This window comes from Artemia sp. Qi Xiang Cuo, chromosome 7 (genome assembly GCF_049724085.1).
Source record: "Artemia sp. Qi Xiang Cuo chromosome 7, ASM4972408v1, whole genome shotgun sequence".
Classification (NCBI taxonomy): Eukaryota; Metazoa; Arthropoda; class Branchiopoda; order Anostraca; family Artemiidae; genus Artemia; species Artemia sp. Qi Xiang Cuo.
In genome coordinates this window covers 73,777,937-73,922,115 of record NC_142800.1, presented here as the reverse complement: position 1 = coordinate 73,922,115, position 144,179 = coordinate 73,777,937, and the positions used below count along the sequence as shown (strand labels likewise).

At 35.5% G+C, this 144,179-nt stretch overlaps 3 protein-coding genes across 4 annotated transcripts in view; 2 read left to right on the top strand and 1 right to left on the bottom strand.

The window, feature by feature from the left end:
* The first annotated feature begins 30,380 nt into the window (after nucleotides 1-30,380).
* LOC148950671 (uncharacterized) lies at nucleotides 30,381-108,501 on the top strand. Its single transcript, XM_089092555.1, has 8 exons — nucleotides 30,381-31,143; nucleotides 42,859-42,953; nucleotides 55,705-55,906; nucleotides 57,752-57,787; nucleotides 77,861-78,068; nucleotides 90,553-90,761; nucleotides 97,344-97,449; nucleotides 107,084-108,501. Exons 1-8 carry the CDS (start codon nucleotides 30,381-30,383, stop codon nucleotides 107,124-107,126), a joined length of 1,662 nt encoding a protein of 553 aa, XP_088948681.1. The 3' UTR covers nucleotides 107,127-108,501.
* A 22,036-nt stretch (nucleotides 108,502-130,537) lies between these two features.
* Nucleotides 130,538-144,179, top strand: part of Glyp (glycogen phosphorylase) — a 118,544-nt gene continuing 104,902 nt past the window's right edge. For both annotated transcript variants that reach the window (XM_089092553.1, XM_089092552.1), the window contains exon 1: nucleotides 130,538-130,672. The gene's annotated coding sequence lies outside the window, so the exon portion shown is untranslated. The remainder of the gene's footprint in view (nucleotides 130,673-144,179) is intronic.
* On the bottom strand, nucleotides 141,270-142,545 carry LOC148950670 (uncharacterized). The gene is made up of 2 exons (XM_089091916.1): nucleotides 142,504-142,545; nucleotides 141,270-141,809 (listed from the first exon to the last, which is right to left on the bottom strand). Exons 1-2 carry the CDS (start codon nucleotides 142,543-142,545, stop codon nucleotides 141,270-141,272), a joined length of 582 nt encoding a protein of 193 aa, XP_088948042.1.

The following is a 144,179-nucleotide window of genomic DNA, read 5'->3' as shown; positions in this document are numbered from 1 at the left end:
TGTAATTTGATAATTGATTTCGTTTGGGAGCAACGAGGGGGGGGGTATTTTCTCTGGGATTTGTCTTATGGTTTTAATTTTTACTTCTAATATCTAATCGACACTCCAATAATTCTCTGAATTATTTTATTTGTAACTGAAACACCTAACAAGCGCAAATAACGTCTTATTCTTTAAATTTTCGGATTTATGTGCTAATATATCAAACAGTTTCTGGTAACAAACTGTAAGAATGTAGCGACAATAGTAACCGAAACTCTAGAAACGGAATTTTGATATCAGTTGATATATCATCGGCTTATTGATAATACAAGGGAGGAACCAAGGATTTTGTTCTATTCTATGCATAAAGATGCAAAAAAGTATTTTCAAAATTACAAGGGTAATTTTCGCTTGAGAAAAAACAAAACGTCAACCTAAAGGTATTTTTCCACATCTAAGGGGGGGGGTAATTTTACCCCCTGCCTGTAGATGCGCCTGTATAGAACATGGTAAAGAAACAAAACTAAGACTATTATAATTCTAGTGATTTTTAGTCAATAGTCTAGTGATTTATGTGCCGATTTAGTGAATTTTTTCTCAAGAATCTAGTGATTTTTATTTTCACCGGGTGTATAGCTAGTATACACCCGCTAGTATAACCCTGTATAGCTAGCAACCTAGTAATCTGGGTTGCAGCGGTAGCTGGCAACCTAATAAGTTACAGTAAAGAACAAACTATGGATCATAGTAAATTGATTAAGGAAGATGTCATTATATCGTCTGTAAAGGATAGAACAAAATTTATGTTTAAGAGTGAACTCTAGTCCATAGTGATTAATTTAGTTTTGAAAATAAGGAATTACTGCAGAAATCTACATAGTTGCATAAGTAAGCTACAAGTTGTAAAGTTATAGTAAGAGACAAATACGTTCCATAATAACATAAACAATTGCCCAATTCTCCCAAAAATGGTGTCAGATGGAACATAAATTGCAAAAATATTTTCAGGGTTTTAACAACAAATGTGTCTTCTGAACTGAAACTTGACAAATTCCTGAAAATTTCAAGATAAATTAATTTTATTTCAACTCTGTTCAAACATTAAACTTATTATATAAAATGCAAAAATATTTCTTGTGCCTTAGCCAAAATTCTACTTTTTTAATTTAAGCTACAAAAATGTCTGAAATTTTTAAAAGAAGTATTGTTTTATTTTAGTTTTTATGCAGCTTGATACGACATCTTATATAAATTGACCCTTTATATAAAATGTATAAAAACTGCATTTTTTTTTTTTTTTTTTTTTTTTTTTTTTGGTATTCCAGTCTTATATCCTGGAATTCATTTAAGGCTGAGTCTAATGAAAATTTATTTTCTTAGCTTCTTTGAGCACTTACGCTAGACTTGCGGAAATTTGAGACCAACCGAGGACAAAGTTTTGGATCATTATGAACCTCATGTTTTGAAGTCCAGGTCACAAATAAACGAAGTTTTAGCCCTATAAAGACCATTTTTCTTTTGTTTGGATAATCTTGGCCTAGAGACTGGAAAATACAAGTTTCATGTCAACCAGAATAAAAAGCGAATTTTCTGACATCCCACTTTTGTAAAGATTTATCCCCACCCCGAAATAAGAATTATTGTTTTTTTTATTTGGTAGGTGTCCCTTTGACCTAAGGACTTAGGCTTTAGAATTTGAAGTTCTTCTGAAACATGAACAGTTGTTCTTTTAAATCTAAGTTGTTCGGTGTTTTCTGTATTTCCTATTGTAGTTGGGATCTCTTAGCGCAAATATTTACAGATAAGAGTTTCAAACAAATATAAAGAATGAATTTGATGTTTTTTACCATCAATTCTGGGGTCCTGTACTCCCAATCCATTATTTATTTTTCTTAGAATTAGTTATATCAAGGATATTATTTAGAATCAAGGAAAATAACAATTTCCTTCTTGGAAAGGGTAAAAGTAAGCGCATAACATCCCCATAGGGGGACCCCCCCCCTTTCTTCAATATCTTGTATGTACTAGCATGCATTTTCATCTTTTTATAATTCTTTCGATTCTTAAAAAAAAAAATACTCAGAACCATCCCAAAGAGCGCATAACAAATCTAAGGAGGCGACTTCCCTTACACTTAATTCACCTTATATATTCTTTTTCACTCTTTTTCAAAATTAGATAAAGAACAAATTTTTTCAACTGAAAGTACAGAAAAACATCAAAACGAACAGAAATTATTGCGTAGATGAGGGGGGTTGCCTTCTCCTCAATACCTCACTCTTTACGCTAGTAGTGATGTGTCAATCTAAGAGAGCGGGCAGGTGGGACATTACTGTGTCAATCTAAGAGAGCGGGCAGGTGGGACAATACTGTGCCAATCTAAGAGAGTGGGCAGGTAGGAAATTATTGTGTTAATCTAAGGTACGGGGGTGGTAGGAAATTACTGTATCAATTAAAGGTACGGGGGTGGTAGGAAATTACTGTATTAATGATAGGTACGGGGCAGTCCCCTTGCATTCCAACGGGGCAGTCATTCCAACAGGGCATTAACATGTAAGTAGAGAGGGGTAAGAAGGTACGAGGAGAACATAATTTATCCATGGATTATTGATCCACTAACGGGTCAATGACACCTTTTTCAAGGTCAATCTGGGGGCTGTTTCTAAGTGTATTGACTCCGGGACGAAGTTTGCACATGCACACTGAATACTAACGGGGCAATGTATTGATTCGCTAACGGAACAGTGACGCAACTGGTATAAGGAAGGATTTTTGCTATAGTTGTTATTAGTGTGAGAATAGAATTCAAGGAGTGAGAACAGTTTGACTTTACTTATAATGAGTTTTACGTAATAATGAGTGGAATGTTTACACTATTAGAAGTTGATAGTGGAGTTGATAGCAATGATACAAGAGCCCCAAAGATTACTGTGGAAATAATGAGAGGATCACGGCTTTGTCTGGAATGGGGTGAAGTATATGCAAGATATGTGATATCTTTGAGCAAATTTAAAATGGAGGATCAATTATGCGTCTCTCCAAAAGTTGATATAGCGCATGTGAATAGACTTCAAGGTGCTTTAAGTGCATTAGTGAAGCATATCGAACGCAATAAGCTGTATCGCTAATTGTACATGTGTATTATTATTGTTGTAATTATACAATAAAATTGTTTCGAAATCGAGAATGTCCCTTTCTTTTTGCTAGAATAAGTAGAATGATTCATGGTTAGTCTAGAGTCAGCAGTGAGAGTGATAGGATTGAAAAATGAATAAATTTGAGAAAGAGAAAATTAGATCGAATCTTGTGATTATGGAAAAACATTTGATTTTGGATGATAATTTTATCGAGTTATCCCTGCAACGGAAGATATTCTCACAGGGAACACTTGACAATAAAAATTAAAACTGATTCTCCCCCATTGGACTATTGTATGAAACTTTTACGATGTGACTCAAATGCTTATACTCAATTTATTGATATATTAATTGGAACAAAGCAGAATAATATCGTGGATATACTTTTGAACACATTGTCATAGATTCAATGTAGATGGCTCCCCCTTCGACAGATGTAGCGTCACAGAGTTACTCCTCTTCCCGTTCCCCCCCCTGAATTTATCGAACAAGGATCAGTTTCTTTTTAGCTGTGAGAGAGTTGACATCGGAAACCGAAAAAAATGTTCTATACATGTCCACTATGCATGTACACTCTTGGCAGTTGGTCATCATATGAGAATTGTACAATTATTGATGAATATAATAAAAAGTGCAAATTATGTAATCCTTTTAAATTACATAGAGGATATGCTGTACAAATTAAAGGATGTAATTCATATCTTGAAGAGATTTGTGACTCTCACCCTAGAGGACATCTATGCTCCAATTGTCTCTATGACAAATGTAATCAGTGGGAGAATACTTACCCCGGTAGGATTGGAAAGAACCCCAAAGGTGATTTTAGTTTGTTTCTGCGAGATTGATATCGTCATGGATTTAAAATATTTTGGGAGGAAGAAAGTTCTATGGTTCAACTGTTGGGGTAACAAGACAATTTGGTTTCTACGTCATCGTTGTGATGACCCTGCCTATTATGACTATAAACCTAGTGATTTTTATTTGACAGTTACCGAATGTGATTCACCTTTTGAAAACACTGTATGTGATATTGCTTTAAATGTACCATTGAAGAATTGTTTGTGGTAATAGAAAAGATTTGCTCGTGACGATAGAGATTTCTCCTATAGCGCCACTTATAGCACTGTAGGGGTCCATATTAAATACATTGATTATTTGACTGCTGTTCATGGTGCAAGGTCCAGTATAACACTGCCTTCGGGAAGTGATTTCCTAATATGTTTCAAATTGATTTAGAGAGAATAGAGCGATACTCTCAGCTAATGTGTCGACAAATGTATACTCTTAACGCACACTCCCTGTTCGTACTATACTCATATCCTGGGTGTCCGACATATCCAATACAATGATACCATGTGTTTTAGCAGACATTCTTTCGGTTATACCATTTTCAGATAGTTGTGAATCATGATCTAGGGTTTGCAGAGTCAACTCATACAATGTCCTATAGGATTTATCAAAGGATAGATTGTAGAGCAGGATTCCATTTACTTTGCAGACAAGAGATGAAAGCCCAAACATTTCAAATTTATGTTAGCATCCAGTCCACGATCCTATTGCACTAGCGCTTTTTACAAATGCCAAGGCTATTTTTGACGGAATATCGTCATTGATAAAGGATGAGTCGGTGAAGGTGCGTGAGCCTGTGGCAATATGACGCTGATCGGTGATTGTATGAGGAACAAGTAGTTTAATATTATTTCCAATGGCCCTCAGTTTTTACACTGCCAAAGCAACAGAACTCATAACCTATTGTTTGCGTAAATGTAGTATTGCCGAAGTGAGGGAGAGAGTTACATCAGGACGATTTAGCAGCAAGTTCCTTTTATAAAATGAAATTGAATGGAGTAAGCGTCAATTTTATATCCACTATAATATTGGGTGGTAGCCATTGGGGTATATTAAATATTTCATGATATATTTTTCCAACTAGATGTAATTCACTAGCTGTAGGATTTTTAAGTGCATCTGTACTATCAGTATTAGTAATATATTCATATCCATTGGAGTTGCCTCTCAATTCCTTATATAACTTGGGTGTCATCAGCATGAATTGCATATAGCTTGTATAATTTGAGAGATTGTTGCTTGTACTCACCAGCGTGCCATTTATGTAGACACTGATTTGACGAAATAAATTATGTAATATACAATTTTCATAGGATATTCCATCGGCAAGAATTGGTAATGTATTATCGGATTTCCGGAATTTAATTCATAAATCTATAAATGTTGAAGGCATGTCCATAAAGTAGTCTTCATTGGAATAAATTTGAAAGTGAATATTATCGGAGAGGGGTTGTTGTAGATAAAATTGTTCATAGTATCCGTGTTTTACACTCACATCAACATTTTCTGCATTGTATAGATTTAAATATGAAGTTATTGAAGGTTGGGAATCCTTATGCGGTAGATGTGACATCTTAGGAAAAGAAGTCTAGTTTCAATCTAACAATTCTCTTCCTAGGGCTTCTTCTAGTGCTTATTGTACATGTCGTCTTTTTCCTTCTTTTCTTTGACAGGGGTGATGTCTTTCTTTTCTGACCTGAATAGAGACTGATGAGTGATGCACTGTTTCTCGACCTTCTTAAACCTTTTGCATTTTGATGAGATTTCAATTGTTCACCAAGGTTTCGCGCATTGGACCTAAGATTTTCCGAAGCACTTTTTTTTAAAATCCTTGCCAGAGCCCCAAACGTATAGTGTAGAGGATGCAAAATCTGTCGCAGCCGGTTCAATATATTTTCTAGCCAGAGGTAGTGCCGAGCGAAACAGCTTAGCAAACCAACTGCCAAGAACATAGGCAGACATCGAAGAGCGACCTTTGTAATAGTCCATTCCATTGCCCAATTGTCTTGGGCCAAGAGTATTAACATAGCATTCAATATAAGGGCAAATGAATAGTACTTTTTTATTAGATATCTTGTTGTTGAAAGGGTTAAAAATGACATGTAATTTAAACCAAACCTTTTGACGTTGCTAAGGGATCATCTATGTCAGTTCTTAGTGTTAACTGAGAGAGTTCAAAATAGGAAGTGTTTATGGGGATCTACTGAAGATGCTATATATTTTAATGGTGAATATGCTCAGGATTGGTTTTTCGTTCAAGAACTCGTAGGAGGGGAACATTGCTATTGCCAACCCGAGATGTTTCAACAAATGAAGCGAAGAGAAATAGACAAGTGTCCGTGGAGAAGGCAGGCGGGAAGTCTGCAAAAATAAAAGTATCATTTCCAGAACTTTTACCACTCATTATATCTACCATAATGCCAAGAACATGTTTTAGACTATCATTGTGAATAAGCTATTCATCGGCCATGGGTGAATTAATGTATATCTTGCTCTCCTCCTTTGAATAGTTGAAATAAACAGCTCCTTCTTTACGAGCGGAAATTATTTTATTGATAGAACGACATAAATCATTCATACAGGTGAGTTCTTCATAGGGTAATTCAATATATGGATAATTCATCCAATTAATCTTTTGAATTTGTTCTTGATCATTTGAGGGTGGCGGCCAATCATTGGGTCTAATTTTTATATCATATTTGCGATCCTTTCTCAAGATGCCATATGTATTTTTGAGAATACAGTCGACAAGAGCCACGTCATACTGTCCATCGTCGAATTTAATGGTGGGAGAGAGTTTCGTCCAAAAATCACTTGTTTTATTCAAGTCAATGTAGAGAGGATCAGAAACAATGGATATGAAAGTCACATGAAAATCATTGGGCATTGTTAATGTCTTCAACTGCAACCCAAGAATCAAAATCAGAGTTGTATCCTAGCCAGCGAATAAGCAACTGTTACTTGCCCCTGCGAGTACGACTCTTTAATATCTTTTCAATTTGATAAATTTCACTAGTTTTTCTAACTTTTCGTAGTTCGTATTCATAAAAACCGCCGAGAATCTCATCATCTTTGGTATCTCGCAGTCGATATGTCGTGCGTGTAGTGTCTCGGATTTTGGACACTTTAAAAAGTTTAGTGCTCCATAAATAATTCCCCTTTTCAAAAATATTGGTGGTTCTATTAATTCGAACAGTATCGCCAACATTGAATTTCTTCTCCACATTCTTTTTTCTTTTTCACTGGAATATTGCTTCAGAAAAGCATCAAATGTATTTTCACTGCAATAAACTTCCCGAGGGCTAATATTGGACAGGGATCGATGTGGTCGCTGGTTGTATATTTTCATGATTTTATCTAAATCATGAATAAATGCAACAGTATTTTTCAGGGTACAATATCTTGAAATTAATAAACGAATCGTTCGTATTAATCGTTCAGCAAATGCAGCCTTTATCGGGCTGTGAATAAGATAGAGTGTTATATTATATTTCAATAGAACCTTTTGCACATGAGGATTAACAAATTCGCTACCGCGATCCGACTGAATTTTTTTATAGCAATCCTGTTAAGAATGTTTTCTAAAGCATGAGCAACTTCAACACCTATCTTTGATTGCAATGGAATGGCCTAGGCATAGCGACTAAAACACTGATTGCAAGTAGAATGTAGTTGTATGGTGTATTCTGACGCCGTTGAATCGTATCTAGAGTTAAAAGATCAGTTTGCATTATATGCAGAGGGAAAAAGGCTTTAGTTTGTCGATATTGTTTGCCACGAAGCCTGCGATTCCGAAGCAATGTGTAACTCTTTTGATTTTTTTTAATGTGCTACCATCTATGTCAGAAACAACTTTAGAAAGCGTTGTGGGGGAACTTGGACTTCCCGCTTCACCAATATTTTCATAACCACGTTTTAAAACTTCATCCATTTTGAACGCAAACACGTAGTGCAATGTCCACTCCCCTTTTGCACACTGGAGAGTGAATCAATACGTCTTCGCTTTTGACTAGCAGCCACTGGTGTTATAAAATCATTGCTGCTGCTACTGCTGCTAGTATTTTTCAAGATTGAATCTTCATCTTTTTTAAATGGTATTGGCATTATTGGAGGACTATATTCTCTTAGTTTCTTTAGAATTTGCTTATTGTCAATAAGACTTTTTGGGAAGTTTGATGCATTTAGAAAGGTGTATAGATTATTGTCAAATGATAAAAGTTCTTTACGACTCGTAACCATATCACAAATTATATCAAGTAGATTATAACTTTTTCCCTGAATTATAATTCGTTTCCCTGTGTTATCAACTTGAACTTGATAATCATCACCACCAGTTTCCAACATGAGATATGCTAGCGTAATACTCTCTTACTCTGTTCTCGATAGGTCACTGGCAATAGGTTTCCAATTGATGTCACTAAGGAATTCAATTCCTTCTCCTTTGAATGCACTGTTGAATCTTAAGGAGATGTTTCATGTTTAGGGGGATCTCTGACGGCGGATCTTTCACAATAAGGTCAATTTTTGGCAAAACATCTCAATACATCTTGAAGTACAACTAAATTTTTATCGCCGGCAATATTTTCCTCATTAATGAATTTGCTTATATTATCTTCAAAATGTTTCGCGAGCGAGAGAACAAGTTCTATTGGGATCAATTTATAAGGTTTAGCCATCTAGAGAAAACTGTTTACAAGTCCTGCAATTATTGGCAGTAAAAGTGTGAAAAAGCTACCGCCCGCTTGAAGGAAACGTTTTGTTTAAAGATTTTTCCTTAGTTTTTGGAAGCCAAGGCACGTACAGTGGAACGATGTTGCTTTGTCTGTTGTCTAACACCTTCTGGCAAGTGTACGTCACCCTCAGTTTAATTTAAACAAAGTTCAGATATTAGATTAATGAAATCACTGTCAACACCATGTTTGAGTATGGCCTTCCTGAGTGAGAGTTTTGAAGTGCCTAAAACGGAAAATAAATGCCGTTGTTCGTTTAGTTCCTTCAGTTTCATGGTGGTAACTAATAGCTTTTTCTACTGTTCACCTGAAGATATGCTGTAATTTCTTTGTTGAAAATGTCTGAGAGTACACGTAGATCCTCGGGTGTATTCTGATTAAGATCTAGTAAAATGTACCCGTAGGGCTTATTTGTCGCCTGAGTGTACGCTGAAAGCAGAAATTTAGGAGCGCCTGGATATATTTTCTTATTGAGAGTTATTAGCGAGCTAGAATCACGAACAACTTGGTAGATAATATAGATTGTGCAATTCAAAGCAAGAGTTCTCATACACTTGCTCTGATGAAACAGATTGTGCAGAGCTAGGGTTATGGAAATGTGTTCATGATGAGAGCGAACGGTAAACAGTTGTAGCATTTCCTGTGAGAGCTATTAAATTGATTCAGCCAAATCATCAATAATCAGCCATGAGTTTGGTTCAATACTATTGAAAACATCAAGTCCTCGTAGGAATTGTATTGGCAAGGATGTGGCAGTGGTAATAGCTTTTATTTGATCATAGGACTCCTGCCAAATACTATTGCAATAATAAATTTTCTTTGGTTTTTCCAAAATCATTTTATTACAATTTTGAATTATTTTAGCTAAAAGTGTGGTTTTCCCAGACATTGATGGGCCCCACAGAAACGACCGGAATGGTGTTTTAAATTGATAAATAATACTGCTGTTGACAGCATTCGGACTACAACTTTCTGTAAATCATACTTGTCCAATGAATAAATAATAATTTTCCCATAGATCTATCTAGTACAAGAACAACAAAAACAATAGCAACAATATCATTTATTAACAACAACACTTTTGCAGCATGAATAGTACACACACACTACTTGTTCAACAAGAACAACAACAGCATTTATTAACAAAAACCCTTTTCCTGTACAGCAAGAACAACAATATTTATTAACAAGAACAACAACAACATTTTTCATTTATTGACAAAAACACTTGTTGTACAGCAAGAAGAACACACACACTATTTGTGCAACAAGAATAGTACACACATTTTTGAAAACTTAAAATAGCAATAGCACTATATGTATAACAACATTTTTCACATAAAAAACAGCTTACAACACGAACACGAATAGCACAGTTGAACACTATGAATTTAAAGGATACCCCCCCCCTATGGCCCTCCACCCCCCGGGAGCCGCGGGCCGAAGACTGGCCGCGGGCGGAAACTTGTCAGATATACACGACATGTTATTCTTTTCATCTCTAACAGTATAATTTTTATACTGCAGAGAGCGAATTGTTAGCACCGTTGCTCTCGGCACTAGACAATTATCTACACAGGTTCTGTAGACACTCATGTTGAAATTATTTTTTACAAAATGTTTAGGCACCCCTTTGCACACTTGCTTGATATCTTTGTCGGGGGTTTCTACACAATAATCTTTAGGACCAGGGAACACCCCATTGGATATTAAATCACTCCCCGTCTCTGATTTTAAAAATAAAAGTTGGTTTGGAGCTTGACTTTTCACCAACTCGGGTTAGAGGGACGCATTCCAATTAGTGAAATCCATCCGCGAGCTGATGTGCACCCCTTTTTCTAAATCATTTAATAAATCCCCAGTTTTAACTTTTAACAGTAGAGAATCTGTATCCCCATAATAAACTTGAACCTCCCCCTCCCTTGACCATTGTACCTTGCACACACTATAAAAGAACGACAACATGAGCTTTTTGGAAATTTCCAGTACTGAACTACATCCCGCTATATTCTTGTTCACCACAACATTTCTTTTTTTCCTCTGTAGAAGAACCATGTTCGGCTCTATGCTCGTGAATGTTGTAAAATTGGGGTCTGCTATAATTCGTGCACATTCTTGGGGGCAGGTTACGACGTCACAACGGGATCTGTTTCGTACACTTTCGCACATTTTGCCAAAAACGCAGAATTTAAAATGAGCTTGTAGATTTCCTTTTCTACAAATGAAAATGCCGGTAAAGTTTATTCAAATTTTCTCACACTGAAATGTCAGTCCTTCATCTGCATTTGGAAAATTATGAGGGTGTATTTATGGAATGGATGAAGAGTATTGTTACAACACTTTATAATTATAATGAGAAGGGTAGTGGTTTGTAGTTTTAGTTATTGGGAATTTAAATGTAAATATATGTAAATTTAAAAAGATTTTATTTTAAGAAGCGGGCATAGGGAGAAGGGTGCATAATCCAGATCTAGAAGGATGTCAGGGAGTACAACGAATCTGTTTCCAAACAGGGCAACAGTGTTTCAAGTATGCATTTCTTAAAGCGGCCTTCAAACCCCTGAGAGAGAGAGAGAGAGAGTGCTACTAAGACGAATTTAGACAAATGGGCAGCTAATGGGAGGGAGGGATCAGATTTACCTATAGTAGATTTCAGTTGTTTAAAAGGTAAACATCCTGTAACACTCAAGGGAATAGATATTTTTGAACGGGCTAACGAACATTTTAAGATTGGTGTTACGGTGATACAATATGAAACAGAATTTGAGGAGGGCGAGCGAAGTAATAAGAAAGGGGTAATATTTCCAGTGAGGGCTCTGTCGATTGAATCAGTGAAGCATTGGGCCTGGATTCATTACACACCTCCTACAGAGCCTGATTCAATTGGAAATTTTAATCCAATTGACATTAGTAGGGTTTTATGTGAAGATAAAATATTTCGGGGTGTATGCTACTATTGTCCAACATGTCTGTCTAAATTTCATAGCAATTTAAACCTAAATAATCACATGAAACACTTCAAACGTCATTGATATCATTCTGTGTAAACGGTTAGCGGTGATTGGGCAATTTTACGTTTTAGAAATTTTCAGAATACCCTTTTGAAAAGTGATAAGATCAACTTGAACTGTGAGGCTAAACTCACAGAAGTGAACTACCCACGAAATCAAATCGTATTAAAGAACATCAAGCTATTGCAGTCTCTTGTGCCCACGCTCAAAGGGACTCTAGGAATACCATGCGACTGTTAGATGTAGTTGAGACATTGGACGGGGAAGATTGTATGGTCACAGCATTGACTAAACTAATCATCGCAGTAAATAAGGCAATCTCCCAGTTTCGGCACAAAAATTATTTTATTATTCTATCACCAGGGGACACATTGGTCATTAAAACTAAAAAATAGGTTGGGTTTGTAAGAGGAAATTTGAAGAGGGTAAGGGAAAGGGGCTAAGGGGAAAGAGGGCAAAGGTAAAGTCCGTGACGATGATCATTTATGGCAAGAAATTTCATTGATAATGGTTTGTTAACAGTATGAATATAATCGAGGAAATCTGAGGGTATACAATAGGATTTGTATTTGGACATAAAAGGATCCATGTCAAATACATCGATTATTTGATTGGTGTTCATGGTGCCAAGTCTAATAGAACACTACCGTCGGGGGTAATTTCCAAATAGAATTCAAATTGATTGAGTGAGATTAATGTTACACTCTCTGTCAACGGTTTGTCAAAGGTACACTCTAAACGTACAGTACCCGTTCGGGCAGTACTCATATCTTGAGTACCAGACAAGTCCAAAACAATGATACCATGACTTTTTGCGAACATTGAATCTGTAATACAATTTTCATATAGTTGAGAATCTCGATCTAGGGATTGCATTGTCAATTCACATTGGGTCCTATAGGATTTATCAAAGGACAAATTTTAGAGAGGAATTCCATTTACTTTACATACAAGAGAGGAAAGTCCGAATAATTCAAATTCATGTGGCGAACTTGTCCACGATCCTATGGCACTGGCACTTTTACAAAAACCAAGGCAAGTTTCGAAGGAATTTCACCATTGATAAATGAAGAATCGGTGTAGGTACTTGATCCAGTGGCAATATGACGTTGATTGGCGATTTTGTGAGAAACAAGTAGTTTAATATTATTTCCACTGGCTCTCAGTTTTTCCACTGCCAAAGCAACAGAACTCATAACCTGTTGTTGTCGCACATGAAGTATTGCCGAGGTGAGATTGACATTAACATCGGGTGCTGCATCAATTGTTTTTCTAAATATGAAATTGGACGGTGCAAGTTGTAACTTTATATCAATTTTAGAATTGGGGGACATCCATTGGGATACATTGAATATTTCATGATTGAGTCTACCAACTAAATGGTACTCCTTGCTCACTGCCGAAGTGAGTTCACCGTCAGTATCAACATTTGACCTATAGTCATAGCCCATTGGCAGACCTCTCAATTTCTTATAGGCCATTGGAGTTATCAACACAAATTGTATGTGACTAGCATAGTTTGATAGATTGTTGCTAGTGCTCACCAGTGTTCCCTTTATGTACACATATTTGTTTAAATATAGTGTGTAGTATACCATTTTCATAGGATAGTCCATCGATGTTGGAGGGAGGTAAATTGTCAGAGTTTTTCCTCACCACAACTTTTAAATCAATAAATGTGGATGATAAATCTATGAAGTAGTCTTCATTGGAATAAATTTGGAAGTGTATGTTTTCAGAGAGGGGTTGCTGTGGATACTATTGCTCGTAGTACCTGTGATTTACACTGACATAAAAACTGTCTGCATTGAACATATTTAGAGATGTGGTGACATTAGGTTGAGATTCCTTGTGGGGTAGATATGCCATCTAGGAAAAGAAATCCCTTTTCGATCTAAAAATTTTTCTTCTTGGTTTCTTTTTCTTATTCTTACTTTCTTTGACAAGAGTGATGATGATAAGGTCTTTCGCTTCTGACCTGAGTAGAGACTGATGAGTGATGAGATGTTTCTCCTCCTCTTAAAACCTTTTCCACTTTGTCGTGATTTCAATCGCTCGCCGAAGGATCGTGCGCTGGACCTGGGATGTTGTGAAATACTTTCTTTAAAATCTTTACCATCCCCCCAATCGTTTAACGTAGAGGATGCAAAATCTGCAGCAACCGGCGCAATATATTGTTTAGCTAGCGGTATTGCAGAGCGAAACAGCTTAGCAAACCAACTGCCAAGACCTTATCCCGACATTGACGAACAGCCTTTATAATTGTCCATTTCATGACCCAATTGTCGTGGTTGGAGAGCAGTAACATAGCAATCAATATCAGGACATACAAATATATTTTTTCTATTAGCCATTTTGTTGTTGCCAAATGGGTCGAAAATTACATGTAATCACGGCCAAACCTTTTGTTATTGCTAGAGGATCACCTAATTAACTTCTTAGTGTTAACTGACAGAGTTCCAAATACGAAGTGTTTACAGGAACATATTGAAGATGCTGTATATTATAGTGATGAACATGTTCGTGAGTTGTTTTTCGTTCAAGAACACGTAGGAGGGGGACATTTGAATTACTAACTCTCGTTGATTCCACAAAGGATGCATAATGAAATATGCAAGTGTCTGAGGCGAGAGCAGGTGGATATATTTTGAGTGCTATTGATACCTTTATACTGTCCCAACCTCCCCAAACTCGAAGTTGTCGTTCAAGAAGGGCTCGAAACGTGCTCACATACAAATGGACAATATTTATTGGATCTGATATACTATCTCCCGCTATAAGTGTATTCAATGAATCCCCAAACATTGCCCTATAAACATCTATTGTGTGCAAGACAGAAATATTAAATAATATTCAGGTAGTGATGGACAGATTTGCATACCCCCACTACCCCCACCAAGCTGTTCAACCTCAACATGAGGGTTGTGCGTGGATTAAAATCTCCTAGTTCACTCAACATAGCCTCGAGTGTATCTGGTCAGCAAGAATATGCCCAAGAAAATATATTTTGTTCTTCAATTATACACGGTTGAACCGGGGTGATTTTCATTAAATCAGTGGGGAGAGGGTTCTCATTTAACTCTTGAAAAATTATCTAAAATTCTACAAGTTTTAGGACTTATCTGATCTACCCAACCAAAATCGTTCAATGACACACCTTGATCTTCAAATGCATATGGTTGGGCAAAACTAACTTCCAAGCCCTGTTCAAATGCACTAGATGAGACATTAAATGAAGTAGTAACATTACTATCACTAAAATATTGTTTTAAAAAGCTATCTGTCCACTCAGGGTCATTGTCATCGATGATGTTAGAAGGCAAATCATTAAAATGTTCACTACCTCCAAAACATTCCTTTAAAAATTTACCACACCATTCAAGTTCATTGTCGACAGATGGCGGCTCAATGAGTTGACTATCGCTAAAGTCTGTCAGCGGCGGCGCGATCAAAGATGGACCCTCAGCAAGTTTGCACAATCCTTGAGTCGGAAGTCGTGGGGGCGGTAGGTCATCCATGTTAATCTATAATAATAATATAATTTATTTTCATTGTCTGATTGATACTGTTTTATAAAAGTCGAAAAATGGATTATTAGTGAGCTATATTTTCATATTATTAAAAAACATTTGCATACTAAAAAATATATACTAATAGTTCACTGTCAACCCCATCCTCTCCCCCCCCCAACTACTCTATATTTTCCTGAAAGTTTCAATTTAATATGCCACTTTGTAATACTCTTACACGTAAATATTGTCAACTTAAATGTACATAGTGTGTCTTCTGATATCATCTTAGTTTCATCTTAATGCGCATAATTCTGCTTTTTGGAAAGCCATGTATCATACTTTCCCCATCCCCCAACAAAGTATAATCTTTCACTCTTTCCACTGTAATAAAAATCATCTTTAAATTGAATTATAAAAAAAATCTAATACTAATAACTTTCCGATATTATTAAATGAAATTTAGTTTTTTCTTTATATTAGAAAATATAATCAAGAAAACGGTAAAATATAATTTTTTCTTACCCCGTGCATTGACGGCTCATAATATGAAACATCATGCTGGATGTTATTGACATGTGCTATCGTCACTGAAGTCCTGGTAAGTTCATGTCTGTTAGGGCTAGACTATACTATCACAGATGGTCTTATCATTGCTACTGCTGATGATGATGTTCCCATTTGAGCAGAAGTTGATAATTTTGGTCGCTTTGCCATAGGTTCTTCTTCAGAAATTTAAAATGTATATTAATTTTACTTATAATTTGATTCTTAATAAGTTGGATAAGTTGGCAATTGACTGATTTTATATTCTAAGATTATATGATACACTCTTGAATAACAACAGCCTTTTCTACAGATTAGGAATGTTTAAGAGGCAACAATTTAAGAGGCGACTATTTCACACCCTAATGGATACGAGGTCAGAAGAGGGAAAATATTTGGCACTTTGGTCGAATGTGCTCTGTTTAACCAACTCAGTTTGCCATTAAGATGTGACGGAGTTTGGCATTTGAATAGGTTATAAAAATCTATGATTATGCGAAATACAGTTTTTTGGATAATATAGATTTGTTGTCAAATATGAAAGAAGTCATTAAGATACTATCGGATATTTGTCTAAAAGGAAGTAGGTTGAAATATAATTCAATTTCATTAGATTTTTCCCTGTTAAATTATCATGTTTCTATGTGCTTTATTTCATGAATACAAATATGGCTTTTAGACTTTTGAAATACAACATCAATCAAAACCATTTGAACGAAGAAATATCTTAATTAATTATATAGAAACTATTTAATAATATAAAATAAACTTACATCGAATAATTGGTTAACGCCATTTCAATTGTCCATAATGTCAACTATATATTGTTCAATCATCAAATGAATTAGAACTGATATACCAGTCTCAGATGGACGCTTTTTTTATACACATGAATTTGAAGGAAACTATATTAAAAATAGAATTTCTGTCACAGTGCATCTAACACTTTGGAAGAGATTATTCTTAGTGACTCCTTATTTGGAGCCCCGTTATATTATCGTCATAGGCTATTTTTAAATGTTCTGGCTTAAGTCCAATTGTCTTCCAAATAAGGAGTCACTTCCGTAGTATTGCCCCTCCCACTAATTACGATCGAATGAGCATTATCTGAATTTTCTATGACCACGAGAGGAAGGTTGGGGATAAGGAAGGTGCAGGCCCCCTTCTATACGGAATTAATTCTGGGGTTTAATGTTACTTTTTACTTTCGTAATAACACCGTAGACCAGAAACATTCCCCTTTGAGGGGTCTAACCCATCCTTGACAACGTTGAAAAAGGGTGTGGGAGAGGTGGGGTTGCTCTCCAATCACTTTTGAATCTTAAATAGGGCACTGGAACTTCCGATTTCCAACTGAATGAGCCCCTCCAAAGTCTCACCGACCACTCTTCCCTTAAAACCCTTATATCTTAACATTGGGCAACTTGCATATTAGTAGACGACTAAGTACCATTTCTAGCAGACTATGTTCATTCCTGTGCTATTTGGGGACATTACGATCCTTGCCACCTTTCCAGAGCATGTACTTATGGATTTGCTCGGTTTATGTTACTTCCTGTGCTATTTGCTTACTTTACGTTCCTTGGCACCTTTCCAAAGCATGTACTTATGGATTTGCTTGGTTTATGTTCCTTCCTATGCTATTCTAAGGGTTTATGTTCCTTCCTATGCTATTCTAAGGGTTTATGGTCCTTCCTATGCTATTCTAAGGATTTATGTTCCTTCCCATGCTATTTGGGGGCACTATATTCCTTCCAATGCTATTTGGGGGCACTATGGTCCTTCCTATGCTATTTGGGGACACTATGTTCCTTCCTATGCTATTCTAAGGGTTTATGTTTTTTCCTATGCTATTCTAAGGGTTTATGTTCCTTCCAATGCTATTCTATTGGACCTCTACACGTGCTTAAACACGTTTTGAAACTACATGCTATTTTCTTGCCTTATGTTCCCTTGATACCTTTCCAAATAAAATGATAAAAAAAACATGCCTAGCAACTTCGTTCATCGTGATAGTGTATAAGGTTTGAAACCTACACCTGAGGCAGTATAGTTTCACGTGCATTTTTCAAAAAGAGAGCAAACCTTTCCTTGGTACCTTTCCAAACAAAGTGATAAAAAAAACATGTCTTTAGCAACTTCGTAAAAAAGGGTTTAGCATTTGCGAATTGGAACTTATGAACGATATTAATTAATGTTTGAATAATAGGAGCGTGAAGGATTCTAATTAGTGATTGGATCGTATGAAGATGGAGAAAAAGGGTTAAAGTGATTAGCAGTTAAGGTAACTCATGGCTTATTTATTATAAATTTGGAGAAATATCAATCTATGGAAATGGTTAACGATGATAAAATGGTCTTATGACTTGACTTAGCTTTACTTCTTCGATGTCTTCTGTATAATACACAAGTGGCGTTTGAACAGTGTTTTTAATTTAAAATAGAGTATAACGTTATAGTATACTAAAAAGTTAATACTAAGATGGCAAGAAAAGAATTTTAATAATGGATAGCTTTACTTCTTTGATGTGTTCTGTATAATACACAAGTGGCGTTTGAACAGTGTTGTCAGTTTAAAATAGAGTCTAAAGTTATAGTATACTAAAAAGTTGATACTAAGAAAGATTTAGATCGCAATAAAATAATTTTAATAATGAAATTCAGAACAAACCATAGAAATCCTTGCAAATCAAGTAGTAAGTTGTATGTGAGTACGAGCCATCAAGGATCATAAGCACCAACGACCCTAACCAGCAGAGACATCAACCCCCAAAGGTCCCCTATCCCAAAACTCGAAGGGCGCCCCCTCCCCTCCAACTTTTTGGCCCCCTCCGCCCATTTTTTTTGAAATTTTTTTGAAGTTTTTTTTTTAATTTTTTTTATTATTTTCTTGAACATGATATATTTTTTTTCAACTTTTTTTTACATGTCTTCGAATGATTTGAAACATACTTAAAACAAATAAAACACATTTACAATTTTCCAAACTTAAAATGAGAATGGTATAGACATGCTAGTCATGACCTTTACTATTAGAAAAATAATGTTTGTAGTAGCACTTTTTTTATTGGACTAAATATTTCCGTAAAATCTGAGCTAATAAGGGTTTTTGACCGTAAACTCTAGTTTTTTCTATGAAAATTATGTAAAATACAATTCTCTGGTTCAAATGTGAAACTTAAATCCATTTTTGGATCGAAAAATAAACTATTTCCGTAAAATCTGAGCTAATAAGGGTTTTTGACCGTAAACTATACTTTTTGTAAGAAAATTATTGAAAAATACAATTCTCTGGTTCAAATGCGAAACTTAACTCCATTTTTGGATCGAAAAATAAAACTATTTCCGTAAAATCTGAGCTAATAAGGGGTTTTGACCGAAGACTCTAGTTTTTTGTAAGAAAATTATGGAAAAAAAAATTCTCTGGTTCAAATGTGAAACTTAAGTCCATTTTTAAATCGAATAATAAACTATTTCTGTAAAATCTGAGCTAATAAGGGTTTTTGACCGTAAAATCTAGTTTTTTTGTAAGAAAATTATGTAAAATACAATTCTCTGGTTCAAATGTGAAACTTCAGTCTATTTTTGGATCAAAAAATAAACTCTTACCGTAAAATCTAATCTAATAAAGGATTTTGACCGTAAACTCTAGTTTCTTGTAAAAAAATTACGTAAAATACAATTCTCTGGTTCAAATGTGAAACCTGAGTCCAGTTTTGGATCGAAAAATAAACTATTTCCTTAAAATCTGAGCTTTGTTTATCAACATCCGTTGTTGGAAATGTCATTATGTCATTATGAAAAAATTGTAAGTAAGTGAGCAAGTAAGTAACAAACTCTTTCTTGAATTCACCTCTTGGATACACAATACAGAAATTTAATTCAGGAAATGATGAAAAAAATTGAACAAATTCTTTATTAACATTCATTATAGATTGAAGCCGCTTCCTAGACAGACAATACAGCAATTTCACAAAATATAAGTATAAGAGTGATTAAATTCTATATCAACATCCATTTCTCGGATACATAGGAAAAAGTTGACAAAATCTAAGTGTTAAAGTGAATAAATTAAATTTTATTTTATTTTACGCACGTAAGCTAACCTAACCTAACCAACGGTTTTGATATTTCCGAGGTGCTCTCCCAGTGGCACTGCTGACATCTATCACCGGTCTAACCTAAATTCAACGTAACGACGCTTGAAGTCAAAATGAATAGAACTTGGATTATTCACTCTGATATTTAGATTTTGTTAATTATAATTGTTGTAACTGAAAAAAGATGTTGATAAAAAATAAATTATTCACTCTGATACTTAGATTTTGTCAATTTTATCCCACGTACCCGAGAAAGGGATGTTGATATAGAATTTAATCAATTTGATACATAGATTTTGTCAATTTTATCCCATGTACCTGAGAAAGGGATGTTGATATAGAATTTTATCAACCTGATACTTAGATTTTATCAATTTTTTCCGATATTTTATCCAATGTATACGAGAAAAGGATGCTGATATAGAATTTAGTCACTCTGATATTTAGATTTTGTCAATTTTATCCGACATATCCGATAAAGGATGTTGTTAAAGCATTTATTCATTCTGAAATTTAGATTTTGTCAATTTTATTTGATGTATCTGTCAAAGGATGTTGATAAAAAAATTTATTCACTCTGACACTTAGATTCTGTCAATTTTACCCGATGTATCTGACAAAAGATGTTGATAAATAAAATTTATTAACTCTAACACTTAGATTTTGTCAACTTTTTCCTATGTATCCGAGAAATGGATGTTGACATAGAATTTAATCACTCTTATACTTATATTTTGCGAAATTGCTGTATTGTCTGTCTAGGAAGCGGTTTCAATCTATAATGAATGTTAATAAAGAATTTGTTCAATTTTTTTCATAATTTCCTGAATTAAATTTCTGTATTGTGTATCCAAGAGGTGAATTCGAGAAAGAGTTTTTTACTTACTTACTTACTTACAATTTTTTCATAATGACATAATGACATATCCAACAACGGATGTTGATAAAGAAAGCTCAGATTTTACAGAAATAGTTTATTTTTCAATCCAAAACTGGACTTAAGTTTCACATTTGAACCAGAGAATTGTATTTTCCATAATTTTCTTACAAAAACTAGAGTTTACGGTCAAAAACCCTTATTGGCTCAGATTTTACAGAAATAGTTTATTTTTCGATCCAAAAATGGACTTAAGTTTCACATTTGAATCAAGAATGGTATTTATGATAATTTTCATACAATAACCTATATTTTAGGGTTCAAAAACCTTATTAACTCAGATTTTCCGGAAATAGTCTATTTTTCGATCCATAAAGGACCTAATTTTCTCATTTCAGCCAGAGAATCGTATTTGGCACAATGTTCTTACAAAAAAACTAGAGTTTACGGTCAGAAACCCTTATTAGCTCAGATTTTACAGAAATAGTTTATTTTTCGATCCAGAAATGGACTTAAGTTTCACATTTGAACCAGAGAATTGTATTTTCCATAATTTTCTTAAAAAAACTAGAGTTTACGGTCAAAAACTCTAATTAGCTCAGATTTTACGGAAATATTTTTATTTCTTGATTCATAACTGGACTTAAATTTCATATTTGAACCAGAGGATTGTATTTTCCATAATTTCCTTACAAAACTAGAATTTACAGCCAAAAACCTTTATTAATTCAGATTCTACGGAAATAGTTTGTTTTCCGATCCAAAACTGGACTTAAGTTTCACATTTGAACCCGAGAATTGTATTTTCCATGATTTTCTTACAAAAAACTAGAGTTTACAGTCAAAAACCCTTATTAGCTCAGATTTTACGGAAATATTTAGTCCAATAAAAAAGTGCTACTACAAACATTATTTTTCTAATAGTAAAGGTCATGACAAGCGTGTCTATACCATTCTCATTTTGAGTTTGGAAAATATTAAATGTGATTTTTTTTTGTTTTAAGTATGTTTCATCTCATTCGAAGACATTTAAAAAAGTTGAAAAAAATATATCATGTTAAAAAAAAATAATAAAAAAACTTCAAAAAAATTGAAAAAAAATGGGGGGGGGGCCAAAAAGTTGGAGGGGAGGGGGCGCCCTTCGAGTTTGGGGATAGTGGACCTTTGGGGGTTGATTTCTCTGCTGGTTAGGGTCGTTGGTGCTTATGATCCTTGATGGTTCGTACTCACATACACCTTACTGCTTGATTTGCAAGGATTTCTAAGGTTTGTTCTGAATTTCATTATTAAAATTCTGTTCTTGCCATCTGCATCTCTCTTAGTATCAACTTTTTAGTATACTATAACGTTAGACTCTATTTTAAACTGACAACACTGTTCAAACGCCACTTGTGCATTATACAGAACACATCGAAGAAGTAAAGCTATCCATTATTAAAATTCTTTTCTTGCCATCGACATCTCTCTTAGTATCAACTTTTCAGTATACTATAACGTTAAACTCTATTTTAAATTGACAACACTGTTCAAACGCCACTTGTGTATTATACAGAACACATCGAAGAAGTAAAGCTAGGTCAAGTCATAAGACCATTTTATCATCGTTAACCATTTCCATAGATTGATATTGTTCCAAATTTATAATAAATAAGCCATGAGTTACCTTAACTGCTAATCACTTTAACCCCTTTTCTCCATCTTCATACGATCCAATCACTTATTAAAATCCTTCACGCTCCTATTATTCAAACATTAGTTAATATCGTTCATAAGGTCCAATTCGCAAATGCTAAACCCTTTTTTATGAAGTTGCTAAAGACATGCTTTTTTCATCACTTTGTTTGGAAAGGTACCAAGGAAAGGTTTACTCGCTTTTTACAAAATGCACGTGAAACTGTAGTGCCTCAGGCGTAGGTTTCAAACTTTATACACTATCACGATGAACGAAGTTGCTAGACATGTTTTTTTTTATCACTTTGTTTGGAAAGGTACCAAGGGAACATAAGGCAAGCAAATAGCATGTAGTTTCAAAACGTGTTTAATCACGTGTAGAGGTCTCATAGAATAACATAAAAAGGAACATAGTGTCCCCAAATAGCATTGGAAGGAACATAGTCCTATAGAATAACATAGGAAGGAACATAAACCCTTAGAATAGCATAGGAAGAAACATAAACCCTTAGAATAGCATAGCAAGGAACATAAACCCTTAGAATAGCATAGGAAGGAACATAGTGTCCCCAAATAGCATTGGAAGGAACATAGTGTCCCCAAATAGCATTGGAAGGAACATAGTGCCCCTAAATAGCATGGGAAGGAACATAAATCCTTAGAATAGCATAGGAAGGAACATAAACCCTTAGAATAGCATAGGAAGGAACATAAATCCTTAGAATAGCATAAGAAGGAACATAAACCAAGCAAATTTATAAGTACATGCTCTGGAAAAGTGCCAAGCAACATAAAGTAAGCAAATAGCACAGGAAGGAACATAAACCGAGCAAATCCATAAGTACATGCTCTGGAAAGGTGCCAAGGAACGTAATCTCCCCAAATAGCACAGGAATGAACATAGTCTGCTAGAAATGGTACTTAGTCGTCTACTCATATTTTACATTTCTCGTCGTAAATCCTCATTATCAATCAATCTAATTTAAGTCAATAAATAAGATTGCCTATGTTTGTCAGTCTTCAAAGCGAAAAACGTAATTTTTTAGTTTTTCAAATAGTTATTCATTGAAGTCTTCAGAAATATCTGATAATCAACGTGAAACAGTGTCGTTGGAAAGAGGTGTGGATTTTAGTTTTTGAGCCAAATTGGGTCTGAACATTGTGTCAAAATAATATCAATAGCTGCTGGTAATACAAGAGTTTAACATACTTTTTGAGGCTTTTGGCATTTGGCCATTTTATGAGCAACAGCAAAAGACGCTAAAAGTTTTTTTTTATATATGTTGAGTAGATTGAAATCTACTACGCTTGTGAGCAAAGAAATACTGAATTGTAGATACTATACAGGATGCGATTACTATAACGCAAGTTTCGCAAATCTTTTTCTTTTCTACTAATACGATGTTCATTTTTTTAATTTTCCTTCACCCTTCCCTCTATAAGCCTCCCCCCCCCCCGGGGAGATGCGCCCTACACTTTGAGAACATCTGTCATATCATCCGCATTTTTTTTGCTATATTGTAATGCTAATGACACCTTGCCTCTACCTAAAGACTGGTTAAAATTCTTCTTTTTATTGATTTTTCTATCCTCATTTTCCTATATGTCTTTTACTTTTGAAATTTAATTCCTAAACTTTTAAATTTTCAGGTTTATGCCACTAAACGCTTCACACTTTTTTCTTCGACTCTATTTTAAAATTGAGTCAGTATTTCCCCCCCCCCTAAAATACTTCGGCTAAAGGCCTTCCTTTTACTGATTTTCGATCCTCATTTTAACTCAATTTTTATCTTTCAAATTGTAATAATTCATAATACTAACAACACCAAGCAAACGAATTATCATCCTACTGACAAGGTTGCCATGTCAGCGTATACTATTATAAACCTAATGTTGCCTTGCCCCCCCCCCTCCAATACTGGGTAACAGTCTTCGTTTTATAAATTTTTCTTTTCTCATTTAAATCTAGATTTTTTGTCTTTCATATTCCGCCCCTAAGAGTTTTAATATTCAGATTTTCTGCCACTAAACTTTTAACATTTTGTATTATTCTATTTTAAAATTAATTAATAATGAACCTTTTAATGCTAAAAGCAAATTTGAAGGACTCGTGTAAAACCCTGCTTCAAATATATCAGATCATATTTATTCTATATTTTCTTGTGAGTTTCATTTTATCTTTCTTTCAAGTCCTGTTTTATTTTTCTAAACGAACGCGAAATAGCGTACAAATCTTTGCTATAGTATAATCTGCTCTTATTGGATTTATATTTTTTGTCAGTTCTATTTTTGTATTTTTGTCGAGTCTGATTGAACAGCATAACTTGCACTTTACTGAAAAAAATATAAATGTTTTTACTTTTATAACTTTAATAAATCAAATAATATTAGCAATTTGATTACTAAATATCAGTATATGTATATTAAACAGACAATCCACATTCATTTGTATTTTTTTAAGTAAAGTGCAAATTATTTTCTGGCCTTGGGAAGGCATAGGGGTTTTGATTACGACTTATGTTAATTTCTGCTCGTTTTGAGTTTGACTCGGTTATTTATTGTAATTCTGTTCGTTTTGGGTTTCATTTAATTATCGATGTTGATTAGCGGTAGTTTCACGCTTCGTAGATTCTTTGATTTTATTTTTGCTCATTTTTTGTTTAATTGAGTTCTTTATTTACCTTTCTTTGAAAAACTTATTTTGTGGAAAAAGTTTTTTAATTAATTTCTGTTCGTTTTATATTGACATAGTGTTTTAAGGGAAAAAGAAAAATAATACTTTAAATCTTTTTGTTTTTTTAAGACTTTAGAGTTTGGTCTGCTATTTGTATGATGGAGAAAATTTTTTAGTAATTTTTAACAACATACACCCTTTTAAAAATCTGGACACAAATAGTAGTGTTTAATTTCGTTTCATACCTCCTCTAGTTGACCTGAAGTGGGAAACTTGATACCATTCACAAAAAAATCTGCTTACTTTCTTTGATAGCTTGGATACACTTACACTATTTTGACTTGGTGAAATTTTAAGAGCAGAAGTAGCCCCGAAAATTTGAACATAATACCCTTAGTCGTTCTTGGAATACTGCTGAGACGCCTTATTGGGAATTAGTATTAACACGGTGCATTTTGATTTAATCTTAACACAACATTTAGTTTTTAAAAATTAAGGCAAATGGGAGGGTGGGCGTGGGAGGGGGATTAGTTGCCCTCCAATCACTTTCTACTTTTAAAAAGGGCATCAGCCCTTTACATTTTCAATCAAACGAGCCCTTTTCGAAGTTCTTACGACAACTCCTTCGATACGAAGTGCCCTGGTCTAAACAACAACAACAAAAAATCATACATTATACCCACATCGATCTTTACTATAAAAATTTCAAGCCTTCCAGTACCTTTTGACTATTAAAAAGGGCACTAGGCCTTTCGATTTTCAATCGAATGAGTCCTTTTTGAGGTTCTACGACAATACCTTCTATAAACACCTTATATGCCCCCAGGGCATAAGTTAAAACCCTTACCCTAAGGGCTGTGAGGGTGGTTGTCAGCCTCTATGACATAATTTCCAGAACTTTCAACTATGCTAAGCAAAATGGCTATCTCAAAATTTGTTTTGGATGCGTTTGGGATAATGGTGGGCGCGAGAGGGGCGTTAGTCGCTCTCCCATCACTTGCAACTTTTAAAAAAGGTACTAGCCCTTTTAATTTCCAATCAAATGAGCCCGTTTGAAGTTTCTACGACAACGCAAAAACCTTACATGAGTTGTGCCCTCAGGGCATAACTTACAACCCTTGCCCTGAGGGGTGTGAGGGGGTTGTCACCCTCAAAGACCCACTACGACCTACAAAGACCTCGAGAACTTTCTACTACGTTGAACACAATGGCTATCTGAAAATTATCATTGGATGTGTTTAGGGGAATGGTGCGCGTGAGAGGGTGGTTAGTTACCCTCCAATCTTTTTTTACTATTAAAAAGGGCACTAGCCCTCTCAATTGCCAATTGAATGAGCCCCTTTTGAATTATTTACGACCACTCTAAATAAAAACCTTATATGCCCCCGGGGAAAAACTTACAACCTTTGCCCTGGGGGCTCTGGGGGTTTGTCATCCTTAAATACACAATTTCCAGAACTTTCAATTACGTTGAACAAAATGGCTATCTCTAAACCTTGATTGAATGTGTTTGGGGAAATGTTGGGCGTGGGAAGGGGGTCAATTATTCTCCACTCACTTTCGACTATTAAAAAGGGCAATTTAAATTTCCAAACAAATGAGTCCTTCTTGAAATGTCTACAACAATCTTCTATATAAACCTTATATGCCACCAGGGCATAACTTACAACCCTTGCACTTAGGGCTCTGAGGGGGTTATCATCCTAAAAGACCTAATTTCCAGAAGTTTCGATCACGTTGACCAAAATAAATACCTCAAAATTTTGATTGGATGGGCTTGGTGAAATGGTGGGCGTGAGAGGGGGGTTAGTTGCCCTTCAATCATTTTCAACTATTTAAAGGGCACTAGTCCTTCCAGTTTCCAATTGAAGGATCCCTTTTGATGTTTTTACAACATCACTTTCTATAAAAACCTCCCAAGCCCCAGGGCATAACTTCTAACCCTTGCCCTGAGGGTTCTGGGGGGGGGGGAAGAGGTGGTCATCCTTAAAGACCTAATTTTCAAAACTTTCAATTGCGTTGAATAAAATGGCTATCTAAAAATTTTGACTAGATAAGTTTGGGGAAAAGGTGGGCGTGACAGGGGGGTTAGTTGCCCTCAAATCACTTTTGACTATTAAAAAGGGCACTAGACCATTGAATTTCCAATCGAATGAACCCTTTTTGAAGTTTCTACGACAAAGATTTCAATAAAAACTTAAATACCCCCAGGGCATAACTTATAACCCTTGCCCTGAAGACTGTGTGGAAGGGGTCTTAGTTGATTTCCAATTACTTTCGACTATTAAAAAGGGCACTAGCCATTTCAATTTCCAATTGAATGAGCCCTGTTTGAAGTTTTTACGACAACGCGTTCTATAAAAACCTTATATGCCTCCAGGGCATAACTTACTACCCTTGCCCTGAGGGCTGTGGAGGGGTTGTCACCGTCAAAGACCTACTTTCCAGAACTTAAAACTACGTTGAATAAAAGAGCTATTCCAAAATTTTGATAGGATGTGTTTGGGGAAAAGGTGGGCGTGAGAGGGGGTTAGTTGCCCTCCAATCACTTTCGCCCATCAAAAAAGACACTAGCCCTTTGAATTTCCAATTGAATGAGGCTTTTTTGAAGTTTCTACGACAACGCTTTGTATAAAAACCTTATATGCCCCCAGGGCATAACTTACAACCATTGCCCTGAAGGCTCTGGGGGAGTGTCCTCCTCAAAAACATACTTTCTATCTGGAAATCAACTACGCTAAACAAAATGGCTATCTTAAAATTTTGACTAGATGTGTTTAGGGAAATGATGGGCGTGGAAGGGGTATTAGTTGCGTTCCAATCACATTAGACCATTAAAAAGGACACAAGCCACTCCAATTGCCAATTGAAATGAGCCCTTTTCGAAATTTCTACAACAACTTCTTCGATACGAAATGCCCTGCTCTAAAGGAAAAAAATAATAAATAATACATTCTGCCAACATCGTTCTTATATGCCCTCAGGGCGTAACTTAAAACCCTTGCCCTGAGGGTTTGGGGGGATGGGGGGGATCCTCCTCAAAAACATATTTTCTATGTGGAAATCAGCCACGCTGAACGAAATGGCTATCTAAAAGTTTTGATTGGATGTGCTTGGGGGAATGATGGGCGTGGGGGGGGGGGGCAAGGTGCCATCCAAAAACTTTCGACTATTAAAAAGGGTACTAGCCACTCCAATTTCCAATCGAATGAGCCCTTTTCGATGTTTCTACGACAACGCCTTCGATTCGAAGTGCCCTAGTATGGAAAAAAAATAATAAATAAATAATACATTGCGCCAACATAGTTCTTTACTTAGGCAGCGCCATAACGCTGCCTATGATATCAACTCATCCCTTTGGATCCAGAATGCGTCTTCTAGGCGTACATCAGAAGTTTTTCCCCCTTCTGAATTACATTTAAGGAGCATATTTTCTTAGAATTTAATTTAAATCACATGGAGTCAAACTCCAAATCAGAACCAAGCAAATTTTAAATGAACAGAACTTGTTCCAAATAGCAAGCAATAGTTTTAGTAAAGAAAATTTTCAACAAGTCATCCAAGCCTGTTCACAAAAATTGTTGAGTATCGTGAAGGCTGTACCCAGGATTTTTTTTGGAGGGGGGGGCGTGTTTACTCAAATATTTTTTTCGGGGGGCTTTTACACAAACAAAACCTCAAAAAACGCATAAAAAATTTGTTTATATCCATTTCTGTTGCGTTTTTACGAGTCAGACAAACATTTCGAGGGGGGAGGGTTCAAACCCCCGTAATCACCCCCCTGGGTATGGCCTTGAGTATCGTCCATTAGGTGCACATCAGAAGGTTTTCTTTTCTGGTGTGTCTTTATGGGGCGTTAAATTTTCAATTTATTTATCTTATTTCAGCCTCAATGAGTGAAAACCCAGGTCAGAATCAATAAAATTTAATATGAACAGAACTCCTTATTTCGAATAAAAAAAAATTAACCTTTATCTTACCCAGTTATGATACCTCTACATAAACACGAAACAAAGAATTAAAAAAAAGGATATAAAATTAAGTCTTATAGGGTATACTACACTGTATACCCTATGATTTACTAGTATTTTGGGATGTATATAGAATATTCGAGAATCTCTTCTTTTTTTAATTCTTTTTATTTGTCTTACTCAAAATCTGGCTTCTCAGTTTGATATGTGTGGAAAATACTTTCTAGGGGAAAATTGCCTGAGGAGAAGTTTTCTGGGTGGTTACTCTGGGAAAAAATTGCAAGGGGTACTTTTCTTGGGGATTTTCCACGGGAGAATTTTCTGTAAATAGGCTTTTCTGGGGGATTTTTCAGCAGGAGGGGGGGGGTTTCAGGGGGAGTTACCCGGACACCAAAATAAACATTGGGCATGATATTATCTCTCTGAATATAAGGAGCTAAGAAATTTCAGGGTGCTCTATGGAAACTATATCAATGATTTAATTTCCTAGCTCTAACGAGTTTCTGTAATTTTATTCCAAGGGCTTGGCCTCTGGAAAATTTGTCACTTTTTGTATAATAACTATGGATATTTTACAGAAAAAGAAATTTTTGTATGACTACAGTATTGATTCTTTGAGAGATGGGAGTGGAGGTTGTACATCAACGCAGGTTGGTTATAAGTTTTCTACCATCTATATTATTTACTCATGTTTTCCTGAGACTTTTTACGACTGTTTTTTTAAATTTAATAAGGGTTTTATTTGCAAAAACAAATATGCATCAACCGCCAGAAACTAATTTATTTAGACTAAAAACCCTCTAAAAAAAAGAATCAAATAATTACGCTGCTATTAATCAAGAAAAGAAAGAAGAAAAAAAATTGCGTGGCTCAACCTTGCCAAAATTGGTGTGACATAAAAAAAAACTTAAAAGAAGATGTCCCAATTACCTTACTCTCACTACCGCCCTCTTAAAAAAACGAGAGATAACTGGAGGGGGGTGGGAATTCGGTAGAAAAAAGTAATCGCTTAAACACAGAGGTTTAAACAGTTTCACAAATTTTTCGCATACTTCACCTATTTTGGCATTTCTATTCGAGTTTCTGTCCCCGAATGTCAAATTCCTGCATAAGCAGCAAAAGTGAAAGCTGATGCATTATTTCACGCATGTCATAATATGACAAGCTCAAAGTATAGCCTAGATTTGGCACGGTATTTGACCAAAATTATTTACCACAGAGAGCGATTCAGAAATGAATCACCTTTAACGCATGATCGAGAACGATAAACTCCCTGACATAGAATCAAGGGCATTTCAGTATATCTAACAACTGTGTACAGTCATGACAACTAACATTAACGATTTTGTTGCTGGAAACCTGGAATTGGTAAGTCCTACTGTGGAAACTGTTACACTGGATGGCTCAGGACAAATAGGAATAAAATTTGAAAAGGGTCACTCTAAGAAAGGGAGCGATGCTTCAGATATCTCAACAAAAAGTGAGTCTCCAAATTTACCAAGGCGTGATGGATTAAATGCGTTTGATAACACTATCTTTGAAACGCCGAATAAACTTCCGAATTATCTAAATACTTCAACCGGGCTTTCGCCTGATTTAAGCTTATCGCCAGAAGTTTTAGCTGGTAGAAAATTGAGTGGAACTTCGCTAGATAACACATTTACAGACTCTTTTATTGAAATTCTACCCGAGAAAGAGAAATCAGTTACTCCTCTAGATGCCGGGTCCACTAAATCAGAAAATAAGGCAGCGAGTAACACTGAGATATTCTCCAACTCTTTAACTGAAACTCCTGTTTTAGGACAGTCTGAAAAAGATTCGAATTTTATCCCTAAAGAAGTTATGGAATATAATACTAATATTCCAGTTTCTTCATCTAATGAGGCCAAACCCACGCCGAATGGGGAAAATTCTCCTAGAAAAGTCGACACGGAGCATGCACCTATAGCAGCAGACGCCAAAGACTTTGAAATAATCGATATGAAAAAGGATCAACGGCGTATTGAGGAAAAAGAGAGCCATGAATTCGATGGGGAGGTAGCTGAGCGATATGAAGAATTAATTGCAGAATCTATAAAAAGCGAAGGTAAGCATGTTTGTCTTGTGTTAATTTTTGCGACAATGGACTGTTATTTGTTCATTTTACACGTAATCTTGAGTGGCGACGTTTATAAAACAACATAACACAACATCAACATTTAAAATTTTAAACTAGCCTAAAGCTCTTAATAGAACTTGAGCGTCTGGAGCAACTAAAATCGGTGCCTTGGAACCCGGGTTGGGGATCAGTGAATCTAAAATCGGGGCAGGCGCATGCTCATTTCGGTACTGTTGGGCTTAATGGTACACTCGAAAGAAGTCAAGTTCGGTTAATGCTAATCAAAAATCAAACAGTTCGTGGTAATGAACTATAAGTAAGGAGCGACCCGGCTCAATAGTATCCAAAACTCTAAAAATTGGAATTTTGATACCAGTAGATACATCAAAAGAATTGGACTTCTATGCTGATTTCAAATATAAAAGTTTTATCAAACTTAGTCTAATCGATCAAAAGTTACGAGCCTGAAAAAATTTGCCTAATTTTTGAAAAAAAGGGGGAAACATCCCCTAAAAGTGATCGAATCTTAATGAAAATCAAACCATCATATTCAGCGTAACACAAAACCCTACTGTAGATGTTTCAAGCTCCTATCTGAAAAAAATGTGGAATTTTGTATTTTGTGGGATTATTTCAGCCTCAATGAGTGAAAACTCGGGTCAGAATCAATAAAATTTAATATGAACAGAACTCCTTATTTCGAGGATCTGTTACGTGGAAGGATCTTTCCATGGAAGATGTGTCCTTGGGGGAAGGGACATTTCTATGAAAGGGGCGCCGGATTTCCCAGCATTTAAAAAAGCGATCAGACATTAAATATAAAAAATACAAGTTTCTTCAACTGAAAGTAAGGAGCAACATTAAAGCTTAAAACGAGCAGAAGTTATTACGTGTATGAGGGGGTTCGCCCCCTAGTCAATACCTCGCTCTTTACGCTAAAGTTTTTTTTGTACTTTCAAAAGAGCTATCTATTCTAATTAAATGGCCTTTGTTATTCAGGGATTTGTGATTCGGACAAAATTCGAACTTTAGCGTAAAGAGGGAGGTATTGACTAGGGGGCGAACCCCCTCATAAACGTACTAATTTCTGCTCGTTTTAAGTTTTAATGTTGTTCCTTACTTTCAGTTGAAAAAACTTGTTTTTTTTTATTTAATAATAAAATAGGGTGAATATATAATGGTTTAGAAACAAATTTGGGCTATATATTGCACATTAGGGGGGTGGGGGTAAAGCATAGCATATATTAAATACGTAACCTAACCTAGGTACCCCCCCCCCCTAAACTCCAAAAAAAAACAGTTAAATATTATAAATTCAATGAGAAACCACGTTCTTGGATCAATTTAGATAGCAATTACCCGCTTTACGGGTCTTCATCACTGCATTCCTTCGGCAGTCTATAGCGCTGTGTACCATTTAGTGCAACTGTACCCTCATTTCTATACCCAAGAAATTTGAAACTATGTAAACTGTTTGAAACTATGTGAAGTCACGGATGATGGTTGATAATCTTGGTTCTCAGGAATAACATTAAAATAATGGTGAACATTATGGTGCATACGATGGGAACCAATGGGATGATAATTTGCAAGAACCGTTTTTCTGGGAAAACATTAATGAATAAATTAGACGAAAAAGAAAGGAACAAATATTTATTGATGTAATGCCTCTAACCCCTCCCCGAAGATAAAAAAAATGTAAAATCATAAGAATGAAACCTCTTTTTCTGCTACAAAGTATTTGTGGTTGCTCTGACCAAGGAAAATAACAGAAAAATCCACAGAACCCTACCCTTAGGACTAGTCATTTTTATTTTATTTAATTTTTATTTAATTTTTTTCCTGATCCTCATCTTTAAAAAAAACAAAAACCCATATAAAATATAATAACAAATAAATAATATAAAATATACATATACAAAACATACAAAAAAATACAATAAAAACTACAAAACTAAAAATAAAAAAATAAAAAATCTCACATTTAGAATAATATCAAATAATTCTTCTCTTCTCCCTTACATTTTAGTGAATTGACAATGCAAATAGAAGATACCTAAGACCTCCTTTAAGTGACAACCCTTGAATGCTATTTGCAATGAAGATATATTGGAAAAATCGTTCTGTTCTGTCTTTTACACAAAAAGATTATTGATTCTCCAATACGACAATGATAAATTAATAATATTTAATAAATTTTCAATGATAATAAATTAATACATACCAGTGAAATTTCACTCAGAAAGGATCAAGAGGAAATTCAGGGGGGCGACAGATCCACTCTTATCTAAAGTGCTACTCGTTGGTTTTACGTTTAAATTCTCATTTCTACTCTTTCTAAAATGTTATTTTTAAACATTGAAACGCGTATTTATTGGTGACTAATGGTAACCAAATATCTAAGTTTCTAACACCGTGTTTCCTAATATGGCAGATCGTTGGTCATTGGCTTAAATAAATAAATAAAACAAGTTTTTTTCAAATGAAAGTAAGGAGCAACATTAAAACTTAAAAATCACAGAAATTTTTACGCATATGAAGGGGACTGTCCCCTCTTCAGCACCTAATTATTTGCGCTAATGTCTTTTAGTACTTCTAAAAAAGCATCTTTTTGTTCTAATTAAACGACCCTTGTGTTTCAGGAGTCATTCTTAGAGAATTGGGACAAAATTCAAACTTTAGCGTAAAGAGCGAGTTGTTGAGGAGGGGGCAATCCCCTTCATATATGCAATATTTTTTTTCGTTCTAAGTTTTAATGTTGCTCTTTACTTTCACTTGAAAAAAAAACTTGTTATTTCTATTTAATTTCTGGTCGTTCTTTAAATAACGCCAGGAAATCTGGCCCCACCTCCTCTGAGAAATCCGCCTCCTTGCGAAAATATCCTCTAGACAGCTCAATAACGGTGAAAATTTACCCCGGACGATTACCCTTAACAACTCCTCGTGTAAAATTTAGACGGAAAAGAGAAAACAAGACACATAAAAAGAATGTGTTGTTGGAAATCTGACAAATTCCCCCAGTGTGTAATTTCCCCTGACAAGTTCACCCCCAGAAAATTTCCCTCCCTATGGAAAAAAAACGGCATAAACTTCGCCCCCCCCCACCCACTCGAAAATGTATACATACTTCCCAAAAACAAATACTATGCGTAAACAATAGACAAATGTTATAACTTAAGGACCTTTCCCCTGGGTTTATGGGGGAAGGGTCATTTTATATGCAAAGGCATAGTTATTGGGTCTTCAAACTATGATGAACAAAATGGCTATCTCAAAATTTTCATCGGACGATTTTGAGAAAAAAGGGGTGAGGGGGGGGCCTTGTTGCACTCCAATACTTTTTGGGCACTAAAAACGGGCACTAGTACTTTTAATTTCCATTTGAATTAGTCCTTCTCATAATGCTCTAGGACCACTGGGTCGATACGATCACCCCTAGGAAAAAAGCAACAAATAAACACGCATCCGTGACCTTTCTTCTGGTAAAAATTCAAAATTCCAAATTTTTGGCATATAGGAGCTTGAAACTTCTACAGTATGGTTTTCTGATACGCTGAATCTGATGGTGTGATTTTCATTAAGATTCTATTACTTTTAGCAGGGGGGACAATCTCCTTTTTTCCCTCTTTTTTTGAAAATCAGGCAAATTTTCTAAGGCTCATAGCCTTTAATAGGTAATTAATTAAAACAACTTTTTCCACCAAATAAGTTTTTCAAAGAAAAGTGAAGAACACCATTAAACAAAAAATGAGCAAAAATAAAATCAAATAATCTACCGAGCGTGAAACTACCACAAATCAGCATCGATAAATAAATAAAACCCAAAACGAACAGAAATTACAATAAATAACCGAGTCAACCTTAAAACGAACAGAAAGTAACATAAGTTGGGCTCAAAATCCCTATGCCTTCCCAAGGCCAGAACCTAGTTTGCACTTTACTGAAAAAAATATAAATGTTTTTACTTTTATAACTTTAATAAATACAATAATATTAACATTTTGATTACTAAATATCAGTATATGTATATTAAACTGACAATACACATTCATAACTTACAACCTCCAGGGCATAACTTACAACCCTTGCCCTGTGGGCTAAGGGGGAGTGTCCTCCTCAAAAACATAATTTCTATGTGGAAATCCACAACACTGAAAAAAATGGCTATCTAAAAATTTTGATTGGATATGTTTGGGGAAAAGGTGGGTGAGAGAGGGCAGCTAGTTGCCCTCAAATCACTTTCGACTATTAAAAAGGGCACTAGACCTTTGAATTTCCAATCGAATGAGCCCTTTTTCAAGTTTCTACGACAAAGATTTCAATAAAAACTTATATGTCCCCAGGGCATAACTTATAACCCTTGCCCTGAAGGCTGTAGGGGGAGTGTCCTGCTCAAAGTTATAATTTCCTGAACTTAAACTGTGTGGAAAAAATGGCTATCTCAAAATATTGATTGGATGTGTTTGGGGAAATGGTGGGCGTGGAAGGGGTGTTAGTTGCCTTCCAATTACTTTCGACTATTAAAAAGAAAACTAGCCATTTCAATTTTAATCGAATGAGCCCTTTTTTGAGGTTTCTACAACAACACATTCTATAAACTTTGTATGCCCCCAGGGCATAACTTACAACCCTTTCCCTGATTGCTGTGAGGGGGTTGTCATCCTCAAAGACCTAATTTACAGAACTTTGAATTACGGTGAATAAAATGGATGGGTTTGGAGAAAAGGTGGGCGTGAGAGGGGGTTAGTTGCCCTCTAATCACTTTCGACTATTAAAAAGGGCACTAGCCTTTTGCACTTCCAATCAAATGTGCCATTTTTGAAGTTTCTACGATAAAAACTTCTATAAAAAACCTTATATACCCCCGGGGTGGGAAGGCATAAATTACCACCCTTACCCTCAAGGCTCTGGGCGATTTTCCTGCTCAAAAACATAATTTCTATGTGGAAATCAACTACTCTGAACAAAATGGTTATCTCAAAATTTTGATTTGATGTGTTTCGGGAAATGGTGGGCGTGGAAGGGGTGTTAGTGGCCTTCCAATCACTTTCGACTATTGAAATGGGCACAAGCGACTCCAATTTCCAATTGAATGAGCCCTTTTCGAAGTTTCTACGACAACTTCTTTGATACGAAGTGGCCTGCTCTAAAGGGAAAAAATAATAAATGATACATTGTGCCAACATCGTTTTTATATGCCCTCAGGGCATAACTTAAAAGCCTTGTCCCGAGTGTTTTGGGGGAGTTTCCTCCTCAAAAACATATTTTCTATCTGAAAATCAGCTACGCTGAACAAAATGGCTATCTCAAAATTTTGATTGGATGTGTTTGGGGGAAGTATGGGTGTGGGGGGGGGGCTAGTTGCCCTCCAATCACTTTTGACTATTAAAAAAGCCACTAGCCCTTTGAATTTTCAATTGAATGAGCCTTTTTTGAAGTTTTTACGACAACCAGCCCCCTCCCAAACTTTTTTTAGTTCCCCTCCTCCAAAATTTTTGATCAAAATTTTGAGATAGACATCTGTTTCAAAATAGTCGAAAACACAAATGGCTATGCCTACGGGGATGATATAACCCCCACAGCTTTTGAGAGGGATGCTAAAGACAATAAAACACACTTTGTGCGTGCTGATTGTCAGAAGGACGTATGATCATCAATATCTAAGGAACGGCTGAAGGTATTAAGTTGAAAATTTCAGGGAATGCTGAAGGGGATATTGAAGAGCTATCAGAGGGTGATCAGCCCCCCTCCCCTCTTGCCCTTTTTAGATGTTCCCTCTCCTCATCACCAATCAACATTTTGAAAAGGCAATTTTGTTCAAACCAGTCAAAAGGTCTAGTAACTATACCTCCGGGGATGCAATGTCCCCCACAGCCCTCGTGGTAAGGAATGTAAATTATGCAATTTGCCCTCTTTTACATGAAAGATTTATCATTAGGAAAACGAGGAAATTTTGATTCTAGGTGCGTTCGAAAAGGCTAAGGATATTAAGGCAAAACTTTGGGGAATGTTGAGAGGCATTTTAAACTAAATCTAAAGATACTACGCTCATCCTGTTTATCAAAAAGGTGCATTTGTAATTTCAAAAGAACGACTGAGGTTATTAAGTTTAAAGTTTCAGGGAATGTTGAGGAAGATGCTAAAAAGTTGGTCAGATGGCAACTAGTCCCCCTCCCATTCCCTTTTTAGCTTTCCTCCCTCCAAAACGATAAATAAAAGTTCAAATAGGGATAAAATCCTTTTAATAGACAGTGATAAATTTCATAGAAAAATACTAGATGTTTTGGTCATATATGCAGTGACCGTCATCAGTAGTAATACTTTCATTTATCATCATCGAAAGGCAGTGTGGTCTTTGAAATTATCTACCTCCTCCAAAGATGTCTAATCAAAACTTTGGAATAGCTTTCATGTTCAAAATAGTCTAAAAGTTAAATAATTATACCTCCGGAGATGACTTACCCCCGAAGCCCGCGGGGCAAGTGTTGTAAATTATATAAGGTGCCCAATGTTTATATACAAGGTTGGGTATTCCGGAAAGGTGGCATGTTTGATCCTGAGTCTGCAAAAATACAAAGAATATTATGGCGAACTTTTAGATAATGTTGAGGGGGATGTAAAAACAAAATCAAAGCATACAAGACCCTTTCCCTCTTGCCCTTTTAGATCCTCCCCTTAACACTGATAGAGATTTTGAAAGACCATTTTATTCAAAATAGTCACTGCGTCTAATAGCTAAGCCCCTAGGGATGCCATGCCCCCACCATCCCTGGGGCCAATAATGTAAATTATGCAATCTGTTCATTTTTGACATACGCGATAGGAAAAGGGGGAATGTTTAATCCTGGGTGTGTCGAAAAAGACTAAAGGTATTGAGGTAAAATTTTGGGAAATGTTGATGGGTAAGTTGAGCTAGATCAAAAGAAACTATATGTATCCAAGCTATCAAAAACGTCTATCTGTAATATCTTAGGAACAGGCAAGGATAATAACTTGAAACTTTTAGGACTGCTACTTCTATTATTGTAGCTGCAAATGAGACTGGTTGTGACTCCAGCTGTGAGTAGCTGTGACTACTCTCAATTGCGACAACTTACAACTGTGACTGCGATTGCTTGCCACTACTACTACATCTATTTCTGACTACTTTCAGAGGATTTTAAGGAGGATGTTGAACTTTGAAACTCTAGTGTTGAAAAAAAAAACATCACTTTGATGTTTTGATAGTTTGATGTAACTATAATGTTGAAAAAAAAAACTTTGATATTTAAAAGGGGAATATTGAAAAACTTTAAGCTTGGCAATCAAAAATGAACAGAAATTAAAGAAAATAAAATCTTTCCGAAATAGAACTTTTTCAAGGACAAGTAAAGAGCTGAATTAAACTTAAGACTAGCCGAAATAAATTCCCAAAATAACTCAAACTCAAAATCACCAGAAAATACTATTAAAGAATAAAAGAAACCCAAAACAAACAAAAATTAAACAAAGAATCATAGCAAACAAACATAGAACAGGTACTAATATAAATGAATAAATAAATCTTAGAACTAGCAAACCTCAAATTGAATTTTGAAATTAAACTTAAAACAAACAAAATTCACAACAAACAAGAGTTTGGCTACTGCCCCTTGCCTAAATTCTAAAACTACTGCATCAACTTGCGCTTTAGTGAAAACGAATTTTATAATGAACTTTTTGTTTGTATTTACGACATTGAAAATAAAGACAAAAATTATATTGGAACAAAATCTTGAACTGATGGGCTTGATTTAGTTTAATTTTATTAGTTCTTTCCAAGGACCACTCAAAAAACATATGCTTTTCAATATGTTCTTGCTGGTTTAAAAGCTTTCCCTTAGTCAATTTATCAAGTTATACAAAAAATCAAGTTAAAGTAAGGAGCAACATTAAAACTTAAAATGATCAGACATCGTTCCTTATATAAGGACGACTTCCCCCGTCTCAATCCCTTCCTCATCACGGTAAAGTTTTGTTTCAAAGATTGTTCTTAAGGAATTCGGACAAAAAGTAAACCTTAGCGTAAAGAGCGAAGGATTGAGGAGGGAGCTGTCCCAAATAGCGACGAAGACCACAATGCCTTTTTATCACAAACATCAAAACAAGAAGAACAATAGGGAATTCTTTTCGTAAGGAAGTGGAATTCTAATTTGAATGAATATTTCGGCCCTATGTCCAAGGGTCGTCCTCAGCAAAACATAAATATATAAAAGAAGAAAGACTTACAACAACATACGACCAATAAAACTAAAATGATTTTTTTGTTAAGCAGTCCCAGCATCCTTACTTCAGTGAAGTTCAACCAGGAAGTCCTGGTTGAACTTTTCTGAAGTAAGGATGCTGGGAATGCACTCCATAGGAGCTGTGAGGAGTCATGTTATACCAAGAGATATAGTTATTGGACCTTTCAACTATGCTGAATGAAATGGCCTTATCAAAATTTTTTTAGGATGATTTTGAGAGAAAATGAGATGTGGGAGTGGAGCTAGTTGTCATCCATTGTTTTTGGTCACGTAAAAAGGACACGAGGACTTTCAATTTTCAGTCGAATTGGCCCTCTCCTGATCTTCTATGACTATGACTTAGATACAATCAACACTTGGAAAAAAAAACACAAATAAACACACATCCGTAGCCTTTCTTCTGGCAAAAAAAATGAAAAAATTCCATATTTTTGTAGATATAAGCTTGAAACCGACCTTTACAGTAGAGTTCTCTGATAAACTGAATCTAATGGCGTGATTTTTATTACGGGTCATGTGCCCGCTTTTTTGAGAATCAGACAAGTTTTGTCATTCTCGTTAGTTTTGATGGGTATCACGGAATCAGCATAAAAAAGAGCACTTTATTGAGGTAGTAATTTTCATCAAGATTCATTTTATTAGAGTTTCGGTCATTGAGGCGAGTCACTCCTTACGTACATATCACTACCATGAACTGTTTAATAGCGTGATTCATTCTCGATTTTGCTTCTTCTAACTAAAGAAAGAACTCGATTTGTTGTGTTTTTTTTTTAACTAAAAGTAACCACCCTCGGCCATTTGAATAGTTTGGCTTTTGAATTATTTTCTCAGAATTGTTGTATATTTTGAATATTTTGACATTGAGTTTGGGCCATACATACATTTCAGCATATCATCGAAATCATCATATTCTAAAGCTAAATAAAAGGGGAATTTTTTTCTGTCTTCTGGGATAACCATCCTTGGCTAGTAAATGTATAATAATACTTTTATTTGTTTTTTCTACTGCATAACAGAGGGGAGTCTTTTCGTTTTTTATATTCTATATATGGATCGGCTTTCGCTTCTAGAAGAGAAACCGCAATATTTGCTCGGTTATTAATAAGCGCCCAATGCAGAGGACATTTTCTTCTTCCATCTTTTATATTTGGTTCGATTTTTGCAGCTAGAAAGACTATAATATAATCTTCTCTTTTACAGATGACTGCCAAATGAACAAGAGACTTTTTTGCTTTCATCTTGTAATTTTCTAAGTTTCGGCTATTTGACGTCACTATATTTCTTATAAAATCAAGGTTTTGGAGAAAACTGAAATATGAAGAGGATTCAGGTCTTTGTTATTTTTCTACTGAAAATTGGCATTCTTTTCTTGTCAAAATATAAAATATTTATAGTTGCCAACAACTACAAATAAGAGAAGAGGAATTTTTCCATAATTGTTTCGGGAATTAGTGTCAGAATATGGATTTTTTTCAAAAATCTTTGCGTGCATCTCTTCAGAGATATCTGTCCAGGCAATCACATGAAGTATTATGTTGCCTTTACTATTCACTTTCAGGGAGAATCTACTTTCAAGAATTATATCCACTTTACCCCATTTTGTAATAAATTATTTAGTATCTCAAACTTTGAGTTGTGGCTAGTTATGAAATGATGCAATATCGGTTTTCCATTCTTGGACCTATGATTTGGGGTGAAACCATACTTCAAGGCTTATTTAACATCAATGATGGACTCATGTAAAACAAGTAGCACTTTTTTATTTTTAGTCCATGTTGACCAAAAATATCTTGCAGTTCCAAAATAATCCAAAGCTCCTGAGCTTCAGTGGTCTGAAAACACAAAAAAAACTGCATATACGTAAATAGCACCGTTCCCTCGGGCGTGGTAATATGAGGTAGGACTTGTTCTCTCTGTCTCTATTTCTCTTTCTTCTCTTTTCTTCTATTCTCCTTTCCCCATCGGTTGAAGAGCCTTCTTTGTTAGTGTCAAGATGTCCGTCATCGTTTTTTCCTATCCTGGGAACTCTGTTTGCCAGCTTTAGACCGATTTGGGTAGACAACGTTTGTCTCTCGACATAAAGGGAAAAGTCACCCACTGAAGCAGCTCCTATAATAATCCAAAGCTCCAAAATAATCCAAGATAGCCAGTTTTCTGGCCCGTCCCTCGAAAATTTCTCCCTCTGAACAAAGAATGTGTGATTTTCTCATCTTAGCTAACCTTATCATTTCAACGACCTTTTTCAGCTCTCTTAAGCTAAAGTTTTGCTTTGGCCGAGACACTTTATTCCTAATAGACCTTTCCGCGTATTCTCAAATGCCCTTAGATGTACATAAATCTTTAAGGTGAAGCATAAACCATTGCTCCCCCAAATAAAAAAAAACTATTAGGATGTCTGAAATTCAGTAGCATGGCTAGTATTATAAAAAATTACTAAGTTTTTCTTTTGATAACATTTAACCTCTTCAAGATCCGATATCTGTCGGAATTTTTTATCCATTTTTCTTCTTGTGTTCGAACTTATGGGCTTTTTAGTCAAGACTATTCAGCCCTCTTTCTTCTTTTCTGTATTAATGAGGAGCGTGTGCGTCTTTATACCCTTGAAAGCAAGGCCATACCAAGAGGGAGGGGTTTGAACCCCCTCCAGAAAGGTTTTTTGACTCGTAAAAACATAACAAAAATGGATATAAACAAATTTTATATGCGTTTTTTGAGTTTTTTTGTGTAAAACTCCCCCGAAAAAAATCTTTGAGTAAAACCCCTCCGAACAAAAATCATGGGTACGGCCTTGCTTGAAAGCAGGTGTATTTGCAAATTGCAAGTATTAGACAGTGAAAAGTATATATATTATTTCCTTGCTCAGCTTCAGGATGATTTTGGTTCTGTTGTTGTTTGAGCGAATCAACCGCTCATATACGTGTGATCATCTATTATATCTTGGGTTTTAACTAGAGTCACGTCACTTTGAGTATCACACTGATATATATTTGGCACAATCCACGTCAACATTTAAAATATCATGGGGTGTTACTAAGACGTTGTACAGAGTGTTCCTGTTTAAAAGACTGACATTAGTCTGCATATCACATCTTACTGTGGTTATATAACATTTCTAGAAAAATATAAACGGCCAAAAAAAAGAAAAGATTTTAGTTCTTCTTGAAAACGACGACAAATTTAAAAATTTGCGGAAAGGTCTATTCAGGTCCTAAGTGGCAGTTCATTTTTTTTATCTATGGTTGTTCTCTGGTAGGTTTCAGTTTTCGGAAGCCATTTTGTTTTTTATCATATTCATTATTGTTTTGCATGAACAAGTTAACTCATACCAGCCCTAGTTGAAATTCTCATTGCTCCTTTAAAATGGAAAATTATAACTTTGATACTGACACTCATTATGAACCAGCAAATGCTGAAGGTCTAATGAATTATGATACTGCAGATAATCAAGCTGAGAGCAAACCAGAAGTTAAAGAGGGAAAATCGGATTTGTACCCTAGACCTAGTGCTCCTGAAGTACCTAAAGAAGAACAACAGGTAAGCAAGAGCTAAAACCATTATTCTAGGTGCCTACCAAGTCTAGTTAAAACCTGTATAGAAATCAAGCAGTAATTTGTTGTTGGTAGGCTAGGCCTATAAATGTGGGGCACATTTGAAGGGAGCCCTAAAGATTATGGAAACTATGCCTATAAAACAATTGTAGCCTAAATATCCTACTTCAATATTGTATTGACAAGTGAGCCTATCTTTAAAACCTAATTAATTAGGATTAAGCAAAGTTGTGAAGCTGAAAACAATTTTGTTGTGGCCTACTAGGCTATATTTAAGCAGAAGATCTATTTTGCAAGGTTTCACTTTTATAACACACAGATTTTTAAAGGTCAGGACCCTCTATTGAGAATAAGGAGTAGAGGTAGGTACTTCAAAATACCTTCTTGGGATGTACTTCAGCCTATAGACCCATCCCTAAAAGTTTCACATTCCTAACCTAACCCCATGTTGTTGTTTGGGGTTAGACAGGTTCAACCAATAGGTCATAAGCAATGATATCACTCAATTGTTCTGTGCCTTCTATAATCACTGGCTTGCTTGGGGGATAACACCAGATGGCTAATTTGACAGTGTATATAGGCTATATACACCTTTAAATTAGCCAACTGGCCAACCAGTATTTTAAGCCTAGGAGTCAACCTGGACATAAGGAAACATAGCCTATTAAGAAAACAATTCTTACTCCATAATATGCAGAATAATCCTAGTTAACACATTTTGCAGGAGTAGAGCTATTTCTTCACTTCTTTCCTTGTTTTTCCAGTTTTATAAGAAATTCATGAATTTCTTAGGACCTATATATTCAAAGAATATATACCTCCACCCCCTAGTGTGCAAATATATACCTAGAATTGCATCCTCAATCTAAATATAACACCCATTTGCAACACAATGAACTTTACTCCCATATTAGCCATATGGTGGATGTCTGCTTGCTTGGGTGTCACTTTGGTCAATATTCACTGAACCTGATCATGTAGCACTTATCTTGTTATTGGTAGGGGTAATTCACCTGAAGCAACTGCCTGCATTGAAAAACAAGAATCAAAATAATGCAACTGTGCTTTGTCATACAGCAATTAAAATATATATACAGCACAATTATAATAAATAATACATTTTTACATTATAACCTAATGCATACCTCCATATATAGAAAATAAATCACATAAAATGTGAAAATATAGATAAGGATAATAAAACAAATAAAATAGAAAAAGGATAACTAAGATAAAATAATATAGGAGGGGCATCATGGCCAACAAGATTTAAATAATATGGAGCCATCTACCATTTATCTTGCTTATTATAAGGGTCTTATTATCTTGCTTATTATAATCAGCACCTGCCATCAATTATAAACAGAAACCAGAATGCAAAATACCTTATCAAACAGCAAATACAATGTTTATACAAGTCAATTATAATAAATAATACATTTAACCTGTCACCTAGATCAAATTATAAACAACTAAGGCAATTCTGAAAAAGGAAACATGCAGGAAAAAAAACCTCACCCCTTTCTAAGATAGCAAAAAGTTACTAATGTAGAAAATTGATGCTATCTAGCTAACCTAACTTAACCTAAATTTATGAATATTTACCTATTTGTATCTTTTTGGTAGATGGCAGTGATGGGGTTTAACTTTTATATTTAGACAATTTAAAATAGATAAATGCTTTGAAATCTGTTTATTTTTCACGTTTAAGAAAATTTTACAACAGTGAAGGTAGTGAGGATGAATATGTGATGGGACTGGAAAATATGTTAACTAGGATTTTGTATATTATTAAGTAAGAATTATTTTCTTAACATGTCTCCTTATGACCTGGTTTTGTTGTGAATTTTAAATCCTAAGGTTGAAGAACCTGTAGATGTTGCCAGGTAATGCTGACTCAATATTCATGTCACAGTTCATGAGTAGATCCTCACTAATTACATATATACAGGACAGTTTTGTTTCATTGTTGGGTGTCACTAGATGTATTTCTAGTTGGGCATGTTTGAGGGCTAAAAGGTGTGTTACCCAGCTACAATTGCTACTGTTACCAGCTACCTTTTCTTAAATTTATTTCATGGGTTTAGAAGATTGCATAGCTTACATAATAGTCTAGGTTTGCACTTAGGCTAGTATATCTGAATAATAACAAAAATGTTTTACCTCTTTTGAGTTCTTAATCTGCTGTATAATTCTAGATGAACTATTTTTTGCTACCTTGGAAATGGGTTAGGTTAGGAAAATGAAACTTTCAGGAATGGATCAAGGCCTACAGACTAAAGTGTGTCCTGGTAATGTATTTTGAACTACCTACCTCCACTCCTCCCTATGGAGGGCACTGACCTTTCATGACATTTTAAAATCTTTATTTTGTAAACATAGAAGCTTGCAAAATAGATCACCTTACCTTAATCACCTTAATCCATTTGAGAGCTTTAAGGTCCTCTGGCCCTGTAGTGCTCTTGAGTTGACAACTCCCAATTGAACCTCCACTGCCTCTTCTCCCACTCCTTGTCAAGGTGGCATTTGAAAGACTGTATGGAGGGAGCACTGACAGTTGAGTCCTTCAATTGATTCCAATGGTTTATGACTCTTCTTGAGAAGCACATTTGACAGGTTCTTATTCAGGAGCTTAATTTCGGCAGCTTCTTGGAGTGTCCTCTTGTGTAATGATGGCTGGTGCTATGACTGCTGCTAAAGATGGTAGACTTTTCTTCTCAAAGTTTGTAAGTCAGCATCATATCACTATATATGTGTTTGTAGACAAGGGTAGGTAGCTTAAGTTGCTTGAGGTGGTCCTCATATGAAGTTGATTTTAGGCTTTTCATGCACTTTGTTGCTCGCCTCTGAATATTTTCAATGAGCCTTACATCTTGCTGATAAGAAGGACCTGCAAGGCACATGCCAAAATCAAGATGGGGTCTGATAAGGGCTTTATATAATTTTATGAATATTGTTGCCTCTTGGCTACTATGGTCTGTTTTAATAGGCCAAGGCTGGAATTTGCATGGGAAACAACATGCTGAATGTGGCTGTGGAACTTCAACTTGTTGTTGATGATGCCACCAAGGTCCCTTTCTTCTTCTCTATTCTCTAGACATTCCCTTGTTTTTGTGATGGGATTGTAAATTGAGTAGATAGCCATTGGGTTGTTAGGTCCAAGGTGTAAAATACAGCAATTGATTGTATTGAATTGAAGGAGCCAGTCTTGAGTCCAATCCTGTAGCCTGTCTATGTCATGTTGGATGGTCTGTGGATTTACAATGCTGAACAGTTTGGCATCATCCATGAACAAATGCATACTATTATCTACATGATTGAAAATGTTGTTGATGTACATCAAGAAAAGGGTTGGGCCTAGTACAGTTCCTTGTGGTACCCTGCTCATTACCATGGCCTCATGGGAGTAGATTGGCTGGCCATCCATCTTGAATAAGCAGACTTTCTGCTTGCAGTTGATGAGTTGATGAATTCATTAGCCAGTCTATCACACTGAATTGATGCCAGAGGCAAATAATATGGAGTGCAATTGAGTGTGTGGTACCTTGGCAAATTCCAGCAGCAGTAGGTCAACTGGATGTCCTTGGTCAATCAGATTTGTAATTTCTTTGTATGATTCCAATAGGTTTGTTTTGATTAGTTTTCCTGACTGGAATCCATGCTGCTTGGGCAACAAGATCCTGTTTGTTGTTAAATGTTCAAGAATTGAATCATTGACTATGTGTTCAAGTATCTTAAGAACAGCCAAAGTTAGGCTAATAGGTCAATAATTCTCAGATTTGGTGCAATCACCTTTTTTGTATCCTGGCATTATGTTGGCTACTTTCCAGTCTGCTGGTAGCTCTCTAGAGATAAGTGACATCTGGAAGATTCTCATGAGGGGCTCTGCTATCACTTCTGCAGTTTCTTTTAATAGTCTGGGATGTATATTATCGGGCCCTGGCGACTTGTTAGCATCTAATTTCAGTAAACGTTTAAGTACATGTGTAGACGATACTGTGGTGCTCTCCATTGGGGCTTTTACATCGTATTTTGGTGGGGAAGGTAAAGGGCCATTTGGTTCAGTGGTGAAAACTGAGACAAATTGTAGGTTCATCAAGTCAGCAAGCTTGTTAGTGTCTGTAGTTTCTTCACCTTGCTCTGTTATCAGTTTTTTGATACACTGTCTATTGTAGTCTTGGCTAGAGATGTAGTGCCAAAACTTCTTTGGGTTTGTCTTGGCTTCATCAGCAAGTTTGGATTCAAAGCTTGTGTACAAGGCCTATGTCAAGTTTTTAAGTTTGTTCCAGCTTTTGGAATATTTCTCTCTATTTCTTAAATGAAGATCTTCTGCTTAAATGAAGTACAGAAAAGGGGTTTTTGGCTTCACAACTTTGCTCAGTTCCAAATAATGAGGTTTCAATGATCTACAAATATATATCGTAAATTCAGAAAAACCTGTAGATATGGCTCAAAATTCTACTCAAATAACAGGAATGACATTTTCAAAACTAAAACCTGAGAAAAGGAGATTGAAAATTAAGGTATAATGTTGTTTTGTCAAAATTCCAATTCGTAGGGTATAAGACCACCTTTCTTTGACATTTTGGAAATATAGAGATGGGTTTTCAGACTGCTCCTATTTTACTATTGCATGATGCAATGTGAGTGTAGTAGCAAGAGCCCTGCCTTCTTGGTGAAATTTTTACCAATAATTCATCATCATAAATTTAAAATGTGGTTTCTGTTTTGACAAGCAGTTGAACAAAAAGAAATATTTAATCACTTATGATTTATAGAATAAATATCAAGCAATACAAGTTTTATTTTTCAAATCAGAAGACAATCAGCTCTCTGTTATAATGTTAATAAAACTGAGACACTAAAAGGATATATACATCAAAATAAGATAATTGGTATTTCCAAAAAGAGCTCCTTGGTAAATCAATAGAGTAATAATTTTCAAGTGTTTGATCTTAAATAATTTTAATAACTTACCTATTAGCTATTCATTGATATGTACAATTCTTTTGAATTCTTATTTGGTAACAGGATGTGAGAGTTTGAGTTTGCATAATTTTGCTCAATTGCATATTGGTTTTTACCATACAAACCTGTCATCTACAGAGATTTCTAAGACCTAGAAATCAGATGGGGGTTAGCATATTAGCTTGAAAATACCTTTCTGAAGTATGTTTTTGTCCCTGGATTCATTATAGAAAGTTTGTTTTTTCTAAACTAATCACTTTCCAAGATGGCAAAAAGTAGCTTGTCTAGAATTTTACCTTTTTTTTCTAATGTAAGTAAATAGGCTATTGTTTATAATAGGCCTAATAATTTTATTATCATTATATTCATTTTTTTTAATTTAGCCTACATGTCTATATAGACATGCTTTTTAAGGTAATAGGGTGCCAACATATTTATTTAGAAATATTTTTGCTGCCTTAAAATTGTCAGTGTTTTATGTTTTGTTATTTGAAAAATTTAATCAATTCTAATTTTTGTTTTTTAGATAGGGTAGGGCTATATATAGGTCTCTTGGGGGGGGGAGGGTCAATTGTCACAAATGCAACTTTAACCATGAAAAAGAGCATAAAATTCATTTGTACATTGTGTACAGCCTGACTGTAAGCCTCCACTGTTTACTATCAGTATGTGTAAAATTATAGTGTTCTATATGATTAAAATATTTAAGGTACATGTCTACATATTAAGACGATTTCAATCAATTTTTATCCAATCTGTTTAGACAAAAAAGGGTGTCAGAGTGGAGGGGATGGCTAGTTGCCCTCTATCACTTCGATGTTCAGTCATTCATTTAATAGTAGAAAAAATAAACTTTCTAGGTGGTATAGTAGATATTGCAGTGATTTAATTGTTGAAGTGGTGAATTAGCTATCCTACTTCTGTGTATCTAAACTATACACTCAGAAGATACTCTGAAGTACTTAACTCATTCAGAGGGAATTGGTTTTTATTGAACTGGAACAAAATTTATGTTATAAAAGTGAAACTTTCATAAATAGACTTACATTAGACACGAGACTTAAGAAAAGTCTTTTGACTTTCTAAATCTAAATGACAGGATTCAGTGTAACTTTGCTACATTCTGTTTTATAAGAATTTTTCTTAAATTTTAAGAAAAAATCACTTGAATACAGTTTAAAACATAAAGTATAATTTAGAGCAGAAATCAGATAGGAAATAAAAGAATCATACCATTCAATTTTCCATACAGTGCTCTGTCCATATATAGTAATTGCTGATATCACAATTGCATCCTAATTCCCTCTCCCTAATGGGGTCAGATGTAGCCCTAGGTTTTATACATAATTCTGCAGATTTTGTGGGATTGTCTTTATGTTTTTGGCTTATTTTTCATCAATAGTTGGTCTTGATCTCAACTCAGGCTAATTAAGAAAAAAAAAAAAAAAAAAAAGGAAACATTTTATAGCCAGATATAGCCTGGGGCTATGTCTGGCCCTGTTAAGAGGGACTTAGATACAGTCATAGCTTCAGCAATTGCTCTTACATGGAATGAACATTGAATATAGAACTCAATTGTGTATTTTTTCCTTTTTTTAGTGTGATTTCTGCCCTTTTCTATATCTTCACTGCTTAACATCTTGTTCAAATCATTAAAGATAAAGTTTTAGATGAGGTTTTTTTTGCAATTTTGGAAAGTAGTATAAGATATTGATTTAAAAAAACGTTTATCACAAGCCCCAAAAGACCAAATTTGCATTTCAGATTCATAAAACCAAAAAAAAAACATAAAAAAACAAAACAACTAACAAAACTGCCAAGCCAGTGCCAAAAACGACAATATCAAAATGGCAAAACCATTCATTTGTCTAAAACAATTAAGCGGCAAAATGTAAGAAACTTAAAAAGGTAAAAACTAAAAAAGAGTGAATTAAAACTAGTGATAAAAAGTTTAAAAGATAACAAATAATAAGGGGGAGGAAACAAAAAAAAACTGAACGAAACATAAAACTTGGGTATTATCAGTACCACAAAAAAAGGAAAACTAGCAGTTTATTTGATCCGTAATGAAGGGTACAAAGGTTTTTTCATACCTGATGGTCAAACAACAGACAGGGGACAATTGTCTGGATGGGGAGTGTCTTTTCGGGAAAATGTTTTCTGTGCAAGGGGTTATTATTGCATTTTTTGCAAAACGGAAGCACAACGTTCCTCTCCTGGGCTCAAGCATCTCCAGCTTGGCTTTTTTTTGAAGAAGCGAGTATAGTACCTTACCCTCTTTAAAAATTATTCTCAGGGCTCTTTTTCGAATGGATTCAATTTTTTCTGATTCATCATGGGAGATGCCAGGATGCCAAACTGGACAAGCATATTCAAGATGTGGGCAGGCAAAGGAAGTATAGATCCTTAAGGAATGGGATGGGGGGACATTAAATTTATTCAAGAGCTTAAGGAGAGGCATGAATGCATTAGCTCTATGGACAATATCTTTCACACTGATATCCCACTTTAAATTAGAGCAAATTGTAACCCCAAGTAATTTAAAGGAAGAAACAGAAATATCTGGGGGAATAGGGTTGAGGAAAATGGGTGAGGTTTTAAGGAAACATATCAGCGTTATCATAGATTTGGAGGGGTGTACTCTCATGTCTAAGTCTGCAGCTTCATCTGCAATATTATTGAGGATACTCATAGGGTTGCTTACTAAGTTTCTGTAGCAGGTTTCAACAACCATTTGGTCATCCACAAATTTCCATCTGTTGGGAAATTCCTTAGCAAGGCTATTTATCATAACAGAAAACAGGAGAGTATCTTGGGGTACTCCATTGTGGACAGGGAGGGGATTGGAATAATGATTCCTATATTTGAGTACTTGTGATCTATTTGATAAAAAGGAGGCAGCCAATTTAACCAGGAAAGAATCAATATTGAAATCAGTTATAAGTTTCTTAGCTAAAATATCATGGTAACAAGGTCAAAAGCTTTTTGAAGGTGGAAATCAAATTTAGCCAATAATTAGGGTTTTCGAAAATTTTCTCAATTGACTCAATAAGAATAACAATGTAATGAGAAGTAAAAGTGGATTTGATGTTCCTGAATTGTCTCAGGTCAGTGAGAGGTAGGATTTTTTGCTTTAGCCAGTCTACAAGGAGTCCTTCATAAAGTTTAGAAAATATAGGAGTGAGTGAAAAAGGACAAACACCTTCAAAATCAGGTTTTCTGTCTTTCTTTTTCAAGGGGGCTTGTTTCCAAATTTGTGAATATTGGCCCAACTCAGTAATTTAATTGAAAATAACAGATAAGGACTTTGAAAGGAAGTCACTGAAAGCACTAATATGTTGTATTGTATTATTCAATTCATGAATTGTGAATGGGCGGGTTATATGCTCTGAGCCTGGGCAAGGTATATGGGATTTATTTTGATTGGGGTGGTGTTGCTGTTATTAGTTGATGTTAGCTTATTGGAAAAGAGTTGCAAATAAGTTTGACTTTTCATTATCATAATTGGTGTTATTATAAAATAGCTCATACTTGAATGGGTTAGGAGATGTTTTTTCTCAAAGATGTGGCTTATGAGTTTATGTATGATTAGCTCAAGTTTTTCTCTAGATATACTATTTGTAAAGTTACTCAAGTAATTATATTTAGCATTTATTATAGCCTTCTTGAGATTAGTCTCATATTGTAATTTATGTAAATACATAGTGGGAGAAGTTCTCCTAGCTGCCTTTTTTGGTCTTCATTTATTTTGGCACTCATTTGACTACCATGCTTCAGGAATGTGTTTAGGGATTGTTTCCCTGGGAGTTTTCTTGGGGATAGCATGATTAGCTGTATTTGTTAGTATGGATGCCAAAACTTCAGCATGTGTGTCAGCTGTTATAGTTGAAATATAGATATGATCCCTGAGTGAGACTTATAGTTTCATCATGAAGCTTATTCTTGAACATAGTCAAATTTGCTTTAGTTTTAATATATTTGGAGGTATGGGGCTGAATTTTAGTGGGTTCATTTATTGAAAAAAACTTGCGAAGTGGTCTGTACAAAGGTTATCAATTTTCTTAATATAAATTTTATTCAAACTATTTAATGAAACAATTTTTAGATCAATTGTGGAAAATTCACCACTATTGGGGTCAAAATATATATATTTGGATTGGAGGCGTAGCAATTGCTAATTCAGTATTACCTGAGATCAAACGTTCAATAAACTTACCAGCTTTATTTTCTAGCTTGTCCCCCTACAAGAGGCTGTGGGTATTAAAATCTCCACAAATAAATATGTTTTTTAGCATATTAGAATTACTTACATAACCAAAGAAGTCCATGGCATCTGTAGTTTGGCCATAAGGGTTAAAGCTTAATATATAAGTTTTGGTGTTATTCAGCCAAACATTAATTCCAATTGTATCAACATCATTTAAAAAATTTGGAAAGTTAATGCCACAAAATTTGATATTATTATTTATTATTAAAGCTACATCACCTCCATTTCTCTCTGATGACCTATTCTTTCTTGGGATAGTATATCTGGAAACTTTATTTGTTGGTTTTTGGTCAAGTGGGTTTCCTAAAGGCAAGCAACATCAATGGAATTTGTGTTCATAAAATATTTTAGTTCATTTAACTTATTTTCTGAAAGTGATCTTACATTCCTCTGAAGTACTTATATGTGCTGCTTTAGTTTTCATATGACTGTGTGTCAATGTTTAGCTTTGAAAGGAGTAAAGCAAGATCCTTTTTTGCTTCAATAAGTATGTGATTGGGTAGGTACATGTTTGCCAATTCATTTCTAATTGTTTCTTTCTATGGCTGTTGTAGGTTCATAGATTGAACTGTATTAGTGTTTAATATGATGAGGCATATATTAGGTGTTAGCTTGTTTGGTTGTTCATCAGGCTTGATAATAATTAGGAGACTAATTCCTGGTAATGCTTCTTATTCATTTCTGCTTGAAGGGGGTAGCCAGGCAAACTTCCTCTCATTGGATGAGCAAGCTAGTTGGCGTTTTGAGGAAAGAGTCTTGTGGGGGGTACTAGTTGCTTTGGGTAGATTGGGGTTGGGTGTTCTGTGAGTGTTGGTATTGGGTGGTTTTACAAAGGGTATAGTTTGGTGTATTTGGGCCGCGTTTGCTTCCAGAGCTGCAAATGAATAAGGTATAGCTTTCTGTGCTGCTATTTGGAGTGTTAAAGCTCGTTTTTTATATGCAGGGCATAGTGTTTTATTGGAAGAATCATGGGGGCCTTTGCAGTTTATGCATGTTGGCTGATCATTTTTACAATTTAGTATTTCTTTGGAATGGAAAATCTTACATTTACTGCAGGTTTGTAAGATTTCACTTTTGGCTTGTAGGGCTTGAGTGGTTTCATTTGTCCAAAGAGATCTGGTCTGAGATACTGTTTTTTTTTTTTTTTCTTAGTTTGAATAGGAAGGACTTGCTTGACTTTTGGTCATTGGTATCTTGTTTGCCCAGTTGGGTGACATCTGCAACTGGGCTTGCGTTACCAATTCTATTAGAGAGCCCTTCCTTTAGCTCCTGATTTGGTATTCCTGGATGAATGTTATACACAACTATTTTAGTTGGGTAGTGGTTTGGGGCCCTGAGAGCAGACTTTATTGTGGTGTTAAGAAGAGATTTTAAGTTAAGTAGTGGAGAGCTATTAGTAAAGATCCATTACGGTTGATATTTTTTTATCTTTGCAGTAAAGCATCTTCTTCTTCTTGGAATGTCAAGCCTTTGGGGGTCCTTTGGTCTCCTTTTGGCTTCACGACAATTTTCTGTGTGCAGGTGATAATGGAGCATAGAAATAATTATTCAAAATTTGAATTGGTGTTTGTCCTTAGTGCCATTATTTTGTTCTTGTCCAAAACTAGGACTATCTTTAAAGTAGTAAGACAGTAGAAAAAGCTCTTTTAATTTCTTTACTTGAAATCCAAAAGTGGAAAATTTTTTGTTATAACTATTGTGTTAATAAAGATTTACCTTACCACACAACCATATTTGTCTTACAAAATGAGGAAAGATTGACACTCTAATTTTTATGAGAAGACCTCCATATAGGGTTTAGGTTATAGTGGGCATCAAAGTAAAGAAAAAAGAATGTAAAGCTGAAAAACTAGTCAACATATATATTACACACCAGACAGCTTAAGAAAATGTAGCTCTTTTGAAGGTATAGTCTCTTTGGGAATCAACAGATTCTTCTTTTTTTTGGGGGGGGGGCAAAAGGATTGTCAAATTTAATGAATCAGCTTTCTTCTTTTTTAATTTATTTTTGGAAGACTGAAGAAAATATGGAGCTATCCTAAAAACTAGAGAATTTTGGAGCAACCAAAAGAAAAATCACTGTTTTGTATGAATAAACCTAAGATGGGTTACAAGGAGCAAAAAATTATTTATTTTGATGGCCTTGTTACTTCAATGAATTTGTTATTAAGTGAACATTTAAAATACCCTAAACTATAGAACAAAAATAAGGCATTTGTGTTTTTTCTTCTTTTTGAACAAAATAACTTCAAGGATAATAAACCATCCATCAAAGTTTTCAAGTCTATCTGGTAATCATCTAGCCCAACCAGTGAAGAGGGGCTCCTCCTTAATTTGTTCTGATTCAGTTTATGCATTAACTGAACATGATTTATGCATTAACATGATTCAGTTTATGCATTTATGCATTTTGTCATAATTTTTTCTTCTTTATTTTAATTCATTCACTTTGTCCAAACTTTTAGATCGTTTTATTCAAACACATTAACTTGTAAATTCTAGATAAAAAGCCACCTGTATTGCCATGTGTTTGTTTTGTTGTTGTTTTTTTTTTGGGGGGGGGGCTGATGTTTTCCCATTCAAGGATCATCAAGACATCTAATGAAATACATATTTATGTCTCCACTTAGGGGCGGATCCACTCCTAGTTTAAAGGAATTTTTAAAATTTTGAATCCTCCTGCCAAAAAAAAAGTTTTTTTATGCTTCCTTTCCCCTAACTTTTGGATTTATAGGATCTACAGTAGTTGTTGTGATCTGATGTAAGCCAAAATGGAAGAAGCTTCTTTTAACTCTGTTCTTCCAATTTAAAAAATCTTGCCTTGTTATTTGTTGCTTAAGTTCATTTAGACAAATTTAATGCTAAAGACAAAATCAGTATACAAATCTTACAAGTCATGTCTCTTTTGGACCCCTGGGGATCCACCTTTAGGGATCAGTGATGTATTGAGTCCCTGTAGTCAATAAATGGTGCTTTTGTTCTTCTCCAAAACTACTCATTGAAATTTTGTTTTTAAGTGATTTCTTTTTCGTTTTTCATTCTGTATAGGCCTATATACAATATCTGTTAGTTTTTTGTGTTTAAGCTAAGTGTTGTGCTGTTTTTTTTTGTTTTTTTTTTTAGAAGCTTCTGGATGTGAAGCCAAAATATTCCTAGCTTTATATTATTTTTGTATAAAAAATTTTTTTATTTGTTTGTTCTCACTCTGTCCTGTTAAAGAAAACATTATCCGTTTTTATCAATGGTTTGTTTCAATTGTAAATAGAAAAGTAGTGTAGTCTGAGAAATTATATACTGGTTAGCAGCATGTAGACTTCTACTATTATTTGTGTATTAAAAATGCAAATGAATTCTAGTCTGACAGTTTAAGGGGGTGGTAGTTCCATTTTTATTTGTAGTAATTTCTATTTGTTAAGTTTTTGTCCTTAGTTAAAGTTAATTTTCATGATAGGCCTGGAGTACACCTATTTATATTCTTTTATTTTATACTTACAAATTTTAGATTCCTGATACAACAACCCCTGAGAAGAAGACAGAGAAGCCAGAAATGGAAGAAAAACCTAAGAAGCCAGAAATGGAAGAAAAACCTAAAAGCGAAGATAAACCCAGAAGTGAAGAAAAAATGGAATATTTGGCTCCAGTTCCCCCTGCACAGATAGAAAAAGGAGAGTATGTTGTAGATCCACTTGCTGTGTTTGTCCCAGGTAATAAATTATAAAACACGTTTAGGCTTGAATAATTTTACTTTTGAAAATTAAATAAAATGTCAGCAATGAATGCAAAATATGTGTAGTAAGGCAAACGTTTGAAAATCCAGAAGATTTTTGTAAGGGGAGTTAACAAAAATATATAGACCAGCCATCAAATTTTCCTTAATTTTAATTGAGTAAGTTAATATCAAAGAAACAGACTAAGTCAATATTGACATGGAAACATTGTTTGAATAACAGACAAAAAACAAATACAATGATTGTAATGGAAATAGCTACATCTGTAAGGAATCAGAATGATTTTTGTGGTCTTGGGGGGCGGGGTCGGATATTTAAAATGGATTTCTGGACAAATAACTGCATTTTGTTTTGTACAGTGCTATCTTAATATCTAAAGCACTTTCAAAATGCCTATAACTAACATAGGTCACACATCTTATATGAAGTGTGCTGTTTGGACAACAGGCTCATCAGAACATAATTTTTCCATAGGTAGGATTATATATTCTTCTCATATTGCATTCAGTGGATTAAGCACTCATCGCTGTCAGTTTTTTGGTTGGTGGTCAAAGGGATGCAAATATTTGGATTGAACTAACCATTATTAATTTCATGGTTCTATGTTTTTATGAGGATTATGAATTATAAAAAAAAATATCCGGAAAAAAGTATATATATAAAAAAAAACAATGTAGCCCATAACTTAATATTTTTTTGTTATGGACTGGGTGGTTGAACTAACTGCATTTTAGTTTGGCCTCCTATTTTTTTACAATGTAGGCAAAAAGTACAATTTAAGATGATGAAATATGTGTTTTTTTTTATGTACAAAAAAAACCCTAAAACTATATAAATATAGCATAAATATCTATAGCCTAACCCAAATGTAACCTAACATAATTATGTTGACAATTAATGTTATGTATAATTGTATTTGTGAAATATTAGGAAGGTCGTCTTGGTGTTCCCTATTCTACTGTCTTGAACAGAACTAGCTCCTTTTCTTCCTTCATTTTTATTCCTTTTTCTATAAGATCAAAGGGTAGTGGCTTCTTTGCAGTTAGATATTGTCTATAGCGTTTTTGATAGGCATATCAGTCAATTTGTTTATATTTCTATTATTTCTCTTTAAAAATTATATAAAGTTGATAAGTTATTGTTATTGACCAAACAATTTTTTTACTCAAAATTTCTTTTACATATATATTCATTGATCTAAGTTAAAATTGACTGCATATCGTCAGTTGGATATAAAATGAACGTATCTCCGTAATTGTAAATGTTCAAAAAGGCAAAATAAAAGCCTCGCAACTTTTTTTATTTCTCCTCTGATAACCGTAAAACAAAAACGGATTGATATGTATTGATTTTACATATCAATCCATTTTAGTTTCAGGGGCATTAGAGGGAAAATTAAAAGTTGTATGGTGTTTCTTTTTTGTTTTTCTGAAAATTTAAAATTATGGAGATACGTCCTTTTGATACCCGAATGATGATATGTACAGTGAAGGTTACAGCTAGGTGTCCTTCTGAAAGGTATTGGGTATGTTAGGTTCATATAGAATCTTCATTTAGCAAGAGTTGCTCTTCTTTCTTTCAAAATAAAGCCTGTTAGGAATTGAAGGTCTCAAGTAGTCAAGAAATGGTCTTGTTTTGTTGGTTTGAATTTGGAGTTACATCCAATCTACTGATTTTATACATAATCTTTTAGTTTTATTATTGCTTTTGGTATTTTGTATTTGAAGACACATTGCTTTTTATTAATTCAGCTAAACAGCTTTAATTTTTCGTTTTAACTTCTGGATATGGGCTAATGCTGCTTCTTTACTCTTTTTTAAGGGACATGGTTCAACCCACGGAACTTGCACCCTATTGGTGAGCATCTTTTATTTGCTTTTTTCTTTAATTTCATATAGGTTAAGCATATGGAGCAATACACATGTGTACACAGGGGGTGAGAATTCCCCACCTCTGAAATGGGTTTGTAAATACCCGTCTCTTCTTTGTGAAAATTTGAAAGATGGTTTCAAAAAATGCATATATATATATATATATATATATATATATATATATATATATATATATATATATATATATATATATATATATATATATATATATATATATATATATATATATATATATATATATATATATATATATATATATATATATAATGCCAGATTTCTCTGTCACTCACTTGGACTAACTGTCTTGGCTTTTTCTACAATTAGCCATGGCTTGATGCCAACAACTACTTGATCTTAATTCAAAATCAACGGACTCGGTTGATGACTGTATATGCTTTAGGTTTCACTTAAGCCTATTAGGTGCTTAGGTTTCACTTGTTCGCCTGTGAGTCCAAGCAAATTCAGTCCCAGATTTTGCATACAACTCCAGTAGACATTGTCCTTCAGGCGTCAACCCAAAATCAATCCAATCTTTCATCCCTTTGTTATATGACTATCTACCTGAGTTCTGCCCAAGGGCATGACGTATGGACTGATGATAGATAGACTTATCTATCAACAAATGAAATGAAACTATTATCATATCTATCATGTAATCCTGAAAAGGGCTTATGCCAGATTTCCCTCTTTCTTTGAATTAAAATCAAGTAGTTGTTGTCATCAAGCCATGGCTATTTATAGAAAGAGTCAATCCAATCTTTCATCCCTTAGTTCTATGACTATCTACCTGAGTTCTGCCCTAGGAATGACGTACGGACGGATGATATACTTATCTGTCAACAAATGAAATTACCTCATTTTTATACAATCCTAAAAAGCGCTTATGCCAGATTTCCCTCTCACTCACTCGGACTATCTGTCTTGGCTTTTTCTATAATTAGCCATGGCTTGATGTCAGCAACTAATTGATTTTAATTCAATTGCATATTCAATTCAATTTAATTCAGTGTATATGTTTAATGTATATATTAAATAATTAAACGCAGGCTTGGTAATATAGAAATCAAGCACGATCTTTTAGATTTGGAGCTTCTTTGCCATAGATTTGGCACAGTCAGTTTTGTAGTCCATGTTTTTTTTTTTTTTTACATCAATGATTTTGCAAGCCATTTTGGCTGTTTAGGCATTTCGTCACTGTAGCTCCTTGCTAGAAATAACAGGGTATGAAATTAGGTAAGTGCATAGGCTGAAGGTCACCATTATCTGTCCATTCATTTGGGAATGGGTATGAAGAACAGGTGGGTAAAATTTTGATATCGCATTATCGTATTGAAGATCTTCATTGTTTAATCTTTGGTGGAAGATCACGCTGCATACTGCTGCAACATCCATAGTTGCACGTTTTGGTTCCTGATAGCGGTGTTACATTCAAGTCCAGCATGACTTGCGGCTAGACATGTATGTCTGGCAATTCACTTGCTTAAGCATGGGAGTTCAGCCATACCTATATAAATGCCACTCTTAAGTGCAGAAGGTAAGTATAGTGCCAAAAAAGGCTTCTTAATTGGATGGCTTTGAAATCTTAGACACGTAGTTCTAGACTCGGGAATTTGCTGCTATTGCAGCCAGAATTTTACACGCGAACGGGAACTGCCTGGATTTAGATGTCTGGACAGACATGTGTCTAGGTATGCAAGTCTAGCTAGATATGCATTTGAACGCCACTTGACGGGATGTCAGAGATATAATATAATTAAGTTAACAATAGTAGCCTAGTTGTGTTAACCAGGACCTATTTACATAGTTTGTTGCTATTGACGATATTTTGATTCACCACAATTGGCAAATAAAAAATGTGGTTGTCGACTAGTTGGTTGTTGTTGTTTTTTTTTTGGGGGGGGGGTCTTGAAAATAAATCCTTAGTTAAACGTGATGTTAAAGACAAAAAATCGCTACAGCATTTGAGGTGTTTGTTGACCATATTGACTTTCACTGTAGTTGTGGGAGTTAAATCCTTCTAATTAAAATCAAGTTGGTGGACTGTGATGAAAAAGTTGAGAGCCATGGCTAATTGGAGAAAAAGCCAAGACTGATAGCCTGAGTGAGAGGCAAAGCTGGCATAATCCTTTTCAGAATTGTATAAAAATGATGTCATTTCACTTGTTGATAGATAGTTTATCAAGCATCCATCCTAGGGCAGAACTAAGGTCGATAGGCATGGGGTAAGGTTTAATAGATTGCGAAAATGTATGCCATTAGTTGAAAATTCTGGATCTGGGTGCCTTATATAATTAAAAATTTAAATTAGTTTTAAATAATGCTCGAACCATATTATTGCATTTAGAGCAGGTTTGCTTTAACCTCTTAATCTGTTTAGCACCATTAAGAACTTTATTTTTAGTTTTCTGTTTGGCTTTTATCGATATGTATAAAATGACTTTTTTTGTCTGTGTATGAATAACTAAACAATAAAAATTTGAAGATTATTTTTTTATAAAATGATGTTAAATTGTGAGCATTGATATTGACTATTAAAATCTTTAAAATATTTTCGAGCAAGGAGGAGAAAAAAATGACGTTTTGTGAGTATCAAGCAGAGGGAGGTGTCAAAAAGTCTGAAAAGTGAGCTTTTTTTAGCCAAGAGCTTTTTAAGTCAGAATAAAAGAAACCCAAGATAATCGACAATTTTAAGTAGAACATCAGAAATCGTGGGACAGTTTAACGCTGATAATGCTAACTAAGAACAATTGGCTATTTTTGTTATTTGTTTTAGCACTTCTTGGTTACAAGTTCGAAATGACTATTGACTCAAAAGAAGAAGATTAGGTCTTTTTTTAATTATCTCAATGTCCACAAATAATAACAAATTGAAAAAGTTGGAAGGGGTTGTTTCCCCCAATTGTCTTATGCGTAAATTAAGTTTAAGAAAAGACGCTATGTTCAATTTATGGACAGCTTCCCAATGTGTTGAATCCCTAGGACTTATTCCACCATTTAAGAAGTGGCCTAAAGTCGTTGTTTTCTGATGGCAGCTGACGCCAAAATTACCATATAGCAAAATACTGTGGAGGATATCAGATTCTAAAGGGTGATTTGTCTATTATTAGATTGTGGATTTGGTACGTTCATAATAGGGAAGTGGTGGCAGCCCTGCCTCTCAAGCTAGCATCTCTAGATAGTATCCATATTTTGTATAATTGCCTTCTATGGTTTACCAGACAAGTAAGCCTTTGGTACTCTGACGACCAAAGAAATTTCTACATCTTAGTTTGATGTTTTTAGAACATATGCGAATCGTGGCATATTATTCGCGCCAACAATTTCCGTTTCCACAATCCGCTACGTCTTAATTGGTTAAGAATAGGTGTTTTTTAATGTTCTTATACATGGTTTCTCATATCCTAACACGGAGGTCTAGAGGCAAGAGATTATCGTTACAAAAAGACTAAATACTTTCATTTTCTCGTTGGAGAAGGTTAATACAGAACTGCAGTGCGTACCATGGATGGACCTCTTCCCTTAAGAGGAGACCATGGATGTCTGTGAAGACTGTCTGCCTTGCAACAAAGAAAAACGTGTGACCATGGCGCCATTCATCCCTATTTAAGTATTTCTGCAGACTGTGCCGTCAATCAGGAAGGAGAGATAGACAGAAATACTGGGAAAATATGGCCGTAAAGATGAAAACAGTTTCTAGTATTTCTTACAGCTGAAAGCTATAACAGCTGCTTAAAGAGGTCACAGGGAAGAGGTCGAAGAACTCAGTCTCTATTAGAAACGACCTAGGTACTATTATAACAAGTCGGAATAAAACTGTTCATCCCGATAGATGGAAGCATCGTTTTCAAAAATTATTAAATCTCCAAATAGAATTATCAATACTCCCAGTAATAGTCTGAAAATTATCTAGTTTTTCCACCGTTTAGTATTTCTACGACTCCCCAATTAGTCCCAGTGCCTTCCGAAGATTTATACGCAGGTCTTCAGGTGAAACCCCCCTGACAAAAACCAAGCACTGGCACCAATAAAAAAGAAAGAAAAATAATTAAGTACCAGGAATAGATACAATATCATGAGAAATTACAAGGCAAGTCCGAGGTTTCTTGCTCATCCCCTACAAAAACTTTAGAAGAAGATGTGGGAACAATTGGCACCTTTGGATGATTGAAAATCATCGATTTATTTCTTGCACAAAAAAGGGATGAATATCCGCGTAAGAACTATAGAGGGATATCTCTCATAAGCATTGCTTTCCTAATATTTGCATTGTCATTCTCAACCGTTTTAGCTTTGTCAAAGAAATGACCCCGCGCGCAAAGAAGCTGGTGATTGTTTCGACCTGGGCTTGGCTGTATCAACCCGCTCTTTGCGATTAGTCAGATCTTCGAGCGTCGCACGGAACGTAATCAGATCACTGTGGCCAATCTTCATTAATTTTATAACAACTTTTGACTCGGTCATTAGAGATAGCATACTAGAAGACTGTGGGAAGTGGCATTTTTTGATGCGGAAAGATGGTGTTCAGAAGAGGTGGATACCTTTCGTCCAGAGATATCATCATCGTGTCATTGCACGTGTATTAGTTGGCGAAGAATTATCCTCCCTATTCGAATTGATCTTTGGGGGAGACAGCTATCTGTTCTGTCCCACAAAATGTTCAATTTTTTCATCACTGGGTAATAAATTGTGCCCTGCATTCTGCTAGAGGTGTCTAATTCAGTCCTGATTTCTCCCTTACTGGCCTAAACTGCGAAAGATATTGCCGTGATTGTTGCCAAGGTAGACGACATATAAGCCATGTCTTATAATGTGGCTCTCACGGTGGTGTTGATCGAGCTGAAGATTAGCAAGGACAATATTATGACGAACTCTTTAAGACGTGCTGATGAACGGTATCTCTTTAGATAATGCTCGACTAGAAGTCGCTAATCAATTCAACTATCTAGCATCTCTAATTAACATGTCAGGCAGTTACAGCGAAGAATTTTGGAGCAGAATATCTTCTGCGTACTTAGTCTTTGAGCAAATGAGGCAGAGCCTGTGAAGGCAAAGAGGTGTCCTTTAAAAGACAAAAATTCAGGTTTAGAAGGCATTCTCAAGTCCGTACTTCTTTGTGGATGCGAGATATGGCCCTTGGAAATAGCAGATGTCTACGCCCTCAATATGTTAGATCAATACCGCTTAAGACGAGTCCTCAGTATCTTCCCCACAGATGGAACCACTAACGCCGAAATGTGAATGCGCTGCCAGCAAAAATATGACATCGGTGCATTAAATAAAAACACTGCTGAACTTGGTTTGGTTATGTGTGTAGGAATCCAGATCCTTGACACCAAACAGGTATTGAACTACAAATTTCTGACTCATTGGAAGAAGAAGCATGTGGACAATCTAAATATCTGGTTCAGTACCCTCAAGACGGTCCTGGAGCCGACTGGGATCTGGAGCCACGCGCGAAGATGGGACAAACAATGACTAGAAATTGTTGCACCATGTGCTGATGACCGAGCTCCTTGACACTCAACCGTCAGCCAAATAATAGCGCACGATAGAGCTGGAGCTTATGTCTTGAGACTAGTACAAGTGCAAGTAAGTATACAAGAATTAAGAAAAGGCAAAATTTGCTCTCCGTTATTTGTGTGTTGGATTCCCAAATTGTAGAACCCTTATGATTAATTCTAGACCAATTAAGGCGGGCCTTAATGTGAACGATAAGTATTTTAAAGAAATTTTGTATGCCACGTAAGTGGAAATTCATTTACTAGTAATCCTTAAAAAAAAAAATAGGAAAGCCAGTGAAAAATCGGAGATTATCAGAAAATTCTTACAGCTGCTCTTCGTTTGCGCAAGACTCACCTCTAAGGTGTTGTTTTATGTGTGCCTGTTATGTAACTCTCTAGATGAAATAAGTTAAAATAACTTTCTAAACAGCCTTTACTGCTTTTACGCGACACAGTTCGAAAAGGTAGATAACAACAGCTGATGAATTCAATGCCTCTGCATTTTGTCTATTCTTTCGTCTATTTTTCCCGGACATTCTAGAGAATTTGTTTTCGTTGCTATTGAGAGGACATTAGGGAGGACATAGGCGTATCAATCAATATTAACTACATTTATTCGGAAGGTACTCAATATTCTTATTGGAAAGCGAAAAATTAAGGAACAGGCTTCATTCTTTTGTTGTTGCCTATTAGTTGTTTAAACAAAGACATTTTTTTTCGGGATCAGAGCTGCAGAAAAAACCGTTTCGATGCCAAAAATTGACGATGATACCCAGTCTCGCCAACTTTTACTTCGCTTTTAGTGAAACATCGATTTACCTAGTCGGCTGATACAAATTTGAAATTTGGACTATTATTAACAAGGGGTTCTTTAATGAAAAGATGGTTTGTTTTTTTTCGTCGGAGATGCTTAGTGTCTCGATTACCAATTAAGATACGTGAAAAGGAAGTGTACTGATCAGTATAACGTACGGAGATTGAGAATGTAAGTGGAAAGAGAAAGAGATTAGATAGATTAATTCCGTTTGTTTTATTTATATTCCTTTACCTATCGTTATTCCTCTATTTTCATCAATTCACCAAAAAAAAAGGTAAATAAACATAGCCACTACTAGAAGCTCAAATTGCCTATGCGCAGTAACTCAATCACTGTAGCTCGACTAAGGGGATACTTTTGCCTTGTGATTTAAATAAAGAAACTGATTCAGGGCCCCCCAATGCTGTCCAGGAGGCTACTCTAGAGAGAAATCTCTTTTAATGTCGTCGTTACATTTCAACAACAGCAAATATACCGTGCATTTTGAACTACCATAAGGATGCGTTGTTTTACTAGTCCCTCCAATGCTGCAAAAGCTGTTGTTATGCAATTTAGAAGCCAGCATATTTCCAAGTCTGAAAGTAACTTGAAGTGCGGCTGCTCCAACACTCTGGGATCAATATAGCCTCTAATAGATTTTAGTCTAGGAATCAAGTTTCTATGTGGTTTATGTGGACAAGAGAGTTTTAGGATTAAGACTGATAACAAGTAATTTATCTTTCAACGTTTTTACGAAACTCAACAAGACTTGTTCAGTCGCTAGGGTGATTGTTTAGTTTACATTTACGTCTTCTATCCTTGAACTCTCTTGTCAGTTTTGTAATATAGTTTATTTTTTTATAATATCAGCAATATTTGGTAGAGACAAGTTAAATAAACTGTATTATGATGCGTATTAGGCTCAGGTCATACCATAGTCCCCAATCAATCCATGTTTTTCTTTGGGGAGGAGGTGGGGGGTACAAAGAAATGCATCAAAAATGTGTATATTCATTTTTGTTACGTTTTTATGAGTCGGACAAAAAATTCAGGGGAGGGGGATTTAAACCCCCTACCCCCCTGGATCAATTTGGAGGTACAAATCTTTGTTTGTAGCCCTTTTAGTATTGATTACACGCACTTGCATTTTCTTATAGACCAAATTATTTTTTTTACGGCAAAATTCGTGGGGGCAGCAATTACAGTTATTATTAGATCTTGGATTTTTTTTTTTTTTTTTTTTTTTTTTTGTCAACGGCTCCTGAGAGCAATATATTTCATAATCTAAAATCCAGGGTGTGTGGGAGGGGGTCTCCTAAAGTTAATCCAAATAACTCTTCTAAGGAAAAAGTAGGTTAAATGTACATACTGGGTCAGGTGATTAATTTCAGAAGAATACTTGAGCAATGATAGGAGCATTAGAATAATTGTTTATAACCAGCATTTATAACCTATAAAGATCCGGTATTGTAATGCCAAGTCGAAATTCCCATTGGCATATATGCGGTTTGAAATGTGGCATGGTTGGGGGGGGGAGGGTGACACCGATAAAAATATGGCTCCTCCATTGGTATTTTTTGCCACTCCTACTGTAATTAGTCCAAGTTTAGACCTTCTGGGGGAGTATATGTCCCTAAAGCCGCCTCCTGGGTCTGCCCTTGGTCTCCATGCATGTTATAATTATTCTATGTTACAAAGACGCCACCCTCAAATTTTGACGGCAATGTTCTAATCAATAGGTGTAGTGGTAATAAATGAAAGTGCAAATGGCTGTAATTCTGTTTAAGCAGGAGGACCAAAGGGAGCATATGGATATATGTTTCGAGGTATAGTTTTTTTTACTGTCTTCTTTTCTTCAAGGGGAGGGGCATTATCCGCTGGTGACGCCCATCGTTTAATATACCCATTGATGATTTAGACACCCAGCAATCTTGGCAATTGTATATTTTACCTTGTGAAGCGGTTGATACTTATTTGAGGAATATAGACTTCTTGCCTTTGAAAAGATTTTTTTTTGGTAATTTTAATTTCTGAATTCCAAATTAGTGTATGCTTAAAGTAAACGTGATTGACTGGTCCTTAAGATGGCGTCGTAAAAACGAGCTTTTCGATGCTGTATATATTTCATCTCCCAATGCTGTGTAGATATCCTAATGCTGTGATGATCTCTCAATGCTGTGGAGATGCATCTCCTGATGCTCTGTAGCATTTCATGCTACCAATGAATTCAAAAAGAAAACTATAATAGAAATGTCTTGTTTCAAGAAAATTAGTTTTTTTTTAAGAGTTAATATGGCATTTGAACTTTTAGTCCAGAAATCCAAACGTTAGATTTATCCGTATTTTTGTCCGATTCACCACTGAAGGTTACCATTAATTCTGATTAATTTTTCATTAGTCCATTACTTCATTAATTTTGATTTCGATGCGGAGGGTTTGGTGTGGATGTCACAGAGCTTTGCTCAAATGGATGAAAACTGCAGTCATCGATACTGTTTTAAGTTGAATCACCATATATTTGATGCCGTATATTGGTTGATTGACGAGCTCATATATTTGAATTTCTTTACGCTTTGTGTTTCTTCTAAACCAAGTAAAAGAAAACAAATAGTAAAAACAAGACAGCAAGACAAATGTTAAAAATTAATGAGCAAAAAATTGTCAGTTGAAAATTTAGCACAAATTATGAAAATATAAGGTTCAAATATTTCGTACCCAAAAACTGATGCTTGAGTTGGATTTTAAGCTATTTCAGGATGTATTTTCAAAGTTAAGACGCATTATTCCAAATTTTTTAAGACTTTGAAAAGCAGGATGAAGCAAAATCAATGAGGCTTAGAATTCTTTTATTGGGCCTCATGTATGCTGCAAATATATTTATGAAAATTTCACTATTATAAAAAAAAGTTTGTGCAAATTATTTTTTTTACGCCAAGATTCGTGGGGGCAGCAATTACAGTGATTATTAGATCTTGCATATTTTTGTCATGAAAACGGCTCCCTAGAGCAATATATTTTAAAATCTAAAATCAAGGGTGTTTGGGAAAGGGTCTCCTAAAGTTAATCCAAATAAGTCTTCCAAGGACAAAACAGGTTAAATGCACATACTGGGTCCGGTGATTAGTTTCAGCAGAATACTTGAGCAATGATAGGGGCATTAAAATAATTACTTATCACCAGTACCTATAAAGATCCGATATTGTCATGAAGAGTCGAAATTCCCCCTAGCATATATGCGGTTTGAAACGTGGCATTTTGGGGGTGGGGGCACCGATAAAAATTTGGCTCCTCCATCGGTATTTTTCGCCGCTCTGGCTCTATAATTAGTCCAATTTTAGACCTTCTGGGGAGAGTATGTGCCCCTAAAACTGCCTCCTGGGTCTGTTCTTGGTCCAAGGTTACTTTTCAAAGAAAAAATTACGTCTAAGGAATAAGGCCAAGTGCTATTTTGGAAGCCTCTCTATTTACAGAGTCTAACTTCACTAGGCTCAACAACAAAAAATGATTGCTTGTCTCTTACCAACATTTGGAATATTATAAAGAAAACTCTCCGGTCCACAAGAATGTGGGAACATTGACAAAAATTGTCTGCCTTGTTTCTAGTATACTGATTAGAAAAGTGCTAGTGTTTCTAGTGTGAACTGCTTTAGAACTGGACTTTGTAGAATTGACATTATGAGTGCTGTGGAAGCAGTTATGAAGATGTCTTTTAATATGAAATTTTTCAGTAGAGAAAATTGTAAGTATAAAATAGTATAAGAATTCTTGTATCTATTGAATTCGGCTATTATTAGTTTCCAAATTATTACTTTATGAATTATTGGAATTGAATTATCATGGAATCACTATTAGTTTTCACTCCTGTTTATTTATTATTTTTTTTAAAGAAAATTCACATAGCAATATTGTCTTTTTTTTTCTTTTTTTTTTGTGTTCGTAAGCCTATGCCGGTCTTTGAGCTAAACTGAGTCTAATCTGGTTGAATCCGGGACACTGGCGAAAATGAATTTTATTTGAAGGGTTTTCACAGCAATTCACCTTACTTGTGCATAAAGTTTCTCTGAGACCAGACTGGGTAGACTTAACTAAAATAGGAACAAAAAAAAAAGAAAAAAAAGTCCTTTTATTTGCTTCTTCACTTTCTTCTTTAGCTTCAAGCCTTTTTTAGGTGTTTAGATTCTCAGCAAATACGATTTTGTTTGTCTCGTGACACTTCTATTATTATTATTATTATTTAGTTCTCTTCTCTTTTTCTTTTAGCTCTTTGCTCTGAAGACAACCTAGGGAAGTCTTTGTCTCAATTTAGAGACATTTCTGTTTTTTTTCGTATTTGCTACTTTCTTGTTTGCATTCACAATCACTTCTGTTGCAATGTAGCAACTACAGTTTATGATCTACTGCTACTACTGTTAACAATCTCTGCAGTACCAAGCCATTTGAGGCCAACACAGCTGCGCACCTCCGCCACCCGAGTCTATTTAAATCTTCACTCTTTAATCCATTCTATGAAGTTCCAATGTCTCATTTCCACCATCTTCTTCTCAGTATAGACGTAGTAAGTGTGATTGAGTCAAATTCTGGGTCTATGATATATAGCCCAAACCTTTAAGGAGGGTTTCGAAGAATTTTTTTTTTTTTTTTTTAGTTTTCGTTTGGTATTGTGTCAGAGCATACGAGCCATATGCCGCAGATATCCCAATTGTCGGATATCTGAAGGCAAATTCCTTAAATATCCCTAAAAAAAAAAGTCTTCCGATGATTCCTGACAACTATGAATGAGGATTTGGGATCCTAATGATTGTAGCCATGACACCACGTAGATGGATCAATATCCAGTGTTTCCTTTGCAAGAGGGGGGGGGGCTATAGACGATTTTGTTTTAGCTTTTGGGGGAGGTTCATGTTTCAGCTTGCTGATGATGAAGCTCCTTCTCGTGCTGAAGTTTGGTCGTAAATAAGCATGTTTTACCGCTGCAACAAAGCAATGGTTACTTGTATAGAAAGGATGACCGACCGTCTCACGAGATTTTTTTTTTGCTTGAATAAGCAAGCAGTAATAGTAGCATTTACAAATCACTATTCAGAAATAATTGATATATTTGTCAAATAATTTTTTGTCTAGAACCGAATCCTCTAGTAAATTAGTTTCTTATGAGGTTGGTCTATTTGTGAACTGGACAGGTCCCCTTGCATAGAGAGATTGTCTTTGGCTAGCAGTTTTTTTCGTCATTTGATAGGAATTTTTTTTATAAATTTCTCTTTCAATTTTAAAATCAATCTGTTCTGATCTAAGTATGGATTATATGTTTTTCTGTTGTTGCTTTTTCTTCTCAAATGTTCCAATGCTAAATAAACCTTATCTATTAGTCTTTACTCTCCGGTTGAAAATTCTTCAATAATATACTTGTATTAGAAAAAAATGATTTCTAAAATAAATGGAAAACTGTTAACGCACAGTTTTTTATATTTAATTTTTTTACAAGACTGTTACCTAGCTCTTTATTCAAAGACTATTTGCAGGTAAAATAACGTCCTCTAGATCTTGTTCAGAATAGTATTTTTTAAATTATGAAATCATAGGAGTAGTTAAAAATAATTAGTATAATGCAAAGTAATATACTTAGAAACCAAGTGTCCGCATTTGAAAAGCTCCCTAAATTGTAAAAAAAAACATTTGGGAGTCTTTAAGTCCTGTGTGGGATTTTTGTTTTTGCAAAGAAAACCAGTATGGGGCACCTGGAAGATTACTAAAAGTTCCTGTAGTATTTTTTACATAAATCTAGACGGTCAGAGCTTGAGTTATTCAGGTCTGCATTATCAGAACCTGATTTATGAGGGAAGATTCTGGTGTTTTAAAACCTCGATTTATATTCAGATATGAATTGGAGCACAAAAAAAATGGGATTGTTCAGAAAACCAGGTTTGGGTAACTTTTTTGATTCTCATAATGGATCGACTATCAAGTTTTGTCTTTAAAATTTAATAAATTTGATTTTTAATTTTCGATATATTATGTAAATTTACTCTTTACGTTGTCCTGAGTCCCATTAAAGACCCATTGGCATTTAGATTTTTCTAACTTTGAGATTTAGCCAGCTCTAATTAAGCCAATCTGAATTTTTTATAGAATTTTCTGTTTGGCTAAAAAAAAAGATTCTATTTGATTACCTCAAATTAGCGCTAGCTAAATCTCATTGCGAATCGGCCTTAATGATTAAATTGACTGAAACCAAGCTAATTTGAAGATAATTTAATTTTGTTTGAGCCATTACTAGTTAATTGCCATTTCCTTATCCAACAGGCCGGTCGTTCCTATTTATAATAATATTATGCTTTTTGAAAATTATGCATCTTTCCTTGTATGAAGTCAGTACTGGCTATGCTATTTAAAGGGCAGTGCCTCATTGACTATATAATAGCTATTTACATTACTAGTTTAGACTTACTTATAATTTGACATACAGTTTTAGAACTGTTATAATGTTCTACTTGTTCAAGGCTATAGGCGTTGGTTGATTTTTGTAAATATAAATATTTGTCCGATTTCTTAATATGATAAAGGGATTAACCATTTCAATTCCCCTTATGCCAATGGAATGTAGGTGTGTCCATCTCTAAATTAGGTGGTGACTATCAGTAATATGTTCATGAATTTTTTCAAGGAGAGGGGGGGGGGGATTCGTTGAAAAAGCCAAATTTAAAGGTTAAGTATCAACTTTTTATAATTTTACAAGTAAACGGGAATAAGTGATAAAGCTTTTGCTTTTTAAGCTTTTTTATTATGCCTGCGCTAAAACATTGGTCTGCCAGTCACGGACGATTTCACCTACCTCAGAAGAAGTTGATAAAGCTCAGCGCAAGCGACCAGTTAGTTAAATTCTACTAAGATTCTTTTTCGTTTTCGAAAAGAGAGTTTTTTTGGTAAACTATGATAAAATTTTGAATGGATAAGGGTCCTACCCTACGTACGTATCTTGCGAGAGTGCTTCTTTTTTCACTTCTTTGGTTGGATGGTTTCCAAAAGGAAAAAGGGCTAGTCTTTCGAAAAACTATTAGTAGTTAAGTTTTTTTTTATCCTGCTAAACGTTTAAGCGGTTAAAAGGATATAAAAATGGGATGAAAACCGAGGCATTACCCACTTTTCGCCACCAGGTGTACACTTCGGAGTTCCACTTATGCCACACAGTTCCACCAAGCTTGACATACTTTCGCCAAGCGCCACCTGCAGTACGTCATTTGTGAAAGTAGGAAACCTCTATCTGAATAGTGGTAAACGCTGAACAATCAAAAATTTGGGTATATAGGTATATTTTTCTGGTGACGAGATGATAGAAGTCGTACCTGACCAATCGAATTGTGAAAAATGACACATGCTAAGGCAATTAAGATTCGCTTTCTAGTTCTTAGTTTTTGGACATTGGGTTCCAGCCAAACTTTCAGCGTGATGTTTAGCCTGAAGGCGAGAGAGGTATATGAAAGTTTTTATGAGGGGGGGGGGGCAAATACCACCAGCAGTTTTTTTAACCAGAATTTTAATTCCTAATAGAAATATTTCTCATTTTTCTTTGGGAGGGGGGCATCGTGCTGTTATAGATTTATAGTTTGACTTGTAGGGGGAATACAAATATAACTTGCTGATTCTATACAAGCAAAAATAATATTTACAAATAAGATAAAGGATCACCAAAAGCATAGTTATTGGGCCTTTTAGCTATGCTGAATTACATGGCTATTTTAAATTTTGATCTGGTGTCTTTGGGTGGGGGGATGGCCGTGAAAAGGGGCTAGGCGCCCTCCAATCTATTTGGTCACTTAAAAAGGGTACTAGAATTTTTATTTCCCGTTCGAAAGAGCTGCCCTGATCTATTAGGACCATTGGTTCGATGAAATCACCCCTGGAAAAAACAACAACTAATAAACACGCATCTATGATCTTTCTTCTGCCATAAAATACAAAATTCCATATTTTTGTAGATAGGAGTTTGAAACCTGTACAGTAAGATCCTCTGATATGCTGAATATGATTGTATGATTGTAAGGCTTCTTCAGATTGTTTGACTTTTTGGGATGATTCCCCCCTATTTCAAATATCAGGCACGTTTCCTCAGGCTCGTAACCTTTGATGGGTAACATGAAAGTTAATGAACTTAGATAGGGTTGATCGTTTTGTGATACACACTTTAATCGTTTTTATTCGGGAGCTCGGCTCATTTAACCTAACTGTCTTTATTTCTTGTGGTTCTGATTTCCCAATTGTAACAATTACTTACTTGCACTTGGTTCGGGACACAAGCTAGACGGCTGCTCTTCATTACCCTTGGCCATGGCAGACGCTTGTGTTCCGTTGAGTATAGTTATATGTCTTAGAAGTAAGTAAGTCGAGCTAAAAGGGGTTACATCATCTTATATGGCAGTGGGAACCAGCTGTTTGGTCTAGGTTAGCTTTGACTGTTCAGACAGGAGTTTGCTTGGTCTTTGCGTTTGTTCCGAACAGGAGTTGGTTTGCAGTGAAGGAGTTGAAGGAGTGCAGGAGTTGGTTTGAAGCCTTGTTGATACAAAAGGGTCGTCAGATCTGGGATAGATTAGGATGAACTAGGAAAGGTCGTGATCGATTATAGTTTCAGTGTCCTGGTGTCAGTATACGTAATAGTCTTAAGGGCAGGACAAACATGGGTTTTAGGATGTGTTGAACTTTTTCAAGAGGCAAGTTGCATTACACTGGCCGTATGTAATGAAGGAAATATTCTGATTTCCGCTTAAACACTACGTCTTTCTTGGACCTTATTATCTTCCTCGTTACTTGATCACGGACGTTCTGTTGGAGCATATTCTTTGAAATTAATGGTTCATAACTTTTGTTTAATATAAGTTTTTGAAATGGTATGCCAGTTTTGCAGTTCTTTTTCGCAAATTTAAAGGACATGCAAGCTACGTGATTCAAGTGTGAAATAATTATTTTTCATTTTCAAGACTCGCTGTTGGTTTACAGTTCAGTGCTTGTTGTAATGATTAATTCTCGTGTTTGGTCGATTGAGATACTTTTGTGGTTTGAGGAAATTCTCAGAGCCAGAGAATTTTGCAATACATTTTCCTTTTGATTTCACCTTCGGTTGCCAGTTGAAATACATTAAAATACATCGTGTTGTACGTTTGTTTTTCAGTTGAATGTTTGACTATTTTTTATTATAAGTACGCTATGTAGTTGATGCATTAATATCTTCAGCCCCCAATATACGAGCCTGTGTTGAAAGCTATTTTTGGCTTTGAAGTTGACAAATATTCGTGAAAAGATTTGCTTAAATCTACAAAAACTGAGTGATTAACAACGCCTTAGCATATAAAATTATAGCCGATAATATCGGCTTTCAGGAGAAAAACAAGAGGGAAATTAATCTTAATGTCCGTCCGACGGACCACGCCTAAGAAAAATATACAATGTGTTATGAGAAACGTATTCTTTGTTCCTCCACCACTGAAAGAAAAACCACTGGGTCTTAATATTTTTTTTTTCCTATATGTACCAATAAGTCAAAAATGATATTTGCTTGTTTAATATAGATGTCCCTCGGCCATTCTATGGTGGCGCCCATGCATAGGTGTATCTTTTGAGCTGCAGATTTTCAACCAAGCTTGAGTTGAAGGTTTTTAACCAGCTACCTTGATCAAAGCTTCGGTTTAAGTGATATTAAAGCTCGGACTTTCACGCAATTAGTCGTTTTTATATACTTCCGTGGAGCGAGGGAGGGCCAAGAGTTTTAAAGGATATTTTTTGTTGCTTCGAAGTTGTATGTCCAATCATGCTTTACGATGGGCGCCCATAAGCTGAATTCCAGGGGGGGGGTAAAACTGGTCTAATTGGCACTTTTAATGCTATATAATAGAAATCTCAGAACAAAAATATAAAACTAAGGCAGCATCATTCAGCCAGGGGAGGGGGGGGGGGCATATGATAAATTTTTATCAGATCTTTGGGAAAAAAGGAGTCCCCCAAGACATCTGATAAATTTTATCAGATGTCTTTGGGAAAAAAGGAGTGTGTGTGGACCAAATGCCCTCAGATGTTTCTGTTCAGTTAAAAATGGTACTAGAACTTTCCATTTCCATTCAAATAAGTCTTTCCCGATATTTTAGGACTATTGGTTCGATGCGATCGCCCCTGCAAAGAAAAAACGAATTAAGACGCATCCGTGATCTTTCTTTTGACAAAAAAAAATTCCACGTTTTCTTAGATAGTAGCTTGAAGCCACTGCAGTAGGGCTCTCTAGTATGCTGAATCGGATGTTGTGGCTTTTATTAAAATTGCTTGACTTTTGGGGCGGGGGGGAGTATTTCCTCCTATTTTGAAAATCAGGCCGATTTTCTCTGGCTCGTAGCTTTCAATGGCTAACACGAAACTTAGTGAATGTGATATATTTGGAATCTGCATAAAACCTCAGTTCTTTTGATGAATCTATTGTTATCAAAATCCCGTTTTAGAGTTTCGGGGGTCGAATCACTTCTTTTTTACAGTTTGTTACCACGAACTGTTTTAAACTCCATGTGTTCTGCAAAGAAACTATTTCGTTGGACACCCCTTGGAACTTAATTGGTAAGACCAAGAATTAGAAAGGCATTGCTTCAATCTGACTGAAGGATCCAATTATCTTTGGACTTGAAGTTGGACTACGATTTAGGCACGGCGATTTGACATCGAAAAGCTTTGATTATTTTGATATCAAGCTTTTGAAAAGCTTTGATACCAAGGAAAATGGAATGCTTACATGATAGCAGATTACTGCTTGAGTTTGAAAAACGAATGTTCCTACTAACAGGGGCGAATCTCCAGCATTTTTATTGGGAGGGGGGAGAGCAAAAGGGGTCCATATCCAGATAGTCAAAGGGCATGGGATGCAGGAGCATCCCGAAGGGGGGGCAGGGGGGGGCGCCGCACCCCCAATTTTTTGACATTCGGTAAAATTTTTGCCGAAGGCGAAAATTTTGCAAAATTCTTGATTTCTGCAGAAAATTCGGCATAAATCAGGTAGCGATTCGGTAAAATTTACGAAGATCGCCCCCCCCCCAATAAAATGAGCCTCAGGACGCGGCTGGTGGGATGTATAATAATTTTCATATTATTGGGGGGGCGATAGCCCCCCTCGCCACCCCCAAACGACGCCCCTGCCTACTAAGTACATTCAAGAATGTCACGCAAAAGAACCTTCCGAAGTTTCAAGTAGCTGTTCGTGCATTTAGTTTAGTTTCTACACTGTTTCGTTTATTTTTTCCACATGATGCTTAGTTTTTATTTAAAATACTACGTATTTTATCATATCATATTATAATATCTTGAAAAATTTGAGCTCCTAGCCATAAAATAATCTGATGTTTGAATTTAGCTCATTAAATACGAACAAATCAGCACCGAAAGCCATGGCATCAAAGCCACTGTTGTCTAGTGTTATGTTAAGTCGATAGTCTGGCATCTCTGGCCTGTCCAGGAGTATCTCTTTTTTCATTCCTTCCTTCCATCACTCCTTTTTTCCTGCTTTCTCTCTTGCTCGCTCCATTCATCTATTTTTCTGTGTAATTGTTCACTATAAGCTCATAATATTTTTTAGTATTTTAAATCTTCTGATGGGCGTTTTCATTTTTGCTGTCTAGGGTTAATGCTCGTTCGCCAAGATCGATCTATGGGAAGAATGTAGTTCTTGTATGACATGCAAACTATAAAAATAGTCCATTTCTCCGGTCTCTCCTTGACTCCTTTGAATTGTGAAAGTAAATTTATCAGACTAACCTTAAGTTTGCAATATATTTTTTGGTGCCTAGTTTTAAAATTATGACTGATCTTCATGTTTTGTCCAAAAAGATAGAGGATATTAAATATGAAATTAGGGGTAAGCTGTTGCTATTGCTTTATAGCTTTGAATTAAAAAGTAAGTCAACGGGGATCCTGACTTTTTTCATCAGTGTACATTTTCAAAAAATACGTGTTTACATTAGTCTTGCTTTTAAAAAAGAGTACTTATCTGTTAGCCAATACACACTCGAGAATTTCTGTAAAATCAGACAATAACCGGTTTATTACTGTTTATATACTGAGACAATTAGCTTCGGCTCAGTGAAAAACTACATTGTACCTATATCTTAATAAATATTTAGTTGGTGTTGTGGTTAGGTTACATTTTGCATGCATCCCTGCTATACTTAGCCCCCCCCCCGACTGTGCAAATATACAGCCCAAATTATATATATATCCTATCCTCTAAGTGTCTCAGTTGTTTCGACTCCGTACCTGTACATCCAAATTCTCGAGTTTGTTGTGGCTAAGAGATAAGTACCAAAATAGTATATTTGGTATGGTGCCCTATTCCCGTGTGATTTTTTTTATTGTAATCACTGAGCTAAACTCATGTTCATCCCTTGAGTGATGGGTAGTTCCGGTATTTAACCAAAACTTATTATGAATGGGTCCGGTCTTAGTCAAATTTCCTGTTAGGGTTGTTGAGTCACATTTCGCCGTCACAAAGAATGATTTGAAAAATATTCTGATTGACTTGTTATAACAAGTTCAGATAGATATTTTTCACTGGAGTTTTAGTTCGTTATTCAGGTTTCAGTTCGTTAATCAAAATAATTAGAAAAAATCTGATTGGCTTGCTACACTATTTCAAATGATAGGATTAAGTTTTTGTTGGTTAGAAGGGATGCAATACTAATTTCCTATTTGTAACTACAGTTGCTGCCTCTGTGATCCAAAGATTTGAACCTTTTTTCATGATCCAAATACATGAACCTTTTTTGGAGTGGCTCTCGAAAAAAGTACACAAAAGGAAAACTATATTTTTACTTTTCCGACCAAGCTGTGGGGGATCTTAGTTCTATTTCCTCTTATTAATCTGTCTTGTAGGATTTTTTCCTGCGTAATTTTATTTAGAAGGTTTAGCGTTAAAGTGAATCAAGTTCAGTTTTTGCTTTTCTGTAACGTTGCAGTAAAAAAAAAAGTCCAGAGAGTGTAAAAAAATGAAGATTCTTCTTTCTTCTTTTTTTTATCTAGTTGTATTTTTAATGAATGGAAGCTATGTAAAAACTGTTGTGTAACAATGAAAGTGTAAAAAATGTGAATGAAAGTGTAAAAAATGAAGATTCTTCTTTCTTCTTTTTTTATCTAGTTGTGTGTTTAATGAATGTTATGGAAGTGTTATGGAATGAATGTTATAAGGAAGTTATGCAATACAAAATCCCAGTCTATTTACAGGGGCAGACTTAATTTAGGGATTTTTATTTTTTTTGAGGAAAGATTGATCTTCGATTTTTATTATTATTTTCTTCATTTATTTAGTTGAGCTTATTTGGTATTGATTGTTATAGCTGTCCGTCTTCACTGCTTTGTTGGTTTTTTTTTCTGACAGTTATTTCTTAAATGTTGAAATGGTGTAATGTTAAGAAAAAAGTTGAATTCAATGTAATGACTTCACACACCCAAAGATACGTATAAAAAAGTGTTAGGCTCCATTTTGTTAGGAGGAGAAGGTGATGACCCTCAGTCTTTTCTTTGTCTTATTTTCTGTCATTAATCTAATTTTGTCCACTTTCTTGTAGCTAGCATTATCTGGAAGCTTCAGTATCAAAGCGAGGCAAATTCAAATTTGCTAAAAATTAGAAAAATGAAAAGATTCTATCTTGTTCGTTTGTATCTAGTTTGATAATACTGAGTTGTTTATTAATTTGAAGCTATGCAATATCTCTATTTTTACTTACAGTTGCTGATTTGGTGTACTGGCGGGATCCAAAGATTTCAGGTGCAGTTTTTGGAGCTGGCCTAGTGCTCCTTTTCGCCCTGTCTCAGTTTTCTTTCATCAGTGTTTTTGCGCATCTCCTACTTTACATTTTGGTTGGAGCATCCATATTCAGACTTTACAAGACTGTATTGCAAGCTATTCAAAAGACAGGAGAAGGACATCCTTTCAAGTACAATTTTGTTTTTTCTACAATTTTATTTATTTCACATTCCAAGTGGCTTAGTATTTAGAGGCTGAGAAGCTTCTAAGGGCTTCTTATAACGAACAGAAGTTATTACATATAGGAGGGTATTTACCCTTGGTTCTTTACACTAAAGTTTGTTTTTTAGAACTTTAAAAAAAGCTTACTATTCTAATTAGACGGCCCTTGTATTTCAGGAGTCATTATTAAATAATGGAAACACAAAGTCAAACTTGAGCCTAAAGAGCGGGGTACTGAGGAGCGAACGATCCCCCCTCCCCTCATATGCGTAAACATTTCTGTTGGTTTTAAGTTTTAATAATGCTCCTTACTTTCAGCTGCAAAAACTTGCTTTTTTTGGTTTTTAATAATGCACAGAATATAGGATTAGACCTATCAAATGAGCTCATCCCATTTAATGGGTTTTGCTACCAATGGTGTTTATGGGATTTGTGGTTGATGCGATCAATGGGGTCAACGGGGTAAACCCCGTTTAATGGGGGTTAATGGGGTTTGCTATACTCCTTTAACAAATGATTCACACAGCACCCTTTGACTCACCGTAGGCGAGATGAAAAGATGATTAATCGCTGAATTTCTTTTTTTTTAATTCTAATCGCTAAAAAAAAAATACAAAATCTATTGAAAGGCTTCATTCCAGGCGCAGTAAAAGAAGGATCTTTAAAGCTTTCTAATCAGTTAGGATCCCTTAGAAGGCTTCTCAGCTTCAAAGTCAGATAATATAATATCTTGAGCTTGAGAACATCACCTATTAGCTGACATGTAGATTATCTCTCATAAATTAATCATATGTTGCTAATACCTTATTTCAGTTCACATTTTTGAAAGGTGGAGTGAACACCAAATCAATCCAAAGATAAACTTTTAAGTTATTGTATTTTTTATGAACTGACAAAATATAAAACAGGATTATTTTGTTTGATACTTACCATTAACAAAAAATTATCCTTTTCAAATTAAAAAAAAAAAATAATGGTCTTAAACAAATTGAAAAATCTACAGTAGGGCTTGTTAAAAAATAAAGAGCCCAATGGCTGCTTATTTTAAACCAAGAAATAACCTGGAAATTTTATGAAAATAGTAAAGTAAGAGAAAGATCTAGAGTTGTCATCAGCATATGCTTCGGATATATTTTCTAAATTATAAACTTTTTGTAAATATCCTACTGAATTCTGCCTGTAAGTTGAGGAGAAAAAACGTCGTCAAAACGTGTAATAATATGCACGTTTAAAGTAATAAGCATTGTATTTCAAGAGAGCAGATAAGTTGAATAGTGTGCTGAATGGTTTTTCGCTTTTATTAGCTATTGATCTTCTGAATAATTTATTACTTTATTATTGTTATTTTTTTAATAGTTCTGGTATTATAATAATAAAGTTCAAAAAGCACTCAAATTGCAATGAACTTTAAGATGTTGAGAAAAGCATCTTATTCTGGGGTTAATTAGTTTCGTTCTTTTCATAAGTATTTCATCCACAGATTCAGTGGGTGATTTTTGGGGTGCATGCCCCCCTCTCCCCCGCCATAAGGGTAACTGTTCTACTAATCACAAAGATGGAGGGGCAAAATAACAAGGAGAGACCCTCCCCCCCCCCTTCCCCCCCAAAAAAACTATTAATACTCTTTCTGACCCAGAGATTAATTAGATTAATCGATATCAAAAAAGTACAGGGTCAGTGGTATCTTTTCCTGAGTTGAAAAAATTTTCAACTTTTTCTTCACTTTTGAAAGAAATAGAGAGATTATGTTTATTTAAAAATTTTCCAAGTTTATCGCTAAGTTTTGAGATGTATGGTAAAGTGTGAAAGTTTTGTTCTCAATTGCCAGAATAACTGAATCAAGGGGGACGGGCCCCCTATTTTCTTGTTTTATCTTTTTTAATCGTCTATCTATGATATTTCAGTAATTTCATATGGTGACTGACATTTCAGGGGGAATTGGGCAGGTGAAAGAAGGGGAAGTTGAAATTAATAGTTAAAACCCATGACTTTAGGGGATTGACTCTCATATCATTAGTAACAGCTTCGTCTGATATCGATTCCAAGATCTATATAGGGCTACTTTTTAAATTTTTGAAACATGTCTCTAAGACAGTTAGATCATCAACAAATTTTCATCTATCCGGGAAATCGACACCAAGAGTGTTTATCATTGTAAGAAATAAAATTTGGCATAAGAGGGCTCCTGGGACACGCCATAATAGATTGGGAGGGGATCAGAATAAACATTCAGGTATTTGACGACTTGCGTTTTATTAGAAAGCAAACACGCAATTATTCTAATTAAATAGGGGTCAACTTGAGAGTCACTGGATATTTTTTCTACCAATGTATTGTGGTTAATTAAATCAAAAGTTTTTTGCAGGTCCACTGCAATAACATTGAGCCAGGTATTGGGTTTACATATTTTGTCAATAAGGTGAACAAGATAGTGGGTGGTAGTTGTAGAGCGTATGTTTCCGAATTGTCTTTGGGAATGCCTAATTGGCAACCATACACACAGTGCCTTTTTTATTTAGTTTTGATTTGATTTAAAGAAAATACCTATTCTTTTTTATTTACTCTAAAGCAAAAATATTCATTTCACTAAGACTAGACTTTACCCCTCAAATAATGGTGAATATCAGTCACAAACAGCTAAAGTATTACAATCAACATACATTAGTATATAAGTTGCAGATAAATGCAGTTGCAGATAAATAAGTTGCGGATAAATAAATAAGATTGCAGATATAAGTTGCATAAGTTGCAGATAAATAAGATTCCTCTCACAATTTGAGTGCGGTAACTCAAAATGTGTCATCTTTTGTAATATTAAAACTACCTCCCCCCCCCCTCCTAAACTCAACTTATTGCTTTTAAATCCCGTGGTACAGCAATTTTCAAAATTCACAAGTTACTGCTTTGGAGGGAGAAGAGAAGGATTTCGGAAGTTGGAACTAGCTTCCCTGACCCCATTTCATACCACGGATCTATTTTGATTCGAGGACACAGATCCACTTCGAATCCCTCATATCAATTAATAACCGTTTTTTTTCTATCTTATTTGGTTTTCAAGATGCTAAGAAGTTCTTTTCTTTACAAAACTAATTGTCAAGCGCATGAATAATTGTAAAAATATATTTCTTGATACAAATTGTTTACCGTATTGGATGAAAAAAAAAACAACCAAAAAAACCTGATCTCTAAGATTTATAGTGGTGTCTACATTGTCCCGTGTTCATGTGGGAAATTTTACATTGGTAGGACCCATCAACAACTAAGTGAACGTTTGCATGAGCACAAAATTTCAATAGATAAGTCCCTGAGATTGGAAAATAAAAATGACAACTTTGATTCCACCTTGGCCCTGCATATCTTTGAAAATCCTACATATCTGGTTCTTTTTGAGGAGGAAACTTTAATATCTACTTTAAATGTGTAAATGGTCTGCAATCTTTTAAAGAGGTAATTGAGATCAAAAAATATATAAACAGAAATTTGGCTATAAATAGAGACACCGGAGATATTTCATTGAGCCCAATTTATAATAATTTAATATTAAAAGACTCGATCAATATTTTCGCCCAGTCTAATTTAAGAGAACTTATTTGCAAGGTTAGATTTTTTATTATTATTATTATTATTTTATTTTTTTTGCACTGAGGACGGCTTGGAGGAGGTCCTTGTCAAAATATTTGCTTGTTCTTCGTCTTCATGTTCTGCCACTGGCTGACAAAATCCTCGTTTTCTCACCTTTTCTATTTTACTTTTCATTTATTATTTCCTTTCCTCTCTTTAGTTTCATTTACCATCACAGGTGACTTAAAATGGGATTGTCATATTAATCATATTTTAAAACGTGCAAATGCTGCGTTTTCCCTCTTGAAACTCCTTGGAAAAATTTAAATGTCCTAAATCACATTGTTTGAGAATTTTTTTTCTCATTTGTATGCCCAACCCTCGAGTACGCCTGTCCTGTTTGGCATCCTGGCATCTCCATTAAATTGTTGGACAGAACAGAGCACAGTTTATATAATTATCCAGTATGATCTTTCCCTATCTCACCCATTATAAAAACCCGGACCAAGGTGAGAGTGCTCCAGAGAACGTTTTTGCAGATAGAAACATAGGCGGCATCAGATCTTTTCACGGGTAGACAAGTCAGACTGTGATATAATCGGAAACCAGTGGAAACTTGCTATTACGAATAATGCACTTTGTTGGAAACAATCAGAAACAGACTAACCCGCTAATGCAGAAAAAAGTGGGAGGAGCTTTTTGTTCGCACCGAGAACGAAGACCAGAAATGATCTGCGATAAGCTTACAGGATAATTATATGAACTGTGGAACAGAGGCAGTCCAAAAAATGTGCCTAAGAATTATCTTTAATGAGGGTAAAGTGCCTTATATTTCCCCTTTGGAGAAGCCAATATAGTTACCCTTAAGGAAAGGAGAGCAAAAAGTTCTTTGCCTTTCGCTAACAATGCCCTTCATAACCCTCGGACAACTGCCCTTGTCCCAATCAATATTCACCGCTTCGGCACCGTGTTCTGCTCAAACAAAAATCCCCTTCCTTGTCCCAATCAAAGTTTCCACTGAAAGATATAGAAGAACTTTCAACCCTTACATATAGTGGGCGTATTCAATCAGTGAATCTTCTCTAGGGCTGACAACCCTTATGCCTTCTCAGGACCAGAACGTAATTTGCATTTTATTGAAAACAAAATAAAGTTTAAATGTTTTCACATTTTAACTTTAATAAATTAAAGATATTAAAACTTTAAAGAATAAATATCAGTATATGTATATTAAAGGGTCTTTTTTTTCTTTGCTTGATGTTTTATGGGTGTTTCCACCCTTTTCCAAAAATTGGGTCAATTTTCTCAGGTTCGTTAATTTTGATAGGTAACATTATCTTTATGTTACCTATAATAAAGACTCTGTTTTTTTTTTTGCAGTTTAGGCTACTATTGAGCCGGGTCGCTCCTTACTTACAGTTCGTTACCACGAACTTTTTGAAAGGAGGCAAAACTTTTCTTTTATGAAACTACGAATTATCTTAGTATCCAAATCAAACAGTTCTTGGTAACGAACTGCAAGTAAAGAGGAATGCGGCTCAATAGTTACCTAAACTGTAAGAAAAAACAGTCTTTATTATTGTGGATACATCAAAAGAATCGAATTTTGATGCTTATTCAGAATATTTATAAAATTCATACTCTGCAAAGGGCTGCCTCGACCTTTTCGGGGTACCTGCAAGACTGGGGACCTTGTGGTCAACTTTATTCGCACTTGAGGAGTGGCGCCCCTCGAGGAAATTACAGCTTAGTAAACGACACAACATTTGCACGGGATTCTGACTAATGGACAATTCTTCTGGGCTTGGTATGTTTTATTGGGCGTCTTTGGGCTGAAAAACATCTTCATAGCTATTTTACCTAATTCGAGCCTCCTTCTCGTATTTATGTTGCATTTGCTGGCACGGATATGCACCAAATAGGAGTTATTAAACTTGAGACGACCTGTACCGGATGTTAACTCTTGTAAATAAATAAACTTTGTTGAATGTTAATTACCAGGGTGGGTCCACGATGAGCCTAGAGTTGCACAAGGCCTCCATTTATGGAGGTCCCAGGGACTTCTCGCTGTCCGGTTCTAAGTCCGCTTAAGCACTTCGGTGTAGACTTGAGAAGATATGTGATCCCCGTCCAGCACTAGTATCCGGGATCATTGCTTTTCCTGAGGCGAAAATAATTTCAATGATTTAAAGAACATGAAAATTGGAACTTGGAATGTTACGACATTAAAAAATGACTATCGTATCAAAATTTTGACTGACGAATTCAGACGATTCGAACTGGATTTATTAGGAATTTCAGAAACTCATATCCCAGGGGTAGGAAGCATGCAATTAGGTGATATAGAATTTGTTTACTCAGGCAGGAAGGATGGGGTACATAGACAGGGAGTAGGGCTCATGATGAATAAGGAAGTTGCTAAGTCTTGTTTAGACATGGGAAGGTATTAATAATAGAATACTAATTGCTCATTTTATGACTAGAAAGTTCAGGGTATCAGTTATAGTAGTATACGCCCCTGTAGAACCGACTGACGGAGATACTAGTTACTCAGATGAATTTTACTTACAGTTACGGGAGCAAATAGACAGGATCCCAGGTAGAAATATGATGTTATTACTGGGAGATTTTAACGCCCAGGTTGGTAGATATAGGGATAGATGGTATCCCAGCCTAGGTAAATTTGGTGTATGAAAAGAAAACAGTAATGGATACAGACTTGCAATTTTGTAGGTATAACAATCTAGTTATAACCAATACGGTGTTTGGTCATAAAATGACTCATAAGTTAACATGGTATTCACGTGATGGTAGGACAGCAAACCTTATTGATTATGTTATAGTAAACCGAAGACTGGCAGGATCAATACAAGGTACTAGGGTATATAGGAGTGCTGTTATTCATGTTAAAAGTAAAGATCACCATCTAGTAGTGTCAAAGGTTAATTTAAAACTGAAATATCGGAAGGGTAACTACCTCCCGGGAGGTTATAATGTTGGTAAACTCCAGGATGAGAATTTGAGAGAAACTTTCCAGGAAAAGTTGAATACTAAATTTGAGAGTTTAAAATTTGACAGTATGGGAGATGGTTGGAATAATTTATGAACAATAATTTGTGAAGTTGCAGAAGGTGTCTTAGGGAAGAAAGCTAGGACTGCAGCCAAGAATATTAGTGAAAAAGGTATATGTTTAATAGAGAGGAAAAAGGACCTGTACAAGAATTATCTGAGTGATAGATCGTATGAAAACAAAAGAAATGTAAAGAAAGTGGAGAAAGCATTAAAATATGAACTAAGGAGATGTGAAGTGGAGGTCATGGATAAAATTGCCGAGGATCTGGAAGATGCAGCTAGACGGCATAATAGTAAAATTTTGTACTGGCACATTAACAAATTGAGAGGGAGTAGTCAATCCGGACTTGTCCCAATTAAAGATAGGAATGGAGTCGTAATTAACGATAAAGAAAAAAATAAAGAGAGATGGGCCGAACATTTTGAGAACTTGCTTAACTGAGATAGAGTTGCAGGAAAAAATATAGAGGAAAATGAAAAAGTTTGTGATACCTTGGATGTGAACGAAGATTTGTTTTGTGAGGAGGAATTAGCAACAGTACTAAAAGGATTAAAGAATAATAAGGCCCCAGGTGCTGATAGGGTGGTAAATGAGTTTCTTAAATATGGTGGCTCTGAGGTTAGAAATAAGTTATTGAAGATTATGGATATGATTTTTGAAAAAGATGAAGTACCTAACGATTTTAGGAAAACCTTAATTAAGCCACTTTATAAGAAAGGTGATAAGTGTGAATGTGGTAATTATCGATGCATTAGTCTGGTCTCTGTAGGTAGCAAATTACTTATTAATACGATTCCTTTTAAACTGAGAGATGGCTTATACAAATTTTTAAGAGAAGAACAGTGCAGTTTTAGGAAAGGTAGAGGATGTGTCGACGAAATTTTCACTCCTAGGTTAATAATTGAGAAGTGCCTGAGTTTTCGAACACATTTGGTCCTCAGTTTTATATATTATGAGCCAGCATTCAATTCTGTTGATAGAAGGTTTTAGCCAAGGTCTTATTTTTGTATGGTTTACCAGACAAATGCATTGGAATGAATAGTGCTAAGTACGAGAATAACACTGCTGCGGTTAAGGAAGGAAATGAGGTTAGCAGCTGGTTTTGTATTAAATCAGGAGTTAAGCAGGGTTGTGTTCTATCCCCCTTTATTTGGATTATTTTGATGGACTTTGTTTTAAGGAGCACAGGAAAGGCAATGGGAGACCACGGAATCAAATGGGGAGGGAAAAGTCTCCTGAACTTGGATTTTGCTGATGATCTAAGCATCCTAGATGAAAGTGTGAGCAAAATGAATGAAGTTTTAGAGGTTTTGCGAGTTCAGGGTGCTAGAATTGGTTTTTGAAAATTAATGTTAGGAAGACTAAGTCACTAAGGCCAGGAATAAGTGAAGATGAAAAGGTTGTGTTTTGTAATGAAAAGATTGATCAGGTGGACAGCTTCACTTACCTTGGTAGTATTATTAGTAAAGATGGTGGGTGGGAGCAGTGAAGATGTTAAAAAAAGAATAGCCAAGGCTCAGGGTGTTTTTTCACAGTTAAAAAAAGTCTGGAAGAATAGGAAGATAAGTCTGCAAGCCAAGATTAGAATATTGGAAGCTACAGTGATGACAGTGGTCAAATATGGCTCTGAAGCATGGAAAAGCGGATGAAGATTTGCTAGAAGTTTTCCAGAGAAATTGCTTAAGGATTGTTCTGGGTACCCGGCTGACTGACCGTATTTCAAACAATAGGCTATACGAAAAATGTGGTTCAATACCGCTCTCTAGGGCTATAATGAAAGAAAGGTTGAGGTGGTTAGGGCACGTTGTGCGGATGAAGGATGACAGATTGCCGAAGATTGTTCTTTTCGGTCAACTATCTAGGGCTAAACGGAAAGCAGGTCGTCCCCGTCTGGGGTGGGTGGACGTCATAAAAAAGATTTAGAGGAAATGGGAACTTCGTGGGCGGGTGTAAAAAGGGAGGCTTTGAATAGACTGGGGTGGCGGAGGAGCGTGCGTAGCTGTGTTGGCCTCAGGCGGCTTGGTGCTGCGGTGAGTTGCTAGTAATAGTAGTAGTAATGCTACCAATCAAAAACAACGAACCCGAGAAAATTGGCCCAATTTTTGAAAAAGAGAGGAAACACCCATAAAACATCAAGTGATCTTAATGACAAAATCGTATCATATTCATTATATCAGATAACCCCAATGTTAAGGTTTCAAGCTCTTATATACAAAAATGTGGAATTTTGAGGTTTTTTCCCCTGAAGCAAGATCAGGGATGCATGTTTATTTGCTTCTTTTTTTAGGTATGATTGTACCGAACCAGTGATCCTAGGAGATCGGGAGAGAGCTCATTGGATTGGAAATCAAAAGTTTTAGTGCTGGTTTTTAGTGACCAAAATTATTGGAGGGCAACTAGTCCCCATCCCACGGCCCTTTTTACCCAAAGCTTTCCAATTAAAATTTTGAGATAGGAAGTTTGTTCAGTATAGTTGAAAGACCCAATAACTATATTTTTGAAGATCAATTGACCGCCCCCGCCCCCTTCCCCCCAAGACCCTGGAGGAAGGGCTACAAGTTATGAACATTGCCCATTGTTTACATTAAGTATTGGTTATTGCAAAGTTTACATATATTTTTCCTCGCTGGGAAGGGGGGGGGGGGGGCTACGTGAAAGGATCTTCCCATGGTTGAATTTTTCATAGGCAAGGGAATTATCTATGGAGAGGGAGCTGGATTTCCCAGTATTAAAAAAATCAACTGAAAATAAAGAGCAATTTTGAACTTAAAACGAACGAAATTATTATGTATATGAGGGCATTTGCCCCCCGCTCTTTACGCTAAAGTTTTTTTTTTATAACTTTTTAAAAAGTTTACTAGTCTAATTAAATGAACCTTGTGTTTCAGGAATCATTATTAAATAATTGGAACAAAAATTCAAACTTTAGCGTAAAAAGTGGGGTATTGAGGAACGAGCAATCCCCCTCCCCCTCATATGCGTAATAATTTCTGTTGGTTTCAAGTTTTAATAATGCTCCTTACTTTCAGTTGCAAAAACTTGTTTTTTTTTTTTTTTTGTTTTTTTTTAATAATGCACAGAACCGCGGGTTAGAGTTATAAATGGAGTTCATCCCATTTAATGGGGTTTGCTATGAATATTCCTTTGACAAAAGATTCGCACAACGCCTTTTGACTCACCGCAAGCGAGATGAAAAAAACGATTAATCACCGAATTTCTTGTGTTTAAATTCTAATCGCTTAAAAAAAATATAAAATCTATTGAAAGGCTTCATTCCAGGCACAGTAAACGAAGGATTCTTAAAGCTTTCTAATCAGTTAGGATTCCTTAGAAGGCTTCTCAGCTTAAAAGTCAGAGAATATAATATCTTGAGCTTGAGAACATCACCTGTTAGTTGACATATAGATTATCTGTCATAAATTAATCATGTGCCGCTAATAAGTTATTTCAGCTCAAAATTTTGAAAGGAGTGAATGGCAAATCACTCCAAAGGACAAAGTTTAAGTTATTGTATTATTTATGAACTGTCGAAACATAAAATAGCATTATTTTGTTTGATACTTACCATTAGCAAAAAATTAGTTCGCTTTCCTTTTCAAATTTGAAAAAATTATATTTAGTAAAAATAATTTGTAATTCATGTTTTCTTATAAGCTAGAAAAAACGGCAAAGTGTACAATAGTGTCGTTTGGGTTTTCAAAACATAAGTGCCAAATGGCTTACCTACTGATGTTCGAATATTTGTTTTTGTTTTTTTCAAGTAATAAGCATTATATTTCAAGAGAGCAGAGAAATGGAATAATGTGCTGAATGGTTTTTTCTTTCACTAGCTATTGATCTTCTGGGTAATTTTATTACTTTATTATTATTATTATTTTTCAATAGTTCTGGTATTATAATGAACAAGTTCAAAAAGCACTCAAATTGCAGTGAACTTAGATGTTGAGAGAAGCATCTTATTCTGGGGTTAATTAGTTTCGTTCTTTTGATAGATATTTCATCCATTGGATATTCATTAAAATGTTGTTTTTAAGCAATTAAATGGTATTGCATAGCAAATTAACATTTAGTTCCGCTGTGGTAATCAGGGGTCGATTCAGTGGGTGATTCATGTCTCCCTCCATAAGGGTAACAGTTCTACTAATCACAAGGGGGGGGGGGCGCAAATAACAATGGGGGAACCCCAGTTTCACTGACTCTCCCCCCCCCACACACACAAAAAAACAATCCAGTATCTGCCTCAGATATTATTTAGATTAATTCAATATCAAAAGGACATAATGTTAGGGATCAGTTTTTTTTTTTTTTTTTTTTTTTTTTTTTTTTTTTTTTTTTTTGCATCCAAGGTACGGTAAACAATTTGTATTAAGAAACATATTTTACAATTATTCATGCGCTTGACAAGTAATTTTGTAAAGAAAAGAACTTTTAACTTCTTAGTATCTTGAAAACCAAATAAGATAAAAAGGAAACGGTTATTATTTGAAGGGTGATTCGAAGTGGATCTATGTCCTCGAATCGGAATAGATCCGTGGTATGAAATGCGGTCAGGGAAGGTATTTTCAACTTCCGAACTCCCACACTTTTCCCTCCAAAGCAGTAACTTGTGAATTTTGAAAATGGTTGTTCCACGGGATTTAAAGGCTGTTTGTTGAGTTTAGGAAGGGGAGGAGGCGAGTTATTTTTAATATTACATAAGATAACACTTTTTGAGTTACCGCACTCAAATTGCGTGTGAAATCTTATTTACCTTCAACTTTAATATATACGGATTGTAACATTTTACCTGTTTGTCACTGATATCCCCCATTGTTTAAGGGCTCCACGCTGGTCTCAGTGAGATGAATATGTTTGCTTTAGAGTAAATAAAAAAAAGGCCAAAAGGTTGTTTTTCTTTCTTTTTTTTTTCTTTTTTTATTTGCCAAACTGTATTTCCAGACATTTGAAAAAAAAATTGTCAGATAAGCTGTCAGTTAATTTCTAGCGTGATGATGTTCTGTAGTTTTGGCTTCTAACAGAAGACTGGTGCCCCCTTTAAGGTCTTCAAAAGACAAAGGTAAGGTGAGATGTGGGGTTAAGGGTCCAAAACCGAAGAATTTTGGATTAGACTGTGATTTTTATCTCCTGTGTTCGGCTAAAGCACAAAGATTTATTTTTTGTAAATGACTTGGCTGTCTGTTTTTTTTTTTTTTTTTTTTTTTTTTTTTTTTTTTTTTTCTTAATTGATTAATTTAAAGGGAATCTTTTTACCATAAATTATTTGTGTGACAAGTTCATTCTTTTTTTTTCATTCACAAGTAAATTAATGATAATAAAAAAAAAAGAATTTACTGGAGACAATCCTATGAAGGTTTGCGGTCGTGCGTAGGTCCACATAGCTACTTGCCTACATAATAAATAAAATAATAGATAAACCTAACCAAAAAAACAATAGTAGTTGTAAATCCAGTCTTCATCACTTATCAATGCACGCCTCCCCTACCCTGCCTCCCAATCCACCTTTATCTCCCCTAGCCTCCCTTCGTCTCCTACCCATCCTAACATCTCCAAAATTAATTTTGTATTTTCAAACTTGGTACGTGTCCCATTGCTCTAATGCTCACTTGTAGGGCATTTTATACAGATGGATTCAAGTGTTTCATTGAGAATGAAGATCAGGGAATTTGAAGAAAATGAAGACACTGACATTATTGTTCACAGGGATCTTGGTTGTGTGCCCGAACATATCTGTTTTCCCCTAAAATGCTTAGATTCTTGTGGCTTCCTGTAATTTCTTTTGTTTTCTACACAACTGTTTCATTGCCTACATTTTTCCTAGGACTTACCTTGATGCCGACGTTAATATTTCCCAGGACAAGGCCCGCCAAACCTCAGATATCATTGTTCAGGAGATCAATTGCGCTACTCAATATCTGCGTCACGTTTTACTCATTGAAGACTCCTTCGACTCGCTCAAGTTTGGACTTGCTCTTTGGCTTCTTACTTATGTTGGGTGTTGGTTTAATGGACTAACGCTTGTAATTTTAGGTAAATATGACTTGCCTAATTTTTCATTTCTCTTACTTCCTTTTTCATTTCTTACTTCCTACTTTTCATTTCTCTTACTATTTTTCATTTCTCTTACTTCCTTTTCAGGCCCTTATTATTTTGGCTTTAGCCAAAATAATTCAAATTTGAATATTTTGAAATTTGAATATCAAATTTCGAATGTTAAACACTTTTGTTTGTCGCGTACCTGTATTTGGGGGGAAAAACGATCTTATGTATAGTTCTGCAGTTTTTGGTAGCATTTTGGCAGTTTTTGGTTAAAAATCAGCAGATATAAGCTAAAAATCTATTGAACCAATCAGGTTAAGAAGGTATAGCGTTCCTTTGAAGGTGCAGTTGTCTTTGGGAACCAGGGCTTTGGAGTCGGTTCTAAGTTAAACTGACTCCAACTCTGACTCCACATTTTCAATATACCGACTCTTGACTCCGACTCCTGAATATTTAAACATAACTGCTCCGACTCCGAGCTGTAATACTTCGCTTTTCATAAAAAGTACATAGTTTTATCAAATTCTAGATATGATTTCAATAATCCTATTACTAGCTAATATTATTTATCTTATAAATTTTATATTCTGCATTGCCAGAATCGCCGTAGAGTGAAAAAGCATATCTCTGTCCATCTATTAAGCATTTTTCAATGTTTCTGCTTTTTACATGTAATGTATTTGCAAATATTATTTGTATATTCTTCAATAGTGATACAAATAATTGAATAAACTGTTTCTGTAGTAGTACTGTTGTACTATGACGCCAAAAAATTCACTATAATTAATATTCCTATAAAAATTCTTGTTCACTATAATTAGCCTACAATATGAATTTTGTCTATTATTGCCGCTTTTTAGTTCAGGCTTAACTCCGGTTATTATGTGTTTCTTTAACTCCGATTCCAAAGGGTCTTACACTATTTCTGTTGCTCTGGGGGTGGTGTTAGGGTAGGGGAGGGGATACCTGCCCCGGGCGCAGAAATTTAGGGGTCCAAAATTTCAAACAAATAATCTAACGGTTGTAATCATTTTGTAATTTGAAATTTTATTAATAAAGGAGAGGGCGAAGTTAATAAATGAAAATGATTAACACAATATTAATTAGTTCGTAATTTAAATAATAAATTAAAAAATAAATTTTTAATTCATTTATAAATTGAAAATCGTTTTGTTAATGAATGGAAACTTCGTTAAAATTTGACCTAAAAAAAATTTTGAAAGAGGGGTGCTAATCAAGATTTTTCTCCGGGTAAAAGGGAGAACCGCCACCGTGTTACTCCGACTCCAACGCCCTGTTGGATACCAACAGATTGTTAATGTTTGAGTTTTCTCGGACGCTTTTTCAAATTTGACTAATTAGTTTTGCTTATTTGTTTTCGTGGCTGAAAGTGCTAGCACTGATGAAAGTTTCATACTGTCCTGAAAACTTCGTAACTTGGAAACAACCAAGGGGAATTTCTTAAAGAATCAGTTCTCAGGCGTGAGCTGAAAATCTTCTTTGTGTTAATTTTTCTGTGGTTACTCTTAAAAAAAAAAATGCAAAGAAACGGGTCTAAGGTCTATGAAAAAAAAAGAGAGAAAAATAACATGACTATTTAGCCTGTATTGAACAAGGCGCCTTCAGTGCAAATGAGAACAAAAAAAAACAGAAACAGAAAAATTTGGAACAGAATCCCACCAAGTCTATTTAATCACAAAATAAAATCTACAATTCAGTTGTTTCTGGTGAAGTATCAAAATAAACTATTCGAGTCATCTCTGTCACATCCACATTATAACTAAAGTCAAAAGAAATGAAGAAAGAATGTATTGTGTTGCGGAATCATCATCTTCTTTTCTTCCATTGCAGCTTGGTGTCTAATTATTGATTTTTTTATTATTATTATCACAAATTGAATTGATAAAAAGATTGTCAGTATTTATTGCCAATCTGTGAGAAGGTGTTTTTTCTATTTCTTTGGATTCCCTTAGCCGTTATAATAAGACCCCTGTTTCCTTTGAAATAAATGAAGCATTTTCAGATATATGTTTTTCATCATAGGTCTAAAACACGTCAATCCTAAAACATGGTAGTCTGCCGGACTACCGTTTCAAGTTGATTTGAATTAAAATCAGGTTGTCATCAATTCATGGCTAATTGGAGAAAAAGCCAAAGCAGTTGATAGTCTCAGTGAGAGGTACAGCTGGCATAAGCCTTTTTCAGGAATGTATAAAAATGATGTCATTTTCTCTTGTTGATAGATAGTCTATCATCCATCCATCCATCTTGGGGAAGAACTAAGGTAGATAGTCATAGAACTTTAGGGATGATCGAAATTTCGGGGTTGATTCATGACGGACACCATTGACTGGACTTGTATGCAAAACGGGGGATTAAATTTGCCTGGACTCACAGGCGAACAAGTGATCTAAGTCTAATAGACTCAACTGCTTAGAGTCTCAGGCAGACTACCGTGTTTTATGATTGACACGTGACCAACAAATCCCCTGGATTTTTCAACTGTTTTAGTGAACGGCGGGAGTAGCTATGACTCTCAAATTGGACAAATACTTGTGTGTTAGCGTCTGGAGAGGCACTCCTGCCTGAAGTCTCATGCAGGTTGACTGAATTTTAGAATTGACACATGACCGATAAGTCGCCTGGAATTGCTGGCAAACAAGCGTCCAGTCCAAAACCTAGCAGGGCTGTTCCGCCTGCCTGGAGTGTCGGGCCAGGCTTAGCACCCAATTCCTAAGCTCAAATAGTTGCACTAAAAAAAAAACTACATTAAATTTTAGGTTGACCTAAAAGTCACTTGGACTCGCAAGCCAACAAGCGCCTATAGCCACATTAGCTTGTTGGCCTTGTAGTGCGCTATCTTATTTTTCTGTTTTTTCTTAAAGACAAAAGAAGAAGCAGATATAAATTTAATCAACAGTTTTTACTGCTTACTTTCAAATAGTTTCGGGTGGTATTTCCGATATTTGTGCCATTTTTTCTTCGTGTCCATTCTATCTAACAACCTATTTTGGTTTGTCATTGGGAGTGTTTTGGCTGGATTATTGCCTTGTCCTTTTCAAACAGTTCGTGGTAACGAACTATAAGTAAGGAGCGACCCGGCTCAATGGTAACCGAAACTCTAGAAAACGGGTTTTTGATACCAATAGATATATCAAATGAATCAGATTTCAATGCTGATTTCAAATATATAACTTTCATCAAGTTTAGTGCTACCCATCAAAAGTTACGCGCCTGAGAAAATTTGGCTGATTTTCGAAAAAAGGGGGAAAGACCCCTAAAAGTTATAGAACCTTAATGAAGATCACACCATCATATTCAGCGTATCAGAGAACCCTACTGTAGAGGTTTCAAGATCCTATGTACAAAAATGTGGAATTTTTTATTTTTTCCCATAATAAATATCACGGTTGTCGTTGTATTTGTTTGTTGTTTTTTTCTTTTTTTTTAAGAGGTGACCGTATCGACCCAGTAGTCCTAGAATATAGTGGGAGGGCTCATTGGAACGGAAATTAAAAGTTCTAGTGCCCTTTTTAAGTGACTAAAAAAATGGAGGGCAACTAGGCCCCCTCCCACGCTCATTTTTTTCCCAAAGTCACCCGATCAAAATTTTGAGATAGCCATTTTGTTCAGCATGGTCGAAAATATGGTAAATATGTCTTTTAGGATGACTTGATCCCCCAAAGTCCCCAGGGGGAGGGCTGAAAGTTATGAACTTTACTCAATGTTAACATATAGTATTGGTTATTGGGAATTATACAGACTTTTTCAGAGGAGATTTTTCTGGTAGGTGGGGGAAGGAGAGGGTCGGGGGCTATATGGAAGGATCTTTCCATGAAGGAAGTTTTCAGGGGGGAAGGTAAAATGCATGGAAGGGGGCGCCGGACTTGCAAGAATTTTTTAAGTTATATTTGTAAGTAAAAAAAAATAATAATGAATGAGTTGGGCTGGAGGGGGGGGGGGGCAAGAGGAGAGGATTACTATGGAGAATATTTCCGTGGAGGATGTTTCTTTGGGGTAAGGGACATTTCTATGAAGGGGGCGCCAGATTATTTAAGAAACGATCAGAAGTTAAATAAAAAAACAAGTTTTTTCAACTGAAATGTAAGAAGGAATATTAGAACTTAAAACAAACAGAAATTATAGCGTATGTGAGGGGGTTCTCCCCCAAGTCAATACCTCGCTCTTTACGCTACAGTTTTTTTTTAGTGCTTTCAAAAGAGCTATCTATTCTAATTAAAAGGCCTTTGTGATTCAGGGGTTTCTGAATCAAAAATTTTTTTAACTTTTAACGTAAAGAGCGTGGTATTGACTAAGGGGAGAACCCCTTCATATAAGTAATAACATATACGTAATAAAAAAAAACAATAAAAAAACAAGCGATACGGCTCAATAGTAATCGAAACTTTTAAAAACGAAATTTTGATGTCAATAAATGTATCAAAAGAATGTGTTTATAATGCTGATCCTAAATATATAAATTTTATTAAGTTTAGTATTACTCATCAAAGGCTACGAGCCTGAGAAAATTTACTCGATTTTTTAAAGAGGGGGAAACATCCCCTACAAGTGAAAGAATTGTAATGAAAATCACACCGTCAGATTCAGCGTATCAGAAAACCCTATTACATAGGTTTCAAGCTCATATCTGCAAAAATCTGCAACTTTGTATTTTTTGCCAGAAGAAAAATATACGAATATAGAAGTTAGTTACGTAAGTTAATTTGTAAAGACATCCATTTAGCAAAAGAAAAGTAAAATTTTTATGCAAATAAAAGCTGCATTAACTAAAAAACGATCAGAAATTAAATAAAAAAAACAAGTTTTTATAACTGAAAGTAAGGAGCGACATTAATACTTAAAACGAACAGAAATTATTCCGTATATGAAAGGGGCTGTCCCCTCCTCAACGCCTCGCTCTTTACGCTGAAGTTTGACTCTGTCTCACAACTTTATTTGTTAAAACAATAAAAAACTTTAGCGTAAAGAGCGAGACGTTGAGGAGGGGACAGCCCCTTTCATATACGGAATAATTTCTGTTCGTTTTAAGTTTTAATGTCGCTCCTTACTTTCAGTTTAAAAAACTTGTTTTTTTTATTTAATTAGTATTAGAAAAGAACACAATAAACATAAAATCAATGCGGAAAATGAAGGGTATTTTTTGGCTACCTAGCATCCAAAGGAAAAAAACGTGGAATTAATGCGGAAATAATATGTTTTTCCTACCTAGCATCAAGAATATATAATAAACAGACGTTTAAATTAATGTGGAAAATGAAGGATTTTTTTGCTACCTACCTTCTAGAAGAAAGGAATACAAAAAGTTTGACACCGACAAAGGAAATGAAGGGTGTTTTATTTTTCTCAATGTTAAAATATGATACATGAAACATATATAAGCGGACCACTATAAGTAGTTAGTGGTCCAAAAAAAGACAATTAGTGCGATAATTCTGCTTGACCAGTTTCTAATTCAAATTGAAACTCAAAATTACAATCGGATGGGTAAATGGAAATGTGAATTCGACATGCTGTCAACAATCCAAGCCTAGTCAATAATGATAATTACAATTTAACAGTCAGTTTGGTCTATTACTTAATAGGAGCTTTCTAAGACTGAAATATTATTTTTATGGACCAGATGATAAATGTGGTATTAAACGTAATGCCTGGTCGACACTATTGAGGTTTGATGATTTTTTGACAAGTCGTGTTCCAGATGTTCCGAGCCAATGAAAACATTATATAATAAATCTACAAGCCGGATTAGTTTATGGAAAGAAGTTTTCATTTTCTTAGCTCTACCCCTTCCTTATTTATTTGGATTGAAATGCGTGTGAAGTCTTTGGTTGATTCGGAAGAAAAAGAAATAACTTCACTTTGGCATTGCTCCATCGAGACTGCAGGCTTCGTTAAGGCGTTAGTCAGGACTTGGTCTGGATCCTGATCGAGATTTTTTTTTTTTCGTCAAGTGCTATTGGTCGTCTTTTTTTTTTTTTTTTTTTTTTTTTTTTTTTTTTTGTCAAGTGCTATTGGTCGTCTTTTTTTTCGTCAAGTGCTATTGGTCGTCTTTTTTTTTCTTTTTTTTTTGTCAAGTGCTATTGGTCGTCTGTTATATTTTATTTGATTAATATTGCTTTTCTTTTTTTGCTGGAGTGTTAAAGGTGCTCAAGTGTTTTTAGACAACTGGTTATCACTCTTGGTGTATTCACTCCAATGAGATAACCGTTTGCGTTTCTAAATATATCTTTACTTTATTACAAGTACATTGAGCCAAAAGAAAGTTTTGTTTTTTGCATTTTTTTCGATAACTTCATGGAAATGGACTACACAAATCAGAAAAGACCGATGCATGTACACAAGACTTCGTTTCCGGGGAGGGGGGACAGGGGTATATTTGTCAAAGTAAAAAATTGGGGAATTATATTCTGGGGATGAAGTTAGAGAAAATTTACCAACTTTATAATAATATTTCACTTCCTCGTCTGTCTTGCCCCTGTTCCATTTGCTTGTAATAAATTTCTATCTTTGAGATCTGGTGGCTAGTATGTTGTTAACTTCCCTTTTGTTTAGGATACATGGCTGTATTTTCCCTTCCGAAAGTGTACGAGACGAATCAATCAGTAATCGATTCTAATTTGGCAATGATTCAAAGCAAGTATGAAGAAATATCCTCAAAGTAAGTTTCTCGATTTCTTTAAAAGGGAGGAGTATCCCTCCACAGAACCCAACTAAGAGGTATGACTATCCCCCCCTCCATGTCTTCGCATCCTCAGATCCCTCAAAAGAATTATCCTACAACCACAGTATAATTAAAAGGGAAGAGTATATCTAAAAAAAAAATGAATCGATATGTCACCTGATAAATGAATCAATTTTTCACCTGATTGGTCCTTCTGTGTGAAATTTTGAGCCAATAAAAAGGATAAAGACTTTCTCTACCCATTGTTGTACTTGTTGTTACTATTTCAAATTTTAATCCAATAAAAGGAACGCAAAGTCTAATTGAAAAAGAACGAAAATTTATTGTGTCACAACACTTTGTTACAAATAAGCTTAAATGACAATATTCAAAGCAAGTTTGAAGAAATATCCTCAAAGTAAGTTTACCAATTTCTCTAAAAGGGAGGGGTATCCCTCCACAGAACCCAATTAAGAGGGCGGAATATCTCCCCCTCCATGTCTTTGCATCCTCTTCCTCCCTCAAAAGAATTATCCTACAACCACAGTATAATTACAATTTTTTTTTTTTTTTTTTTTTTTTTTTTTTTTTTTTTTTTTTTTTTTGAGTGTTCGACTGGATTGCTGCATTGCCTTTTTCAATATCAGAAAAGAAAACAGCAAACTTGAACTAATGTAAATGAAGGTTTTTTTTTACCTAGCATCAAGAAGAAAAGATTACAAAAAATAAGAAATTAATTAGGAAAATCAAGGTTGTTTTTTTTTTTCTCGGGGATAGAACAATGAACATAAAATCTATTAAAATAATTATATTAATCTTTAGAAAAAATAAAATCAAAGAAGAAAATATCAAGAGTTAGACCAGTGGTTCCCAATCGCATTTGGGCCATGTCCCACCTGGGCATTTCTAAAATCCTCATGCCTCTTGTGGTATTTAATTTCTGTTACCCAAAATTTTACGCGTATTCACCTGAAGAAAGTTTAAAAGGCCATTAACTTGGTATCTCTTTTCGAGTTGCCCTCTAGGCAGTGTTGCCAGCTGCTTGGTTTAAAGTTGCGCCGCCTAAAAGTGAAAATGTGCCGAAAGCTCTATTTTCCTAGTGCAAATACGCCGAATGAACGATTTTCCCCCTCAAAAAACTCGCCGATTCGAAAAATTTAATGCACAACCCCCTCAAAAAATCGCCGAAATGGCTCAAATGGGTCCCATCCAGCCACTCTCCTCTAAGTATGTTCTATAATAATAATAATAATTTATTTATTACCCACTATAAAAAAGAAGCGGAGTAAATCAAGAAAAAAAATTGCAATAATTTTTGAATATCCTATCTGATTTTTTTTTTTTTTTGCATTAGAAACTGTCATAGCCCGAAGTGTTTTGAGATTATTAGTAATGTGAAGACCAAGCCACCGAAAAGAATATACACAGGGAATAGAGAAAAACCCACAGTTAAGAGGGAAACTCGCACTCGAATTAAATTAAGTATATTCGCACTTATCAACGTTCAACATAAGCCCAATCCGTCTGAACTGGTCTGAGATCCAGCTGACAGAATGTGAGAGCCCAGCCCTAGAACGACTGACAAGGAGAACTTCGTCCGCATAAGCAAGATGCGAGACATCAATTCCATCAGAAATGAAAGTCGAAGGCAAATATGAAAGGATGGGAGCAATACATAACTTAAAAATAGTTGGAGAAAGCACACCACCTTGACGGACCCCACGCCGAAGAAACACCTTTGAATCAGAAACTACTCCATTATATTTTACCCAAATAAAAGAGATAGAATACCAGTACCGTCACGTCACAAAACAACAATAGAAAGGTTAATATTGTTGGAAAAAAGGGAATAGAGTGCATGTGAGTGGACTATACTATCGAAAGCTTTTGAAAGATCAAGAACACAGATATGAAGAGGGAATTTATCATTAACGGATTGCAACAGGAGAGTAGATAGAACGCGATGGACGTGCTGACATCCTAGCCTTTTTTGGAAGCAAAACTGGTTTTCACCAAAATTAGTATTTTCTGAAATGAAAGGGAGAAGAATATATTCAAAAACTTTGCTAAGAGTGCATGAAACAGTAATTGGTCAATAAGACCTACACTCTGACGAAGTTTTTCCACGCTTCAAAACCGAGGTGACTGTGCCACGGAGAAAACTGTCGGGAACCATAGAAGTAGATAAACACATCTGAAACAGTAGCTGAAGGTGATCTATCAAAGTTGGACAAACTACTTTTAGATGATAAGAAGAAATTCCGTCTTGATCAACAGAGCTAGATTGCATGTTCTTAATAGCTTGACCAAGATCAACAGTAGAAACTGGTAATACATTACTTTGAGAAATACGATTCCGAAAACACGACTCAAGAAGGATACTAAAAAGCTTTTCAACTTCCCGGTTCACCTTGCCGAAAATATCATTATAATACGACACCCAAGTATGAACTGCTATAGGACTTTCAGAAAAATCACTACTAAGCTTATCCGAATTCAGAACATAAGACCACTCCTTTCTCGACGCAGGAAAATCAAAACCAGATACCCTAGACTGCCGTAAACTTTTTTTATAAGCACGCTAGGTACTTTGCTTCAGATCGAAGACAACTCCTCGATTTGGCCGACCGCAAGACACCCATATTTGTAGCCAAAAACTTAGCTTTATTCTTTACAACTTTTAATTCTGGGTCCAAAACCCATTCTGGTTTTCTAGTTTTAACTTTAATCTTTTCTAGAGGAACAGTAATCGCCTCTGCTTGTTTTAAGCACTAAATTATTTTATCATAATATTCATTTAGAGACTGTTTATCATTTGAGAAACGGTCAGTAACTTGAAGCAAATGGTAAGGAACTACGGGAACGGAAATTACCTTTCATACAATGCATGACGTCGGGGCAATACTATCATGTATCAGTTTCACTGTTTAAATGTGTGTGAATCTGACGTCATTTATGTGTTTATTTTTTATATTTTATTTTATTAAGGCTCTGGAATATTTTCAGTTGAACGGTGTACGTTCCGCCCATGACCCACCAAAATAATTCCATGCCCCAGTGGCAAGGACGTCCTGAGGCTCATTTTATTGGGGGGGGGGGGATCTTCGTTAATATTACCCAATCGCTGTTTGAAGAATGTCGAAACATTTGGGGGACGGCGCGCCCCTTCCCCCCCCCCCCCCCCCCTCGGGCCTTCGGGCCCACTGGTGGGGCGTGTGCCCCACATTGAAAATCATGGAGTTAGACGGTTATAATGTTAGAAGAAGAATACGAAAACAAAAAAAGCTGCTTCTTTTACTGCCACAATAACAAACTCCTGCAAAAGATAGGATGTACTCCTACAGGATTGCCCAATATCGGGAAAATGGCTGAAAAATCTACACAATATCTACTGAATAGTCAATCAAAGGTTGGACAATGATTAGTAACCATAAATTTCGGGCAACGCCTGAATATAAACGCACTATACAAAAACAAACTCCGTTATAAGTAATATAAACAGAATGTTTAAAAAATCTGAAGTAAATGAACTAAAGTGAGCAAACACAGCTAATCTAAAGAATTCAATTAACCAAATTATTGGTGAATTTGGTAGAAGAACCAGAAACAAAACTGAGCATCAACATAAAACAAGTTATTTAAAAACAGTAATATATAAAGAACAACAAATATCGCCAAAGAACTGATAAGGCGATGGTATTACCCTAGTCTAAGCAGAGCATCCTCTACAAGTGTTGCACTAGTAATAATAATTTATTTTTATCCACGATATAAAAAAAATGATATTTGTGAATATAACAATGAAAAAAGAGAAAATTCAATAATAAATTCATTGATGGTTGCGACTTCAATTCAAAAAATATTTTGTGAAAGGGAAAAAAAATTTGCTTCCTTTAGTCTGAAAAATGCGCTCAAGTATACTGAAGAATTGAGTAACAATAATAAAAAATAGAAAAAATGGTAAAACCGTATGCTAAATGTTAGAAAGTGTTTGCGTTATTTGTGACATTATAGTATACACGAATACGAAGTTAAGTGTCAATCAATTGTTTTGATCCTAAAACGTCAACTAATGTAATAAATGAGGGGAGAGGAGACTTTGATCTTGAAAGAATAACTTGTGACAATTTTTTAAATACCACTATAAACTACGAGCTTTTTAGTTTCGTGAACAGTAACTTTAAAAAAAGAGCAATGATATTCAATTTAGAAGCTCATTTTTAGGGCTGACAATTTTTTAAATACCACTATAAACTACGAGCTTTTTAGTTTCGTGAACAGTAACTTTAAAAAAAGAGCAATGATATTCAATTTAGAAGCTCATTTTTAGGGCTGACAATTTTTTAAATACCACTATAAACTAATTTCGTGAACAGTAAACAGCTTTTTTTTTCGTGAACAGCTTTTTAGTTTCGTGAACAGTAACTTTAAAAAAAGAGCAATTATATTCAATTTAGAAGCTCATTTTTAGGGCTGACAATTTTTTAAATACCACTATAAACTACTTTCGTGAACAGTAAACAGCTTTTTTTTCGTGAACAGCTTTTTAGTTTCGTGAACAGTAACTTTAAAAAAAGAGCAATGATATTCAATTTAGAAGCTCATTTTTAGGGCTTTAAAAAATTCAATCAGTGGTTTAGCCAGGAATCAAAAGTACATACTGTTTCCTCATGTAAAAGCTGTCAACAGGTATTTTCTGGAGCCGCTCTCCCAACCCTGAAATAGGATGGATCCCTTCTGAATCTCGGCCAAATCCCGTGTTATTCTACTATAACCTACTTTTATATTTTGTCTATTGTGTGGTCATGAAGGGGTTTGCGGATTTGTGCTCCCTCTATGAATTTTTTTTATTATACTTATGTATATTTTTTTCGTTTACGTGTCTGTTTTGAAATAGGGTATAATTTGGTGCCGGTCACGAAAAAATATTTCTCAGTTGGAATAAATAAACATACAGATAGTAAGCACACTTTTTCTGAACAGAAATAGATTCTGGAGTTCTTTTTCAACACATTTTCGAAAGTAAAAAAAAAAAATCAAGAAAAAACTCGCATTACGAACTATTAAGGTATGCATTGTGGATATAATTAAAAAAAGGGCTTTTGGAAAAGGAGAAAGGAAAGAGACTTAAATTTTTAGGCTCGTCTATAGATATGGAAAAATGTAACATCAGTGGCAGCCCAAGTAGGATTTTGGCTGATCCTTTGCCGTATCTCTTTCCGGTCGTTCAAATTAAATTAAAGAAAAAATAAAGATTCTCCTGAGCCGTTGATGCGGTATAGGGCATTGAAACGACGTTTCGGTTGCTGGATCTTTTTTACGGGAAGAAGTAGCAAACATGTCGCCAACCTTTCCACAGCGGGGGCCAATCCCTAAATTAAATTAAGTAAGGTTTTATATCTAGATTCAATGTTTCCAAGAAAAAGAGAAATAACTGTTAGTTTTTCTTTTCTTTTTGTCTTGGTGAAGGCCTGGAGTCCCTCACCCCTGGAGTCTTGTTTATTAGTTTTTTTTTTCTTTGTTTTTTTTTTCTTTTACTGCAGAAAAAGTAGTGAATGGTTTATTTTTATTAATTGTCCAGTTAATTTTTTGACTTGAAGAGTTGACAGTATTGCAAATTCGAGCATTTCAAAATGGGTATTTGCTCTTGCTTTATTTTTGCTGAACGAATTCGTAGAAACGTAGATAAAAACTAAATAAAAGAATGTGAAATCTTTTCCCATAGTAACTTTCAGATTATTCTTATCTCTTTTTTTTCTGAATCATTTTAAACACCAATTGAGAAGTTGGGTGTATGAATCAGCGTATCTATGACATCATTAAGTCAGTCTAAAGATTACTAGACATATGTCAATAATATATAGAAACATTGATTGTGTCAGAAGTTCTGGACTCCCTTCAAACTATGTAGGAAATGCGTGACTGTCTGTTTTCGATGAAATCTTTCCAAAACTTATAAGGAGAATGAAAGATAGAAATTGTCAGACTGAATGGCGTTTGAGCAATGATAGATTCCCGTTATGCCTGTGCCACTATTTACGGGTCAGTGTTTCTCGCGGATTTGTTGCTTAAATTTACGGGTTAGTTGAAACAAAAGAATATAGCAAATTGTATGGGAAATACATAATTTGGGCTATATATCTGCACATTAAGGAAGAGAAGGAAAAGTAAATTGAAGCGTTTTTAGGAATGATATACTACTACTAACAACTCATTGTAGCATCAAACCACTTGAGGCCAACACAGCTACGCACGCTCCTCCTCCATCCCAATCTATTCAAAGTCTCCCTCTGCATCCTCGCAGGATGTTTCCATTTCCCTTTTAACCTTTCCCTACGACGTCCTCCGACCCCAAGCGAGGACGAACTTATTTTAGTTTAGCCCTAGACGGCCGAAAATGACAATGTTTGGTAATCTGTCATCCTTTAACCGCATAACGTGCCCTAGCCATCCCGACCCGACCTTTCGCATTATAGCTCTAGAAAGTGGTATTGAACCACACTTTTCGCACAACCTACTGTTTCAAATTCGGTCAGTCATTCGGGTACCCAAAACGATCCGTAGGCAATTTCTCGGGGAAACATCTGGCAAATATTATTCCGTTTTTCGGAGTCCCCATGCTTCAGCACCATAGTTGACCACTGTCATCACCGAAGCTTCCAATATTCTGATCTTGGTTTGTAAACTTATCTTCCCATCTTATCTAGACTTTACTTTACCCCCAAACCCCTTAATGTGCAAATATATAGCTCAAGTTATACATTTCCCATGTAGTTTACTATGCTTCACTCTTTGTTTCAAATTATTGCCCGTAAGCGACTGAATAATAAATTTTAAATCGTAGTACTGCTATAACCAAATATCTCTCTTTCAGTGTAACTACTTTTATTTCCCTTTTTGTTCAATTCTTTTGTGCAAATTGATATGAAGTTTTTTTCTTTTGTGAAGGGGGGGGGGGTGTCAAAAATCTAGGCTATTGGATAAAATCGTGCGAATCTTGAAACTATATCAAAAAGGGCTGGAGTCCCTCACCCCTGGAGTCTTGTGTATTCGTTTTCTACATGTTTAACTCTAGCTTAATGGAGAAATCACTCTCAATAAAGGGGAAAGTAATTGTTCTACAGAGAGATCTTAGGACCCCGGAATTTTAAGAAAATTAAACAGGACCAGCCATATATGCAGGAATCTACTTTAGGGGGCTGTGAGCAGCCTCTAAAAAAGTCGAATTGTATAAAAATAAATCAAAGAAAATGTAGGGTAAAACTTAAGTTAGGAGGGAAAAAACCTAAAAATATAGATCCGCTGTACCAGGGTCATATCCAAGATTTTTGTTTGGGGGGGGGCCAAAAAAAATTTGGAGGGGGTTCACAAAAAAAGATCAGTGATTATCAAGGTGTTTTTGTATAAAAAAAAACAAAAAAAACGTATTTGTGTGAATCAGACAAAAATTAAATTTCAGGGGGGGGGGGAATTGTCTCTTCTCCTCCCCCTGAATACGGCCATGGTTTGAATGAAGCCACCCGATGTTCCCGACTAGGATTTGCTGTTCCGCCAAAAAAAAGACATCAAGGATTTTTATTCTGATTTCTGAGATGAATTACTGAATTCTCTTGGACACTCAATCTTAGTTCTGTCTTTTTAGCATGATATTTTATGTGGTTTTATTTTATATGCTCTTCATAATTTTTTATTTGCTGGGACAAAAATTTGTTTTTTAGTTATAATATTGCAAATCGTTACAATATTGACAACCTAATCTATTAAAGAAAATTTAACCTATAAACATTACTTCCTAATAAGTTCTGTCAATATTCAATTCTTTTTCTCCTTTTTTTCTTTCTTTTTTTGCTATTGATGTGCGGATCTTTTTATGTAAATTGGTTCCCTGCTCTCCCTGGCGTGAAATAATTCACTTTGTTTCCACGTGCAAGTTGAAAGCTAAGAAAATATCTTGGCACTTATTCTTTATTTGTAAGATGATCTCGCTGGGGAAATAATTTTGCCCAATCGTTTCCCGTAAAATAGTCCAAATTTAATTTTATTTCATCATAGGAAATATTAGTGACTCTGGACTTAATGTTTCAAATTGTTTAAGTATTAACTACTTTAACTGTTTTGCACTTTTGTGTCAACGAATCCGAATGGATCTTCACTTTTGTTTCTGTAATAAGAAATGTGAAGTTGCCATTTTATTAAAGCAGTCAATGAATATTTCAAAAATGGAATTCGAACATACATTTATCCTGTTTGTCTTATGTTTTTGCTTGTCATTATTAATATACAGTTCATGCTATGAACTGTAAATAAAGAGTGACTCGTTCCAACATGAATCAAATCTTTAAAGACACGTGATTTTGCTACGAAAAAAAAACCATTTAACATATCAGAAGAACTTTTTTTTTATTATAGGTATCAAGAATTATTCAAAAAAAAAATTATAAAAACATATTTGTTGCCTTGTCTTATTTTTCTTTTTCAATAAAAATGCTTAAATTTATCATTTCATACTTGATTCATTGTAAAATCTCTTTTACGTAAGTCCAATTAGATCCAATCTTAGGCGGTCTCGAGGTCGTAACAATTTTTTGGCAAAATTAATCAACCAGAAAAAATAACGCCTTTTACGCACTATACAGCCTGAAAATTAAGCTAGGTCGCGACGTGAGTCGAAATTCAGTTTGGAAGCCAGATTCCCTTTTTTGGCCTGACCTAAACCGGTGTTGAACTTTGGGGGGGGGGGGGTACTTATGTAGGCGAGGGTAAGGAAAGCAGGATTCTGCCACCTATATGCCTAAAAGCTTGAAGTCAAAGAGTCTACTTTATTTTTTAAGATTTTGACAAGCTAACCTAGTCCTACTTGAGCAGACTGGACTTTGACTAAATTGAAATAATTCTAGATTCTAAATGAAAACGTTAATTAACTTTTTACAGAGAAACTCCAGCTTTAATCCTATAGCATTGTTGATTAATTATTTCCGTTGTCTAATTTGATTTGAAATTTTCAAATTTTTAATAAAGTCAGTGGCGCTTGCCCTTTCTAAATCCATATCTTCCGATGTAAAATTACTGAAGATTCAGCTGTTATTAGTTTCTTATTCACTTTTGGATGTACTATTAAATGTACAATATTGCATTAGAGGGTGCAATTGATTTCTTTTTGTCCTTTTTCCTAGACGGATAAAGAGTGAGGTTTCCTAAGAAGACTTGAGGGAATTGAGAAATTTCTAGATCGTGGCCCCCCCCCCTCTTCTTTTCAGTTATGGATATTTGAGTAGCCATATTTTTTAACCCATAAAGTAAATAAAGGAAATAAAGTGACCACAGCCTAATAATCTTCCTTTATGTGTATGTTTGAGCTTTGACATTTTTGGAGCAAATGTTGGTATGTAGTTTGTCCAACTGACTTTCTAAGAAGAAAGTACTGTAGCCAAAGGGTAAACTCCTATTTTCGTTTTCCATGCATCAATCCTTATTTATTGGGAATTTTGTTGTGAATTTACAAAGTCAAAAGTTAATCGATTGCCTTGGTGCACAAATTAAAAAAGAAAAAAACATAGAAATAGTCTGTTCGGTTTGTGAACCACTCAAATTCTGTTTTGACTACATATGACAATATTTTTTCCTATTTCAGGGTCCGCTCTGCAATTCCAATTGGCAAAAAGAAGGAGCAGTAGAAGTAACATCTCAACCGTATCTCAAAGATTTCTTGGTGTGATTTGTAGTATGTTTTAGTGATTTAGTTGGATGCGAGAGACTGTGATTTATTTACCAACTATGTGGTAATAGCATAACGTGAGAAATTCTTTTGTAATGTTGTATCTTTTTTCTCAGAGTCGCCAATGTGTATTTGGCGTTTTTTTCGTTTTGATTATATAAGGATGCTTTCTACAGTCCTTGAAATAATTTTGGCTTAAGACTAACTGATTCCAGACAAGATTACTGCTACTTGCATATTAGTTTGAATTTGTCCCCCAATGTTTCACTGTCGCTAGCCCTGTTAGTAACAAATTTTCGTTTTATTATTAACTACCACTTTGTATTAACTACATTTTAACTATCACTTAGATACGAAAAAAAACTTAGATAGCTTTGGTGTCCTGGTTAATGAAGTGGAAAGAGCAGACGTCCAGTACACTGGAAATGGGGACTGAACTTCATTCCTTAGCTGATTCCAATATTTGGTTGATTGCCATTAACTTGTTTTGGCAAGTAATGAAAGGGGGATTCGTTTATCATCAAAGTAAGGCCGATTTTAAAGCCCCGTCTTTGGTTTGTTACCAGAAACTACTAATGCTATCAACATAAACCGTTGATGATGAAGAAAGAAAGAGGTCTACTAGGGATAACTTTCCCACATGCTGGGGCCGGACTGAAATGTGGTCAACTGACGAAAAAAAATTAGTAATTTGAAATTATCTTTGTTTAAAATTTATGGTTACAATTTTTTTTTTTTTTTTTTCAAGGGCTGTTATGTAGACTTTGTAATATCATGTTTCTTTCTTATCTTGGTGTATTGGCTTACTATTTTGCACCTTTTGCAATTGAACTAATTTATCGTCCGAAAAGTGATAAATTTTTATGTACCTACTATTAGTTATGCTTTTTTCTTCTTATTTGATAACAGTTTTGTTGCTAGGAGAATAAAATATTGGCATGAGTTTTTATCCCACAATTTTAAATTTACTACTGACACTTTTTGGTCTGATAACTCACATGGATGTGGTAATTCACAGTGAATAAGAAGAAGAATTAGATATGCATTATGGTGCATTACTGAATGCACCTTTTGTGAATTACTGGTAATTTGCACCGAAAAAGAAGAAGAATTAAATATGCATTAGGGTGCATTACTCAAAGAAGACCCCTTGACTCTTTATAACCATGTGATATTTGTGAATGTTGGGTTCTTTTTATTCCCATTACAGGAGAGGGAGTGCTATTGATAGATCTGTGGAAATTAAGTTTATTCGGATGTAAAATTGTTGGTTTCTAATTTAGCTGTAAAGGTGGCAATCCTTCTACAATCCACTAATAAAAAACCATTTCTGATTATTGTTAATTTTTTATTCATGCCGAACTATAGGATTCAAAGACGGGAATAACGAATAAGTTCATGTCTTTAGAGAATGTCCCTTTTTCTATTTTTAGAGAATTAGGTAGTGCCCTGTTGTGTTAGAAAGGTCCCAAAGTAATCAAGAAAGTGGCTCCCAGAATACCATTGTTGCCCGCTTAAGAGCGAACCATGGCCCATATTAACTGAAGGGTTATAAACACGTCTTAAAGAAATTGCCCAGTGAGAAAAATTCGTCGTTTAATGCTGGTCGAGGAATGTAAATACTGCTTCGGTTCATCATAATAGGAAAATTTTATTGCGAAGACAAGATTACGGGGAAAAGCTAGAAGTCCCTCAGGAATGGCGATGGATCGGAATAAAGGTGTATCGCTGGAATTACAATTGACGAAAACTCTACTGGAGGTTTTTAGCTGCCTATTTAAAAAAAAAACGAGAAATTACATTTCAGTTTGGGCAGTGACACATCCCTTTTTTGTGCTACTAGTGGGGCACTGCATAATCTTTCAGTTGTTAAGAGGTCATTTGAAAACTTGTAACTCATTAGGCCGAATTTGGGACCTTAGAATACTAGTCAACTTTGGACTACGATCAAGATTAGAACAATTATTTACAACAGCTGAAATTTCATAAACCAAATTATTTAAAATAAATTGCACATTCAACAAGGGGCGTAATTTGCTATGGGGCAGGGGGGCAATTGTCGCCCCCTAGCTGAAATTTAGCGTCTTAAAAAATCTTTTAGACTCGTCAAAAACTAAGATAGGCCTACATAGTTCAAGTATCCACAGAAACAAATCAATTTTCTTTAGTATATCTTTGCCAATATGGTACTGTATATCTCATTTTTCACTGTCATTTTCCGGGAAAATCGGCTCCAACTTTGCCCTCCCCCCTACCAGGATTTTCACGAAGTTAGGCCACTGTGCCCAACTAAGTTTCAACCGTTTATATTTGCCACTTATACCAATTACCAGTATACTGGGTGCTTTTCAAATTAAAATCAACTATAAAAAAATTAAACAGCATGATATTGACACAATTACGGATTTTGTCGGGGCCAAAGATTCTAAATTTTGACTTAGGGGAGGGACCAAGGGGAGCTCATCAAGGACAAAAAGAAGATTGAAAAGTGGCTGTATTGATTCCAGTGTAAAGTTTTTCTTTGTTTATGTCGATCTGATTTAAATTTCTAGGCATAGATTAACCTTAATTAAATTTTCAAAACCAAGGGAACCTCAATTGGAAACATATGATTGCATTGATTCTTGACTTAATCTTTTTCTCCTTTTTTAATAAATGAGCTCAAAATAAATTTATTCAAACAAACAAGTAATTCGATCATAATATAACAGAATAGGATTATTATAATGAAGCGTTACTTAGTATATGTCTGTTATCAATGTCAAAACATAAGGTCAGAATGACTTTACCTCTATAGAAGCTACTACTACTACTAACAACTCACCGCAGCACCAAGCCGCCTGAGGCCAACACAGCTCCGCACGATCCTCCTCTACCCCAATCTATTCAAAGCCTCCCTTTTTACACCCGCCCATGAAGTTGCCATTTCCTTTAAATCTTTCTTTATGACGTCCTCCCACCCCAAACGGGGACGACCTGCTTTCCGTTTAGCCTTAGACGGCTGACCGAAAAGAACAATCTGTCGTCCTTCATCCACACAAAGTGCCCTAACCACCTCAACCTTTCTTTCATTATAGCCCTAGAGAGCGGTATTGAACCACATTTTTCGTATAGCCTATTGTTTGAAATACAGTCAGTCAGTCGGATAACCAGAACAGTCCTTAAGCAATTTCTCTCGAAAACATCTAGCAAATCTTAATCCGCTTTTTGGAGCGTCCAAGCTTCAGAGCCATATTTGACCACTGTCATCACTGTAGGTTCTAATATTCTAATCTTGGTTTGCATACTTATCTTCCTATTCTTCCAAACTTTTTTTAACTATGAAAAAACACCCTGAGCCTTGGCTATTCTATATTTAACATCTTCCCTGCTCCCACCATCTTTACTAATAAAACTACCAAGGTAAGTGAAGCTGCCCACCTGATCAATCTTTTCATTACCCAGTCCAGGAGACCTTTTCCTCCCCATTTGATTCCGTGGTCTTCCACTGCCTTTCCTGTGCTCCTTAAAACAAAGTCCATCAAAATAATCCATGCAAATGGGAATAGAACACAACCCGGCTTAACTCCTGATTTAATACAACACCAGCTACTAACCTCATTTCCTACCTTAACTGCAGCAGTGTTATTCTCGTACATATTACTAATCATTTTAATGTATTTGTCTGGTATACCATACAAGGATAAAACCCTTACTAAAGCTCTTCTATCAACAGAATCGAACGCTTGCTCATAATCTATAAAACTGAGGACCAAAGGTGTTTGAAAACTCATGCACTTCTCAATTATTAGCCTAAGAGTTAAAATTTGGTCGACACATCCTCTACCTTTTCTAAAACCGCACTGCTTTTCTCTTAAGACTTTGTTTACGGCATATCTCAGTCTAAAAAGTATCATATTACTAAGTAATTTGTTACCTACAGAGACCAGACTAATCCCTTAATAATTAACACGCTCGTTCTCATCACATTTATTATGAAGTGTTTTAAGTAACGTTTTTCTAAAATCGTTAGGTACTTCCCTTTTTTTGAAAATCACATTCATAATCTTCAGTAACTTATTTCTAACCTCAGAGCCACCATATTTAAGAAACTCATTTACCACCCTATCAGCACCTGTAGCCTTATTATTCTTTAATCCTATTAGTACTGTTGCTAATTCCTCCTCACAAAACAAATCTTCCTTCACATCCAAGGTATCACAAACTTTTTCATTTTCCTCTATATTTTTTCCTGTAACTCAATCTCGGTTAAGCAAATTCTCAAAATGTTCGGCCCACCACTCTTTAGTTTTTTCCTTATCGGTAATTGCGACCCCATTCCTATCTTTAAATGGGCCAAGTCCGGATTGACTCCTCCGTCTTAATTTGTAAACGTGCCAGTACAATATTTTACTATTATGCCGTCTAGCTGCATCTTCCAGATCCTCGGCAATTTTATCCATGGCCTCCACTTCACACCTCCTTAGTTCATATTTTAATGCTTTCTCCACTTTCTTTACATTTCTTTTTGTTTTCATACGATCTATCACTCAGATAATTCTTGTACAAGTCCTTTCTCCTTTCTATTAAACGTAAAGCTTTTTCGCTAATATTCTTAGCTGCAGTTCTAGCTTTCTTCCCTAATACACCTTCAGCAACTTCACAAATTATTTTTCTCAAATTATTCCAACCGTCTTCCACATTATCAAATTTTAAACTCTTAAGTATAGTATTCAACTGTTCCTGGAAAGTTTCTCTCAAATTCTCATCCTGGAGTCTACCAACAACATAACTTCCCGGGAGGTAGTTACCCTTCCGATATTTCAGCTTTAAATTGACACTGCTAGATGGAGATCTTTACCTTTAATATCAATAACGGCACTCTTGTATACCCTATTATCTTATATTGATCCTGCAAGTCTTTAGTTTACTATAGTACAATCAATAAAGTCTACTGTCTTACCATTACATGAATACCAACTTAACTTATGAGCCATTTTATGACCAAGCACCATATTGATTATAACTAGATTGTTATACCTACAAAATTGCAAAAGTCTGTATCCAGTACTGTTTTCTCTTCCTACACCAAATTTACCTAGGCTGGGATACCATCTATCCCTATTTCTACTAACCTGGGCATTAAAATCTCCCAGTAAAGGCATTATATTTCAATGTGGGATCCTGTCTATTCCCTCTGTTAATTTTAAGTAAAATTTATCTGAGTCCCTAATATTTCTATCAATTAGTTCCAAATGGGCATATGTTACTATAGTTGATACCCTAAAGTTTTTAGTCATAAGAGAGGCAATTAGTAATTTATTATTAATACCTTCCCAGCCTAAACAAGACTTAGCAGCTTCCTTATTCATCATGAGCCCTACTCCCTGTCTATGTACCCCATCCTTCCTACCTGAGTAAACAAATTCTATATCACCTAATTTCATGCTTCCTACCCCTGGGATATGAGTTTCTGAAATTCCTAATAAATCCAGTTCGAGTCGTCTGAATTCTTCAGTCAAAATGTCGATACGATCGTCATTTTTTAATGTAACATTCCAAGTTCCAATTTTCATGTTCTTCAAATCATTGAAATTATTTTCGCCTCAGGAAAAGCAATGATCCCGGATACCAGTGCAGGACGGGGATCAACATATCTTCTCAAGTCTACAACGAAGAGCTTAAGTCGGCTTAGAACCGAACAGCAAGAAGTCCCTGGGACCTCCATGAATGGAGGCTTTGTGCATTTCTGGGTCTATCGTGGTCCCAGCCTGGTTTTTAATTCTCGACAATGTTCTACGCTTATCAAGAATCGAAATCCGGTATAAACAGTCTCTTGCCTATTACCTCTGATTCATTATATATCCACGCCTGCAAATACTATTTATCTACAGGGAGGTGGCCCAACTCGGGGAAACCTGCCATTGTGATGTTTTTCAGGTCAAAGGCGCCCATCAAAACAAACCAAGCCCGGAAAAATTGTCCATTAGTTAGAATCCCGTGCGAATGCTGTGTCGTTTACTAGGCTATAATTTCCTCGAGGGGCGCCACTCCTCAACTGGGAATAGAGTTGATCGCAAGGTCCCCAGTCTTGCAGGTACCCCGAAAAGGTCGAGGCAGCCATTTGCAGAGGCCTTTGTCCATAGATCTGGATCTTACGCCTTTCCGAAGGTGTGCTCCTATAGAAGATCCTCCGACGATAGTGTTCTACGTTACTATGTAATTTAACCCATTACTTGGAGAAGGTTTGCAACTCATGGGACTTGTGGACAAACCAGTGGGCCCTGTTGAGTGTACATTTGAGGGTCCTTCTTCCTCCTCCAACTGTATTTATGACCCCGGGCGAGGGTGCCCCAGTATTTGTTATGGACCCCCAGGGATAAAATCCCCCCTTGGTCCGAGCCTGCTATGGAGGTACCCTACATATCTGTAGAGTGTTCCCCTATCGCCACCTGGGGACACGCTGAATGGCCTGGGGGAAGCCAGGAACATAAAAATGAAATTAATTAAAAATATTATGTTTCCTTTAAACATGGAAAATGGTATAGTCTTCTCTATGACTTTTTAAATATCAAATTTATTATAGGGAAGTATGAACAAAGTTATACAGAAGACTTTTCGGTTTTCTTATTTAATATAACTCAACATTAGCTTGTAAAACTAGCTATATATACATAAATATATTATTTTCCACTTAGCAAGGGAACAAACTGAATAGCATTTTCACCTCATTTATGACCCCTGAAGAGCAAAGAGATTAATTTTCCAATACGCATTGACACAAGGTGGATGGAAAATACAAAAGAAAAAGACATCGACATAACGCAAACTACAAACATGCACGCATTCTACAGCATTGTTTGAATTTCAACATATTCCCTGTTGAAATATAAATATGTGTTTAAAGGGTAGGAAAACAACAATAGAAAACACGTTTAAAAGATAAAGCATAAAAAAGACACTTTTCTTCACAGACATTGCAAGACCAGTATATTTTAGGTTTCTTTTACGTTTCAGGCTTTGAAAGAGTGCTGGCCCTCGACTCGGCCCAAAAATATTTTTTGAGCCTAATTTGACATATGCTATCAGTTGAGCTAACAGCTGGTCATCACCTTTTTTCACACACGTTACGGAGCTTTTTTCTTAAATGGTGAGAAATAATAACATAACTATTTTTATTCTACCTTTTCAATCTGATAAGAATATAAGTTTTGCTTGAAAAAAAAAGAAAGAGGTTGGCTTACGAAATAAAAAAATGTCGAAACTATCTGCTTGATTAAAGAAAATACTGCAAGATCAAGAAAGTCATATTTACATTTTTTAGCCATATTTGCGTTAAGTCATATCTACAAAGTTTGGTTCAACCATATTTGCCCTACTTTGATTGAGTCATATAACAAAAAAAAACAAGATTATTCCAAATAAACAGTAAGGGCCACGAATCAAATGAATGTGAGTGTAAATGACCCATGGAAACTGCGCGCCCTGGAATAATTAAGACCAAATGACTGTCTAATGATCTTCAGTCCTATTGCACATGGCAAATTTTGACAAATATTATTGAAATGCTGCATTATTGAATCTGCCACATTTGAATCTATCTATATATTGAATCTGTTACAAAAAGTGTAGAAAACGTCAGAAAATTTTCAATCCATTCATTTGAATAATATTCCCTATGCCCATTCATCAAAAGTTCTATAGTGCAACTATTATTAAAATTTGTCGAAAAATGTTGTTCAAAATATAAATAGCAAGCCAAAATTGTAATTCTTAAAGAGAAAAAGCTTTATAAATAAGCCTTTTATTAACTAAAAACGAACAGAAACTAATTTTAAAAAGCTTCTCCCACAAAAGAAGTTATTCAACGAAAAGTAAAGAGCTACATTAAACCAAAGACGAGCAGAAATAAAATCAAATAATAGCTCAAGCTTAAAACAATCATTAATCAGTTACAATAAATAGATAAAACGTAAAAGGAACAGAAATTACCACAAACAGGAGTACAACGTCACAACACCACAAACGCCATTTGTACTTTACTGAAAAGAAAATGTATTAAACGTTTCCTTTTTTGTAATGTTAATAAGTCCAAAATTGCTTTCAGGAATGAATATCCAATTTATATTAAACTTTTCATCTGCACTCACTTGTGCTTCTCAGTAATCCTTGTTATTATGGTGATTTTATTTCTTTGTTTAATATTTTGGCAGAGTAAAAGGCCGTAGCTTGAAATAAAAATTGTTTGAATTTTTATCGTAGCTTGAAGTAAATTGTAAATAACGTTCTGATTTTTAAAAGCCTTCGACGGGCGTTAACCTTACTATCTGTGGTAGTTTCTGTCCATTTTAAGTCAACTTGATTATTTATTGTAACGTCTGTATGTGTTAAGTTTTATTTATTTGATTATATGAATTTATGGTTGTTTTACGCTTGAATTATTATTTGACTCTATTTCTGCTTGTCTTTGGTTTAATGTAGCTCTTTACTTTCCCTTGAAAAATCTTGCTGTGAATTTTTTCTTTAATGACTGAATGATGGTAATTTGACTTTGATGGTAATTTGATGGATTTGATGGTAATTGATGGAATGGTAATTTGACTACTGAAATTCAAGAACTGTTTACTAATCATAGAGAATTTGTATAATAGACTATTATAAAATTGGTTTTAGTTAAACACAACAAGAGTCACGAACCTGAGAAAATTTGCTCCGTTTAAAACGGGAAAGACAGCTTTGCATTATGTCTTTCATTCATAATTAAACTCAGTTTGGAATGCGTTCTAGCTAATCTTCTGCAATTCATTTTTCTTTTTTTCATTTTGTGGAAGACGCTTTTGACAAAGTTTTCTCAGAACTTAACAGAAGCATTTTGAAAAAAGCATTGAGAAGTATGTGGAAACAGACATAGTAGTAGGAATACTAAAATTTCAATTTGAAGCCTCAGTGGAGTTAAGCAAGATCAAGGTCATATCCATGGGGGTACTGGGTTTGAATAATAACCTGTCTTTATTCTTTCAATCAAATATAAGAAAAATAATTTACGGAATTTTCTAATACCTTAACCAAGAAGATGACCGTGCTCGAACAATCTATTTTTATTTGTGCGCTTCTCTCTGTAGCTACAATAAATCAAATTTTTCGTACCCTCAAATACATCAGAATTAAATAACAGGTACAACAACTTGTGAAAGATGTTGACCCCTCATCGCAAAGATAACCAAGGCATAATAGCCAATTGCTACTTACGAGTCTATCCACTGGCTTAAAGTTTGAACTTTTTCTTATTAATGTTCTTTTATATTTTAACTTTTTCTTTCTTTTATAAATTCTTTCTTTTTTTATTAATGTCTACCGCTGCAGTTGCAAATTTTTAAAAGGATGTCTCGCTTGAATGCATTTTTGTACGGAACAACTGATGTCATATATTTTGACATATTTTGTCATATATTGTGATCTCATCAAGGACTATTGATCAGCGTTGAAAAAAAAAACATCTGTATTGGCTCAAAAGTTGATTTTCTTGCCTTGGGCCAACTTTCTCATATCACTACTTTGAAAGGAGCAAAGTGAAAGCTCCAATGTCTCCACTATGAGATCAGGCAACCGTCACTTATCTTAGGCACTTTTCCATTGTAGTCCAACCGATATGAAACTGGTGCCCGCCTGCTTGTATGCTAGAACGGAGCTTTCTGGTCAAGAGCACAAACATGGTTCGATGGAAAGAAAATTTGGCTGCACTATTTCAGATAGTCCTCTTCAACGTAGACTATGAGACTCCACTTTAACTACAGCTTAATTCCTAACGAAATCCATCCTTTTTGGCCCCAGGCAAGAATTATACGCAGCTTTCCAAACTGTACTATCATATTTATTAATCTGGCCGGATTGCCCTACTTTCTGTTTAAACCGTGGAGGTTAGACCCTTACCACTTTCTAGCAATAAGTTGAAATTACCGGCCTAGGGAAAAAAGAGGAGAAAATCGAGTGTTACTCCTGCATTAGAATCTTAAGCAATTTTCAAAGCTTACTCTAGGATCTTTAATCATACTCACTTCAGTAATTGAGGTAGCACCAATTCGCATGAGTAGCTATAAAAATGCAACAACATTTTTAACATTATTATCGCTGAATTGTAGTCCCATCGGTCGAAAATTAGAGCATTATCAATTTGTAGGGATGCAATATTTGTATCCGACTAAATAGAACAATATAACTATATCATTTACAAAAATTAACTGCAAAAGATGATGGTTGACGACTTTCCCACAGGAATAACTTTCCTCTGTTCCGCAGGAGCAGACAAAACAACACTGTGCCAAGGCAGCTTTCTTGTGGAAACTCGCTTGGGATCGGGAGCAATGATTATTTTGCATCCCCAACATAAACTTGCTGAGTTCTCCCTATAAGAAAGGTAGCAATCCTAAAGACAATCTGGTGGCTTCGTTATACCTTGAGATAGCTCGACAGCCGTTATTAATTTGGAACCTTATCAAACCCTCTCGAGGAATCATATATATATATATATATATATATATATATATATATATATATATATATATATATATATATATATATATATATATATATATATATATATATATATATATATATATATATATATATATATATATATATATATATATATATATATATATATATATATATATATATATATATATATATATATATATATATATATATATATATATTTAGAAGGTCAGTCCTCGCCCCCCCCTTTGAAAGCTGGTGACTATCTCAAGAAGCTGTATGTTGAAAAAAGTTTTTTTTTCAGAAGCCACGTTGTGCATTAGACCAGAGTTTGTTCTTGCTGAAGAATTCTTTAAACCGATTAAGAATAAGTAGTTTAATGACTCTGTAGGCTATAGTAGTATTAGACATCGGTCTGTAACTTGAAAAATTGGACTTGTATCAACTTTTAAATAAAGGTTTCATTAAAAATTTTTCCGAGAAGATGGACAAGAAGCCACAGATAAAACTGGCAAAAAATCTTTAAAAATTAAGTTAATGGTCATGACAGAAAAAGAAGCTAAATTTCTATCATAGTATTAGCAAAGCCATCAATATCCGGGCTTTGTTTATTTTTAAATTAATCAGTCTTTTGAATATCTGAGGTAAAATTAAAATCATTGAAGGGAATGAGGTGATGGCTTAATGGATCAATCTTTTATATTACTTCCTAGGATGCTACCAACTGGAGAGTTGAAATTGAAGGAACACTATGTTGAAAATTCCTGCCTTGTCACGGTTTTTTCCTGGAAGTGAACCACTACAGAATCATTGAAGGAAAATATGGAAGAAGAGTGTGAATGTATATGTCTATTTGAATTTTTTTTTAATTCGTTAGGATATAGAATAGAATATAATAAGGCTTTATTCTTAAAACTTTTCACAAACGATAAATCGCTCGTGTCATACAAAAAAAAAAATGAAGTGAACAACAACCATCACAAGCACTTCAATGAAATCAGGATCAGGGACACCAGAACATTAAGAAATATAAACAGACAAATAGAAATTAAACAATTAAGAAAAATAATAAAGCAGCTAAAATAATGTCATATCAAACAGGTTATGCATTAAAGGTAAAAATTTAGTCATGAAACGGCATATAATAAAATAAGTCATAAGAAAATAATAATAACAGGAGTGTCAAAAGAGTAAAAAAAAAATAAAAGAATTCATTAAGAGGTATTTGAGGTGTTAAGGGTTTGAGTGAAGGTTGGTATCAAGCTGTCTAAATATCTTTTTGTTTTAGTCTTTACAGGTTCTAGAATGAGGATGCGATTTTTTCCTCTCTTGGGAGAGGTTTCCGTTCAGGATTATGGGGAGGCGGAAAAGGGTCTTCGGTTCGGATGGTAGTTCTCGCATTACCACCAAAACGGAGGAGCAGATCATGTCGTCCATTTTCAAGGGTTTTGATTTTAAACTTATGTAAGAAGTAGGAGTAAGACAACTTCCCTTCCCGTGCGATTATTTTTAAAGCCCTTTTCTGGATGGATTCCAACCTTTTGGTTTGATTTTTATTTAATGAGAAGTGCCATAGAGGGCAAGCATATTCGAGAGTTGGGCGAATAAAAGATATGTATAATTTCAAAATATGCGAAGCAGGGCATTGATATTTTGCCCATTCTCATTTAAGATCGGAAGTTATAGTTACTTCTAGAAGTTTTATTTTTTGTGTTATAATTTCACTTGGAATAATAGACTTAAATGAGGAGGATGTGCTTAGACAATTTATTGTTAAAATTGTAGATTTCAATGGGTTTACATGCATTTTATTTTTGAGGGCAGCTGTTGCAACATCTTCAAGGATTTCTAGTGGACTACTTTTTATATTTTTCCTGGCGACCTCTAGTAGAGTCATATCATCCACAAATTTCCATCGTAATGGGATATCTTCTGCCAAATTGTTTACCATAACGCTGAATAAGATGGGTCCAGTTATACTACCTTGGGGTATTCCGTTATAGACTGTTAGAGGTTCAAAATAAGTATTATCAGAATCATTTATTAACATAAAAGCTTTCGTAGTCAGGGTTTAAATCCCGACTAAATCGCGCTATTATTTATAAAGTGAACAAAGACACACAAAAAATTAATACACATGTCACTTATTGTAGACAGAAACATAAAAAGGCACAAACGAATTGCTGAAGCGTTTAGTGCAACACTTGGGCTGGGCTAGCTTTGCTGCTTTTGATCTTGTAGTTACTTTTTTTGTCAGCATTGGGGGTAATATATTTCTGTGTTTATCACTTGTCAGAAGAAACTGACCAAATTTACAGATAAGTTGAAAACGGCGATCGTGGAGTGACGGCAAATTTAGTTGAGACAGTGCTGATTCTTAATCAGTGTACTGATCAGCCAGTATGGCCTTCACCGCTCTTTTCTGGACTGATTCGAATACTTCGCTCATATAGGCAGTGTTCTGAACCTGTGGACCCCATACAGGGCACGCATACTCTAATATCGGGCGAATATATGTCAGGTAGGCTGTTTTCAATTGCGGCACTGAAAAACCAAATCTTCGCATCAGTAAAAGGGTACGCATGGCACAGTTCGCCTTTTTCACTACCCCTTGGACGTGGAGCGAACAGTCAACGCTGAACGTAACACCGAGAATAACTGCCGACGATACGCTTTAGTATGGTAGAGGGGGGTGGGCACTGAAAATCCCTTTTGAGAGGGTTAAATCGAAGAATTTTGGTTTTCGTTTCGTTGATTTGGAGGCTGTTTTCAGAACACTGGTCTCTAAAGTTGTCGATAAATGATTCACTGAACTGGGGAACGGTTTGAGACTTCTCAATGAGGTATTTTAAGAGGGTGCAAAGGTCATCTACGAATTTGAATCGTTCGTCAAAATCGGCAAGGACGAAGTTGATCACTGCCAAGAACAACAAGGCAGCGAGTTTAGTGCCTTGTTGGGCACCACACGTAAGCTCAAACCATTCCGAATCAGTATCACCCGGGTAGAGACCATATACACTCTGTAGTCGGTCGCGTAAGAAATCTATTATTAATAAGAGAATATGTCTGCAAGCTCCCATAACCTTCAGATTGTTCACTGCAGTATAATGGCGTATCAAGTCGAAGGCTTTTCTATAGTCGGCTAGGAGGAGATCTACAATTGTGCCTCCTTGGTCAAGCCATTCAACAATAAGGTGATACAGACGCACAAGATAAACAGTTGTACTACTACATTTCAAGCACCCGTATTGGTATGGATCAAGAGAGCCCTGGACTTGTGACATAAGTTCACGATATATAAATGATGCCGCTACCTTAGAGAGGTTCGGAACTATCGAAATTGGGCGGAGTTGGTCGCAAGATTTCGGGTTTTTCACTTTTGGAATGACGTGCACATAAGCTCTCTTCCAAACACTGGGGAACACATGTTCGCGAAAACACTGGTTAATAATAGAGCTGAGTGGCTTTGCGAGAAAGATGGAGAACTCGCGTAACAACTTGACAGGGAGTTCACCAGGGTAAGACGCACAGTTTACTTTCAGTTTCTGAAGTTCCTTAAAGACGGCATATTCAGATACTTATCTCATCAGTCCCGGTGTCGGCAATGATACTCTCAATTTCTGAGTTTGTGATTGATGGGTATGTGGTGCATATGCCGGAGAAAAAATTGTTCACTTCAGTAGCTGATGTCAGTGTGCCGTCATCTTTGAGTAGTCTCAGGTCCTTTGGCGTTGATTTCCCTGCAAGGGTTTTGACCGAGGAGTGCCATTTGTGAGGGTCAGTATGCAGTTATGGCGTTATTTTCTCTTTTCCATACTGTCTTTGGGCTAGTCTGTTTAACTTCACAATTCTGTTACGCAAACTGGCTGCAGCCACTTGATCTCCAGCTTTGTGGAGACTACAGCGAGTTTTTATCATCTGCTTGAGTTCGCGGGTGATCCATGGTTTGTCAGTGTTACAAACCGTAATAACTTTTATTGGAAAAAAATCGTGGAACCTTTCCAACAGAAGGCTGTTCAGCTTGCTGACTTTGACATTAATGTCGGCCTCTGCACAAATGTCCTCAAAATCGTAAGTACCAATCCAGTGACCGAATTGAGCTATTGAAGACCTTGTGATGGGCCGAATTGTGGTTTTTGTTCGTTTCGGTCGTGGGATACTTGCTTGTGCTTCCCAGAAAATTATAAAATGGTCAGAATTCTGAAGGGGACCTAGAGATCGGGGAGCGTTATAAAGATCTGCCAAGTTCTTAAAGATCATGTCAAGAGTACTGCCACTTTGGTGAGTCGGAATGTTCACTACTTGTTTCATATCCAAAACGTTTGAGACCCACTGACGACTGGTCTGATTGAAATCGCCAGCAATCACAAACGCAGGGGAAGTGTACTTGTGGCGCATTCTGTCGACGAACACTTGTATGTGCTCAATAAGTTCTTTTCTGTTCCCAGCGCTTTCTGGATAGTACACTGACGCAACTATTAAGCAGGAGAATCTTCGTGACAGATGCGCCGGTCTGCACACCACCCACACAATCTCATGGCTCGAATCATTGGGGCTACTTAACAGTTTTGATGGTAGGTCGTCACTTATATAAAGTCCTACGCCACCTCCGCGACGTTCAATGCCTCGGTCACGTCGAGTGTTGAGGTAGCTTCTGTAACCTTTAATCCGTGCAGTCTCCTCAGTAATGTCCCAACATTCGCTGATAATTGCCATGGGTACGTTATTCTGCTTAATTAACACCTCCAGCTCGTCCATTTTATTGTTCAAAGATCGAGAGTTACATATTAGCATATTCGGAAGTTTGTATTTTGCTGAGAATCGCTCCGGACGCAAATTTGGAGTAGGTTCTGAAGCACTGCAGTTAACATTCTCTCTAAACCAGCGAACAAATAGGGGTGGAGTATAATGAGGAGGAGCGCAACGGATTATGACTAGGTTATTTGTCCTTGTCAGCCGGTCCTTTGTCTTTCTCCTGCGGGAGATATGCACCGGGATTCTCATTTGGCGTTTCCTTTTTCCTCCTCGTTTGCCACGGTGGGTTCACTTATTCAAGCAGTCTGATAAGTGAGAGCACTCTGGTGGCTCTAAGTAGCGAGCTATCTCAGGGCGCACTGGTGGTTTCTTTAAGAGTCCAAATAGCCACAAGTTTCAAAAGGTAGATGGTGCCACTGATAAATCCGGTGATTGAATCTTCATTAGGGCCGGTTTTTCGTATTTAATTTGCATGATGATTGCACTAAACAAAGTCAGGAACAGCAAGTCTTTGGTTACTTTCACTATACAGCAGGAATCCGGATAAAAACGAGCACTGGACTAGCTAAACTAAGAAGTCGGAGGCAGCTTTTTCAAAGCACTCTCACCGCCATTTACATCAAGGAAACATCAGGGAAACCTCAGGAGCAAGAGATCACCGAGAGCAACGGAAGCGTCGAGACCTGCTCACCTGTTCCTTTTGTTACCACAACTTGAATACGATGTCTTTCAATTGCTACAGTTTGACTCAAGTATTCATGTATTTGACCACTTGAGATCGTTGGCTTAAAAATTATGAGATAATTTTTACCAGAGAGGGGTCGATTTGGAATTCATGGGAAAGCTTATCAACTAAAACATTAGGGTCAACATAATCGAAAGCCTTTTCTAGGTCAACTGAAATGAGATTAGCCCAGGTATTTGGTGTGTCTAGGTTTTTCAATATTTTGTCATACATATGTACTGGATAGTGGGACGTTGAAACTTTTGGGACGTTTCCAAATTGTCGGATTTCAATACGTTCTGCAATTGAGACCCTGAGCAAGTCAGATAAAAATGATTCATGCAGCTTTGAAAAAAGTGGTGTTAATGTTATTGGTCTAACCTTGTCAAATTTAACCACGGCACATTTTTTAGGAACTGGAGTGACATAACCTTGTTTCCAAAGAACCGGGAATTTGCCTGTTTTTGTGATCTTGTTCAAAATATATAGGAGTGGCTCTGAGATTTTATCGGAGAAAGCTTTTATTGGTGCGATCGGAATGTCTAGGGGGCAGATACTGGTTCTTTTCAATTTTTGGATTTTATTTGTAATCTCAGATTTTGTGATTATTCGTAAATTATTAGAGGAAATTCTTTCCGGATTCGGGGGTAGGTAACGTTGGGAAATCAAACTAAGGTGGTGGTTTAAGTCGTTAACGGTTTTTATACGAGGCTCAATTAGGTTAAAGTTTAGTTGTGTAGGTTCTTTGCTACAAACAAGTTTCATTTCCTCATACCATTTTTTGGATTGGCACTGCATAAGTGATTTATTTTGTTTTTGTAGAAATTTGATGCAGCCCTACGAAGTTGCTTCGTTAAATTTTTCCTTAATTTGTTAGCCTCTAGAATTTTTCGATCTTTAAGGCATCTAATTTTTTCCAGGATTAGTCAAAAATGAAATGAAGAGCAAAGACACACGTGCTTAGAAGACATGCGACACTGAGCAACTGAGCGAGTCAAAAATAAAATGAAGAGCAAAGACACACGCGGTTAGACGAAAAGCGGCAGTGTGTCAAAAATGAAATGGAAGAGCAAAAACACACGCAGTTAGAAGACATGCGGCACAAAGCATGTGAGCAAGTCAAAAATGAAAAGCAAAGACACACGCAGTTAGAAGACTTGTGACACCAAACATGTGAGTGAGTCAATGAAAATCAACATGGACAGCGAGAATCAAAACGTGTCAAAATTGATAATGATAGCAATCATGATCGGGTTTTGGATTTTGACATGCATAAACTCGTCAATCCCTGTCATACCTTTGTTAAAAACAAAGTTAGTTTGTGTTAATTTGTGTGGTAAGTTTGATTGGAGGCCTTTGCGTACTTGTTGTTATATATTTTAAAAGAACTTTATGGCCTGTTAATTAGGGGTTATTTTTTTTTAATTTTTACTCTTCGGATTCGGAGGACATAAAAAGTTTGAATTGAATTGAAAGGTTCGGCGATATGTATTTCATAATGACGAAACACAAGCAGAGGTAAAATGAACCAAATAAATAGAAAATGATAGTGATGATTATTAGGTTTTGGATTTTGACATGGATAAGGTCATCAATGCCTACCATACCTTTGAAAATAAAAAACTTAGACTAGATAAATCGTTGGAAGATAAAGACGTTGTCCCACCACATGAACAATTAAAAGAAACAAAGGTTCGGCGATATGTCTGTCATAATGACAAAAGAACAAGTCGAGACAAAAGAAGTTTTTGTCCCACCACCTGAACAATTAAAAGAAACAAAGGTTTGGTGATATGTCTCTCAAAATGACAAAAGACAAGCCGAGGCAAAAGTTAAAGGTTCAATAAAAAAAAAATATTTTAAAAAGGCACAGCGTCTAATTTAAGGTCCATTTGGACGTCATGACATCAAGAAAAGGCTCAAACTGTCTGCGTCTCGACGTCAAAGCCTATCTAATATTTGGAAAATATCAATTACCTGTCTGTGGAACGCTTTTTCAACGGAAGGTGGTAAAAGAGCGTCTACAATCAGGGTAATATCTATCGGAAATGTATTCTTCTGAGCTGGGGCATTCAATTTACAAATTTCAGATGTACTTGCTCCTTGCATTAGAAGAGAAGGAATTGTTAAATGTCTTCCGTCAATTTTCGGAATCTACAATTTGGATCGCTGTATTGCTCTCATCTGTATTCTTCTCTTCTCAGTATTAATACTTAACTATTTTTTTTTTAAATGCGCCCGATCGTGTTCAGGCTCTTTGAATAGTGACACCAAGAGCAGGGTGTGGCTTTCTACAAGGATACCAGTTTCTAATTATATCCCTAAGTGCGATTGAGTACTTTAGATCAAGTTGCAGAATGACATGCTTTGCTGTCTCTGCAGTAAGACTGTCAACATTTTCAGTGGATGCCTATGTGGCTAGGAATATTCTGGAAAGTGGCTTTTATATTTTTCTTAGATAAAGAATCGGTTAGTTTCCTTATATATCTCAAATCAGTGTCCGTGGGATTCCATGTTTTGGTTTTCATAAATTTAAGAGCAGTTTGAAAATCCGAGAAGATTGCTACATTTTGTAAGTGGGAAGGCATATTATTGACAGTCTTCAGCGAATCAAATATTGCTGCTAGCCTAGCCATCAAAGCTGAAGAAGCTTTTAAATTGTCAGGGTGGTAGCTGGAACTATTGCTGCTGCAGCGGGCTAATTACCTGCTAGGGAATGCAGGGATCTATCTGCGTAAACAAGTAAAGGATCTTTGAAATCTATTGGGTTTTTGTTAAAAATTCAGCTCTAACTAGTTCATGTTGGATATTCTCCTTTTTCCCCTGTATAAGCTCAAGACCGACGTTTAGTGGTTAGAACTTCGATGAAGAGGAACTCAAAAGAATCGATATGTATTTTATTCATTGGCCAGTTTGGTCAAAGTACTGAAAATGCTTGCCAAGATGCAGTCCAGATTTGACTCTGCTGCCAAGTGCTGTACTGTCACAGAGTGAAAATAGGATGTCACTCTCCTTAAGCTCAAACACTGGTATAATATTTGACAATGGCTTGGGCTGTTCTCTCAATTATATATGCAAATCTGGCTACTTTCCTGGTGCATTCAAAAGAAATTTGTGTGTACAAGCCAAGAGCCATTCCGAGCACCATTTTCTGGATTGTTTCCAATTAGAATTTATTTATTTATTTTGGTTTGGTTGTAAGCAACTATTCCATATTCCATTTTTAACCTTCTGTATTGTTTATAGAAAATGTTTTACACACTCGGTGAGTTTCCCCTTTTGCAGAAGCTAGTCTTTTGAGGGTTACATTACTTTTCAGGCACATCTTTTTTACAACCTCAACTTGTTTATCCTAAGTCCACCGATGGTCAATCGTCAAATCCAGGATTTGGCATTCTTTAGCTAATTCAGGTCTATATCCTCCAAGAGTTAACTCAGGCATTCGAGTGGAACTATTTTGTTTTTGAACATCATCGCTTTCGTATTTTGAGCTGGTATAATCATCCCCACTGCTCTAGAGAATCTAACGAATTCTTTTAAAGCAGAGTTTAACTTTTCTATTGATTCATTGCTGATGTTACCTACTTCCCAAATGGTAAGGTAGTCTTCAAAGGTTGCTAGTCTTGTACTCTCACTTGAAAATTTCAGCTCAGGTAGAGAGAGGAGGAAAAGTAATGGGCAGAGTGGTGATCCTTGCAGTAGGTTGTCTAGACCTAAAATTCGAGCTCGGCTCAAAAGAAGAGGAAGATCAACGGGCTGATTCGTCATCATAGCCTCCTCAACCATAAGAATACAATCAACTGTGTTGAAGCCTTTTCTAAAACAACACTGATGCTGTGGAAAAAAGGCATTGTGTTCACAAAACCATTTAAGTCTTTTCTTTATCACAATTTCCATGATTTTCAAAAGGACCGGCAGAAGCGAAACATGGTTGTAAGATGAGAGCCATTCTAATAGTTTACTTGTTGTTGTTTTTTTACAAGATAAATATCGTCTTCTTTAAAATCTTAGGAAATGTATTTAGCTTCATGGATTTTTTATACACATCAAATGGGATTTGATCAAATCTCAGCTATGAATTAATCAGCATATAGTAACTTGTACCATCTTCTCCAGATGCCGAGTCTAAATTCACTTCCTTCAATGTTTCGATAAGCTCTCGTTCTGTAATGAACTCCATAAACTCGTTCTTAACTTGTGTATTGTTATGGAGTTTGCAAACTTCACACAGTGAGTTATCCATGCCTAGTTTATTTAAGAATTTCATCCATGTTAATTTCTTTGCTTTTAGGACTACTTTTTTCACTTTAGCTTCTATTCTTCGGAGAAATATTAAATTTTCAATGCAAGGATATATCTGAAACCTTTTTCTTACTCCGTTTTTTTCTTCAATAGATTTTTTACAATCATCATACCACTAGACTGTATTGGCTTTTTAGATTCGCTTAATGTAGGTTGGTTTGAAGTTCTTGGTATGGAACATAAAGTGGTATTTTTAAGATAATGGTGATAAGTTCAGCTTTTTGGTCCCCTTCAGGAGCTTGAAGAACCTCTTCATGATTTGTACTGCTTAAAAATCATCTAAATTTTTCCGATCCGCTTTCTTATGATTGAATCTAAAGGTATATGGTACATATTCACAGCTTGTTTCGTTGATAGTGGTCAGAATTTCTGTATGTTCTGTCTAAAGATCATTTACGCCATAGGTTGTTACATCTGGAAGAAAGTATGGTGGTTCTACCTGCACGTCTACTGTTGAGAATTTCAGTTCCGTATATTGTAATGGGCGTTTAAAACAAACAGCGTAAAGATTAAAGCATGTGGGAACAATAGAATGAATTTTCAATACACTTTCCTGCAGTGATTGTTTGATTTACATCTTCCCAAAGCTGGCTATGGGCATAAAATCCTCAAATTAGATTGTTTTGGCCCAGTTAGCCTTTCGTGTAAAATATGGAAACTGGAGTTTGTTCTGTTTGGATTATGAAACCAACATATTCTAAGTTTGGTCATTTATCATGACCCCGTTGATGACAAAAACTTTAACCATGTCCAGTTCAGTGATTAAGGTAGCACCAAATTTGCATGAATAGCTAGAAGGGTCTTTTTAAATATATTTAACGCAACAACATTTTTAACATCATTACAACAGAATTCGGTTGGAAATCGTGTTGTTATCAATTTGTTGCAATGCAATAAGTGCATTTGATGGTATAGGACGCTATAACTTTATATCATCTGCAAAAACTGAACTGTAGAAAACTTGAATGCCGAGTACATGTCATTGATGAACAGAAAAAAAAAATAATGTTGCATCCAATTTTGTGGAACCTCGCTTGGGATTTGAACCGGTTATGACTATGACTATCTCCTGAAGCTGAATCTTGAAAGATGTCTTTTTTTCCTTTTTTTTTCAGAGGCCCCGTTATGTGTTAGACCAAAGTTTCTTCTTGCTAAAGAATTCTTGAAAAAGTTTGAAGATAAATTTTCAATTAATTTGTAGAATATAGTAGTATTAGACATAGTAAATTAAAGACATATGTCAGACTGTACACATTTAACATAATAATTAACATGAAATCATTAATTACAGACTGTAATTAATTTGTTTTAGGTGATACTTTGTATATCTTCTCTAAGGTATAATTAAAATCATTGAAGGGAGTTTTGTCAACTTTGCTTTTTGTATCAAAATTAAGCGTGGTAACGAGAGGAAAGTTAAAAATTGAAGGGATTTTTACAAATATAGTTTTGTTCCAATTGAATGAATGCCAGCTAATGTGGATAAATTGCGTTGCGATGCAGGAGCAGTTAAACGACTATCATCCATTTAACAATAATGGTGGCAACAGAGAAGCAGACATAAATAGGAGATTTTGCCAGCCTCAATCAGCTTACGAAACCTTTCCTGCTGTGACATGGATGAACTGCTGGATGAGCTCACCAAAACACATATCAAACAGTTCGTGGTAACGAACGTTACGCGAAAAAAATTGCCTTATTTTCGAAAAAAGGGGGAAACAACCCCTAAAAGTCATAGAACTTTAATGAAAATCACACCATCAGATTCAGCGTATCAGAGAACCCTACTGTAGAGGTTTGAAGCTCCTATCTGCAAAAATGTGGAATTTTGTATTTTTTGCCAGAAGAAATATCATGGATGTGTGTTTATTTGTTTTTTTTCCCCAGGGGTGATCGTATCGATCCAGTAGTCCTGGAATATCTTGAAAGGGCTTATTCGAACGGAAATTGAAAGTTCTAGTGCCCTTTTTAAGTGACCAAAAAAATTGGAGGGCAACTTGACCCCCTCCCACGCTCATTTTTATCCCGAAGTCACCCAATCAAAATTTTGAGATAGGCATTTTGTTCAGCATAGCGAAAAATCTAATAAATATGTCTTTGAGGATGACTTCATCCCCCACTGTTCCCGGGGGAAGGACAGCAAGTTGTGAACTTTGCCCATTGTTTATATACAGTATTGGCTATTTGGAAGTATACAGGCGTTTTCAGGAGGTTTTTTTTCTACTGGGGGGGTCGGGGTTGGGGTTACGGGGGAGAATCTTTCCATGGAGGATATTTCCTTGAAGGAAGGGACATTTCCATGAAGGGGGCGCCAGATTTTCCAGCATTATTTAAAAAAGACCAGAAATTAAATAAAAAAAAGTTTTTTTTCAACTGAAAGTAAGGAGCAATATTAGAACTTGAAACGAACAGAAATTATTACGTATATGAGAGGGTTCGCCCCCTAGTCAATACCTCGCTCTTTACGCTAAAGTTTTTTTAGTACTTTCAAAAGAGCTATCTATTCTAATTAACCGGCCTTTGTGATTCAGGGGTTTGTGATTCGAACAAAATTCGAACTAGCGTAAAGAGCGAAGTATTGACTTGGGAGTGAACTCCCTAATATACGTAATAAAAACATACGAATATAGAAATTTATTACGTAAGTCAATTCGTAACTTACGTCAGAACAAAATTTCGAGAAAGCCAATTAGCCAAAAAAAGGAAAATTAATATGCGAATTTCGTTTAATTATTCATGTACGGTGAGCCAAAATCAAAGCTGCATTAATTCAAAAACGTTCAGAAGTTAACTAAAAAAAACAAGTTTTTTTTAAAACTGAAAGTAAGGAGCGACATTAAAACTTAAAACCAACATAAATTATTCCGTATATGAAAGGGGCTGTCCCCTCCTCAACGCCTCGCTCTTTACGCTAAATTTTGACTCTGTCTCACAACTTTATTTTTTAAACCAATTAGCGAGGCGTTGAGGAGGAGACAGCCCTTTTCATATACCGAATAATTTCTGTTCGTTTTAAGTTTTAATGTCGCTCCTTACTTTCAGTTAAAAAAACTTTTTTTTTTTTTTTTTTAGTTAATTGTCTATATAAAACCACCTACATTTGCTGCAAGTGACTGAATTGTGTCATAGAAATAAACGCCTATTGTGAAGTTTGGTTAAAGTATTTGCCGTTATTCAAAACTGAGCCTCACTTGAAAAAATAAGCACTGTCATCATCATTTTATCATATTTTTTTTTCTGGAGAGGCATTTCAAGTATGTGCCTTCCTATTTTAAGCCATATTTAAATTTAAGGTAAAATTCTACTTCTGGCCATCTTGGAAAGGGGTTAGGTTAGGAAAATGAAACTTTCAGGGATGGATCTACAGGCTAAAGTACGTCCTGGGAAGGTACTTTGAAGTACCTACATCCAATCCTTCTCCCTCTAAAGGGTCCTGGGTAAAAATCTACCAAATCATATTATTGACTTACGCATAAAGTGAATATACCACTTGATGCCTTTTTTTATGCTGATTATGAATATAATAATCTTTTCTATCAGAAATGAATTTCAGCCCCCCCCCCGATATATGCCAATTCAGGGTGGTATTTATTTAGCCTTGGCCCCCTCATAAGGAGACATGTTAATAAAACAATTCTTACTTTAAAATATGTATAATGATCCTAGTTCTTATATTATCCAAGGGGAGAACCTTTATCATTAAGTCTTTCCTCTAAAAATCTTCAAAAGAGAAAAAGTTTCCAAATGTCACCATGTTTTCAATTCAATGCTTAAGTCTTTTTAAATTGCCGCTTTAAATTGCCGCCTAATAAGTTCTTTAAGGGCTGAAATTCATTTCTGATAAAAATGATTATTATATTCGTAATCAGCTTAAAAAAAGGCATCAAGTGGTATATTCACTTTATGCATAAGTCAATAATATGATTTGGTAGATATTTACTGGGTCCTGACCTTTGATGACCTTTAAAAATCTGTGTGTTATAAAAGTGAAACTTTGCAAAATAGATCTTCTGCTTAAATGAAGTAGGCTACAACAAAATTGTTTTGGTAAATTTTTATCAACTCATATTATTGACTTACAAATAAAGTGAATATACCACTCCATGCCTTTTTTATGTTCTTTCCAAATAGCCTATAATAATCATTTTTGTTGGAAATGAATTTTACCCCCACCCCTATATAGGCTATACCAATTCAGGGTATTTATTTGCACATTCGGGGGGGGGGGTGAGGGCAAATTTCATTTCTGATGTAAATGGGAGGTAAGTTTAAATTTTACCTCCACCCATCTAATGTGCAAATATATACCCTGAATTGGTATATAGGGATGGGGGTAAAATTCATTTCCAACAAAAATGATTGTTCTATTTGGAAAGAGTATAAAAAAGGCATTGAGTGGTATGTTCACTTTATTTGTAAGTCAATAATATGATTTGGTAAAAATTGACCATTGTTTTCAGCTTCACAACTTGGCTCAATCCTGATTTGTAAGGTTTTAAAGATATACAAAAAACATTTCCTAAATTTTGAAAACAAAGCATTGATATGGCTTAAAATCCTGTTCAAATAACATGAATAACATTTTCAGAACTAAAGCCAGAGAAAAAGAAACTGATAACTGAAAATCAAGGTAGAATGTTGTTTTGTCAAAATTTCAGTAGGTATTGACTTGTCATGTGGGCAAATTTCAGGACCATCTAGAGGAAGAATAAGTGGAGGCAGGTAGCCTACTTCAAAATACTTCCTGGGACATACTTTAGCCTGTAGACCCATCCCTGAAAGTTTCATTTTCCTAAACTAGCCTAACCCTTTTTCAAGATAGCCAAATGTAGCTAAAGTAGAATTTTACCAAAGTTAATTTGAGTTCAGTGTTATCTTGTGCCAAGATTCCATTTCTGAACTAAACATTATAATTAAAAAATAATTAGCTAGGGTACCCTTTGATTCCCAATTCACAACTGTTTCCAAATATAGGCTAGGCCTAGCCTAGTTAATAGTTCCTACCATGACAATTGCATCCTCCTCCCCCAATGGGCCTGATCTAGCCCTAGGCTATATACAAGAATTAGCTGATTATGTTGGTTTGCAGCAGGCCATTTTTTTGTGGTAACACTTTTGCATGGCCTCTTCTGACCCAAATATCCTATAATAACAAAAGGTTTGATGAAATTCTAGTTGAGGGGTTTCTTTATCTTCTAAAATATAGTTGAGATAGGCTAGGCTTGACAAAAATTTCTGGAATAAAGTTAGGGTCTAAAATAGACCTAGCCTATGAACAGGAATGGTGCTGTCAAGCACCATATTCATAATTTTGAATTATTTGAAATAATAAATAACCTAGTTATTAAGCAATTTATTTGATCTTAACCAATAATATGGCCCCTTTTTATGTATTTTGTTTATGAAAGAAAACTTAATGATGATTTTTTCTTAAATTAGCCTACAACAACACATTGACAGTAGATGAAGAAGATGATGATTTGTAGTCATGTTGTATTTATTTATAAATTATTTTGCTTTAGAACCTAGTAGGTAATATCCAATGGAGTAGACACCTGACAATCCAGGAATTTTTATGGTTTTCTGTGTGATATGTAACAGAATTCTTATTTCTCATAGAATTAAACTTCCTTTTTTTTTATTGGCTCTCCCACCAAAAATCCTGCATATGTGCCCAAAGCCTAGGATGTATAGAGGGCATTTACATCCACTTTAGATCTTGCAATTTTGGAGAAATTATAATATCCAAAAGTTTAGAAATGGTGCTGGGGAGTAAGACTTCTAGTTTCTTTGGTAAATGTTTAGATTAGGGGATATTGAAAAGGAAACATGTTGAAAAAAACCATTCTTACTTCATAATATGCAGAAAAGTTGTTGCTAACACATTTTGACTACAGCTCCACTGTACTTTACCTACCCCGCCTCCAAAAATTATGCAGCTACCTAGTATGCAAATATATAGCCCTAATTATATATTTCTAATACATTTCACCACCAGTCACTCTTGTTTCTCTGGTTCTTGCTTTGTCAAAGTTGGTTCAATTTACAGGTACCATACATTGGTTGAAACAAGAGATATATATTGGCACAGTGCAGTAGAAATATATAATTTGGGGTTAGGGTAAAGTATAGTTGAGCTGCATTCAAAATGGGGTAGCTATAGTTATTCTGCATATCATGAAATAAGAATTATCTTCTTAACATGTTTCCTTCTCATGAGCCCCTAGTCTAGACCTTTACCAATTCTTTTTTTTTATCTAGAGTCATTAGCCCAGTAATAAACTTACAGCACAGTGATACTTCTGGGGTCTTTGCTTACCCTGGCACAGCACCCTCAGATTTTGAGTTATAAGTTGCTCTTCTGTCATGAATTTAGGACTGTGTGCCACTTTTCCAATGTAAAAAGCTTATTTTTTCCAATGTATGTCTTGTTTCCCTTTCAAAATATTCAATGAGGGGGCTCATGCTGCCTCATCTGGCAGACTATTCCAGTCTTTTTTTACTAACACACTGACAAGCATGATATTCAAGGAAGGGTTTGATCTGTTTCTTTTTTTTTTAACATTGGCAGTGTCCTCTGGTTAATGAATATGTTGGGGTTGAAAAATATGCCTAAAATCTTGTTCTGTCAAGTCTCTTCTTTTGCTTTATACATTTGATCAGATTTTTGAATATGAGGGAATACTGTTGATTTGTTACAGTAATGAAAAACTGTCCATATGCTTAAATGATTTTTTTTCAATTTAAAAGATTTTTGTAGAGGCCCTGTGGCCTATTTGTTTTGCATTATATTATTATTATTATTATTATTATCACCATATCAGTCCCACAAGTTGGTTTACTTTAAAAGTCACTTTTGATGAATGGACATGAAATTTGAGGTTGGTATCAATAATTACCTCAAAATCTCTCTCACACTCTGTTTTTTTTCCAAATACCACTTGCATATTATCAATTTTAATGGTAAGTGAATTGATATTATTGGGGGGGGGGAGAGGGTAATAATTGATATTATTTTTCACTTACTTGAATTAAGATTTAATCATCTGGTGAGAGCATGGCTGATATTGTCAATGCATATTAAAAATGACAGTGGATGAGACTGAGATTAGAATTTGGAATGTGTGTATCCACACCAATTAATAAAACAGACCAGATGGTCCTCGTGTCTGTCCAAAGATGGGCATCTAAATGTGTAAAGGGGCTCAAAGACAAAGAGTATGCATGCTGACTGCAGTGCCTCAAGCTACCAACTCTAACATATCATAAGTGAAGAGGTGATATGATAATGACTTACAAACTGCTCCAGCCTGATGACAAAGACTTATGCCCAGTCATCAAGAATCAGGGGTCATTCAGTGAAGCTTTTTTGGAAGTGTGCTAATACAAGGAAGAGGATCCATTTCTTCTCCAACCACATCATAAGCCTTTGGAACAATCTGAGCAAAACAGAGTTCACCATCTGTTGACAGTTTCAAAGAAAATCTTGATAAGGAAAGGGAGACCAAACTATGGCTCATGCAATTGGATGAAACTGCAATGTCTTTTCTACAAAATGCTAATTCTGTTATCATTGCTGGCTCAGGCATTGAGGCCACTAAGATCAATAAGGAAAAGAAATTCCAATATGTTATATATGGCGTTGATTTATCCATTGAGAAGCAACAACTAGAGGCAGAGCTGCTGGATGCAGGAGGAAGAAACCTGGAGCTTATCCATCTAATGCAGCTTAATACACAGCTGAATGAAGAATTATCCCCTAGCAAATCAGTTTTGATCTCCCTTAAACATGAGCTGAATCATGAAATATATTTATTTGGACAACAAATTAAGTACAAACTATACAAAGCTAAGCCTCTTCAATGTTCCAAATGCCATTTACATGGACATTTGTTTAATAGATGTTCACAGCAAAATCTGTCCTGTACTAAATGTGGACAAAAAGACCCCAATGAAAACAACTGCCAAGCAAGTCAGCACTATTGTAAAAACTGCAAAATGGAGGGTCATAGTGCAATTAAAAAACAATTGTGCCCTACACATAAGCACAGAGCAGATATTTTAAGAATATCAACTGAACAAAATCTCCCTTTTTCAGTAGTTGCATCTTCCATTCTAAAAACTCCTAAAGTGCAAACTTACAATTTTTCAGCTATAAGTGCTACAGGAAGAGTTAATTACACACCTCAGATGTACTATGTAAACTCTCCACTTCAAGGCAACCATAAAAACACACATGTATATCCTTCATATGCTCAAGCACTTCATGGTATAATACCTCTCCAAGGAGATTCAAACTGGGCGTATTTAAGTCATGCAAAAAAAATTAGATGATAATGATCAAGTGAATAGCAAACAATTCCAAAAGATTGAAACTTTTCTAGGAGTAAGTTATCTTATAAGCACATCTGGACACACAGATCAAATAAAAGCTATTTTGTTACAAAAAGGATGCCCAGCAGCTCCAAAGAAGAAGCAATAAAACCAGATAAGTTTAGTAGAAAACCTAAAAACTCTCTCAGTCTTAGGGAAGAGCTCCATCTGGCACAAAGAACCAGAAGCAAAGGTAAGCAATCTCCTCCTAAGGATGATACAACTTCTGCATTTGATCAGATGGAAGCACAAACAGTGGGTAATTTTAAAATTCTTCAATGGAATGTTGTGTCACTGAAAAATTTAAGACTTAATGAGCTGATAGATTTGATTGCTTTTAATCCTGTTGATGTAATTTGTTTAAAAGAAACTAACCTTCATAGCCTAAGACAAATTCATATACTGGGTTTCAATATTTATAGGAAGGACAGATTTACTGGGAGAAAAGGTGGAGGTGTTGCAATCCTTATAAGACATTTTATTTCCCATTCATTTATTGCTTCTAAGGAGTATCCCTGTGAGATAGATGCTGTTACTATTTGTTTACATCTAGAGGTGGAGAAACAACTTAAAATTGTTTTTTTATAACCCTAAGGGTAATAATGATAAAACAGATATCATTCAGGAAATTACATGTGATGGTAATACTATTATTCTGGGGGACTTTAATGCTCATAGTTTCCTATGGGAAAATTGTGCTTCTTCAAACAAAGCAGGAAGTTCTCTTGAAACCCTAATTCTTGGTCCTAAGCCGATTTCTATTTTCACTCCTTATGGGCTTCCAACTCACTATAATGTTAGAGGAAATTCCTTTTCTACAATAGATTTGCAAATCGGACCTACATGGCTAGACCCAAATATTGAGATTAAAATAGTTCCTGAACTTCAGACTGACCATACTACTCTGCTTTGTCAGATAACAAATGAATCCCTGACCCCAAACCAACCAAGATTTAAATTCAACATACTGAAAGCTAATTGGAATCTTTTCAAACATTATTTAAATGAAGCAGACTATTCGCCATTGACAGAGGAAGATGACCTTGAATGTCAAGCTATCCTCTTTTCACACCATTTAGAAAGAGCAGCTGAAAGAAAGGCTATGGGGCTTATTTCTGAACAAATTAATTTTCCAATAGTTAAGAAACATCCTAAAACATGGTGGAATGATTGCAGAAAGGCAGTCAAGGATAAGAAAAAGGCGAGAAAAAGGTTTCAAAAGCATCCTAGCCAAGAAGCATCGATGTCAATGAGGAGAGCCGAATCTCTGGTCAAAAAGACAGTGCTAAAAGCTAAAAGAGGAGTATGGAATAATTTTTCCTTAGAATTAGACGAAAATGTCCCCTCAACAAAGATTCATACCTTTATAAATAAAATGATGGGAAGTAATAAAAATACAAGCAGCACAGTCCTGTCATCATGATCCAGTGACAAATTATTACATACTGATAAAGAAAAGGCAGAAGCTTTAGCCGTCAGCTTTGGGAAAACTAAGGTATTGGCGACAATGAAACCCCTCAGTTGCAAACTCCATGATACTGGCAAGTCAAAGGAGGAATTATTGGTGCCTCTGACAAGAACAGAGTTGAATGATATTATGGGGGAAGTCAATATTTCATCTGCAGCAAGTGAAGATGAAATCAGTTATAAATGGATAATTGAGTTTGGTGACGTTTTTAAAACCAAACTACTTCATATTCATAACCAATCTTGGCAGAGTAGAAGATTTCAGAAGTTATGGAAGCAGGCTATTATTGTACCAGTGCCTAAGCCAGGAAAACCTCCCGAAAGAGTGGAGTCTTATAGACCTATTTCAATTTTACCGGTCCTTGGTAAACTCTTAGAGAAAATAATTCATAAGAGACTGGAATGGTTTGTCGAATCTAACCAGTTACTACCAAGGTCCCAATCAGGTTTTCGTTGGGGTAGATCCGCTGTGGACAATATAGTCCTCCTCGAAGCGGCTATGAGAAAATCCACAGAGAAAGGAAAGATTTTAATTGCCGTGTTGATGGATTTTGAGGCTGTTTTTGACAAAATTGATAAAACTTTACTCTGCAAAACTCTTAAAGATATGGACTTCCCAGAGGGGGTTATCGAATTTTTAGATAATTACCTATCCAACAGGCATTATAAAGTCTCGTATATCCAGTGCATAAAGGACTCCTACAGGGGTCATCACTTAGCCCTTTATTGTTCACTTTGTTTCTGTCGGATTTAAAGTTCAGCTCTGAGAATGCTTGCAAAGCAGAGCTTGCTGACGATCTTTTGATTTGGAGCTCTTGGTCCAATACAAATGATATGGCAACAGAATTAAACCAAATGATGAAAGAGCTATGGGCCTTTTCTATGGCTTGTTCTCTACTGGTATCAGCATCTAAGACTAAGGCAACTATATTTTACAAAAGAAAAGGATTTGTCCCTCCCAAGATATGGATAAATGGAAATGAAATTGATTACGACCCTTCTCCCAAACTTCTTGGTATCCATTTGGACCATGGTTTGACCTGGAAAAACCATATTGATTTTGTTAAAAAATCTTGCATGAAAAGGCTTATTCTTTTCAAACATTTAGCTACTACTAAATGGGCCAAGTCACCAACTGTTCTGCTAGATTTTTAAAAAGGTTTATCCAGTCAAAGATTGAGTATGGTATTGAAGCATACAGAGGATGTTGCAAAACAAGTTTAGCAAAGTTGGAAACCCTCCAAAACATGGCAATAAAGATAGCCTTTGGTTTTCACAACCATACCGTACCTCAAGTCATAAGGTCCTGGCACTAACTGTATGCTGTCAGTGCAAGAAAGGAGGAACATGCTGGTAATCAAGTATTACACAAAAATCCAAGCAATTGGTCAATTGCATTTTTTTTTTTTCAAAAACCTTTAGCAATAATTGTTCAATGAATAATAGCTGGCATATCCACTCTTAGATTCTTTTCACTGAACTAGTTTCCAACTGGAACAAGGAGGCAGGGAGTTGTACTTTACATCTTCAGCCTCCAAAATGGAAGTTTAATCCTATTCATGTATGTACTGAGATTATAATGGATAAGAAGTCAAGTTTTCTCCCCACTCAGATTAAGTTAGTTTTCAAACAGAACGTCTTAAATGATTATCCTGATATCCTACAAAGCTACACAGATGGTTCGGTAAAAGGGTCCAAAGCTGGTTCAGCTGCGACAATCCCATGCTACTCTTTAAATATTTGTACAAGGCTGCCAAATGGAGCATCCATCCTGACTGCTGAGATTAAAGCTATAATCAAGGCACTTAAGGTAGTTATAGCAAAACCTCCACTATCAAAAAAGTGCGTAGTCTTTTCAATCTCAAAGTCAGCCTTACAATTGATTTCTAAAGTGCACAAATCAGCACCGGACTCGAATCTGCATTACTTTCGGAGCCTTCTTTTTGACCTTCAATAGAGAAATATTATCATCCAGTTTCAGCACGTTCCAAGTCATCAGGGTATATACTATAATGAACTTACTGATTTGTTGGTAAATTCTACAGTGGATACAATTATTTCTATCAACGCCAGGTCTCTCACTCTACGTGACGTAACCCGACATAGAAAACCTATAAAACGATTCTTACCTCCTATTCTGATCTTCCCATTTCGGGAAACTAATGTTCTTTATTTCAGAATAAAGAGTAACTCTCTGATTTTAAGAAAGGAAGAACATGAATGGAATAAAACGGACGACTCACACTGCCGATTTTGTTTAAAAGTGCCTGAGATTTTACAACATATAATTTTTGAATACCACAGCACAGCTTACCTGGCAGCAAATATCAAACGTACATTTGAAAGACTGAAGACGAATAAAGATATTGACGAGCTATTTAAAGCCAATTATAATGCATCAGATGAAAGATACTTGTACAAAAGCATAATTGATTTTCTCGTGGATACTAATATTGTTTGAAGAAGCGGAGTGAGTGCAGAAGAGAGTGAGAGCGAGTAACAAGAGCCGAATAGGTACTAGCTGGCCTCCAGGCCTTAAATTGCTGGGATTATGGCAGCTCGAGTACTTGTACTTCCCACAAGCCATCCAATTCCATTGTTTCTTATTTTACTTTTTTTTCTGTTATATGAATTGCTTTTGTTATATGAAAACCAAGAGTGTTATATTCCTTAAGAATTGAAGAAAAAAAATGGTTGTTGATATAAAAAAAACAAAAAAAACCTTGTTTGTTTATCTGTTGGTTTTCGTTGTATTGATTGTGTATTTAGACGAAACCTCCTAGAAGCCGAAAGGAGTCTATCATAGATTCCAGGTGCTGATTTTCGAAAGAAGAAGAAAACTCACGGTAGCGGAAAACCGTGAGTAAATTCCTACCAAGCTATTGATACGGTCACTTTGGGTAGCGGTACCAAAGGTAGCGCTACCAGCTAAACTAAAAGCTCGTCACTGGAATCGACCCTTCTAATGATTTCCTCACACAGTCTTTGGTAAAACATGACACACTTATTTTTAATAGAAATCAACTTGTGACTAAAATCCACGTCTCCACTCATTCCTTCACAGAGTACCATAAACTTGGGCCCAAAGTAGACGCATCCCACTGAGAAGTGGTTGAGCAGTGGGATTTCAAAGCATCCCACTACTCAAGGAACCTCTTCACAACTTGCTCCATTGCTAGCCAGCGTGTCTTCGACGGTTAAAGTATTGCGTGTTCGGCAACTTCTACGAACTTCTGACACTCGGCAAATTCCCTTTTCCTTTTGGGGCTATAAGCGACAAAATTATACACGTCGTGAGCTAATTGTACTATTTCAGGGTCTAGAACATCGCAACCAGCGGCCGAACACAGAGCGAAAGAATGGGAAATACCCCCGAAAACGGCGAGTCACGGCACATCTTTTTAAAAGCGCAGCCAGGCCCTCTTGTTTACCGAGCATCACACTTGCATTATCAGACGCAAAACCAATGAGGTTGACTAAAGGGGTATCTCTATCGCGCATAGCTTTCCTGTACAGCCATTTCCAACTTACCTTGGTGGGGGCAAAAGCAGGGGCAGATTTTTTGTTTTTGGGCATGGATAAAACGTTAAAACTGGTCAAAACAAATCACATTCCAGAAGTTTTGAATTTCACGGACTTCTTGAGCACGTCAGCTGGTCCAGCTGAGCTGGAGGTGGAGCGCCATCTATGGCCACAGATGTACGAGTAGTGAGACAGCTGGTCCGCTAACCCATTTTGGCTCACCGTAAAGATTGATTTTCTGGGCGACGCTAATTCCATACCATGTGAAAAAAACCATGTTTTCTTGAAAAATACATGTTTTTTATTGAAATATCGATGGAAATCCATGGCGTTTCCAAAATCCATGTCAGGGGTTAAAAAATCCATGTTTTCATGGATAAATCCATGGCGGTGGCAACCCTGCCTGTGCCTGTCATCATCAGGTTCAAATTCAATTCTCTTGCCAGAATATAAAATCACTAAATAAAATAAAACTAAAATCACTGAACACTAATAATGAGTCGAACCTGGAATTATTGTATCTGATGTGTTCTTATCTTTGTCTTTGTTCAAGAAGGAGGAGATGGTCATTCGAGAAGGAAAAAACACCTTAAAGCTAAGCTTAGTGAGTTTGAAGCTTGAAATGTCAGTAATGCCCTTAATATTAGGTAATGACAAAAAGGGTTTATCTTCTTCACTCTTAGGTATAGAGCTCTTGGTTTTTGTGCTAATCTTTCTCCTGGAAATAACCTTATCAATGACTTGTTGGGGGTAGCCATTGCCTATAAGAACATCTTTTATATGATCAAGTTCAGTCTTCAGCTGAAAATCAGAGGAACACTCTACAAACGCTTTATCAACCAATGAATAGACTACAAAATTTTTTACTATTGGGTGGTTATAGCAGTCATATCTCAGGTATCTATCACTATGAGTTGGCTTACTGTATACACTCAAGTCAAACCTAGTTTCCCGTTTGGCAATGAGAACATCTAAGAAGGGCAAACTGTGGTTATTTTCGAGTTCGATGGTGAACTTTATATCTGGATCCTGCTGGTTAAAAATATTGAGAAAGGATCTTATTTTGTCTTCTGTCCCATTCCAAATTATTAAGCAATCATCTACCTATCTCATGTAGAGTTGGAGATCCCGAAGTCCTGCTTGAAGATATTATTTTCAATATGTTGTAGAAGCACCTCACTGAGAACCAGTGCCAAGACTTTTCCCATTGGTATGTCCCACTTCTGTTTGTAAGTTTGATGCCTGAAAAAGAAGAAAGCATTGTTCAGACATAAAGACGTGAGAACGTCGCTTCAGATAAGATAAGATCACTTCAGATCCACCAGGAGTATATAAGATTCCTTGTAGTTGTGGTGATACCTATATAGGTTGCACCATGAGATCTCTACATCACCAATTAAAAGAACATGCTGATTCCATTGATGCCTGCCTTAAAAAGACAAAGCTTGATGAGGAAGATAGTTTTTCAGCATTGGTCCATCATATTTTTGAAAACCCTTCCCACTCCATTAGGTTTGACTAGGTCCAACTTATAGCTATTGTTCCACAATTCTTAAAGCAGAAAATCAGAGAAGCTCTGGAAATTGCTAAAAACAAACCAGCCATCAATAAAGACTATGGAGAGTTCCACATCAGCGAAGTTTGGGAACCCATTACCCATAGACTGAAAACTTGCAAAAAACTCCACCCCCCTTCTATAGGCCCAACCTTTTTGAGATCGTACTAGGATAGCGGCCATCAACGCCTCTACCAAAATTAGGGCCATGTTACAACAATAATTCCAGGTTCGGCTCATTATTAGTGTTGTTCAGCGATTTTAGTTTTATTTTATTTAGTGATTTTATATTCTGACAAGAAACTTGAATTTGAACCTGAGGATGACAGGCACAGGTCCTGTCAAAATTATCGTTTGAAGAAAAATCAAGACCTGACATCCATAGCTTAGGTAAGCTTATTACCATTATCATGTATAAGAGTCAGGTTGGCTTCAGAGAATGTATAAGATTTGTAGGTCTATGTTTTGTTGGGATGTTGTCACCTAAATTGTCTGATCCTCTATGGTTTTGATTTTGTCTTGTTCTGAATAGTTTTGGGTATTTGGCGTTTCAAGCCCTAATTGTTTGACTACTACTTCTTGAACTTGTTCATAACAGTGTTTGCTTAGTTGGTGTCTGTGTTACTGTCCTCTAGGCTTTTTGTAATAATGGTGCACTTTCACTTTTATTGGTCCATGTCGGCAAATAACTCTTCTCCTACAAGGGTCTGCTATTGCTGATTATTGCTGTTTGGTCTTAGAGACCTTTACTCAACTTCATTTACTCTTTCATTTAGGTCAAGGTAAGCAGAATGGATATACCTGTGCATTTCAGTTTTGCTTAATTTACTTTTCAGCCCTGCTATTTCATCTACCAAAGTTTTAACCCAGTTTTTTTTTGCATAATTGCATCAAATAGAATTTTGCTATTGCCCGAGGGCATCTCATGCACCTGTACAGGTTGTTTTACTGACTCTTATCTTGTGAACTCTGGCCAAGAGCAGAGGCTGGTTATTGCTCTTGTCTCTCTCTGTACGAGTTTGGTGGGTTTCTTGCTCTAGTAGGTCTATCCTGAGTCATTAAATAGAAAAAAAAAGTTTTTTCAACTGAAAGTAAGGAGCAACATTAAAACTTGAAACGGACAGAAATTATTACGTATATGAGGGGGGTTGTCCTCTCCTTAATAACTCGCTCTTTACGCAATTTTTTTTTGAAACTTTTAAAAGAGTTTATAATCTAATTAAATGGCCTTTGTGATTCAGGAGTCATTCTTAAATAACTGGAACAAAAAATCAAACTTTAGCGTAAAGAGTGAGGTAATAATTAGAGGGTGACCCCCCTCATATGCGTCATAATTTCTGTCCGTTTTAAGTTTTAATGTTGCTCCTTACTTTCAGTTGAAAAAACTTGTTTTTTTTATCATTTAATTTCTGATCGTTTTTAAATAATGCTTAGAAATCTGGCTCCTCCTCCATGGGAAGTTCCTTTCCCCCCACGAAAAATTCCTCCTCAAAAAGATCCTCCCACGTAACCCCCCTCCCCTCCACCAGAAAAATCTCCCCTGAAAAACGTCTGTATACTTCCCAATAACAAATACTATATGCAAACAATAGGCAAAGTTCATAGCTTGCAACCCTTGCCCTGGGGACTGTGGGGGTTCAAGTCATCCTCAAAGGCATAGTTATTAGATTTTTCGTCTATGCTGAAAAAAATGACTATCTCAAAATTATGAACCGGTGACTTTGGGAAAAAATGAGCGTGGGAGGGGGGGTAGTTGCTCTCAATTATTTATGTTACCTTAAAAAGAAGTTTTGAACTACTGATTTCCAATCAAATGAGCCCTCTCCCGATCTTCTACGATGACT

Excerpts from the sequence above, each read along its gene's own strand:
- LOC148950671 (XM_089092555.1), top strand. The coding sequence starts at position 30,381 with ATGACAACTAACATTAACGATTTTGTTGCTGGAAACCTGGAATTGGTA. Across the intron at positions 42,954-55,704 it reads TACCTAAAGAAGAACAACAG|ATTCCTGATACAACAACCCC; the intron begins GTAAGCAAGAGC and ends TACAAATTTTAG. Across the intron at positions 78,069-90,552 it reads GGAGAAGGACATCCTTTCAA|GACTTACCTTGATGCCGACG; the intron begins GTACAATTTTGT and ends CATTTTTCCTAG.
- LOC148950670 (XM_089091916.1), bottom strand. The coding sequence starts at position 142,545 with ATGGCCCTAATTTTGGTAGAGGCGTTGATGGCCGCTATCCTA. Across the intron at positions 141,810-142,503 it reads CGTTGATGGCCGCTATCCTA|GATCCAGATATAAAGTTCAC; the intron begins GTACGATCTCAA and ends TTTAACCAGCAG.